Source organism: Myotis daubentonii, chromosome X, assembly GCF_963259705.1.
Source record: "Myotis daubentonii chromosome X, mMyoDau2.1, whole genome shotgun sequence".
NCBI classification, from domain to species: Eukaryota; Metazoa; Chordata; class Mammalia; order Chiroptera; family Vespertilionidae; genus Myotis; species Myotis daubentonii.
This window is the reverse complement of record NC_081861.1, coordinates 8,426,136-8,569,343: the sequence shown is the minus strand read 5'-3', so window position 1 is coordinate 8,569,343 and position 143,208 is coordinate 8,426,136. Positions and strand designations below refer to the sequence as shown.

Genomic DNA, 143,208 nt, shown 5'->3' with positions numbered 1-143,208 from the left:
CTGGTTCATAGGTTGCTGCCCAGTCACCGAGCCATGCCAGCGGGCTGCACAGCTTTTTTATGCTTTCTTTCCCAAAGCTATGGTTTGTCACAATACATGATAGACAGACAGATTCCCAGCTCCCCACAGTCTTCTTTCCTTTCCCTTCACCTTGAACCTCAGGTGCTCCTGCATGTGCTTGCTCTTCATCAGGTGCAATATCCTGACTCTCAGTAGGTGGCTCCTCTTGTTGAGGTTGTTCATCCCTGGGCTGCTGGTCCTAGGGGGAAGGGGGGTGCGTGTATGTGTGAGAAAATGAAAAGTTTTGTTGTTAATACATGACAATCATAAAAATATACATAATATACACACATATACACATAATCATGAATAAGAATAAAGGCATTTTATAGACATGATATATATATTCTTAATATTGTTTCTCTTCCCTCTGCCTGGTTCCTTGGAGAGGAGCTGCCCACAGGACTTCTGAAGCTCTTTTAAACTCTCCTGGGATGGATGTGGGCAGTCCGTGTTAATAAGCACGAGAACGGAGTCATAGGGGATATTTCCACTGGCAATACCAGAGTGGAAACCTCCTGGATCAAGGTTTCCTTCCTAAGGACTCCTCCTGGGCCAATGTTACTCCCTTATCAGCACGTAAACTTTTAACACTGTACCTAAAGGCATTCAACAAAACTTACAGAAAAATACATTTCTGGTCATAGACAGTTCAAATATCAAAGCACTCACAGCCACGGCTCCAACTGGCTGGTTTGATTCTTCATCTTCTACCAGTATTGAACTCCAATCGAGCCTGGGTGTTAGAGGCCGACTCATTTCACACTGAAAGTAGAACATTTTGATTAGGAAAATGTACTTAAGAGGATAACTAGACCACCTCCGAGGCTAAATGATTATATTCTTTTTAACTTTAAAAATAAGTGCACTGGCTTTGCGGTTATACCAAATACAGGGGCTTGCCAAGCCACTATGTCGTGGCCATGCTGGCGGCGTTATCACCTCGGGCAGGTGAGAAAGACGACACCCGGCTTCCCGTTTTCGGAGACACGCGGGAAAATGCTGCTTGAAAGCCCGCTGGAGTGACTACTGCTCCTGCCACACGCCCAGCGAGGAGGCCCCTTCCCCCGGAAGTTCAGCTGCATCAGCCGGGAAGGCTCGGGCTGTGCGTGCGGCCTGTGCTGCCTTCGCATGACCAGGAGGCAGCGGTGACTACAAGCGATACACGGGGCCGTGCCCGCTGCTCCCGCGGCCCCTGCTTGGTGCCTACACATCTCGGGGCGCAGGCCCAGGGCCTCGCAGGGCAGTCCCGCAGCACCCCGTTCCTAGGCCCTTCCTTGACCGCCCCCCCCCCCCCCGCCCAGGGCCCCGCGGAGGGCTGTGGGTTCTGTTCTGTGGGCCGTGCCAGGTGAATTCCAGGACCCAGACACCTGTAATAATGTCCCCCAAACCCTCTACCTGGCCCCTGCCCTCGCAGGCCCAGCACCCTCCTAGTCCGGGTCACGCCAGGACTTCGAGGCCCACGGCCGCCATGATGGCTGAGAGGAGAAAGGCGCTGACCTCGAGGCCCTTCCTCCTAGGAGGCCACGGAACCCGCAGCCCCGCCCCACCGAAGCCCGCGGGCCTTCCCCTCACACTCTCCCACAGTTAAAGTCCCGAAGGGCTGCTCTGGGCACCTACCAGTTGATGTCAACCAGCGAGAAAGAATCAAAATGGCAGGAACACGGTCGCCTCTCGGTCGCCTCTCGCCTCTCGGTTGCCTCTCGCGCAGCTCTCCTCTGAGAACTCAGACACCAAGGCGCATACGCAACAATGGGCCTAGGGTTGCGCAGCAACGGGCATGGTCTGAAGAGCGCATGCGCAGGTATGAGCATGCGCAGCTAGGGGCATGCGCTCTGACTTGGGCTCCTGAGCTTGGAGTTGAGGTTTTCCTGGTGAGGCCGCAGAGCGTGGAAACCACCAGATCAGCAGTAGACAGGAAAGCGGGCTCGAAGTGTGGTTTTTCCCTACCCCCAATCATTCTTTTGCTTCCAGAAACTTTGTGAACAGACAGGCCAAGTGTAACCTTCATGGAGAATATGTCTCAAAAACGAGGCCGTGACAGAAACATACTTTAATACCATGTTTACACGGATACTTGGACGAATCACTTCCTACTGTGATTCTGGTTTTGTGTCATGCATACAAGGAATTTGCTCACTTCCATAAATTAAATACATTCACCCCTGTTTTCTTAAGTTCTTTGCTTGTGTTACTGCGCATACATCTCCACACAGTAAGTAAACGTTTCTCTGGATATACCCGTGGTCATTCGGTCAGTGTATGGTTTAGCAATACCCTTAGATAACGGTGCTAGGACTTAGGCTCAGTCCTCTGTCACATGGTAAGACAAGGCAACAAAAGCACTATTCACAAAAGAAAAGAAATGATATAGTCCCTGTTGAGAGGATGAAAAGACAAGCTCCAGGCTGTGAGAAAGCATTTGCAAAGCACATATCTGACAAGGAACCCATATCTAGAATATATAAAGGACTCTCCAAATAGTGAAAATACGACTGTATCCGTTAGAAAATGGGAAAAAGACACAAAGACATTTCACAGAAGAGGACATATGGGTGGCTAACAAACACATGAAAATATATTCAATATCTAGGGAAATGCAAATTAACATAGTACTGCTGTATGGGTATGCAAGTATTATAACAGCCAAATTTAAAAAAATTAATAAAAATAACAAATGCAGGATAGGATTCGGAGAAACTGAATGTCTCATACACTGATGGTGGGTACATGAAAAGGAAGTCACTCTGGAAATTAATTGGGCAGTTTCTTTAAAAAAAAACAAAAAACCACCACCAACAACAACTAAGCCCTAGCTGGTTTGGCTCAATGAATAGAGCATCGGCATGCAGGCCAAAGGGTTCCAGGTTCGATTCTGGTCAAGGGCATAGGCCTGGGTTGCAGGCTCGGTCCAATGTGCAGAAAGCAGCCAATCAATGATTCCCTCTCATCATTGATGTTTCTATCTCTCCCTCTCCCTTCCTCTCTGAAATCAATAAAAATATATTTTTTAAAAAAACTAAACCTACACTGGACATATGACCCAACAATTATACTCCTGAATCTTTATCCCAGATAAATGAAAACTTATATCCACACAAAAACTTGTATACCACTGTTCATAGCAGCTTTATTAGTAATAGCTAAAATCTGGAAATTCAAATGTTCACCAACATATATATGGCTAAAGAAACTGTGATACATCCATATCATGAAATACTACTCAGCAATAAAACAAAATGAACTTTTGATACATACAACAATTTATATGGACCTCAAGAGCTATGCTGAGTGAAAAAAAATCTAATCCCAAAAGGTCACATACTGCATGATTCTGTTTTTTATTAAAAACTTTTAATGTTGACATTATTGCAGGCTTCCTCCCATTTCCCACCTTTTACCCACCTCCGCCTCCTGCTTCCCCCTCTTTTGCATTCCTTTATATGTAACAATCTGAAAATAAAAGTTATAAAGATGGAGAGCAGTTTAGTGGTTGCCCAAGCTTAGGGATGGTACTAGGGAAGGCTGTAGGTGTGACTACAAAGAAGTGGCACAGGAAGATTTTTGTGGTGATGATAGAGTTTTGCCTCTTTTAAAAAAAATACATTTCTATTGATTTCAGAGAGGAAGGGAGAGGGAGAGACAGATGAAAACATCAATGGTGAGAATCATCAATAGGCTGCCTCCTGCACGCCCCCTACTGGCGATCAAGCCTGCAACCCAGGCATGTGCCCTTGACCAGAATTGAACCCGGGACCCTTCAGTCTGCAGGCCGACGCTCTATCCACTGAACCAAACCAGCTAGGACAGAGTTTTGCCTCTTGATTATAGTGGCGGTTACACAAAGCTACACATATGACAAAATCGCATAGAATCATACACATGCTTTGTGCCGATGCCAATTTCCTGATTTTGATATGGTATGCCAGTTATGCAAGATATAATTTCCTTGGGGGATATATGAACAGTAAATATCTTGAGGGAGATGGGGTGAAGGGTACATAAGACCTACCTGCAGTATCTTTGCAACTTCCCCGTGCATCTATAATGATTTTTTTATATATATTTTATTGATTTTTTACAGAGAGGAAGGGAGAGGGATAGAGAGTTAGAAACATCGATGAGAGAGAAGCATCGATCAGCTGCCTCCTGCACACCACCTACTGGGAATGTGCCTGCAACCAAAGTACATGCCCTTGGCCGGAATCAAACCCGGGACCCTTCAGTCCTCAGGCCGACGCTCTATCCAGTGAGCCAAACCAGCTAGGGCTATAATGATTTTTTAAATTAAAAAAAAGCAGAACACACACACACACACACACACACACACACACACACACACACCATCAGACCTAGTGCTTCTTCTGGGATTCAATCAACAAAATGTAATGAAAAGTATTTTTTAAAAAACGAGCCAGAAATACTACACATATGCTTTATAATTCATTGGTGACAGGTAAGGGTAGAAAAGCCGAAATCCAACGAGGAAAAATGAAGTCTTGCACCAAGGGAAGATTATTGTGGAGAGTATGGAACCATTACTATCTAGTTGCTCTTGCCATGGAGGAACTGCTCTCAGCATGCCCCAATGTGGTCTTAAAATTCCTAAAGGAAAGATTGCTATGTTTCTGGAGCTGGATTGACTCGCCAGCTGATAAGAGTCTTTGGCATGGGCTGGATGCTGTTATTCCTTCTCTGTTCCCAAAAGTATTCCCCCTGAGGGGTTGGCAATGTTGGCACTCATGACCCCATCTCTTTTGATCTTCCTTTGCCTGAAGGTGAAAGTCTTAGATTTAATCTGCCCATTCGTGTAAGAACCTCTGAAACATCCTTTTGCGTTTTTGCTCTGTTTTTGTCTCTTCTCATCCCTTTCCTGCTCTCTGTTTTTGTCAGAGAGCGGGGGGTTGCGTGTTCTCAGAGTTGAGCTTTAAGTTGTTGAGTTCCTGTATTAGCTTATCACAACAGGAAGAATGAGAGGTTGTTGCTTTGCTCCCAGTGGAGACGCCAGAGGTGGTGCCCACATACCTCAGGCAGTAGTAGCATTCACATTTGAATCTGTTCTGATCTGGATCACGTGAAGAAGAGGTTTTTTCTTTTCTGTCAGTCTGATAAGGTGCCACGGACTTGACATGTCTCCATCTGGGGCGTTCCACTAACTTCTTTCCCTTTTTCTTCTGAGGTACCCTTGAACTTTTCCATTGCTGCTCTTCTTCCATCCTCTAAAAAAGTACATATATTAGAAACTCAAAGAGTATATTTAAAACATGCCTTGTCATATATCACTCAGAGAACACCTACTAACAAACACATAGACAAACATTCAGAAAGAGTCCCTGATAAATTAAGTAACTGAAATCTTTATTTCAAATTTATTTGTTGGGACATTTCTTTTTTAATTTTTAAAATTGATTTCAGAGAGGAAGGGAAAGGGAGAGAGAGACTGAAACATCAATGACGAGAGAGAATCATTGATCGACTGGATCAAACCGGCAACCTGAGCATGTGCCCTTGACCGGAATTGAACTCAGTACCCTTCAGTCCACAGGCCGACACTCTATCCACTGAGCCAAACTGGCTAGGGCATTATTTGGTCATTTCTTTTGATGGATACAACATAAGAAAACAATCTAGTCTAGAATTTTGGAATAATGGCTTTAAGCCAATTTCCTCCCTACTGGATTACACATGGCGCAAGAAACTGCAGGATCACATTTCTTCAAGTGGAGAGTAGAGATCACAGTTTCTTTCTCTTTCTCTCCCTTCACCCCCAGTTGAAATGATCACTTGGTTCTTCTCCTTTATTCTGTTAGTTCAGTGAATTGCATTGATTATTTTTGTGTGTAATAAGAATACTTAATATAAGACCTACCCTCTTAGCAAATTTTAAAAGTATACATATTGTTATGTATAAACATAGTTTTAAATGTACAAATACTGATATATGTTGAAGCACCACCTCACAAAAAAACCTGTTCTCTTTTATAAAATATTTTTTATTGATTTTTAGAGAGGGGGGGAGGAAGAGGGAGAAAGAGAGAAACATGGATGTGAGAGTGGAACATTGATTGGCTGCCTCCTACACGTCCCCTACTGGGGATCGCGCTTGCAACCAGGGCATGTGCCCTGACAAGTGAATAGAACCTGCAACCTCTTGGTGGCGTGGCATGATGCTCAACCGACTGAGCAACACCAACCAGGGCAAGCCTGCTCTTGAACTTTAAAAAAAAGAAACCTCATTCTCTCCATCAACTTTGTGTAATGTAATATGAGGCAGCCCTCTCCCAACAGAGACCTTGAGATTCTCAGGGCCTATAAAGAAATTTATCCCTGATCCTAGGAGGTAAGATGTTAAGCACAATGACATATTTACACTGCCACTTGTTTGAAGAAGAACAGAAACAATGAAAGTGAGTGTTCTTAACTCCACATGACCCCTATTTTCCTCAGCTACCGTCCCTCTCCCCAGATGGGAAAAAACTCCTGAGATTCCTAGAAATAAATATGTGCTTAATTTTCCCACTACCTTGGGTTTCCTGCACCAACTCATGCCCCTCTTTATAAGACAAGTAAAAAACTTTAAAGGAGAGAAAGGAACCTAAAGAGTAAGTTTTTGGTCACAGATCCAGTTTTGTATGTGATTTCTCACGTTTTATCCTTCCAACCTTTGACAACATTTCTCTCTAATCCAATCTAAAATATATTTACTGAGTGCGTGTCGCATGACCTCCCCAGTGCCAGGTGATACAGAGATATGTGACAGATAACAGTCACCATTTATTTATTTAAGGATACTTTTGGATTAGGTATAGTGAGTTAGATGCTTTACATCCATCGCTCATTAATTCTATCCCAAAACCTTCAAAGTACGTAAGGCTGTCATTTTGCAGATGAGGAAACTGAGGCTTAATAACAGAATGACTTAAGGGTCAGGGCCAGCACTGGAATTCATGTGTTCTATATTACACCAAAGCCAATGTCAATGCAAATTGTGAATGTGGGAGTGAAATTGGGTTGAGAATGGAGGGGGAGTGATAGTCGGGTCATGAGGTAGGGGGACATTGAATTTCATGGTAAGAGCAGCAACGAAGGCACAGATCATCTTACATAGCCTGAAACATTCTCCGTCAAGTAAGTAGTTGCATTTGCAATCTCTCTTGGGGCAGAACTGAGCATGAATTCTCAACTGATCCCTACAATATAAGGGGTTATATATTTATAACTAGAGGCCCGGTGCATGAATTCATGCTTGGGTGGGGTCCTTCTGGGTAGCCTGCAGGGATCGGCCAAAACCCACAGTCCAACACCGCCTTCTGCTCCTGCCTGCTGCTCGCACTCATCCGGGCCCCACTGTGCCTGCCCCAGGCTTGCGCCCAGTCTCTCCTGATCAGGAGAGGCTTGCACTGCACGCACCATCGCCAGCTGTGAGACCTGCGTCTGGTGGCGCCCATCCCAAGGGGGATGGGGAAGGGGCTGGGACTTAATAGGCCCTCAGGGCTGGCTGTTGGGATGCCCTTGCTGGCCCAGGATCCACGGATCCACATCTGCCCGCTGACATTCATGCCGGTTGTCAGGAGCCACCTGGCGGGCACTTTTATATAATTTCTTCCTTGTGGAGTGTCTAGAGAGGAAGCGGCTGCGGTGCCCAAGGCCGACTTCCAAGAGGCTGGTGGCACTGTTGGGATTGTGCCAGAGGTGCCGGTCCGGCCATGCCAGACCAGTTCTCTGGAGATTGGACCTGTAGGACTACTGAGGGAGTGAGTGGCTGCTGCCCGGCTAGTGAGTTACCAAAATGGGTCGGTCAGCTGAGGGGTACTCTTGCTGAGGGAGAGCACTGACCACCAGGGGGCAGCTCCTGCATTGAGCATCTGTCCCTGGTGGTCACTGTGTGTCATAGTGATTGGTCAACCAGTTGTTCAGCCTAATGGTCACTTAGGCTTTTATATATATATACTAGAGGCCCGGTGCACGAAATTCGTGCACCGGGGAGGGTGTGTTCCTCAGCGTGGCCTGCATCCTCTCCAATTTGGGACCCCTCGAAAAATGCCCTGCCAGTTTACAGGGATTGGGCCTAAACCAGTAGTCGGACATTCCTCTCGTAATCCGGAACTGCTGGCTCCTAACCACTCACCTGCCTGCCTGCCTGCCTGCCTGCCTGATTGCCTCTAACCACTCTGCCTGCTGGCCTGTTCGCCCCCAACTGCCCTCCCCCCCACTGCTGGCCTGCTTGCTCCCAAATGCCCCCCCACCAGCCTGATCACCCCAAACTGCCCCCCCTGCTGGCCTGCTCGCCCCTACCTTCCATCCCCACTGGCCTGCTCATCCCCAACTGTCCCCCCGCTGTCCTGATCACCTCCAACTGACCCCCACTGATGGTCTGCTTGCCCCCATCTGCCCCCCATGCTGGTCTGCTTACCCCCAATGGCCCCATTCCCCACCAGCCTGATCACCCACAACTGCCCTCCCTCTTGGCCTCTAACTGCCTCTACCTCGGCCCGCCACCATGGCTTTGTCCAGAAGAACATCTGGAAGGTCTCTTGGAAGGTCTCCCAGTCTAATTAGCATATTACTCTTTTATTAGTATAGATATATTTGTCTGTAAATATGGTTATGATTGCAGATATGAGTAGGACCAGGTAAAATTTTATAGAATGGGCCTTTTATTACAGATGGTGCACCATGTATGCATTTTTTCTAAAGAAGTAAAAATTACTTTAAAAAGTGTTTCAGGAAGACTTTGAGAAATTTATAGTATCTGCTTTTCTTCCAAGAAAGTTGTCACTTTTATGCCAGAGTGAGAATTATTTGTATGCTTTGTATGTCAGCATTGGGCCACTGTGACTGGGGGGCACTTAGCTTGACTTGAGGGTAATTATCTTGCTCACTGGCTGGGAGGGAGGGTGTGTGCCAGAGGAGATAAATACTGGGTTCTGGATTATTCATAGATTGCTGACTTTCTGGATTGATTGTGCAAGCCCCTCCTTTTATTGATGTCCACCTTCTGTTGACAGACATCTACCCTGGGAGAGAAATGAGATGAAACTCTCTTTCTTTTCATTGTAAAAAGCATTTGAATTCCTAAGGTGTGATAAGGCCACCCAGCCATCCACAGTTAAGGCACACATTTTCATGGAGGATGTTCCCACTCTTGAATAAATTAAAACAATTTTTTTCTTTTAATTTAAAGTTTCTTCTATAACTGTTTTCTTGTTACTTAAAAGCTAGATTTTTTGAAACTGCTTCCAAAGCTTTTCAAGCTGTATATGTCCTTGGAATGAATTTATAAATAAGAATTGAGCCCGGCGGGTGTGACTCGGTGGTTTAGGATCGACCTATGAACCAGGAAGCCACAGTTTGATTCCAGGTCAGGCCACATGCCCAGGTTTTGGCCTGATCCCCAGTACCGGGTGTGTAGGAAGCAGCTGATCAATGATTCTCTCTCATCATTGATGTTTCTATCTCTCTCCCTCTCCCTTCCTCTCTGAATCAGTAAGAATATATTTTAAAGAGAGAGAGAGAGAGAGAGAGAGAGAGAGAGAGAGAGAGAGAGAGAAAGAGAGAAGAGTGTATATGTTTGTAAATAAGAAAACATGTATTTGATGCTAGAAAGTCTTATTTTCTTTCATTAACACTTGTGCAGTATAGGGAACTCCATAGATTCTCTCAATTTGAAGAAAGTTAGAGGGAAAGGTACTAATTCAGAGTTCCTTGGTAAAATGTATCATATATATATATATATAGATAGATAGATAGATAGATAGATAGATAGATATAGATAGATAGATAGAGATATATATATTTAAAAATATTCAGAAAATATATTTGGATCTAAATATCTTCTATAATTTTAACCCTAAAATATCAATTTAAATATTTTAAAAATGGTTGGGATGTTTGTTTTTTTAAATAAGTTAGGTTACTGGAGTTCTACATGTTACTGGATCACCTGGGGTCATTTTCTGATTGGAAAATTAAGAATTATAGTCAGAGGAAAGGACATTAGAATTTTAAAAGAACATATTCAATGTACTTTAGAAGCCAAACCTATCTTATCATGTGACTTGTTTTGTATGTCTGTGAAACTATATTATCACATAAGCATTGCTGCTATTGGGACAAACAGTGACAGTTGATTCAGGTCATTTGAATGTCCACTGTCTGTTTTAATTTGTATGTTCGTTTTGACTCTGTCATATGCTCAATCTTCAGTGGAAGTCATGAGAACCTATTATTTTTGCCTGCTCCCTCCTTTACGTTGGAAATATTCTTTGTTACCCAGAGGGACCATAACTTTGAGGTAAGGGATTGTTTCCATTGCCAACTTCTTTCTTCCTTGCCAAGTAAGAGAGTTGTGGTGATCGCTTCAGTGATGCCTTCCGCAGGGTATTGCAGATGTGGTTGGGAAAAGTCATTTCATCCCCGACCTTTGCATGTCAGGTGTTGGGGTACCCGGGTGCCGCCTGGCCTGCGCCCAGGCTCTCCTGCCCTCCAATCGCCATGGGGATAACGGGCTGCAGAGTTTTGTTTCAGAGGAGTATAAATTATTTAAGAATTAAATCTATGTGCACACGGCCAAAAAAAAATCGGCTCCACCAGTCCCACCTGTCCCGGTAGGGACTGACAGCAAAGCCCCTCTCCATCCGAGCCCTCCAGCCCTGTGCAGACGGAGCCCCCAGGCGAGAGCCGAGCAGCCTGGACCTGAGGGCTGTGCACCTGGAGCGACTGCAGAGGGAGAGGGGCAGGCAGGAGCAGCGAGCCAAGGAGGGCCCACGGGCCGCAGGCCGGGGGCTGCAGAAGTTGCCAGAAAAGAAAAAGAAGAAAGATGCAAAAGGACCCCGGCCCTGGATCTGCCCTCCACAGAGGACTTCGATGCCCTGGTCTCGGCCGCCATGAAGGCTGATGACACCTGTGGCCTCGCCAAGTGCCCGACCAGCGTCGTGACTCGGGGCCAGCTCTGCCCACACTGCAGCCACCGCTACTGCCTCAGCCACTGCCTGCCCGAGATCCATGGCTGTGGGGAGAGGGCCTGCACCCATGCCCTGCAGAGAATCAGCCGGGAGGCAGTGCTGTACGCCGGCAGTGGGGCCAAGGACCGATCCCTGGACCCCGCCAAGAGGGCCCTGCTGCAGAGGAGCCTGGATAAGAAGCTGGGTGAGCTGAGTAGCCAGAGGAGGAGCAAAAGGAGGGAGAAGGAGATGTGAGCGGCCCTCACACCCTCCGGCCTTGTCTTTGCAAATGCGGGTGGGGGCAAGCAGCTGTCCCTGGTGCTTTCTGTGCCTTATAGCTGCTCCCGTGATGTGACCAGGGCTGCATGAGCGAGCGAGGGGCCTCTGGTAGGGGGTGGGTCCTCGGGCCCAGTGTGCCCTGCCTTGCGCTGGGGTGGGGGCGGGCTGCAGTGGCTGTTCCCTGGACCTTCCTGGGGAGAGCCGCTCCAGGTCTCAGTTTTGCTGGCACCAGGGCCCCCTGGGGCTCTCCGAGGTCCCTCACCAACTGCTTTAAGAGAACCTTTAAGAGAGGTTCCGGGAGTCCAGGGTTGCCTCCAGGCCTGCGCCCCGGCCCTCCCGCCCTCCGATTGCCATGGCGGGACCCAGGTTGCCTCCTGGCCTGCGCCCTGGCCCTCCTGCCCTCCAATCACCATGGTGGGGGTCCGCGGTTGCCACCTGGCCTGCGCCCCAGCCCTCCCGCCCCCCTATTGCCATGGCGATCGCCAGCCACAGGCCAGCAGGCAACCCCGCTTTCGATGGCGATCACCGACTGGGGGGTGGGGAAAGGCGGCCTTTGCCCATCCCCCAGCTCTTGCCTGCCGCCTGGGTTGCCGATCACCATTCTTCAGTCCTTCCCCTTTCGCCTCCCATCATTGCTAGTATGCAAATTAACCGCCATCTTTGTTGGCGGTTAACCGCCATCTTGGCTGGCAGTTAATTTGCATATCACCCTGATTAGCCAATGGGAAGGGTAGCGATCATACGGCTAATTACCATGTTTCTCTTTTATTAGATAGGACTAGTAGCGCTGCTCACTAATCCACACGCAAGTAACTCGCTTCCACTTGCCTCAGCTGGCCACCCACCCACTGCCGCTGGTAGTTCTCCACTGCTCATAGCTTACTGCCACACCCTTCTGTAGCTCTCCACCTACTGTCCCACCCTCTTGTAGTTCTCCCCCCACTGCCCCACCCTCCTGTAGCTCTCTGCCTGCTGCCCCACCCTCCTGTAGCTCTCCACCTCTTGTAGATTCATCCTGATGTTACAGCATAACAGATAATTAGCATATTCCTCTCTTATTATATAGGACTAGATGCCTGGTGCATGAAATTCGTGCATGGTGGGGGGTCCCTCAGCCCGGCCTACAACCTCTTGCAATTCGGGACCCCTCAGGGGATGTCTGATTGCCAGTTTAGGCCCAGTCCCGCAGGCATCCCTGCAAGATCGGGTCTAAACCTGCAGTCAGACATTCCTCTTGCAATCGTGACCATTGGCTCCTAACCACTCGCCTGCCTGCCTGCCTGATCGCCCCTAACCACTTGCTTGCCTGCCTGATCACCCCTGACCACTCTGCCTGCCTGCCTAATCACACCTAACCTCTCTGCCTGCCTGCCTGATTGCCCCTAACCACTCACTTGCCTGCTTGATTACACCTAACCACTTGCCTGCCTGCCTGCTCATCCCAAATCACCCGACTGCCTAATGATCACCCCTAACCACTCACCTGCCTGCCTGATCACACCTAACTGCTCTACCAGCCTTCCTGATCGCCCAAACCACTTGCCTGCCTGCCTGATTGCCCCTAACCTCTCTGCCTGCCTGATTGCTCATAACCACTCACCTGCTTGCCGGATTGCCCCTAACCACCCCTGCCTGATTGACCCAAACCACTCAACTGCTTGCCTAATTGCCCCTACCTGCCTAATTGCCCCTAACCACCTCTGCCTGCCTTTCTGATTGTCCCTAACCACTCGCCTGCCTGCCTGATAACTCCTAACCCCTCTGCCTGCCTGCCTGATTGCCCCTATCCACCCTGCCTGCCTGCTTGATCTCCCCTAACCACTCACCTGCCTGCCTGATCACACCAAACCACTCTACCTGCCTTCCTGATGGCCCAAACCGTTCACCTGCCTGCCTGATTGCCCCAAACCACTTGCTTGCCTGCCTCATCACACCTAACCCCTCTGCCTGCCTGCCTGATTGCCCCAACCACCTCTGCCTGCTAGATCATACCTAACCAATCTAACTGCCTGCCTGATCGCCCTTAACTACTCACCTGCCTCCCTGCCTGATCACCCCAAACCACTCACCTGCCTGTCTCATTGCCCCTAACCGCCTCTGCCTACCTGCCTGATTGCCCCTAACCACTCGCCTGCCTGTTTGATCACCCCAAACAACTTGACTGCTTGCCTTATTGCCCCAAAACATTCTGCCTGCTTGCCTGATCGCCCCTAACCGCTTGACTGCCTGCCTGATTGCCCCTAACTGCTCGCCTTCCTTCCTGATCACACCTAACCATTCTACCTGCCTGCGTGATCGCCCTTAACTACTCACCTGCCTGCCTGCCTGATCGCCCCAAACCACTCGACTGCATGCCTGATCACCCCTAACTACTTACCTGCCTTCTGATCACCCAAAAAACTTGCCTGCCTGCCTGATTGCCCCTAACCACTTACCTGCCTACCAGATCACACCTATCCACTCTACCTACCTTCCTGATCACCCCTAACCACTTGCCTGCCTGCCTGATTGCCCTAACCACCCTGCCTGCCTGCCTGACTGCCCCTATCCACTCTGCCTGCCTGCCTGATTGCCCCAAACCATTCGACTGCTTGCCTTGATTGCCCCTAACCGCCTCTGCCTGCCTTTCTGATCACCCAAACCACTTGCCTGCCTGTCTGATCGGCCCTAACTCCTCTGCCTGCCTGCCTGATTGCCCCTATCCACTCTGCCTGCCTGCCTGATCACCCCTAACTGCTTGCCTACCTGCCTGATTGGCTCTAACCACTTGCCTGCCTGCGTGATCACCCCTAACCCCTCTGCCTGCCTGCGTGATCACCCCTAACCCCTCTGCCTGCCTGCCTGATCACCCTCAACCACTCACCTGCCTACCTGATCACATCTAACCACTCTACGTTCCTTCCTGATTGCCCAAACCACTTACCTGCCTGCCTGTATGCCCCTTACCACTCTCCATGCCTGCATGATCACCCCTAACCACTTACCTGCCTGCCTGATTGCCCCAAACCACTCGACAGCCTGCCTGATCACCCCTAACCACTCACCTGCCTGCCTGATCACCCAAACCACTTGCCTGCCTGCCTGCCTGCTTGCCCCTATCTATTCTGCCTGCCTGCCTGATCACCCTAAATCACTCGACTGCCTGCCTGATCACCCCTAACCACTCACCTGCCTACCTGATCACATCTAACCACTCTACATTCCTTCCTGATTGCCCAAACCACTTGCCTGCCTGCCTGTATGCCCCTTACCACTCTCCCTGCCTGCCTGATCACCCCTAACGACTTACCTGTCTGCCTGATCACCCCTAACCACTCACCTGCCTACCTGATCACACTTAACCACTCTACCTGCCTGCCTGATCACCCCTAACCACTTGCCTGCCTGCCTGATTACCCCTAACCCCTCTGCCTGCCTGCCTGATTGGCCAAACCACTCACCTGCCTGCTGATTGCCCCTAATTGCCTCTCCTTTCTGCCTGATTGCCCCTAACCACCTCTGCCTGCCTGCCTCATTGCCCCTAACTACTTCTGCTTTGGCCCTCGCCCCCATGGCTTCGTCCGGAAGGACGTCAGAATGATGTCCAGAAGGTCGTTCAGTTGTCTAGTCTAATTAGCCTACTATGCTTTTATTATTGTAGATAGATTCCTAGATATGGAGACATGGTGGTGGGAACTCAGCAGCCAGGTGAGTGGGTTGATGCATGGAAGAACAAGAGAGAACACTATAACAGAGGAAGAAGAGGCTGTTGGCAAGACCCTCTACCTCTCTGAATCTGCTTGCTCTCTGCAAATTAGGCTAATAAGAGCCACCATTCCCAGGCATGTTGTGTATGTTGATTAGCACAGAGCTTGTCCCTTATAAGTTTTGTTTTTTTGTTTTTTGGGGTTTTTTAAAATATATTTTATTGATTTTTTACAGAGAAGAAGGGAGAGGGATAGAAAGTCAGAAACATCGATGAGAGAGATCGATCAGCTGCCTCCTGCATGCCCCCCAGTGGGGATGTGCCTGCAACCAAGGTACATGCCCTTGACCGGAATTGAACCCGGGACCCTTGAGTCCGCAGGCCGACGCTCTATCCACTGAGCCAAACCGGTTCGGCCCTTATAAGTTTTTGACCTTTTATTGTTTTTTCTTTTTTAAAGCTGAATGTTATTCTGTTGTATGTATGTGCCAATTTTTTTGATCCATCTGTTGACGGACACTTAGGTTACTTGTACCTTTTTTAAAAAAGCTATGCTTTAGATTTTATACAAATAATATCTCCTTAATATCACACATCCAGTCAATATTCAAATTTCCCTAATTCTTGCACATTTGAACAGTTTCTTTCCAGAATAAATGTCATTTGATTTTTATGCCCACCCCACCATTATAGAGGTTTTAAATATATTAACAGTTTTCCTTCTAAATATGTTAAAGAAATAACTGAAGAAGCATAAAGTGATTTATGATCAAAGATATTTACCCAAGCTTTTTTTTTAAACAGTGGAAAATGGGAAACAAAGCCATGAGTAAGAGTTTGGTTGGATAAATGAGCATTCATATTTGCAATGGTATGCTATGGCTTTAACCCTCTGAGTGGGTTAGATCAAATTTTCCAGACAAACCTAGGAAGTAACATCTGATTCCCGTAGAAAAGGATTTAAAATAACTGTCTGTGTTATCTTGGACTCCCAGGACATCACATATGCTGTTCCATCTTTCTTGAAACTTCCCTATTACCACCACCCTCCCATATACACATGTGACAAAACCCTACTCATGCTTCAGATCTCAACTCACATGGTACTTCTTATGGCCAGCTTTCCATGATCCTGTTAATTGTCATTCCCTATATCAGAGATAGTATTTACCATTTGGTTGTGATTGCTTGCATAGTTAACTATCTCCCCCACTAAGTTACTATCCCCTATGCTTAGCACAGGATTGTTTGCATGTTCTTGCACAGACTCCAGGCACACGCCCACCTCGCATGTTTGTGCTGCCTGTTCCCACTAGTCCTCCAGATACCCTTGTGCTTTGATCCCGCACCATCTTTAAGATCTGCTCAAATGTCACCTTCTCAGTGAGGCATTTAAAACTGTATACAAATCGATCAGCACTGCCAATCCCACTTTCCTGCTCTATTCTTCCAATAGCATATATTGCTCCTACTGCATTGTAGTATTTTATTTATTTATATTCATTGCTCTCTCTACAGCTATAATATAAAGACAACAAGGGTGGACACTTGAGTCTGCTTAGTTCACTGGTGCACCCCTAGCTCCTAGAACACTGCTGAGCATGCAAGTGATCTCGATAAATATCTGTGGCTGGAATGAAATACATGCCTAGTACAGAGTAGGTGCTCAGTGAATGGCAGCCTTTATTACTAGTATTGCTACTTCCCTGGTTCAGTGATGCTGGAGGGGAGACAGTCAATGACAGCACAGTGCAAATTGCTGAACACAGGGAGGAAATCGCCATCCATCTAATTGCCCCGACCCAAGCCCTGGCAGTTGTTCTCGACTAAGTAGATGCTGCTCTCTCCCCTAGAGGAGGTATCATCCTTATTAGTCAGACCATCCACCCCTTTCTACAGAAGCCAGATGTTACTTCCTAGGTTTGTCCAGCATGTAAAGGGACACTAAAACAGGAAGCAGGAGCTGGATTCCTTTGTAGCTTCCTCTACGACATCTCATCAAATCGCATGTTTACTTTATAAATGCTTCAAATTCCCAGCAACCTCTTGTAAATATTAACAAGAGACTTATTACCCCATGAAATATGAATGTTTTGTTGCAATCTGATCCTCCCCTTCTGTTAAAGAACAATCAAGAAGAATTACAAGGTGGATGTTGTGTCCGTAGCCTGAGAAAATGGTCCAAAGAAGGATAAGGCCCTCTTATCTGTCCAGTTACAGGAGCTTAGGGTCACAGCTGCTCCCATACTCTCTGGAGAGGGCAGGCCTGTTAGGATAAGTTCTTATTTTATGGGCTGGAGCAGAAACAGAAAAGGAACAATTGGCATTGTTAAAAGCAGAAGTCCTGACGTCATTGAATCTAACATCTCTCTAATTTTTTTCTTAACACCTAGTGCCATCTACAGAATTTTGGCAAACAGCAACCTGCCTGATCTAATCCTTTCATTTCAAAGACCAGGAAACAGAAAACAAAGGGAGGCAAAACAGCTTGCCCTAAGTCACACAAATAATGTCATTAATATTCACACAGTGGCCCTAGTAGGTTTGGCTTAGTGGATAGAGTGTCCCCAGAGGACTGAAGGGTCCCAGGTTTGATTCTGGTCAAGGGCATGTACCTTGATTGCAGGCTCGATCTCCAGCCCTGGTCAAGGCATGTGTGGGAGGCAACTAATCGATGTGTCTCTCACATCGATGTTTCTCCCTGTGTGTCTCTCCCCCTCCCTTCCACTCTGTCTAAAAATCAATAGAAAAATATCCTCAGGTGACGATTAATAAAAAATTATATATAATGCAGTGACCCAAGAGAAGTTTTGAGAACAAATAAATCTAAATGTTAAAAATGGCAAATTCTCCCTGAATAAAGAAAAAAGCCTCTATCAAACAGCTTCACTAAATTACAAAGTGCACTCCAGTGGGTCTGCTTTCCTTCCACATCAGACCAACAAACAAGGAATTTGTATCATGCTGTGCACTGCACTGAAATGTCAGATAACTGCTGACTCCGGTAATTCATCATTGAATTGAAGGCATTACATATGGGAAGATCAAAAATCTAAGTCCAGTTTCTTTCAACAAGAATTGATCTAAGAGTTCATTACAGAAAGTAATTTTTATTAGCACAATGACAACAACAAAAAGAGTAATGACAAGGATTTTATTTCCAATCACTGTGTCTTAAAAATGTCAACATTATAATAATAACTATTAACCCCTTTGTACAGAGAATAAAAACAAAGCTCAACAAAACATAGTGACAGGACTAAGGTTATAGAGCTAGTAAGTGACAGAACATTCATTTAAATCATGGTAAGCCTGGCTCTGAAGCCTGTGAACTTTCCATCACATTTCAAGTAATAATATTGACATTACTGAGAAAACTATACCACAGAGGAAGGACAACTACTGGGGTGGGGCTAATAGGCAGATTGGAATGCTTGGCCGGTTTCCTGATCACCAAGCTGTTTGAAAAATTCACAGCAATAACACATCAATTTTACCAGAGGGAACATGAAGGAGGCTGATGTTAAATTTCCTGAATGGACTAAGGCCTAATTTTGGCTCAGAAAAAAAGATACTTATAAGTAGTTTCTGCTTATTACACTTGATATCTTTGTTTTGCTAGAATGCATGTTTTGTAAAATGTTTTATTTTTGTTGAGTGATTTTAGGGTTGTTATGAAAGTAAACTATTTGGAGCGTCACAAAATGTCTAAAAGATTGTATGTGCTTATGAAATAGAATAGTTAAAGAGTCATTAAACTATGAAAAGGGAAAAATAAATGACACCTAAGTAAACATATTTCTTTCAATCCTTTTTCTGTCTTTATGTGTGGCTGTGGGTATATGTATAATTTACACCACTGAGGTGATGTCTTTATATAGTTTTACATTCAGCACATTTATACAATTATTTATAGTTCTTTTTCTAACCATAAATGTAATTGTTTAGAACATAAGATAAACACCCCCCAAAAAACAGACAAAAAAAGGATTGTTTGGAAGACAGTATAAGTACTGGAGTGAAACCTGAGCAAATATAAAACCACTAGAGGCTCAGTGCATGAATTTGTGCACTGGTGGGGTCCGGCCAGCCTGTCCCCAATCAACGGATCAGGGTCAGGCCTGTCAGGAGGAAACGATGGCGGGAGGTTGGCCAGCTGGCCAGCCCTGATCAGGTTGATCAGTTCAATCAAGGCTGGGCCAGGTGGGGGGAGGGGCCATGGGCAATTGGCTGGCTGGACCCGCCCCTGATTGGGGTGGGGTGGTGATTGGGGGCAGGGCCAGCTGTGGGGAGGGGCTGTGGGTGATGGGCTGACTTGCTCTGCCCCAAATGGGGGGGGGGGGCAGTGGCCTGGGGGAGGGGCCATGGGTGGTTGGCCAGCTGGCCCTGCCCCTGATCGGAGTTGAGGGGCCCATTGGGGCTGGGGCTGGCCAGGTAGAGGGGCTGCAGGAGGTTGGCCGGCAGGCCCTGCCCCCTATTGGGGTGGGGGGGGCAATCAGGGATAGGGCTGGCTAGGGGGAGGGGCTGCAGGATGTTGGCTGGCCCTGCTCCCTATTGGGGTGGAGGAGCAATCAGGGGCAGGGCTGGCTGATTGGGGGTGGGGCCGGACTGGGGGAAGGGCCGTGGGGGGTTGGCCAGCCACCCTGCCCTCCATCGGGTGGGAGAGGCTAATCAGGGGCGGGCCAGCTGGGGGGAGGGACCCCACCCCCTGATCAGGCTGGTTCGGTAGCAGCAGTGGGTGTCATAGCAACCAGTCATTCCGGTCGTTATGGTGTTCCAGTTCGTTGCTGGCTTTTTTTTATATATAGATACTATGAAAACTACTAGAAATAAACATTGTGTTACTGGCTGACATATCCCATCATTAATTTTAATTGATATGAATGTTTATCTGAGAGAGGCAAGAGAATATGTTGGAAAATCTCTTCAAATAACATATTGAGAAACCTAAATGGGAAATCTGAAAAACTTAGAAAATGAAAATGATAAAATTATTTTGAGCACCCTATTAGATTCTAATGGAGAGAATTTGAGTCTGGTTAGAGGATGATGAACAAGTTGGCTGTGGGTGAGGAAAAAGATATCATAATCAAAAACCTAAATAAAAGACCTGAAACAAAAAAAAAAATAGAAGAAAATGTAGGTACCAAAATTATGGACCTTGGTCTTAGGATTTTATTAATTTCAAAGGCAAAGGAAATAAAAGCAAATATAAATGAATGGTACTGTATCAATCTAAAAAGCTTCTGCAGAGCAAAACAAACCATCAACAAAACAAAAAGGCAAAAACAAACAATCCAATTTTTAAAAAATGGGAAGAGAGCCTGAACAAACACTTCTCCTATAGACATAAAAAGATGCTCAACTTCACTAGCTCTTAGGGAAATGCAAATCAAAACCACAATAACATGCTACCTCATACCTGTTAGAGTGGCTGTTATCAACAAGACAAGTAACAAGTGCTGGAGAGGTTGTGAAGAAAAAGGAACCCTCATTCACTGCTGGTGGGAATGTAAACTGGTACAGACACTATGGAAAGCAGTATAAGGGTTGTCCAAAAATTAAGACTAAAGTTACTTATGAGCCAGTGATCCATCTTCTGGGCATCTATTTGAAAAATTTGAAGATATTTGCAAAGATATATGTATCCCTATGTTCATTGCAGCACTATTCACAGTGGCCAAGAGATGGAAACAACCGAAGTATCCTCTCATAGATGATAGGATAAAGAAGATGTGGTACATATGCTAGTAGACAAAGGAATACTATTCAACCCTAAGAAAAGATGAAACACTGCCATTCGCGACAAGAAGAAAGGATCTTGAAAATATCATGTTAAGCGAACTAAGTCAGATGGAAAAAGTCAAGAACCATATAATTTCATTCATATGTGGGATATAAAACTGAAAGCAACAAACAAACAAAAACTCATTGATACAGACAATAGTATGGTGGTTACCAGAGGGAAATACGGGTGGTGGGTAGTAAAGGGTGTCAAATATATGGTGATGGAAGGAGACTTGACTTTGGATGGTGAACACAAAATATTTCAGTGAGGTTTTTCAATGACCTCAATATGGAAAATGTAAGTTTCCATATTGAACTCATTTTACATCACTGCCTGACCAATTTACCACATACTTTATGGCTTCAAACAACATTAAGTTCCCATCTCACAGTTTTTGTGTGTCAGAGTCCAAGGGGGGTTGGCTGGGTCCTCTGCTTAGAGTCTTACAAGGCCAAAATCAAGCCTTCCTGGAGGCTCTAAGAAAGAACCTGCTTCCAGGCTCATTCAGGTTGTTAGCAGATACGGTTCCTTGCCGAATGTCAGCTGAGGGCCGGTTTTATCTGAGGGGCTGCCTGCATTCCTTCTCATGCTTTCCATGTGGCTTTCTCCAGCAACAGTGGGTCAAGTCCCTCTGTGACACTCTGAATCTCTCTGCCTTCCCCTTCTGCTGCATCTCTTTGACTTTTCTGGCCTCCCTCTTCTGCTTTTAAGGGCTCATGTTATTACATTGGGCCCACTCAAATAATCCAAGATAATCTACTTTAAGGCCAACTGAATTACAGCTGCAAAGTACTTTCAACAGTAGTACCTAGATATGCATTTGGTTGAATAGCCAGGGGAAGGGAATTTGCAGGAATATCTTTAGAATTTTGCCCACACACATTTATTTACTGAAATTATTATTATTAATCTATTTTTAGGGATGTTGGTGAATTTTGTGGCACTGTGCCAAGGAATGATCTCTGACACTGATTCAAACTCATTTAGTTCCTGTCCTAACTGGTTTGGCTCAGTGGATAGAGGGTTGGCCTGTGGACTGAAGGGTTATGGGTTCGATTCTGGTCAAGGGCACATACCTCGATTGCAGGCTTGATCCCCGACCCCGGTTGGGGTGCGCGTGGGAGGCAACCAATTGATGTGTCTCTCTCACATCGATGTTTCTCTCTCTGTGTCTTCCCCCCTCCCTTCCACTCTCTAAAGGTCAATGGAAAATATCCTCAGGTGAGGATTAACAAACTCAGTTCCTGAGCACCACAGAAAGTCTAAAGATTCCATTTCTACAACCAGAAAAAAAAAAAATTCCACACAGAGTTTTAAATGAGAAATCTGAGATTGGAGGCAGGGCATCTGAGGAATACAATTGTTCACTTAGAAAGCCGCACTTATGGCGAGCAATAAAGAGTACATACATTCACATAAGGCATAGAGATACTAACTCTCACCTGGTCTTTTTAGGAGATCCTCTTTCTCTCGCTCTCCGGGTCACTGTCTCGAAGTGTTGGCCCGTGGAAAAGACAAGTTAGACCGCTCAGAGCAGAAGTCCTCCTGAGATTTTAGAGAAGCCAAGTCTTCCAGCAGCCAACCTATAGGGAGTAGTGACTGGATGCGGCAAGTGATTCTTGAGAAAAAGCAGGACTCTCTGAATGACTAGAGATTTCCCTACAGGGATAGTACAAATGAGATAAACAGGGCCCCAAATTTCCTACCTTTGGCGTGGGGTGACTAGAGAACAACTGTTCAGGGGCTTAATGGTGATCAGCTTCTTGGTGTTACAAGCGGGTTAGAATTTTTTTTTCATGTGAAATAAATCACTAACCCTGATTGAGACCCCTGAAACTAACACCCCATCCCCTACCTCTAGCTGGATAATGGCATCACTGGGGGGCCCTCCCCAGACTTAGCTGCTTACTGGGACACTTGATGACAAAATAAGAGTTTCCAAGGCACTAGAGATGATGTAACAGTAGAGTGATTGAGAAATGGGTCATAAACCCCATCCCTATGGTGATGGGGGTGGGGCTGTGGGGGAGAGGAGGGTGTGTCCAGGCAGGAGGAGGTGATGGGTAGAAGGATTTAAAGGAGGCAGAAATCTCTCTGTGACTGGTGTTATTTCTTTTAGCATACACATCAAAGAATACAATTTGTATTCATTTATTTACACCTGTTTCTAATGAGAATACATACACACATTGAAAAACTCAATGTATCCTATATGCATATGCAAGCACATACAGAGGGATTCGTTCCCCTTTTGCCTAGGGCCATGGTTGGCAAACTCATTAGTCAACAGAGCCAAATATCAACAGTACAACGATTGAGATTTCTTTTGAGAGCCAGATTTTTTAAACTTAAACTATATAGGTATGTACATTGTTATTAACTTAATTAGGGCACTCCTAAGGCTTAGGAAGAGCCACACTCAAGGGGCCAAAGAGCCGCATGTGGCTCGCAAGCTGCAGTTTGCCGACCATGAGCCTAGGGGATAACTAACACTTGAACAGTCATTTAAAGGCTAAAAAATGGCCCTGGTCAGTGTTTCTCAGTGGTTAGAATTTCAAAAATAAAGTTTAAAAAATGGAGCATTATTTTATACTAAATGTTCACTGCTGATGTGATTATTGCAAATGATTGTCATTATCCTTATGTTTTAGACTAGAGGCCTGGTACATGAATTCGTGCACAGGTGGGGTCCCTTGGCCTGGCCAAGTGGGGCCACAGGAGGTTGGCTGTGGGAGAGCACTGACCACCAGGGAGCAGGCAGCTCTTGCATTGAGTGTCCCCTGGTGGTCAGTGCACAGCATAGCAACTGGTCCACTGGTCATCCGGTCGCTTAGGCTTTTATATATAGAGATTATAAAACTGAGGCACTTTGAAAGAAAAAGAACAAAAAATAAAACTGAGGCACTTTAGGTTCTTAAGAGAGCTTAAGTATGCTACACAAAGTAACAGATGCAGTAAGTGTTGGAGCCTAGATTCAAGATCACCTTGGACCACTATGCTGTGCTGCCATCCACTGATGACTCCCAGATCCACATCTTCAGCTCAGTCTCTCTCCTTGATGACAATCTTGAGTATCCAGCGACCTTCTGCACATCTTTATCTTATGGTCCCATAGACACCTGACACTCAACATATTCACACCTAAATTTAGCCTTGGCAAATGTGTGCCTTCTCTGATGTCAGTAACTCTGTGAAAAATACCTTCATCTATCCAGCTGTTCCAGCCACCTCAGACTCTTCCACTATTCTCACCACCTCTAACACATCCATCCAATCAATAATCAGGTCTTTAAAATAAAACTTTACCCCTCTCTGCCCTCTTCCTACACCTGCCTAACTTCTACTCACCTTAGATGAGTTTTCCTGGCTAAGCTCTCTCTTAGGGATCACAGAATGGCCCTGTGATAGAGAGACATCTTCTCAGATTGTAGCACTGCTTAAGTTATTAATATGGTCTCTGATATACTGACCTCCATAAAAACAAGAACCCTGAATGCCAAGAGACTTGCATATTACCTGGTACACCATTTTGAATAAATTGTATCAGAGTTGAAGACCAGATGTTAGGCTGAGGCTAGATTAATTTCTTAATCTTCCAATGAAGGATGTATCTGGATGAGAAGGCAAAAGGAAAGGATGTGAAACTTTTACTGAATGGAATGTGATGGGAACCCTTTATATCTCTCTCCACTGGACTAATATAGTATTCAGAATACACCCAGTAGAAACAGAGTCTGAACGAACTGTATTAGTTTCTAATACAGTTCCTTGGTCTTAGTAGGAAACACATGGGAAGAATCAGCTCCACATTTTTCCACTGCACATTACTGCTGTTGAGAATGTATCCTGGAAATGTGCAATAAAGGAGAAAGAACAACAATATGGAAGTAGCATAGTCCCCTTGTAATGTCATCAGAACAGTGACCTAAATCATTTTTATTTTTTATTCCATCCAGGACTTATTTTTTAAAATGTATTTTTTATTGATTTCAGAGAGGAAGGGAGAGGGAGAGAGGGATAGAAACATCAATGATGAGAATCATTGATTGGCTTTCTCCTGTATGTGCCACATTGGGGCTAAGTCTCCTTGAGTTGATAGAGTGGCCTTGTGTAGTAGGTGTCCAATAGGGCCCAGGGGCTCAGCCTCCCCATTCACCTAAGGTGGACACTCTAGGTGCCCCCCTTTATGGGCTGTGTGCACAGTCTTGTTGTAGTTGAGCCTTGATTGCTGTTGGTGTCACTGGGAGGAATTGACCGCCAGGCCAATTGGCTATGGGGACCAGCTTTGTCTACAATGGGAGAACTGCTGTGCTGGACACACCCTTATGGGGCAGGACTTGCTTCAGTGGGGCTTTGGTGCTCACTGAGTCTGTCCCTTGAGTGTGTCACTTATGGATGTGAAGAGTTGTAATCTGGTATGGTCTCACACTGACCACAGGGTACACTAGCTCTTGGGTCTCCTGGGAGGTGCAAAGTTAGCCACTGCCTGGGGCCACCCAGCAGGAGCTACAGAGAGATCTGCAGATTCCTCTTCTTTGTATCTGGTTTGGAAGTACCCAGATGAGGCCCAGCTGTGAAGCGAGGCAGGCTGGTGCTGGTGCTGGGTCTTGGGCCTTTTATTGATAGGTTTGAGGATCCCTAGTCCACCTGCAGCTCATTTGACAGATTTTATCCTGAGAAAGGACAGGCCCATCATTTGCAAAAGCTGCTGCACACAGCTTGGGTGGGGTTGCAAATTGGGTGGGGCGGGGTCTCAGGGAATCACCACAGCTGAGCAAACAGAAATGGCTGCCACTCAGCCCTGCAACCAAGTAGGGCCCAACACAGGAACAATGACAACTGCGACCACCTCTGTCTGGGAGAAAGCCACCCCTGAGTTCCTGCCTCAATGCCAGACAGTCCAGTTTCTCCTCAAATGTTTCTGGGTCCCCCCAGAGCCTTGCCCAGCAAGGGAGCTCAAAGGAAGTGGGAGCTCGTAAGTTCGTAGTGCTGGCCTTTTAAGAGGAGCAGCTGGGTCTCCAGCAGCCTCTGTGTCACTGAGCCCCTATCCGCACTGGTTTTTATAGCCCGTAGTTCTTACTGCCTGTAGGTACTTATTTTCCCACCTCTGGGGCCCTGGGCTGGGGGTCTGGTGTGGGAATGGGGCCCCTTGCTCCTCCAGGTGGCCTCAACAGAAGCAATCTCCCTCCTGTGCTGGACCAGCCCGTTCTGTGCCTCCATACCTCCTATCAGTCTCAGTGTGCTTTCTTCTTTACTTCTCTAATTGTAGGGCTTCCATTCAGCCAGCTTTCTGGTGGTGCTGGATGATGGTTGTTCTGTATTTTAGTTGTAATTTTGATGTGGTTGTGGGAGGTAGCAAGTACAGGCATTTGCTTATGCTGCCATTTTGGTTCTACCAAGGCCTATGAGTTCTTTATAAATATTAGATATTAACCTTGGATCAAATATATAATTGGCAAATATTTGCCCTATTTCAGAGGTTACCTTTTCATTTTGTTGATGGTTTCCTTTGCTGTGAGTTAAACAGCAACACTCTTCTCATGACTTTTTGTTATATGAGAATTTGTCATCATGTGTTAAACCAGTTTAGTCAAGATCTTCTGTTTTAGTAAAGAAAAGTGGCTTATCTGAGAATTCTCCCTGTGCCAGGGGTTTGTTTTATGTTCATTCTGAGTTACCAAGAAGGCAAGAAGCAGCTACCTACTGGCTTATGGGGTCCTTCTGGAGACAATAAGGAGGCCTCACACATCCCATTGGTACCCTCAGAAGGTTCACAAACCCATGGAGGCAATAGTGCCAGTTCCTTCAATAGCAAGCAAATTGAGGCATGCCATTGTAGCACCAGTGATTGAAGACGAACCTGTGAGGGTGGCCTTTATTCATTGAGAGTCTATCATTTTCATTCCTGTGAGCACAGCACACCTATGAATAATAGGGTATGTAAATTTAAACAAAGAAAGAAAATTCTAGAAATAGCACCAACGCTGCCCCTTCACCCAATGCCATCATGACAAGCCAAAGACAGACTAGAACCCCAATGATCTGGCATCCCTTCCCTCCACAGTGATTGTGGCTTACCCAGGCACAGTGTGAATGCCTCCTTATAGGACAATGTTAGGCTGTGTGTGTCTTTCACTCAAAGGAAAACAGGAGGACTAGAATTAGTATCTTAGGACTCACCCAGCTATGACACCCAGCTGGTGGGTCACCACATACAACAGTTCTGGGCTATAATCAGGGCTCATCTCCCACAGTTAATCCGTTAGAAAATAACTATATTTTCTCTGGTCAAGGAGGAGTGGAGGAGGGTGATATGGATCTACAACTGATGATATGTCCCAGGCAAATGAGGAGAAATTAAAATAGCTGTTGATGTAAAAAGCCAGGTCATTTTAAGACAGATTATATAAAACAGAAATGGGATTTAGGGGGGGAAAATGACAGAAGCAAGTATAGGGCTGCTCTGAGAATTATAAGAGAGCATTCCCACTTCTCCTTACCAATTCCAAATTGGAATTACCATAAAAGGGGAAACTACCAAGGACCATATGGATACTAGGGTTACTTTATCTATTCTTAACCCTACCCAATTAAATCACTCTCTCCCTCAGAATAAAGCTTCTGTACAAATTGTAGGGGTATCTAACCAATCAAGGTCTGTTTTTAAGTCAGAACCTATTATTCCCTTCCAGCTAGGGAACATGTTACGGAGCAATACATATTCTTATAGTCAAATCTGCCCCAATTCACCTGATTGGGCGAGATTTTCTTGAAAGGTATTTAAAACTAAATAAATCAGGCACTGAAACAATTGAGAAAATAATGATTTTAAAGGAGCCTCAACAACAGGAAACTAATCTTGAGACTGAATGTTTGCTACAAAATGTTCCTATGAAATTCTGGGCTCTTTCCAGTATGGATATTGGCAAAATTAAGTTAGCTATTCCAGTTAAAATAACTATTGACAATACTTTACCTTTACTTAATTTTTGTCAATATCCTTTAAGACTTGATGCACTGGCCAGAATCAAACTCATCATACAAAATTACTTAAAGAGAGGGCTTATCATCCCATGCACGAGCCCCTGTAATACTCCTATCCTTCTAGTAAAGAAACCCAATGGGAAAGAATGGACATTTGTACAATATCTCAGAGCTATAAACAAAATAGTTATTCCTAGACATCCTGTGCTTCCAAATCCACATACTCTGTTACCTTCCATTCCTATGTATTGCCAATAGTTTCTAGTAATAGATTTATGTAGTATTTTTTTCAGCATTCCTATGGAAAAAGGCAGTCATTATCTTTTTGCCTTCACCTGGGAAGGTCACCAATTCACCTTGACCACAATTCCCCAGTGTTATATAGAGTCCCACATATTTCTCTCAAATACTAAAGGCTGATTTAAATGATGTTGAAATTCACAGATATTCTACTCTGATCTAATGTGTAGAGGATTTACTTTTATGCTCCAGGGCATTCTTAGACTCCCCAAAGGATACAGTCTATCTAAGGATTGTTTTTTTAGTTTCTCTTTCTGAGAGTTCATTATTGGTGTATAAAAATGCCATAGATTTCTGGGTGTTAATTTTGTATCCTGCTACATTGCCAAATTCATTTATTAAATCTAGTAGTTTTTTGGTGGAGTCTTTAGGGTTTTCTAAGTACAATATCATGTCATCTGTGAATAATGACAGTTTTATGCTCTCCTTTCCAATTTGAATGCCTTTTATTTCTTCTTGTCTGATCACTGGGCTAGGACTTCCAGTACTATGTTGAATAAGAGTGGTGAAAGCGGACATCCCTTTCTTGTTTCTGTTCTTAAGGGAAATGCTTTTAGTTTTTGCCCATTGGGTATGATGTTGGCTGTAGGTTTATCATATAAGGCTTTTATTATATTAAGGTATGATCCCTCTATTCCCACTTTGCTGAGACTATCAAAACTGGGTGTTGGATTTTGTCAAATGCTTTTTAAAAATCTATTGATATGATCATGTGATTTTTGTCTTTCAATTTGTTTATGTGATGTATCACATTTATTGATTTTCAAGTAATGTACAGGCCTTGCATCCCTGGAATAAATCCCACTTGATCATGGTGTATAATCTTTTTAATATATTGCTGGATCTGATTTGCTAATATTTTGTTGAGGATTTTAGCATCTATGTTCATCAGGGATATTGGCCTGTAATTCTCTTTCTTGTACTGCCTTTGTCTGGTTTTGGAATTAAGATAATGCTGACCTCATAAAAAGAGATTGGAACTGTTCCTTCCTCTTGGATTTTTTGGAATAGTTTGAGGCGTACAGGTGTTAGTTCTTCTATGAATATTTGGTAAAACTCCCCTGTGAAGCCAGGTGGACCAGGACTTTTGTTTGCTGGGAGTTTTTCGTTTACTGCTTCAATTTCATCAATTGTTATCAGCTTATTCAGTTTTCTTTTTTATCTTTCCTGATTCCGCTTTGGAAGATTGTAATTTTCTAGGAAATTTGTCCATTTCGTCCAGGTTGTCCAGCTTGTTGGCATATAGTTGGTCAGTATTTTCTTACAATCCGTTGTATTTCTGTAGTGTCAGTTGTTACTTCACCTCATTTGTTTCTTATTCTATTTATCTGGGTTCTCTCTTTGTTTCTTGATGAGTCTGGCTAAAGGTTCATCAATCTTGTTATCTTTTTAAAGAACCAGCTCTTGGTTTCATTGATCTTTTGTATTGTGGTGGTTGGTTTGTTTGTGTGTGTGTTTGTTTATCTCTATGTCATTTATTTCTGCTCTAATCTTTATTATTTCCGTCCTTCTTCTTACCCTGGGCTTTTATTGTTTCTCTCTTTCTAATTCTTTAAGTTTTAGGGTTAGATCGTTTATTAGAAAATTTTCTTATTTCTTGAGGTAGCCTGTAGTGCTGTGACCTTCCCTCTCAGGCCTACTTTCACTGTGTCCCATAGATTTGGATTTTGTTATGAGTTCCTTTTCATTTGTTTCCAGGGAGTTTTTTGTTTATTCCTTGGACCTCATTGATAACCCATTCATTGTTTAATCAACAAGTCTTTCTTGGCTCCTATATAGGAAAGTATATTGATGGGGCCTCCCATGTTGGTCTGTGTAAGGATACCATATACCCAACCAATTGCATGTTAGTAATGGTCAGATGAAATAAACAATGCAAATTATCTCACACCTAGTAGTGTTGGCAGCAGGGAAAACAGCACCAGGTGTTAGACTGGTGGGGTCAGGCTGGACCTGAGTTCAGCAACCACACTACTTGAATTCTGGTTAGGAAAGAATTCAGAGCCAAGACTCAAACTATAAGAGAACATTTATTTAGAAAATCACAGAGGTAGAAGAAGTAATTCGTAGAAAAAATGGGCTTAGGAAATAAGTTATAGAGGCAAAGGAAGGGCCCCTGGAGCTTATGGAGAGAGTGAGGGGAACACCAGGCTGTACTCTCAGGAGAAAGGGAGTGCTCCCCTCTATTCTAAGGGTTTTTAAGGTGGAGATTTTAGGGGAGGTCCCAGGGGAAGATCTCAATAGAATATTCAGCAGTTTTTCAATCGTGTGCTGATTGATTCAGTGCCAGGGCTGGGGTCATTATTCAATGCAGCTTGTCCTGAGTTAGCTGTGATATCCCTTGTCTAGTTTTGCTGCTTTTCCAGATCTGGAGCTGAAATACAACTGAGGCCCAGTTGTTATCTCTAGGAACGAAAAGTCAGGAGGTGTAAACCGAATGGCCAGTGATTTGAAAGGTCAGGGGGTCCAAATAGTATGACCAGTGATATGCTAAGTGAGGAAAGGTCACCCTGGGAATGAGGTCCCACCCTACAATTGTCTGTTGCTAGGCACTCAGAGCTTTCCGCTCTAGTGTCCTTCTGTACCTGGCCTAATGTCCTTGCTCTGCTCATGTCTGTCTAACTGCCTATCACAGTAGTGCTCAATAAATATTGATGCATTCAAGTTATCACCTTGCTCTTATCTACTCTATACACACACACACACACACACACACACACACACACACACACACCACAAATTCTACTCAAATCTGTTTTTTATTTCTATGAAAATCTTCCAATCATAGAAGAGATTACAGACAGATATAAATCACACCCACTTTTACTCCCTTCTTAAACTTTAAAGGCAGTTCACTTTAACTTATAAGGTCTCTGTGGTGATCACAGGATTAAAACAATAGAGACTGTATGAAATAGCAGTTGCCACAGAGCAGAATCTATTTTATCATCAGAAGAATATTATGGCCAGTGGTAGACTACATGTTTTAATACTTTATAATCAAAAACATGAACATATTTATTCAATTGTATATGTGGAAATGTACAGATAAGAGGCTAAAAGTGTTTATATAACATTCAAATAGAAAAACTGCTCTGAGCTGCCTGCGGCTGTCAAGAGAGTGCAGTCTACAGTTTTTACACTAGGGGCAGCAACATATAAGAAATGGCTCTTTATTCCCATGACATTTTTAATGGACTGTAATATTTGACCAAAAACAAATACATATTAATTAGAAATTGAAAGACTGATATTTTGAGACCAATTTTCTGGAATTTGAGGAGGACCTCTAGTGGAAGATGTTGATTGGTGTGGAATATACTTTTGTTGCTTTTAAAGCTAGATGAAATGATGCCTTTGTCTCTCAGTGTGAGACGCAGCAAAGGGCCAAATGGGAGAATAGCATGCAGCAGGGTCTGGATTCAAAGTCATTACACAGAATGATTCTCAACTAAACTTCTAGAAAAATCTCTCTGTTTATCTTTGTGTATTTATATAGCGTATATAAAAGAATTATAAGGATGAATGAGTCTGCTTGTTTGGTTAAACCTATCTTCCAGGTAACTCCATATTGCTTTCCACAGTGGCTGCACCAGTCTGCATTCCCGCTAACAGTGCACAAGAATTCCCTTTTCTCCACATCCTCTCCAACACTTGTTGTTTGTTGATTTATTGATGGTAGCCATTCTGAGAGGTGTGAGGTGATATCTCCTTGTGGTTTTAATTTGCATCTCTCTGATGATGAGTGACATGGAGGATTTTTTCATGTCTATTGGCCATCTGTATGTCCTTTTGGGAGAAGTGTCTATTCAGGTCCTTTGCCCATTTTTTTAATTGGATTGTTTGGTGGTTTTTTTGGTGTTGAGTTTTATAAGTCCTTTATAAATTTTGGATATTAACCCCTTATTAGATGTATCATTGGCAAATATGTTCTCCCATTTAGTGGGTTGTCTTTTCATTTTGTTGATGGACCTGGAGAGTATTATACTAAGTGAAATAAGTGAGTCAGAGAAAGACAAGTACCATATGATTTCACTTATATGTGGAATCTAATGAACAAAATAAACCAACAAACAAAATAGAAACAGACTCATAGATACAGAGAACAGACTGACAGCTGTCAGAGCGGAGGGGGATGGGGAGCTGGGTGAAAACTGAAGAGATTAAACAAAAAACCCTCATAGACACAGACAATAGTATGGTGATTACCAGCAGGAAAGTGAGTTGGGGGAGGTAGAAGTGAGTAAAGGAGGGATAAATGGTGATGGAAGGAGACTTGACAAGATGGTGAACATATAATACAATATACAGATGATGTATTATAGAATTGTACAACTGAAACATATATAATTTTATTAAGCAATGTCACCCTGATAAATTTAATAGAAAATTAAAAACACCCATCCTCCATAAGGTTTTGCATTTTGAATACCAATTTTGTTTTTATCTCACAAGCTGAGGAATCAAGCATATTCAGCTTCAGTTTCCTTGGCAACCAAACTGCTTCCTGTCTAGACTTCTGGTCATGAGAAGAGAGAAAAGGAAAAACAAAGAATGGGGGAGGGAAGCTAAAAATGTTATACCTTATCTCCCTTGCCTTTCCCTATCACAGTCTAATAATTCTCTACCACTCTAGCCATTATCCACCAAAAATAAATTAAATCTGTGGATGATGTTGAGTGAGATTAATTCCACATGTAAAGTCCAAATTCCCTTGCTCCCATCAATGCATCAGGGGTAAAATCTAAGGTTTTCTTTCTTTTTGAAAAAATATATTTTTTATTGATTTCAGAGAAGAAGAGAGAGGGAGAGAGAAAGTGAGAGAGAGAGAAAGAAACATCAATGATGAGAGAATCATTGACTGGCTGAATCCTGTATGCACAGCATTGGGGATCAAGCCCACAATCCAGGCATGTGCCCTGACCGGGAATCAAATCCTAACCTCCTGGTTCATAGGTTGATGCTCAACCACTGAGCAACACCAGCTGGGCTCTGAGGTTTTCTTGACAAGAGATCCTAGACTAAGAACCTTGGCAGAATAGACATCTTTATTTCTACTCTTTCCTGCCTCTCTTTCTTTCTGAATTATAGAATAGGATTTTTATCACTAATCATAGAAAACAGCTACATACTTTTTTGTTCTCCTATTCCATCCCCTTATATCTACTGAAATGAGTGAAGGCAGAGAAGAAATTTGACCCACGGAAGAGACAGGGGCCAGCACTACTCCTGGAATCCCTACATGGTGAGCTATTCCAGAGCGGAGGTTCTCAGTCACTCCTATCAATGCCTCCACATTGCGTTATAAAGGAAGGCTTTTTGTTTGAGACCTGCCTTCATCTTCTCCAATCTAGCATTGTGTGCTCACTCTAAATCATCCTCATTGGCATCCATGCCACCATTCTAAGTCTCAACCTCTACTATGAATCCTCCCATAGTAAACCATTTTGTGACCCTTATCACACTTCGAAGAGGCTTCCTAGAAATCCAACTATCTGGGATAAACTTCAATGCTAGCAAACCTCAGATATATGCCCTTAGATTGGCTGTATCATCTTGGCCTCAGGATTTTCCATTTCTGGATTCTAATTTTTAGTTGCAACAGAGTGCAAGGATACATTCAAGTCCTCTCTTTCTTGGCCTAAAATACTCCTACCCCTTATAGGGGTCTGGACATCAGAGCCTCCAAATTCTCTCCCATGCACCCCCATCCTTTCTTACTCCCAGTTTTCCCATTCCCCGCTCCCCCCCACCCCAGGGCATCAGGGAGCAGGAGATGCAGGATAAGGATATCATTGCCAATGTTTTCACTGTGAAAAATAGATCAATTTGCCCTAGCCAGTTTGGCTCAGTGGATAGAGCATCGGCCTGCAGACTGAAGGGTCTGGGTTCGATTCTAGTCAAGGGCACGTACTGCAGTTGCAGGCTTGATCCCTGTGCGAGAGACAACCGATTGATGTGTCTCTCTCACATTGATGTTTCTCTCTGTCTGTCTCTTCCTCTTCTTTCTACTCTAAAAATCAATGGAAAAAATCCTCAGGTGAGGATTAATAAAATAAAATTTAAAAAGAAAAAGAAAACAGCAATTTGAAGGAAGCAACCAAAGTTTAAATTGTGAGGAAAGAGCTTGATTAGCTGAAGATATGTTTATAATTTTATCTCTATTCCAAATGATTTGGGTATCCCTACTGATATAAGGCCCAGTCCTAGCCTCCCTCTCAGAGGTCCAGTTGTAGGCTGGAGCTGAGACCCTATACTCCACTCCACAACAGCTACCTTCACCCGTATTCATTGGTTTAAAACAACAAAAAACTTCTAAGTTATCTTGGGGTGAAGATAAAATTTTTAAAATGCAATTACATGATAATTTGAATTACAATCAGTGAAAACATTATAAATTCAGAGTTGAAGGAACCATTCAAATCTATCCTCAGGCTAATTATCATCTTGAACTGTTTTTTTCTTTTAAATAAGAGAAACTAAAAAAAAAAAAAAACCCACAATAACACTAAATTTTCAAAATTTTTCAACAAGCAAGCCTGAGGAAAGCAAAATAGACAGTAGAGAAAACAGCAGCAATCTTTGGAATAGTAAATAAAAAAAATTGTTAAAATGTTATCTGATAATTATGTGAAAAACCACAAAAACAGAGTGGACTCAAATAAATAAAATCAGAAATGAAAGAGAACTGACACCTCAGAAATACAAAGGATAGCCCAGCTGTCCTGGCTCAGTGGTTGAACATCAACCTATGAATCAGGAGGTCATGGTTCGATTCCCGAACAGGGCACATGCCCGGGTTGCAGGCTCGATCCCCAGTGTGGGTGTGCAGAAGCCAGCCGATCCATGATTCTCTCTCATCATTGATGTTTCTATCTCTCCCACCCTCTCCCTTCTTCTCTGAAATCAATAAAAATAAAAGAAATACAAAGGATTGAAAGAAAATACTATAACCAACTATATGTCAAGGAATTGGACAAACTTGGCAAAATGGATAAATTTCTAGAAACATACAATCTTCTGAAAATGAATCAGGAAGAATAAAAAAAAACCTGAATAGACCAATTACAAATAATTAAATCAAAGCAGTAATAATAATAACAATAGCCCTAACCGGGTTGGCTCAGTGGATAGAGTGTCGGCCTGTGGACTGAAGGGTCCCAGGTTTGATTCTGTTCAAGGGCATGTACCTTGGTTGCAGGCACATCCCCAGTTGGGGGTTTGCAGGAGGCAGCTGATCAATGTTTCTCTCTCATCGGTGTTTCTAACTCTCTATCCCTCTCCCTTCCTCTCTGTAAAAAAATCAATAAAATTTATTTAAAATAATAATAATAACAACAATAATAATAATAGTGGAGAAACCAAGATGGCGGCATAGGTAAACACCGGAGATTGCTGCCTCGCACAACTACTTCAAAAATACAAGTAAAAGACGGAATGGACATCACCCAGAACCACAGGAAGGCTGGCTGAGTGGAAATTTCACAACTAGAAGGAAAGAGAAAAGCATACTGAGACTCAGAGGAGGCGCGGTGCGGAAGTAAAATACTAAGGTGTGGAGGTGCGTGCAGAGCGGGCTGGCGGCTGATGGCGCGGTTGTCGTTTTCAATCGGGAGGGAGTCTCAGGTTCTGAGCTCCAGTTCCGGGTGAGTCTCTAGAGACCCAGACTTATACGGGAGTAGCGGGACTGTCTGGCAGCGGTCGGAACTCGAGGGCAGCTTTCTCTCTGAGGGGCTTGCAGCTATTACCAGGACATTGAGAAGCAAAGCCTCCGAGGGCAAGACTGAGGGCAGCCATAACTGCTAGCCCCGCCCTGTTGATCCGCTGGGACCTGCCCCACCCAAGCCCTGCAGGGAGGCTTTTGCTGGATAGCCTCAGGCAAAGGCTAGATTAACACCTCCCTAGAGATCCAGGAGCCAGGAAGCCCAGAGGTCAGAGTGGGACCATCCAGTTTGCAGCTCCGTGGAAACATAAAGGACACACTCAGGGGCAGACTCAGTGAGCACCAAAGCCCCATTGAAGCAAGTCTTGCCCCAGAGGGGTGTCTCCAGCACAGAAGTTCTCCCACTGAAGACACAGCTGATTCTCACAGCCAGTTGGCCTGGAGGCCAATTCCTCCCAGTGATACCTACAACAATCAAGGCTTAACTACAACAAGACTGTGCACAAAGCCCACAAGGGGGTGCACCAAGAGTGTCCTCCTCAGGTAATTGGGGAGGCTGAACCACTGGGCCCTAGAGGACACTCAGCACAGAAAACCACTGTATCAACACAGGGAAGCATAAAAAATGCGGAGACAAAGAAAAAGGACACAAATGACAGAAATGGAGGAAAGCAAATGACTGGATATAGAGTTCAAAACCACACTTTTAAGATCTTTCAAAAATTTTCTAGAAACTGCCGATAAACTTAATGAGATTACAAGAAATCTAATGAGACCCTCGAGGTTGTGATAATGAACCAACTAGAACTTAAGCATACACTGACTGAAATAAAGAATATTATACAGACTCCCAACAGCAGACTAGAGGATTGCAAGAATCAAGTCAACGATTTGAAATACAAAGAAGCAAAAAACACCCAACCAGAAAAGCAAAATGAAAAAAGAATCCAAAAATACGAAGATAGCATAAGGAGCCTCTGGGACAGCTTCAAGCGCACCAACATCCGAATTATAGGGGTGCCAGAAGAAGAGAGAGAGCAAGATATTGAAAACCTATTTGAAGAAATAATGACAGAAAACTTCCCCTACCTGGTGAAAGAAATAGACTTACAAGTCCAGGAAGCACAGAGAACCCCAAACAAAAGGAATCCAAAGAGGACCACACCAAGACACATCATAATTAAAATGCCAAGAGCAAAAGACAAAGAGAGAATCTTAAAAGCAGCAAGAGAAAGAAACTCAGTTACCTACAAGGGAGTACCCATACGACTGTCAGCTGATTTCTCAACAGAAACTTTGCAGGCCAGAAGGGAGTGGCAAGAAATATTCAAAGTGATGAATGCCAAGAACCTACAAACAAGATTACTTTATCCAGCAAAGCTATCATTCAGAATTGAAGGCCAGATAAAGAACTTCACAGATAAGAAAAAGCTAAAGGAGTTCATCACCACCAAACCAGTATTATATGAAATGCTGAAAGGTATCTTTTAAGAGGAAGAAAAAGAAAAAGGTAAAGATACAAATTTTGAACAACAAATACACATCTATCAACAAGTGAATCTGAAAATCAAGTGAATAATCTGATGAACAGAATGAACTAGTGATTATAATAGAATCAGGGACATAGAAAGGAAGTGGACTGACTATTCTTGGGGGGGAAAGGGGTGAGGGAGATGCGGGAAGAGACTGGACAAAAGTCGTGCACCTATGGATGAGTACAATGGGTGGGGAGTGAGGGAGGAGGGTGGGGTGGGAACTGGGTGGAGGGGAGTTATGGGGGGGGGGAAGAGGAACAAATGTAATAATCTGAACAATAAAGATTTAATTAAAAAAAAATTAAAAAACCAATAACAATAATAAAACTCCCAGGCAAACGAAAGTCTTGAACCAGATGGCTTCACAGGTAAATTTTATCAAACATTTAAGGGAAAAGTAATACCTATCCTTCTCAAACTATTCGAGAAAATTCAAGAGAAGGGAGGACTTCCAAGCTCTTTTTATGAGGCCAGCATTATCCTAATTCCAAAACCAGATGGAAACAATACAAAGAAAGAAAACTTGCCCTAACTGGTTTGGCTCAGTGGATAGAGCGTCAGCCTGTGAACTGAAGGGTCCCAGGTTCTATTCTGGTCAAGGGCATGTACCTTGGTTGCGGGCACATCCCCAGTGGGGGGTGTGCAGGAGGCAGCTAATCGATGTTTCTCTCTCATCGATGTTTCTAGCTCTCTATCCCTCTTCCTTCCTCTCTGTAAAAAAATCAAAAAAATATATTTTTTAAAAAACTCTGGGGCAATATCCCCAATAAACAGATGCTAAAATCCTCAACAATATATTAATAAACTGGATCCAGCAATATATTAAAAAGATCATACACCACGATCAAGTGGGATTTATTCCAGAGATGCAAGGTTAGTACAATATTAGCAAATCAATAAATGTGATACATCCACATAAACAAAATGAAGGATAAAAATCACATAATCATATCAACAAATGCAGAAAAAGCATTTGATAAAACCAAAACCCATTTATGATAAAAACTCTCAGTAAAGTGGGAATGGAGGGATCATATCTCAACATAATAAAGGCCATATATGACAAACCAACAGTCAATATCATATTCAATGGGCAAAACCTAAAAGTGTTTCCCTTAAGTTCATGAACAAGACAGGATGCCCACTTTCACCACTCTTATACAACATAGTATTGGGAGAAGTATTAGCCACAGCAATCGGATAAGACAAACAAATAAAAGGCATCCAAATGGAAAAGAAGGAAGTAAAACTGTCATTATTCACAGATGGCATGATATTGTACATAGAAAACTGTAAATACTCCATCAGAAAAAAACTTCTGGATCTAATAAATGAATTAAGCAAAGTAGCTGGATACAAAAATAATCAGAAATTGGTGGCATTTTTATATACCAATAATGAACTATCAGAAATAGAAATTAAGAAAACCATCTCACTTACTATTGCAACAAAAACATAAAGTACCTAGGAATAAATTTAACCAATGAGGTAAAAGACCTGTCCTAGGGAAATTAAGAGATACTGAAGAAAGAAATTGAGAAAGACACAAATAAAGCATGGATAGGAAAAATTAGCATCATTAAAATGTCCATACTACTCAAAGCAATTTTCAGATTGATTGCAACTCCTATTAAAATACTAATGGCATGTCTCACAGATCTAGAATAAATATTCCAAAAATGTATATGGAAGCAAAAAAGACCCCAAGTAGCCTCAGCAATCTTGAGAAAGAAGAACGAAGTTGGAGGTATCACACTACCTGATATCAAACTATACTACAAGGCCATAGTAATAAAATCAGCATGGTATTGACACAAGAAGAGGCATATAGATCAATGAAACAGAATAGATAGCACAGAAATAAACCCATGTTTTTATGGGCAATTAATGTTTGACAAAGGAGGCCAGAACATACAATGGGGTAAAGACAGTCTCTTTAACAAATGGTGTTGGGAAAATTGGACAGACACATGCAAAAAAATAAAACTGGACTACCAACTTACACCATACACAAAAATAAACTTAAAATTGATTAAATACTTAAATATAAGTCACAAACCATAAAAATCCTAGCATAAAACATAGGCAGTATAATTTCAGGCATTTCTCACAGCAATATTTTTGCTGATATATCTCCTGAGGCAAGGGAAACAAAAGAAAAGGTAAACAAATGGGACTACATAAAACTAAAAAGCTTTTGCACAGCAAAAGAAACCATTAACAAAATAGAAAGGGTACCCACTGAATGGGAGATCGTATTTGCCAATGATATATCTGATAAGGAGTTAATATCCAACATATATAAAGAATTTATACTACTCAACACCAAGAAGACAAACAGCCCGATTAAAAACACGGGCAATGGACTAGTATAAATACTTCTCCAAAAAGGACATACAGATGGCCAATAGAAATATGAAAAAATCTTCAATGTCACTAATCATCACAGAGATGAAGATTAAAAGCATAATGTGATATCACCTCATGCCTGTCAGAATGGTTTTCATCAATAAATCAATAAACAACAAGTGTTGGCGAGGATGTGGAGAAAATGGAATCCTAGTGCACTGTTGATGGGATTGCAGATTGGTGCAGCCACTATGGAAAACAGTATGGAGTTTCCTCAAAAAGTTAAAAATCAAACTTCCTTTTTGATATAGTGATTCCACTTCTGGGAATATATCTGAAGAAACCCAAAATACTAATTTGAAAGAATATATGCACCCCTATGTTCAATGTAGCATTATTTACAATAGCCAAGATCTGGAAACAATCCAAATACCCATCAGTAAATGAGTAGATAAAAAAAGCTGTGGTACATTTACAAAATGGAATATTTCACTGTAAAAATGAAGAAAACCTTACCTTTTCTTACAGCATGGATGGACCGGAGATTATTTTGCCAAGTGAAATAAGCCAGTCAGAGAAAGATAAATGCCATATGATCTCATTTATATGTGGAATCTAATGAACCAAATAAACTGAGGAACAAAATAGAAACAGAGGCATGGATACATGGAACAGACTGACAGCTGTCAGAGGGGAAGGGGGTTGGGGAGCTGGTGAAAAAAGGTGAAGGGATTAAACAGAAAAAGTGTGGATCTAAAAGCAAACTGCCTGGTTCATAGTTGGGCTACGTACTTACTAGCTGGCTAATTATCAGTTAGTTACCTCATCTTCTTAGCCTGTTTCTTCATCTGTAACATGGGGATAATAATACCTATCTTGTAAGGTCCTTATGAGGATAAACTAAATTAATCCATGTAAAGCACTTAACCAAGGGTCTGGTGCATAATAAGCACTTAACATTGTTACTCTTTGGACCAGGCACTGTGTTTAGTGTTTTCTGTACGTGATGCTATTGAATTGTTACAATGACCAAGATGTCACCTATGGACATCCATATATAGCTAAGGCACCTTGAGCAAAATTACCTCTCTGACCCTCAGTTTCCCCACCTTTTATAGCTGAGGAAACTGAGGGTCAGAGAGGTAATTTTGCTCCAGGTGCCTTAGCTATATATGGATGATCTGATTCCAAAGTCCAGCAAGATCATTTGACTGCATCAGAGGAAGAAGAGAAAGAAAGAAAATAGAAAGGGGAGAGCTAATGCTGGGAGAGAGAGGACTACATTGGGTTTTATCTCTAAGAAGGGCCTAAGATACCTTTGGGGCCAATGCAAAGCCAGGCCAGCAGAAGGCGGGGTGGGTGGAGCTGAGCCAAGGAGGAAGGGATAAATGCCAGGTCCTGACGCACAGCATCCACCCAGTCGTTCGTTCGTCCTCAGTGCAGGGCAACAGGTAAGAGTGACTTTCATCCTGGTGCCCTCTTTCTGGTCTGTCTGCCCACCTAAAGGCTGCACATGCTAACTCTCTGCCCTGGCTAGATCTGACTTTGTTTCTTAGAATCTGTCTCTCTGTCATTTCCTCTCCCCTTCCCCGCCATGTATTTTCCTGCTTTTCCCTATTTTTAACTTTTTTTTGGTCTTTCCCTCCTTGTTTCCTCTCCTTTGTTAGCTTTCAAGGTCACTTACTTCAGTTCATCTCTCTCTGACACACTAGCTCTCTCTTATTTTCCCTTCTTTGTCTGAATGCTGTCTGTGTTCTCTCTCTCTCTCTCTCTCTCTCTCTCTCTCTCTCTCTCTCTCTCTCTCTCTTCCTTCTATTCTGCTCAGTCTCTGTCTTTCTGTCTCTCTCTTCCTTTACTTCTCTCTCTCCCAGAAAGATGTCCTGATATTTCTTCCAGCAATTTTCCATTCCTCTCTCACTTTGACTCCTCTCTGCTTAGCTGTAGCATAGATCTATGAGTCAGAGCCTAGGGGGACAGAAGTAGGAAGAGAAAACAGGACATGTAGAGATTATGGGAATAATGAATTGGAGAAAGATTTGAAGGAATTGAGAGATGGATAATTAGTAGAAATAAGGGGGAACCGTGAAAGAGGAATGCTGTGTCACTGAAAGAGCCCTGTGCTGAAAGTCAATAGATTTGTTTTCTCATACCAATTCATTGTGAGACACTCTGAAAATGGAGCTTAGCCTATGATTTCCATGGCTTCTTTTAATTTTGTGGTCTTCTAAATTTTTCTGTTTTTAAGAATTTCTGATTTCTTCTTCCTGTTATCTAAAATTCTCCATGATTCTTTCATGATGGAGAGAGGGTGCTAGGAAGGGGAGTAAAACCTGATGCTTCCAACTCCTGTAATTAAGTGTCCACATCTACTCTAGACCTAACCTATTCTTACAAAGCAGGCCACAAAGGGGAAAGAGGGGGCAAGGAATGCTACAATTAGTGGTTTCTGGCTCTCTGCTAGGGTAGAGTTGTGGTTGACCCTTCTGATATCAGGGACTACAGATTGGCTGCTGACATGAGAGATGATTTTAAGGTACAGGGAAAATCTTCTAGTAATGATCTGTCACTATTATGTCTTTGAATAAAATCATTGTTTTAATAAGACCCTTGGCAAGGATTGCCACACAATGGGTGCATAAGTTATTAAGTGGTGGGATGAATGAATGAATAAATGTTCACCAGTGCCTGAAATTCTACTTCAGTTAGAAATATGTTTCTTTGGTAAGGGCATTGGTTACATTTCAAATTCAACTATTCCAGAAAGGAGCCTGTTAGTACATTAGAGGGGATTGACCTCTGGAGTTGAGCTCTCAGTCAAGAATACATGTAGTAATAGTTAAATCACAGATCCACAGTGGTTAAGTTAGTAGGATCTGTAACCAGATTCCCCAGGTTTAAATCTTGGTTCTCCTACTTAACTAACTCTGTGACCCGGACAGGTTACTTAATTCTTTTGAGCCTCAGTTCCATCATCTTTGAAATAAAGTTGTCATTAGTGTCTACCTTGCAGAGTTACAAGGATAAAATAAGTTAATTCATGTGAAGTATTTCCAGCAGTTAGTACTGTATGAGTGTTTGCCTATTAGAATCTGATGGATTCTATGAAATTATCTAGGCCACTGTCTGTGGAGAAACTGAGGCCCAGGGAGAGAAAGTACAGGACCCAAATTCACATAATAAATTATAATAGAATAAGGGCAAGAATGAGGGTTGGGACAAGAATCAATTTTTGAGACCTGGTCCGATATATTCATGATGTAACTTCCCTTGGTTGTACCTTCACTTTCCTTACATAGAAAATGTAGAAAGCAAAAATAATAGCTAACACTTTTTCAGTGTTTACTATGGAATAGACACTCTTCTATATACTTTATATAGATTATCCTACTGAATCTTCACAACATCCCTGTGAAGTAGATGGTCCTTGTTATTATCTACATTTTACAGATATAAGACACAGAGCAGAGATGTAATTTTTCTAAGGTCCCAGAGCTAGTGAGAGGTAAAGCCAGGATGCAAACCCAAATAGTCTGGCTCCAGGCGCTGTGCTTTAATACCCCAAATCGCTAAACAACTTCTTTTATTCAATTTTACTCACTCCAGTTTCATGATGGGTAATGGGGTGGATTGTAAACAGAATCCAAGGTAAATAGACTGCATGCTTTTGGGTCATAAAGATGGACAGAGTGAGGTGGGACAAATTCCAAGAAAGGAGTAAGAGCACAGAGTAATTGGAACTGAAACTTGAAAGAACTTGAGAGTTCAACAAATTCCAAGAAGTAGTCTATATTTTTCTAGGTCCCGAGAACAGCATAGCCAAAACCCCTTAGAGATGATGAGTACATTGCACTTTTTCCATTTTTATACAAGGGAATGGGAGTAGGCTTTAATTCACCATCATCCCAAAGCAGGACTTGACTTTGCTTCCGATCTTCGAGGCTCTCCTTACTATTACATGTTCCACTGTTGTCATTACTTTCAGTGTTGATATTGGAGAAAAGCATTTCTAAGAGCCTGGAACCTAGCTATTTGTTTTGCATTCCTCTCCCTGGGTCATCCACCCCTCCTCACCACCAATAGCCAGAGTCAGCCCCAAGCCAGATGCTCAGGCGTGATTCTAGAAAGGAGCTCCTCTTCTCTCCCACACCCTGGTCTCATCTGGGGAGCGGTCATACCTCAGTGGCGATAAACTCTTAGAGCTTTATCTGTGGTCTGCAGGCTCAGCCTCAAGTACTTTAGCCTTTGCAGGCAGGAAGGGAAAGAAAAACTCATATCTCCAGATACAACGTAGGCATTGGGCCCAATTCATTACCTTCCACATGAGGTAGGCATAAATACTTTACATTTGACAGCTGATGAAAGCTGAGATCAAGAGGGGAAGTGACTTTTCAAGAATGTCCAATAGGGAGTTGGAGAGCTAGAATTGCAATAAGAAAAGCTACCATTTATTGAAAACTATGTGCTAGGCACTGTCTTAAAAGCTTAACATGATGAGTTTCATTTAGTCCTTTAAACACCCCTTGACTTTTTCCAATTTCAAGGCCTACACACCCTGCCCCACCTACTAATCTCTGCTCCTATGACAGCCTGTGAGAGTTAGACGATGCTCTAGGGTGAAACATGGGGAAGAGATTGCTTTGTGAGTTAGGGAGCACATGCTTTGTGAGGCCTGGAAGGGAAGGTGTTGCTCGGTAAGAGGTGAAGGAGGTTGCCATATGAGAACAGGGCCATGAGCTCTTTCTGTTCACTTGTCCCTTACAACATAAGACCCCATATCTAATAGCATAGAGGTGCTATTAGATTCTACCCAGTAGTTTTCCTGGTGATGCCAAGGCCTTAGTCTTCCCACATTCTTTTATATCTTTCCTATAGTCTTGTCCCATATCTTATCTCTTGATCCTCTGATGCTGGATATCCAGTTTGCCCTTTTTCTTTTCATCTGTTCCTCCCTCTTGCTCTCCCTAGCTGTCTTTCTCTCAGCCCTTCCTCATATCAACCCCCAACCCACCTTAACCACCTCTCTGTCTCTATTGTTTTATCTTGTCGCTACTCCCTTCTGTCACTCTGTCTCTGTCTCATCTCCCTCAACAGGGCCGAGCTCCTCTTCCCTGAACTCTTTTTTTAATTTTTTTATTGATTAAGGTATTACAAATGTGTCTTTATCCCCCTCATTGTCCCCTCATCCCCCCAGTCTTGCCCTCATCCTCACCCCCTGGTGTCTGCTTCCATCGCTTATGCTTATATGCATGCATACAAGTCCTTTGGTTGATCTCTTCCCCTTACCCCCACCCTCCCCTACCTTCCCTCTGAGGTTTGAGCATCTGATCGATGTTTCTCTGTCTCTAGATCTGTTTTTGTTCTTAGTTGTTCTCTTCCATCCTCACAATCTCTGACAGCTTTTCTCCTTTATTTTTGTGCCTGACTGACTCTCTGCCCCTGCTAAATTCTCTCCATTCCTACTCTCAGGTTTCTGAGTCTTTGTATATTCCCCTATGCTCATTGATCTGTCCACATTTCTCTCTCTCTCTCTCTCTCTCTCTCTCTCTCTCTCTCTCTCTCTCTCTCTCATTGTTAACCCCGACCTCAGGATATTTTTCCATTGATTTTTAGAGAGAGTGGAAGGGAAAGGGAGAGACAGAGAAAAACGAGACACATCGATTGGTTGCCTTCTGCACACACCCCAACCAGTGCCGGGGAACCTGCAACCAAGGTACATGCCCTTGACCGGAATTGAACCCTGGACCCTTCAGTCCGTGGGCCTATGCTCTATCCACTTAGCCAAACTGGCTAGGGTTGTCCTCATTTCTCTTTTGTGTCCTTCTGTCTCTGCCTCCACCTTTGCTTTCTCATTCACTAATATCTCTCTCCTCCTCCTCCTCCTCCTCCTCCTCCTCCTCCTCCCTCTTCTTCTTCTTCTTCTTCTTCTTCTTCTCCTTCTTCTTCTTCTTCTTCTTCTTCTTCTTCTTCTTCTTCTTCTTCTTCTTTCTCTCTCTCTCTCTCTCTCTCTCTCTCTCTCTCTCTCTCTCTCTCCCCTCTTGTTCTCTGAGCACAGTCTCTTTCCCTATTCTTCTGTATTTCCCATCATCCTCTTGTCCTCTGTTTTTCTGGAGCAGTCCTCTTCTCCTTGTTCTTATCTCTACCCTCCCTTTTCCGTCTGGCTTTTATCTTTTTCTCTCTTTCACAATTTCTGTACTCTTCACTCCACTACCATGACTATACATTTGTTGACTCTCACTTTCCTTCTTTTATCTTTCCTAATATTTCTATTCTCCTGACTCTTCCCCTACTCTCCTCTTTTCTCCATTTGAGTCTCTGTTCACTCATTAGTTTACTCCCAAATTCAACAAATATTTATTGAACGCCTACTATATGTACTTGGTGTGTTTTTTATGATCTTCTCTCTGTCCCCTTTCTCTCCTCTGTCTTAGCCTCCATCTCTTTCATTCACCCGTAGACTTGTTCCTCAGGCCCCTTGAGTCTTGCTTTCACCTCCTTCTCGATCTGTGCTTTTCCAAAATACAGAAGCAAGTCCAAGAACAGCAAAATACCATTCTTGGGAAACATGATTTGTAGAGCCTAGGGCAGTGATGGTGAATCTATGACACACGTGTCAGAGGTGACACACGAACTCATTTTTTGGTTGAGTTTTCTTTGTTAAATGGCATTTAAATATATAAAATAAATATCAAAAATATAAATCTTTGTTTTACTATGGTTGCAAGTATCAAAAAAATGTCTATATGTGACACGGCACCAGAGTTAAGTTAGGGTTTTTCAAAATGCTGACACGCCGAGCTCAAAAGGTTTACCATTACTGGCCTAGGGCCTGCCATTTTGTTCTATTCCCTGAATATACTTAATCTGGTACCTGTGGCCTCACACTCCTTCTCCCTCTCTGCCTGGGCCTGCTCAGGAAAATCTCTGGGATGAGGCTGAGAAGCCCTGATCAATGGTATCTTTGTGTATTTTCAAGCTGAATCTCCACTGGGCTGAGGCCTTTTTTTTTTTTTTTTTTTTTTAAATTCTTGGCCTTTAGCAGTGATTCACAGAGTTAGTGGATTGTCAACTCCCATCCTGGCCACAAACAGTCACACTTCAATGACAGGCTTTCTGACCTCCAGTTGGAACTATTTCCTTCACCTCTTTGCTTAACAGCTAGTTTCCTATTTCTTCCTCTTTGATGCCCTATTCATACATTTAAACATTGGGGAAGTTCTTACCCTGAAAGGACAATAAGGGCAAGCATTGGGTAGGAAGCTAAAGACAAAGAATCAAACCCAGGAAAGACCCTTGGCTTTTGGCAAGGCCTTCATGATGAGATCTTATCTCTTCCACATCTTCTGCAGGACTTCGGGCTCAAGATGGTGGCAGCAGTCATGTTGCTACAACGCTGTCCTGTGTTTGCCCGGGGTCCCTCAGGCCCCCTGGGCAAGCTGATTAAGACTCACCAGTTTCTTTTTGGTAATGGATGCTGTCCCATCCTGACCACCCAAGGACCAACCTGTTCTCAAATCCACCTTAAGGCAACCAAGGCTGGAGGAGGTAAGAAGAAGCTACTGGAAAATGGGGAGAATGTCTGGGTTCTAGACACAAGGTCCCAAGTCATACCATTCATCATTGCCTAATGATGGTAGGGTTTATGTGAAAAGAGTTAAGGAAGAATGAGTTGGCCTAAAAGGAGCTGGGATCTGACTTCTTCCAACATCTCCCCTCATACTCTACATACTCTAGTCACTCTGAATTACTTAAAATTGCCTAGATCAACTCTATTATCTGAAGCTTCTGTGCCTTCATTCCTATCAAATGATCCTCTTCCACACCCTTTACCAGAGTGTATCATATTTCTCATGAGACACTTAACTTGGGCATCATCTCTTCTGTCAAGCCTGCCTAGATTTCCAGCCTGTCCAATTCCAATTCTGTGTCACGTGTCCTCCCTATTCTAGACTTTCTAGGCTTTCCGTCCCCTCCCAGCACTATTTATAATGTGTCTTCAGTGGGTACCATTCCTGCCAGTTTAAGATCTCATCACAGGGATTTAGCATAGGGACCAGACTCATCCATCTCTGTGTCTCTACCATAGCCTGATGGCACGTTGGGTTATAGTAGGTTTCAGCAATAATTGTTAAATTGAATTTATGGTTAAAAATGCACTGCCACTTACTCTCTTACCTTTGCATAGATTCTCCATCTTGGGCCAAGAGCCACTGTCCCTTCATGCTGTCAGAACTCCAGGATGGAAAGAGCAAGATTGTGCAGAAGGCGGCCCCAGAAGTCCAGGAGGATGTGAAGACTTTCAAGACAGGTTGGAGTCAAGTTCCATCTCATCAACCTCTACTCCTAACACTTGAACTCACTTCACCACAGTCCTGAGCTAGGCTACTCCAAGGGCAGCTACTATACATCCCATTATGGAGAGTCCAGTCTTTCTAGGGGAACCACGGTAGGCAATAGCTTAGACTGTGCACTGAAATGCACCCTCCCCAATACACACAAATGCACAGGTTCCTATAAATTTTAGCCATTAGTTTAAAATACCATTCTTGGGGAACATGGTCTATAGGGCCTAGGGCTGCTATTTTGTCCTATTCCCTGAATATACTTAATCTGGTACCTGTGGCCTCAAACTCCTTCCCCCTTTAGAGTTCTGCCTCTTCTTTTCCAAGTAGATAAATGAATCCCAAGAGGCTGGGCTCCCACATTTAATTAATGCCACACTGACAATCTGGATTTGCATGAAAGAATAAGTGTTGGAAACAGGTACATACTATCCAAGTTTATGGAGCCCCAGATCAACTCAAATGGTTCAGGTCGCTCAAGATAATCACACTTGAGAGATGGTTGTATTGTTGACATCTTTCATAGGCCCTTTTGCGAGATCATTAAGGATAAAAATTTCAAAATCAAATCTTAATGACATTCAGAAAAGAACAGTACGATACACTGTGCTTCATCTACCTCCCACATGGAAAACCCAGGGTGGCTTGCCCCAGTTACCTCACCTAAGGGAAAGTTCTAGTGGAGAGAAATGTGATTCACATTGTGGAAGGTTTCCTGACACAGGAGGCTCCACTTGGGGAGATAAATAGGTGCTCACTTTGTAGAACATTTTTTTCTTTCTGCAGAGGGCTTCCTTACTTCATAAACTTGAATTAATATACTTTGCTTGGAGTTAAAAATGACTACACATGCTTTCTTTGCCTCCCTTCCCCCGCATAGCCTATGTATTCCACACCTCCTTTCAGATCTACCCAGCTCCCTGGCTTCAACCAGCCTGAGGAATCTATTCTCTAGTCCCCAGGAAACAGAGCAAATTTCAGGGAAAGTCACATACCTGCTACACAACATGGCTAGTGAATTTGCTGAGGTGGAAATAAAGGAGGTAGAAATATGGAAGGAGTGCTGAAAGGGCTTCTAACACAGTAGGGGAAATGGCAAGGAAGCACTTTGAAATCAAAGGGAGTGTGCGTTTAAATTTTAATGCTGGCACTTGCTGGATCTGGATCAGTGGGATTTTAGTACCTGTTTCAGTGGACATATTTCTAGCTTGTTATGAGGCCTCATTAAATGTTTATTCCTATCATTTATTCTCCATGCTTCCCTCAGAAACACCCACCCTTCATAGAGCCTTTTCCCTCTTTTGTATTTGTTTATATTCATTTTCATAATGGAATTTGTTTCATTATCCTAATATAAAAGGAATATGATTCACTGTAAAATATTTTCCAACAGATACAGTAAAGTATAAAGAGCAAAATTGAAACCAGCGCTCCACAATCCACCGTTATTTTTTGTTGTTTTCTTCCAGATATTCTTCTATGACTAAACACACACACACACACACACACACACACACACACACACACATGCCTCCTACATTCACCTCCACATATGTTTTTATTAGGAATGTGATCTTATTCTACCCAGAGTTTGTTATTTTGCTTTGTTCACTTACCCATATGTCATGGGCATCATTCCATGTCTCTAAACATAGAGCTGCATAATAATTATTGAGTCAAGGCAGCCAGTATCCCAAGAGGCAGCCAGTATGCCAGAGGCAGCCAGTATCATGAAAGACAGCCAGTGTCGCGAGAGGCAGCAGCCAGCATGCAAGAGGCAGTCAGTATTGCGAGAGGCAGTATCAGGGGCAGGACAGTCTCACACAAGCATCTATGTGGCTATTTCCATGATAGGTAATAATAATAATGAGGGGGAAGCACACACACAAAAAAGGTCAAAGTATGTTCTGTAGCATGAATGCAATATCATTCCGTTAATCAAGCACCTATATTTCAGGTTATTGTTTCCACTTTATTGTGCGTATACTTTCAATTTATATTGTATGTTGATGTTCCATTCATATAAATGTACCCAAATATAATTTTTAGATTATCTTAGACTTAGTATGAATATACTTGAGATAATTTATCTGCTCCTCTATTGGGTTGCTTCCAATTTTTCCTATAACCAACAGTGGTACAACAAACATCATTGAATGTATTTCTTCATACACATAGGTAAGTGTTTCTCTAGAATAGAAACTAAGAGGTAGAAATTCTTGGGGTGTAAGGGTGTGTACATTTTCAGCATTAATAAATATTGCCTATTAGCCCTCCAAAGTGATGCACCAGTGATCACAGAAAGTATCCACATTCTCACACCCTCTCTAGCACTTGATATTATCAAACTTATAAATCTTTATCAATTTGATAGTGAAAACATGTTTGTGCAGTTTGTTTTTCCCTGATGAAGCATCTTTTTCTACATTTATTGAATTCTCTGTCTATAGTCTTTGCCTACTTTTCTACTAGGCTGAACATTGTTCATAGTAATGTTTCAATGTATAAAAACAAATTCTGGATATCAATCATTTTTGTCAAATGTGCTAGAGTTTCTGTAGGTATGTCAGTCTGTGCATTTAAAAAACTTTTCTATTTTTTTATTGATTTCAGAGAGGGAGGGAGAGGAAGAGAGAGATAGAAACATCAATGATGAGAGAAAATCATCGATTGGCTCCCTCCTGCACGCCCCCCACTGGGGATCAAGCCCACAACCTGGGCATGTGCCCTGACCTGGAATCAAACCTTGATGTCCTGGTTCATAGGTAGATGCTCAACCACTGAGCCATGGGCACATTTTTAAAACTTTTGATACATATTTTCAAACATCCTTGCAGTAAAAATGTTATCAGTGTTACACACCCCTACCTCATAAGTTACCATTGGCAACAATCATGATTTCTGTCTCATGTATAGAGCTCTAGAGTTTAACAAGCCCTTTGGCATATGTTATTTCAATTTATTCTGAAAATAGGATTGCCCCATTGTGTATTAGCTGTGGTCAGTTACTGGTAGGCCACTTACTTGCTATATGAACTTGATCAAGTTACCTAACCTCTCTATGCCTTGCTTTCCTCATTTGTAAAATGAAGATACTACTAGAACTTTCCACATGGGATTGTTGTGAGAAATAAATAAAATAATAGCTATAAAGTTCATAAGCCAGAGCATTACAAATAATAGGCAGTTATTAAATATTGGCTATAATAATATAATCAAATAGTTATTATTATTATTATTATTATTATTACCACTAATACTATTACTTTTACTCATAACATTAATATGTGCCAGGTATTATTTTAGGTGTATTACATTTTGTGTGAAATCAGATGATTCCCAATTCTTCAAGAAGGTATTATTAGCCTCATTCTACACATGAAGAAATTGAAACTAAGGGAGAGAATTCATGACTTTCTCAAGGTCACATAAGTAGAAAATGGCAAGGTAATTACTTAAAACTAGATCTGTCAATACTCTTTCCACTGACACTGGAAGTAGTAATTCTAATGAGGCTTCTACACTAACCACAAGGGTAGAAAGCCTGAGTGAATGTATGAATAAATTACTGAGTGAATGAGTAAGCAAAAGAATGGTTGAATTAAGTAGTGGAGAGTTAATGTGGCCCAGTAAGTTAATGACTGATCAAATAAATAAATGGAAAGAAAACTAGAGAAGGCAAAATTAACTGTATAAATAAAATGCAGGCTTGCCAGAAAGTGATTTTAAATGAATTCTTTTCATCCCCATCTCTACTCCTGCAGGAAACCATGTCTTTGGTTATGACCAGTTTTTCAGGGACAAGATCATGGAGAAGAAACGGGACCACACCTACCGTGTGTTCAAGACTGTGAACCGCTGGGCTGATGCATACCCCTTTGCCCAACACTTCTCTGAAGCATCTGTGCCCTCAAAGGATGTGTCTGTCTGGTGCAGTAATGACTACCTGGGCATGAGCCGTCACCCTCGGGTCTTGCAAGCTACACAGTGAGTAGTAGGGTCTGGTCCATGAGCTGTGGGGACACTCCAGAGAAGAGCCAAAGCCACAGGTGGAAGGAAAGGCAGAGCTGGCAGTAGAAACCTGGGTTCCACCCACCACCTCTGTCGTACAAGGACCTCCAGCATATTTAATCCTCAGATAGGAACTAAATCAATCAACAAACCATGTTTTCTAAACTCTTGAGTGTACAGTGCTATTGAGGAGAGGATGGAAGAACAAGCAAGACCACTCTCCGTGAGTTTTCATTCTGGCTGCAGAATGAGTATTGACAGAGATGGTGTATGACCTCCTCTAGAAAGTCTTTCAAGCTGCTCAAGCTCAACCTAGATTCTCCCTTAATCCCTGAGTGCCTTCAGCCTGAGAAGGAGGTTCCAAGTCTTTCCACCATCCCCATCCTGGCCTCTACTTAGTCACTTAGGACACAGCTCACACAGGATCACTGTCATCATTGACCCCCATCAATGGGTGGAACACATGAGAAACCTACCCAGTTCCTCAGGGTCTGTCAAGGGTTTCTTCTCCTTGTCTCCCCTATGTTTCTTCCTGACTAGGGAGACCCTGCAGCGTCATGGAGTTGGAGCTGGTGGCACCCGCAACATCTCCGGTACCAGTAAGTTTCATGTGGAGCTAGAGCAGGAGCTGGCTGAGCTGCACCAGAAGGACTCAGCCCTGCTCTTCTCTTCCTGCTTTGTGGCCAATGACTCTACTCTCTTCACCTTGGCCAAGATCCTGCCAGGTAAGCCTATGGCCTAAGCTTTATACAGCATACAGTCTAACTGTCTTCATTACTCCTTCCCTCTATTCTGAGTTCACTTGCTCGCATTGCCCTTCTTTCTTACCCACTTTGCATATCCTCAACGCTGGATGACTACAGTCCTCTCCTTTCTCCTCTTCCACACATACGCTGAAGACCACTACTAAGAAACCCTGCCCAACTTCACAGAAGAGTAACACAACAAATTTGTCACCCCCTAACTCAACTAGGCTCTTAATAGCCATAAACAATACTTTTATGCCCCCATATCCAATTTTTTAAACTTTCTTCCCTCATCTAAAACCTGTGACTACCTCCTCCTTCACTCTTAGCAAATTACCTCACATTTTACATCACACACACACACATGCGCGCGCACACACATGTGCAAATCACCAGACAGGGACTCTTTTAACTTACAGCCACCAAACCTAAAATTTTTTCTAATTATTCATTGATTCTTCTTTCATTCTTTCCTTTTACAATTTGAAAGTGCATCTCTTCTTCTGCCTAAAGCCAATCCCTTCCCTTGTACACTGGATCCGATCTGGATCCCACCTTTCACTCTCTAGTCAATAACATCCCATCTTCCCTCTCTCCCACTCTTTAGCCAATAATATCCTGAACTCATCTGGCTGTCATCCTTCCATCACAGCCCCAACCCTGGAAAAATATAATTCCCACCTTCTCTCTCAATTCTGGGCTTACATAATTGCTCAGGCAGGAACCACTAAAAATTTATGGTTCCCAACTTCTATCAGCTTGTCTATGCTCTCTGGCAATCCTGTTTTCATGGTCAGTTCTCCAAGTCTCCAGGGTAGCTTTGCCAATTCCCATTCTCCTCAGCCCTCCTAGACCTACACCTCACTCTCACCCACATGAGCATCCTCACATGTCCTTTCCTCATTCCTTCTCTCCTATCATAATGGAAAAGGTGCCCTTTTTCTTGTTGACAAATCTTGCTGTGTGTCCCATTCCCCTCTGTGTCCCATTCCCCTCTACTTCCTCCAGAACTTTGATCTATAAGTTTACTCTCCCCTGTATCTTCAGCCTCTCCCTTTCTTTAATCATATTGAAGTCTTTTACATCTTACAGAAAACATTTTCCCTCATTATGCTCAAGCTATTGCCCTATCTCTCTCCTTATAACTGGCAAACTGCTTGAGAGAAGTCTTCATACTTGCTAGCTACTTCCTCACTTCCTGCTGATTCTTTGGCACACTATAAATATCACCACTGATTCTCTGAAACTTATTCTGAAGTCACACATAACCCCAACTAAATCCAATATCCTTGGAAATTTTTCCAGTGAACCCCCTCCTCAACCATTACAATTCAACTTCTTTCCATTTCCACTGCAACCATCCTAGCATAGACCAATATAATTTCTTTTTTAAAATATATTTTTATTTATTTTAGAAAGGAAGAGAGAGATAGAAACATCAATGATGAGAGGGAATCATTGATTGGCTGCCTCTTGCACATTGGACTGAGCCTGCAACCCAGGCATGTGCCCTTGACCGGAATTGAACCTGAGACCCTTGGGTTCACAGGCCGATGCTCTATCCACTGAGCCAAACTGGTTAGGGCATGGTTCCTGCTCTTAAGTAACTTCCAGTCTACTTGTCCTTCATGGCAGGTTCACCAGAAAGTCATACAGGTCTTCAACGGGAGGAAAGGGTTGGCCCTCTGTCCCTGCCAGATTGGTCCTGAAGATAAAGTAGGAATACTGGCATAGAAATTTAAGAATATGCATCTGGTTCCTCAGGGTGCGAGATTTACTCAGATGCAGGCAATCATGCTTCAATGATCCAAGGTATCCGCAACAGTGGAGCAGCCAAGTTTGTCTTCAGGCACAATGACCCTGACCACCTGGAGAAACTTCTAAAGAAGTCCAACCCTGAGACACCCAAAATTGTGGCCTTTGAGACTGTTCACTCCATGGATGGTATGTATATGTGTGTATGTTTACTAACATTGGTCTCACAAAAACCATGATAATAATAACAGCTAACATTTACAGAGTGCTTATTACATGCCAAGCAAAATTATTAGCATTTTATGTATATTAATGTACTGAATCTTCACAATTTTATGGGGTAAGTGCCATTATTCTTTCTATTCATTTACATGAGGAAAGCGAGACGCAAGCTAGTGAAGTAACTTGCCTAAGATCACACAACCAGTAGATGCCAAAAGATTGAGGCAGCTATTATAGTGATCTTACGGATTAAGAAATTAAAGTTCATAGGCAGCTTCCAATTTATCTTGATTCTAAAATGATTCTAATTCTTTCATACAAGTGCTCCCTCCATGATAAATTATGTATAAATCAATGACATCAGTGTCTGGTTTGTGCAATGGAAAATTTTACAAATTATTGCCTGAAGATTGTTTTCAAGGTTCAGTATGAAGCATTGGAGTCAAAATAGGTTTTGAAATCAGACAGATCTGAGTTCAAATTCCAGGAACTTACTTGCTCTATAACCTTGGATAACTCTAACTCTTTGAGCCTAAGTTTCCCCCAAGGTAAAATATCTAGTTGTAAGAATTAGAGATAATAAAAGTTATCCCATTTATTATGATCTAAGTAGAAAAAATTACCTTTTCCCTCCTGCCTCTTCCCCCCCCCGCCCCCCTCCAACTGAAACAATGCTCAAATCATTTTATTGCTGCTCCCTTTGAGCAGAACTCATGTATTTTAGACCTCGCCTTCTGGATTTATTGAAGGGAAGAGGTCCTCACTTCATTTCAATTTGTCACTTTTCCAACTAAAACAAAGGAGAGTTTCTGATATAGCGAATGTACATGCCATCAGCATCATGTAATGGTAATGCACAGGCTGTGAAACCAGACTATCCATTTTGAAAATTCAGCATGACAAGTTACTTAACTTGAGCAGGTTTCTTAATTGCTGTGTCTCAGTTGCATTATTTGAAAAATAGAGGTGATAATAATAGAGTAGCTGTGAGAATTAAATGGGTTGACATATGTACAGAACTTATTGTGCACACTGCCACATTTCTATAACTAGCAATAAAGTAAAACCATCCTATGATTATATTCCTACTACTGCGACTAATCTAATTCATGATTTCTCTGGTGGAAACCATGTTAGGAACATCCTACTTCCTTACATTTGCAAGTGAATGGTTCCTTTTTAAAAAATTTTTTAAATCCTTACTCCAGGGCATTTTTTTTCCCCATTGACTTTTAGAGAGAGTAGGAGGGAGAGAGGAGAAGGAGAGAGAGAGAGAGAGAGAGAGAGAGAGAGAGAGAGAGAGAGAGAGAAACTGACATGAGAGAGAAACATCAATTGATTGCCCTCTAGCAGGAGCCCCGACCAGGGACGGGGATAAATCTGCAACCAAGGAACATGCCCTCGACTGGGAATTGAACCCGGGACCTTTTGGTCTGTGGGCTGACGCTCTGACCACTGAGCAAAACTGACCAGGGCTGTTTCCTTGTTTTTTGATGGAAACTCTGCCTAAACTGTAGATCGTAGGGCAGAATTTCTCTCATTGAAAAGATGCTTGAGCCATCACACTGCCCCATTTGTCTTGGGCTCCATCTCCTGTGGTTGTTTCCACCAGTTGCTCACATTCTTCAATCCTGGCCTGGAGTCCCTGTTTCCCTGTGAACAAGTTTCTTCTGTATTCCGATTCTCTGCACCTCAGTAGTTTCCAGAGATGGTGAAGGTGTGGATACTTGTATATGCAGAGTCTGCATATGGGATTCACAGCCACTGGAAAACCTTATAAAAACTATAAGCATATATGCTGAAACCGGTTTGGCTCAGTGGATAGAGTGTCGGCCTGCGGACTGAAAGGTCCCGGGTTCGATTCCGGTCAAGGGTGTGTACCTTGGTTGCAGGCACATCCCCAGTAGGAGATGTGCAGGAGGCAGCTGATCCATGTTTCTCTCTCATCGATGTTTCTAACTATCTCTCTCCCTTCCTCTCTGCAAAAAATCAATAAAATATATTTTTAAAAAACTATAAGCATATAAGATGTCTAGAATAACATAGAAAAAAAGGTAATCTGTATGGAAATGAAGAGAAACCTACAGATCACTTCTAATTCACCTTCAATTCAATAGATTGAGACTAAGCCTGTGTGGGGGGAGGTGCCCTCATATAACATTGACAGAGATGAGAAATACACTCTCGTGGATATACAGAGAATACAAAGAGACAGAGGCACCAAACACACACACACACACACACACACACACACACACACACACACACACATACAGGGAAAGAAAGTCCAAAGCAGAGAGATAGAGAGGTAGACAGAAAGGGATACAATGAGAAAGTGAAGGAGGGAGGGAGACAGGGAGGAAAGAATGGAAGGGGAGAGAGAAAAATAGGGCAGAGCCATAAAAATAGAGATATAGAAACAAAGATGGAAATGCCACAAAAAGAGAGATAGTGAAGAAAGCCAGACAGATAGAAAGAGGGAGGACTAGTGAAGGATAAATATATTGCCAGGGCTGCCAACAGCACCTGGCTGAGGGGATAAGTGTTATCTGAAATCAGAATGGCATTAATCTGGAGCAAAAGGTGATTTTTTTCAATTCATTTAAACAAAGGTATCACACAGGCTAGTGCCAATCCTAAATGGAAATACACAGATTTGGGGGCGGGGGAGGAAGGAAGCATAGAGAGGCTGGAAAATGACATAAATAAGAGAACATATATTGGCAAAATGAAGTAAAAATAGGAAAGAGAGGCAAGCCTTGATCATAGCCTGGAGAAAACACACACACACACACACACACACACACACACACACACGGAGGAGGAGGAGGAAACGCTCAGCTGGCATGGCTCAGTGGTTGAGCATCGACCTATGAACCAGGAAGTCACGGTTCGATTCCCATGCCCAGGTTTCCGGCTCGATCCCTAGTGTGGGGTGTGCAAGAGGAAGCTGATCAATGATTCTCTCTCATCATTGAATCATTGATGTTTATCTCTTGCTCTCCCTTCCTCTCTGAAATCAATAAAAATATATTTTTAAAAGGGGGAGGGGAGGGAGAAGGGGAGGCATAGGGAGAGGGAGAGGGAGAAAGAACAGACACATGCTTGGGCGGGTGTGAGGTGAAGGCAGTTATTACATACTAAGAGGTTTGAAGTAGTCCTAAGGTAGTTGTGGGTCCCAATTCCACACTGGAGATGGAGTTGGGGAAGGGTTATGAACTCCTACCTCTATTCCTTGGCTTTGCTCAGGTGCCATCTGTCCCCTCGAGGAGTTGTGTGATGTGGCCCACCAGTATGGAGCTCTGACCTTTGTGGATGAGGTTCATGCTGTAGGACTGTATGGTTCCCGGGGCGCTGGGATTGGGGAGCGTGATGGAATCATGCACAAGATTGACATCATTTCTGGAACTCTTGGTGAGTGAGTGCCTTGGACTTCCCTGACATATAACCCAGAAAGGAGGCCCTTGTAAGACCCTTTTCTCCACCACCCCCTCCCCCAAAGCTGCAGAAGCTATTTGGGTAGAATTCACAGCCCCAGCTGTGGAACTCCTGGATTCCCTCCTTCCACTCCCTCCTCACTACGGAGTTGCTAATAAAATCTGGGTTTTTGGGTTTTTTTAGAAGACCCCTGAGCTGGGCCAAATAGCCAGGTTCCCCTCAGTAAGTGGAGAGTCGTAGTTCTAATCTCCTTTCCCATCCCAGCTCCAAGCTTCATCTGAGCTCCACCTTTGGGCCTAAACAGCTCAAGATCCCCACCCACCTCCTGCCTATCTAGTCACTGCATATGGCAGGCCTTGAAAGCCCTATCTCAAAGCAGCAGAATTATCAGCTCTTGCTGATAATAATTCTCCTGTCACGGACAGGAAAAATGAGCAGAGGCCTGGGAAGGGAGTCTGGAGCTCCAGCTTCTGCTGCACCTCCTTGTGTTACCTGGGGTTTGATCCTATTCTTTTGAGGAATGAAAATGGGGTCTGTGCATATCTTCCTCCTCCCTGTCTCCAGGCAAGGCCTTTGGCTGTGTGGGCGGCTACATCGCCGGCACCCGTGACTTGGTGGACATGGTGCGCTCCTATGCTGCCGGCTTCATCTTCACCACTTCACTGCCTCCCATGGTGCTCTCTGGGGCTCTGGAATCTGTGCGGCTCCTCAAGGGAGAGGAGGGCCAAGCACTGAGGCGGGCTCACCAGCGCAATGTCAAGCACATGCGCCAGCTACTAATGGACAGGGGCCTTCCTGTTATCCCCTGTCCCAGCCACATCATTCCCATCCGGGTGAGAGCCCCACGCTTTCCATCACCCTCTCCTCTCTCTTCTGGGAGCCTTCCCACACCCAGCAAACTGACAGCTGCTCCTCTCATCAACTCTTTGCTTTCCTGTTAACCATTTTTGAAAAGTTATCAGCCGTTCTGGATTAACCAGTCTTCTTTTTTTTTTTGCATTAGCCATCCTTAGTAGACTGTTCTGACCCTCACAATATTGAGTATCCATGACCTATATATATATAATTCAGTGTTTTTCAGACTGTGCATCAAGACCATTCGTGGGCCATAACATCACCTTAATAGGTTATGATGAGAATCTTTCTTGAACATCCAGCCTCTTAAAGAGACCGCCTCTTAAGGAGCCTATAAACTATGCATGATGAAAATGCTTGTATTTTATTAAGGAATGGCCATTGTCTTAACTCACCACATCTATGGTATCGTGACTATAAATATAGTTGCTTACAAAAAAAAACAATAGCAAAGAACATGTACATCACACATAGTAAGGGTTCCATTTTATGGGAAATTTGTTTCAGTTTTGCATATGACTATAAGCACATGTATGTACATATGTGTATGTGTATAGCATGATCATGAAATATATTTCTTATTGAGAATTGAAGTCAGAAAATATAAAATCAAAAGCCATGGGACTAGCTGCTATTTTGGACCCTCAACTATGTTTGAGTGTTGCTGCCTTTAAAAATGAACTGTGACTTCTTTATTATTTTTTTTTATTGTTGACAGAACTATAGATGTCTCCCCGTTCTTCCCCTTTGCCCCCCTCCACCCAGCCCCTGTCCCACCCCAGGCCTTTACTACACTATTATCTGTGTCCATAGACTATACATATATGTATATATGTTCTTCTTTCTTAAATAACATCAATTTGTGTGTCGGTAAGTAGGGGAGCAGGGAGGATACTTTTATGTGACTGTTGAAAGAAATAGTCATTGCTCCTTGGTCCAACCCAACATTCCCTTGAAATATTGCTTTTGTAAATAACTGTTGTTGCTGTTTTTTAATTAACCCAGTGGCAGCATCCCAGACGGAGGGTGCTTAAGAGATTTTCCTTCTTATTCAGAACCATCCAAATTAACATACCAGCTAAATAAAACCTATGTGCTTGCTCTGAATACAGCTTTAAGACATGGTTCCTAGCACCACCTCCACCCCACTCCTTAAAATTTGATTGGTGTCTCTGAGTAATTCCTTGATAGAGATATTCTGGAGCTGCCACTGATTAAGGCCCCTATGAAAAAATATGTTCAGAAATTCAGTGTTGTTCCTTCATCTGGTTCCCTCCACCTGCGATAGTGGGGCGAGGGTGACAGATACTGACAGGCTTTTCTCCTGAGCCCAGGTGGGTGATGCAGCGCTGAATAGCAAGATCTGCGATCTCCTGCTCTCCAAGCATAGCATCTATGTGCAGGCCATCAACTACCCAACTGTCCCCCGGGGTGAGGAGCTGCTGCGCCTGGCACCCTCCCCCCATCACAGCCCTCAGATGATGGAAGACTTTGTGGGTAAGTCCTCAACATGGTTGCACTTTCCTTCCTTTCAGGCCCAGGATCTGAGGAAGTTGAGAGAATGGATGCCATTCATTTAAAAAATATATTTCTGAAACATCTATTGTGTGCCAGACTCTACACTAGGGCCATAAGTGGATAAAAAACAGTCCCTAGACTTGTAGGGCTCCAGTTTGGTTGAGGAGGCCATAGCAGATACATAGCAGATACAAACAATGACTTCAAGGGGTGAAAGTTCAACAAAGACAGTACATGTGGAATGTGTGGGAGCAGAAAGGAGGGGCCTGACTCAACATATGGGATTCAAGACAGGCTTCCTAGTGGGGATAACACCTGAACTGAGTCTTTCAAGGTGAATTGTATTGAACCAAGAGAATAAAGAGGGTGTGGAGGGGTATTCCTAGCAGAGGGAAGAACATAAAGAAAGGCAAGGAGGAGAGGGTAAGAAGCAGCCTTGGATATACAAGAATAAGGAGGTGCCCAGCTGGTGTGGCTCAGTGGTTGAGTGTCGAACTATGAACCAGGTCACAGTTCAATTCCCCATCAGGTTACAGGCTTAATCCTCAGAGGGGGCATGCAGGAGGCAGCCAATCAATGATTATCTCTCATCATGAATGTTTCTATCTCTCCCTCTCCCTTCTTCTCTGAAATGAATAAAAAATATTTTAAAAAAAGAATAAGCAGGGGTTAGAGGAATGCAGGATAGTAGGAATCGTGTGGGGAGGCGAATGTCAAAAAGACAATAAAAAACAAGGACTGGATTGATTTATAGTGCTAACTGAATAGCTTGGTTTTTATCCTGAAAGATGGCAGCTTAGTCAATTTACCTAAAGTTTATTGTATTCCTGTAGGGTCCAGTTTTTAGCATGGGGCCTGACATTAGAGATATTGAAAGGCAATTGAATATACAAGCCTAGAATTCAGGAGGATGGTCTGGGATGGGGATGAAAACTTGAGAATCATCAGCATAAAGATGGTGTTTAAATCCATACGAGTGTATTAGATCACCGAAGGAATGATCATTTAAAAAATTATGGACAGCCTTAGCCAGTTTGGCTCAGTGGATAGAGCATTGGCTTGTGGACTGAAGGGTCGTGGGTGAGATTCTGGTCAAGGGCATGTACCTCAGTTGCAGGCTCAATCCCCAGCCCTGGTTGGGTGGCAACCAGTTGATGTCTCTCTGTCTGTCTCTCCCCCTCCCTTCCACTCTCTAAAGATCAATGGAAAAGGATTAAATTTAGAAAAAAAAAGCCATGGACAGAGCCCTGGCACACACCTGATGCATTTCTGAAAGTGAGGTCAGGTTCTCTCCTCTGGGTTCCCACCCTCTCCAGAAACACTCCCCACCCCAGGTTCCCGTGTCACAACAGTGACACTGTGTGGTTACTGTCAGTGTCATTTTTCTCTCCAGGCTAGGAGTTTCCAAGTAAACGGTTTCACTTCTTGGGCCATAGCCTGTCTTGTACCAGGCCAGTACAGCTATAAATTGTGTCAAATTAGGAGCTTGCCAATCTTTTACACATCACAGCACCCATTCACAAATGGCAACATTCATAACACACACTGGAATAAACCAGAATCTACTTCTGGTTCCAAGACATCTTGAAGGGTTGAAGGGAATCTACATTTGGCACAGCTGTACTGTGCCACAAGGATTAAGAAAACCTAGTCTAACCAATTCTTTCCCTCCTCTCCTCTCACCATCTTCAGAGAAGCTGCTGGTGGCCTGGACTGAGGTCGGGCTGCCCCTCCAGGATGTGTCTGTGGCTTCCTGCAATTTCTGTCGCCGTCCTGTGCACTTCGAGCTCATGAGTGAGTGGGAACGCTCCTACTTTGGAAACATGGGGCCCCAGTATGTCACCACCTATGCATGAGAAGCCAGCTGCCTCAGATCCCCAGCCACCTGCACTTCACTTAGGGCTGGGCCTCTTCCTGTCCTTTGCTTTGTTGTGTGCCTTCAGCTGACTTGAGTTTGAAAACAAATAAAGAGCAAATTGCAGCATTTGTTGCCCTCTGTTGGATAGAGAACAAACGACTGCACTAAACCCGACTCCCTAAGTGGCAGGGCCATCAGTAAACCACAGATCACTTGTAGATCCGACCCCATTTTACTGATAGGGAAACTGAAATCCAGAAAGAAGGAGGCTATAAAGTAAGTTGGACAAAAAGCCAAGACACTTGGGTTTATTTGAAAGTAAAGGCCTGGTGCACAAATTCGTGAATGGGTGGGGTCTGGCCAGCCTGTGCCCAATCGGAGCCGATGGGGCTGGGCCAAGCTGCAGGGAAGGACCATGGGTGGTTGGCCAACCAGCCCCGCCCCCTGGTTGAACTCCAGGTTGAGGGGACAATTTGCATATTAGCCTTTTATTATATGGGATGGCTCTCACCCAATAGTTTCAACAAAAATCCTGAGATTGACTCTTCACTGGTAGGCCTGGACACCTGAGCCTCAGGTAGCCCCTGAAGCGAGGAGGTAGAGTCAGCTCAAACCAATCTGCCTAGAGGAAAAGAGTAGGTCCCAAAAACTTTGGAGTTACTTTCCAGCAGAAGGAATGGATGTCCTCCTCAATCCATTATCCTTTCCTTCCCAAACCTTATAGAACAGGACTTAGCAGCCCCATTTTACCAGGTGAGAAAGAGGCTTGACTATAGAAAGCAACTTATTCAAGGCAATGCTCCCAATCTTCCCAGGTCACAGGACACAGAAAACATTTGCATGGCATACTCGGGTAAACTAGTGATACTTGCCTACGAGGCAATCTTTCCTGACACTTGTGCAATTCTGGACCCTGGCTGGCAACTCTTAAGCTGAGACCCATTACTTTCCATCCCATAACCCATTTATGGCAACTGTCAGACACACCAGTTGGGAAGTGTTGGTTGATAGCTATACAACCCACCTGAGCTTTCTGTCACACTACACCCACCTCCTCTGTCGAGCCAACCTCAGCAGTGCAGGGAACCCCTACAACTCAGCAGAGCACCACTCCTCCTTCCTCCCGTCTTCCTGAGTTATACCACCAGGCGGCAGGCAGCTGGCAAACCCAGTATTGAGATAACATCTCATGGAGCATATCCAAAGCCTTCAAATGACATGGTGCACTAAAACAAAGACACAGACTTTATTGAGGCAGATACATTGCCTAGCAAGGAAGGAAAGGGTCTTAAAAGTTCCTGGAGCAACTGGTTCCTGTGTACTTCTTACAGGAAGGTGGAAATTGGGGCGGAGGAGTGGGGTGCAGAATTAAGGCACAAGTAGCTCACCAATGAGGAGCAAGGCTGGAAGAGAGAGGAGAGAGGCCTTAGAGGAGGAAGAGAAAGAAGAAACAGAAGGATCCCTGAGGAAGGTGAAGGAGGAGGAGGGGGTGGGGAAGGAGGCCTTGAGGGAGGAGGTGACAGCTTAGGAAGGTGTTGGCCTCAGTTCATGTACACGGCTGACCAGGCCAGATATCCCTTGCCTGGGTGGGCTCAGCTGGGCCTGCTCCAGAGGAAGAAGTTACAGCGAGAAGAGGGGTCAGTGGAAGGCCCCCGGGGCCTGGAACACATGTAGAAGTGGCGGCCCTGGTTGGGTCCTGCCTTCTTCACAGTTCGCATCACACATGGCTCCCCATGGCCCCCACAGAGCGGCATGGGCAAGGGACCCCCCAGCACAGACTTCCAGAATGAGGTCCGTAGCTCCTTCTCATCCTTGGCCTCTGCATCCTTGGCCTGCCCCTCTACCCCTTTGCCCATCACCTTGTCTTCTGGGATCTTTGGAGTCACAAGGGCATGCAGGTTAGGAAGCTCCAAATTGGTAGAAGCTTGGAGACGGCTGGAGGATGGCTGGAAGTAGTTAATCAGTTTTTTTTGGCCTTTGCTGGAGCCAGCCCGACTTGGCCGAGGCCTGATCGAGCGCACATGGGCTTTGTTTTGGCGCATCTGTCCCTGGGTTTGATTGCTGAGCTGCAGCACTGACTGCTTGGACACAGGCTCTTGTTTGGGATGGACTAGGAAATGAAGGATCTTGAGCTGGGTGCCTGAAAACTCAGGGAGGAAGCGAGTGCAAAGAGGAGGGCATTGTTTTGCTGGCACAGAAGACACGTTCAAGACTGCACCCACGGGGCAATGGTCAGAGCCCATCACCTCAGGCAGCAGGAAGGAGTCCTGTAAGGTGTCTATAACCAGAGTCCTGTCTCCCAGCACATAGTCAATCCGGGAGCCATAGTTCAGGCGGCGGGCGCCAGTGATTGTTGACCAGCAGGTAAAGGCCCTCTCCTGCTTTGGATGGAAGCAGCGGTAGGTATCAATAAAAGCCCCTACGTGGGACCCACCCTGGCAATCCAGCTTACTGAGCAGGCCGTCCAGCCACTTGCGTCCTGGGTCCTCTTCAAAGCATTCCTGGGGAAAGGGAAGGGGGACAAAGGGAAAGGCAGTCTAGATGCCGGAAGGGCCTTAGCTTCATTTTACAGACAAGAAAACGTAATCCAGCAACGGCTGGGATTCCATTTCCATCCTTCATTTGTTTATTTGCTTCATCAAAGCAATTCTTAGAATTGCTCACCAAAAGAACGGAAAATAGGAAGCTAAAGGTGGCTCCCTCTAAAAAGTAGGGCTAGGGCTAGGAGTTAAGAAGACTGCTGCCTTTTCATTTAAACCCTCTGACACTATTTGGCTTCTCTTGTGTCAAAGCCCTCACTGACCATCCCTCACTCCTGAGCTCAGGGGCTCCAGAAATCCATGTCTGATTACTTCCTTTGACTCTGCTCCCCAGTCCATCCATCCATCCATCCATCCAATTCCACCACCCACTCAATGCAACAAATGTTCAAAGAACACTGAGCAGGAGTAACCTAGACAGAGGGTGTTACAAATGAAGAGAACAGCCTCTGTGATGGGCCCCTGGAAGGAGGGGACAGTATACCCAAACACCTGAGGGGAGGCCAAACTGAGGGCCAGAATACCAGCAGCTGATTACTATAGTTCATGCCCTTAGACTAGGGGTGTGCCAGAGGAGACAGAGAAAACTGAAATTAAGCGATGATGTGGAGCCCGACAGGTGTGGCTCAGTGGTTGAGCTTTGACCTATGAACCAGGTCATGGTTTGATTCCCAGTCAGGGCACATGCCAGGTTGCGGGCTCAGTCCCCAGTGGGGAGCATGCAGGAGGCAGCTGGTCAATGATTCTTTCTCATTATTGATGTCTCTATCTCTCTCACTCTCCCTTCCTCTCTGAAATCAATAAAAATATATTTTTCAAAAAGAGATAATGTGGAGCTAGACTCTACAGTACTCGCTGGCCAATTGAATGTGGGAAGGGTAGAGGAGGGAAGAAGGACAATACTAACACAATTCCCAGGCTTCTGGAAAGAGCAACCAAGGGGACGATAGTGCCATTTTTAAAGATGAGAAGACTAGAAGAGCTGGTCTTGTGGGAAGTGGACATATTCTGCTACTTTGGACAGTGCCATGTGACCTGGTACTATTAATTCTCATTTGCTGGAAGAAAGAAGGTAGAAGGTGCACTTAGGATAGTTCTGAACTAAAAAAAAAAAGGTTCATGAGCAGGAGACAGAGTGTATTAGAAAAATGATTGGCCCTTGAATTCTGGCTCCCAAAGGAGCCCCATCTCTGGCCACTCACCTCCCTTCCCATGTCACCCCCTAAGAATGGGACTTGCAGCTCCCTATGCACACCAGGCAAATTCTCAACCTGCAGCCTTTTCTCATGCTAGAATGCTTTGGTGCCCTCGCCCCAAAGCTCTACTCTACTCATCTGTTAAGATTCAGACATTTTCAGATGCCTCCCCGATGCCCAGGCTGGCCCAGGAATCCCATTTCTGAGCTCCCTAGCTACCTGGACTGCCACTTCTGTCTCAGCCCTGAAGACACCATCCTATAAGTGGCTGGTCATGTGTCCATAGCCTACCACCACACAGAGAACTCTGAGGGGCCGAGAGCCAGAACTGGGTGGTAACCTGGGTCACCATCATGTGACTCAGGCTAGGTCAAGGGTAGGGTCAGTAATGTCTATTGAATGAATAAACAATTCTCAGTGCTTTGAGAATAGTATTTCAAACTAAGTTCTGCTTTTCCATGAAGGAAGCTGCCCCTGGGCCAAAAACAAACAAACAAAAACAGCACTGATTGGCTGGCTGAACAGAACCACAGTCCGGAGTGAGGTCAGGGGCATAGAGGGAGCCTTACCAGGTTGACTGCATCCCAATGGTCAATGGGGCGGTGCGCTGTGTTCAAGTCACCCAGAATGATCACATGGCTGAAAAACACAACAGTGGGATTGTCAACTGGGCATTCAAGCGAGGGAAGCAGTAGTCCTGGCCCATCTACGTTCTCCTGGGCTCGAGAGCTCAGACAGGCCACCTCCCAAATTGAGGCCAAGGTGAGAACCAACAGCAACTCATAACAGCCTCCTTCTACAATCTCATTGTAACCTTGCTGCCCTTTACTCTTAATCAACTCAATTCTGATCTCCAAAGGTGACACTGTTCCATCTGACATGACTGTCTGGCTGATCACCTCAGGGTATTTTTCTGGTCCTTCAAAGTTGAATTGGGGTACCACTTCTTCTAGGAAGCATCCCTTGACTACTCTAACACGCCCTCACTTTCCTGTCCCTCTCTGGGATAACACTTATTATTGCTCCCAGGAATTTTATATTCCTCATCTCATTTCATTCTTAAAGCTATTCTGTGAGATAGGGATGCATACATACATTCGACAAAAGAGAAAAGAGAAGCAGGACTAGCCTTGGGGCTTGTAGTGAGTAAAAGGAGGAGCCAGAATATGTGCTCAGAGGTATTTGAGTACAAACCCTGTATTTGTGTTCCTTTCCCTGGTCCTCATAATCTTATAGAGCAGGGCCTATTCAAGTAGGCATGCTGGTGTCTGCCACTAGACTGAAAAAAACTCACAAGACGAATATCCCATTTCCTTTCCAATGGAGCCTGACATAGGCTGGGCACACAAGATAAACTCAAGGAAGCCTTGCTGCCCAAACTTGCAGTACCTGCCAGCTGCCAGGAGGGCTTCTGCTCGGATCTGCAGCAAGCGATAGAAGCGCATCTTAAAGGTCAGCCGCTCAGGCCTCCCAGGGTCAGCATGGGGGCAATACACGTTGATTATGGTCAAGATCTTCTCCTTACCATCCCAGGTGCTGGGGAGAACAGAACCCACCAAGAAAATGAGTCATTTTCAAGCCTCTCTTCCCCACACCTCAGGGCTTCCACTTAATGGTTCTCTGTGGGAAGGGCGCAAAGAAAGGGGACAGAAAGACATGAACAAGCTGACACACACAGGACTTGGGGACTGACGAGAGATTTGGCAAGGAGAGGGCCATCTAGGCTGACACCCAGGTAAAGCAGGGGATGGTGCTGCCAGTCAAAAAGACAGGACACGCAGAATGAGAGCACCTTGGGGCAATGAGTTCAGCCTACAATAAATTGCTTTTGTTTGTGCCTGTGGAAATATGAGAGCTGATTCTCCCAGCCTTGCCCCCTGTAGAGATGGGGGACTCAAGGCTCAGAGGGAACACGATTTACCCGGTGTCACACAGTGAGTAACCCAGCCAGGACCAGAGTCCAGGAAAGGCAAGTTTGGCAAGTTTCCTATGGTGAATGCCTGTTTATAAAGGCTAGCCTCAGAATCACATGTAGAATAGAACCAGCAGTGCTCAGTGAGAGGGGGGAGGGGGGCTATTACCGGATCTTGTGCTGAGTAAGAAGGGCCCGGCCCTCATTATCCAGAGCCCGAAGCTCCTCTTGGCTGAACTCATCCGTGTTTCCATAGCAACCCACGTCCCCATTCTGAGAGGCAAGGAGGCCACTCAGGCCTTCTTCAGCAGCCACTGGGGTGGCGCCGTCCTTACAGAAGGTGGCTACACCTAGAGACAGACAGGGTATTTTGAGCAGGCCTGGCAGCCAACAGCCTGTTGCCCCCACACAAGTCACCTGAGTCATCTTCATCAAGTGTGGTTGTATCAACGCTTCTACCAATTCAAAGGCTATTGATGGCTCCCTAGAGCCTGGGGAAACTCAAACCCCGAAGTCTCAATTTCTTCATGTACAGCAGCTAATATTCTAAGTGTTGTACATGAATACATGGTAAGTGTTCAACTAGTGTTAGCTACTACCATTATCACATGGACTCATTTGTGTAATCCTTATAATTGTCTCAGGAGGTATGCATCATCCCCGTTTTCTAGCTGAGGCATAAAGAGATTAAGCAACTTGCCAAAGGGTACAGAGCTAGAAAATGAGCTAGGATTTAAGCCCGGGCAGTCTGGCTCCAGAGCTCATACAATTAACCACCACACTATTGTGCTTCTGAGGTCCAACAGGATAATTTGACACATAAAATTTGACAAATAATTTTATGTGGCTTTGGCTCTATGGACTAAAAGCTTAAGTTTCTCAGTACCTTCTCATCAAAGATTGGAAAACCCTTTCTCCCTACCTGCTTTCATCACCAATTTAAAGTCCCCCCAAAACCCCCATTTACCGGAATAGCCACTCCGGTTGCGGCTGAAGCTGAAATAGGAGTTATAGCCCTCAATGATAGCCAGGGGCTCTGTCAGTGCATCCCCTGAAAAAAGATGTAAGATTATGTCAGAGATGAAACTAAGACCAGGACACATAAAGGCCTGGAATTACAGTTGTAAGGCCAATTACTTGTACACATCAGAGTCGGAAAATAAAAGGAAGTATCTATGATTAGAGGAGGAGCCCGAAAGGTTAGGACTAGAGAGGGAATTGATATTGGAATTAGGAGGAGGGAACTATGGAATGGGAGGTGGAGAACTAGGTAGGAGGAGGGAGGTGACTAAGTGACAGGATGGAGCTGGGGGAGGGAAATAGGGACCTGGGAGAGGGAGCTGGGAATCTGGGCTGGGGGCAGGAGAGGGAATTAGAGTATCTGAACTGGAGATGGAAGGAAAAGCAGTTAGGTAGTCTCAGAAGAGAATATGGGGGGGGGGGGCAGAGAAGGAATCAGGAGAGTGAGCTGGGGATGGGAGATGGATGGGAAGGAGAGGGAATTGGGAGGAATAAGCTTGGGATGGAACATGAGGGAAAAATGATGAGAGGCTCTGAGCTGGGGGTGGGGGAGGAGATAGGAGGAGAGAGAAGGGGAACCAGGGATCTAATTAGAAGGTATAAAAAGGAGGAAATTAGGGAGTCCGATCTGGGGCCAAAATGGGGTGGGAATGAAAGGATCTGAGCTGGGGGCAGGGAGGAGTAATTGGGGAGTCTGACTTGGAAGTGAAGATGGACAGTGTGAGGGCAGGGAGAAAGTTATGGGGGCTGAGCCGGGGTGGGAGAATGAATGGGAATCAGAGGATCTGAGCGAGGATGGAGGTTGCAAGGGGGGAAGGAATTAGTCTGCTGGGGACAGGAGAGATGAACTGGGAATTAGGAGATCTAGCTGAATTGAGAAATAGGGAGTGTCAAGGGGAGGGGACCGGGGTTCTGAGAGGGTCTAAGAAGGGGAGGAGTCTAAAGACAGAAATAGAAGAGTGAAATGAGATGGAGCGGCGGGCAAGTTAGCAGGAGGAAAGTATGGTAGGGGTCTTGGATTCTTGAACGCTCACTGGTAACTTTAGTCTCCTGAAGACAGAGGATGTCAGCACCCAGCTTGTCCAAAACGCGCGCCATGGCCATGGTGGTACAGCTGTTGGGCTCCTCCGCTTGCAGAGGGCTCCGAATCCCATTAATGTTCCAGCTCACCACGCGCAGCATTGTGACACCAAACCGCTAAAATCTTCCAGCCCGCGCCCAACCCGGGGACCAGAGAGCGGCAGGACTCCCCCAAGTCCCCCTGGCCCGGCCTTCGGGCGCCCAACCCGGGGACCAGAGAGCGGCAGGACTCCCCCAAGTCCCCCTGGCCCGGCCTTCGGTCACCCAACCCGGGGACCAGAGAGCGGCAGAACTACCCCCAAGTCCCCCTGGCCCGGGCCTTCCGGCTTTCCGCGCGCACTTGCGCAGGCGTCCTCTGACGTGCCACGCAACGGTAGGACGCACGTGGGCGGGGCTTCAAGCCCCTCCGTTCCCATTGGCTACAGGAGAGGAAGCTGCAGGGGGCGGAGCGGACGTCTAGGAGGAATGAATGGCGGGAAAAAGGCCTCCGGTAGGGCTCCTGCTTCTCCCGCAGCACTTTATTATTTTTTTTATCTTTATTGTTAAAAGTATTACATATGTCTTCTTTTCCCCCATTGTTCCGCAGCACTTTAGCTCACGCATCCTAGTGTGACTGTGTTTCTGCTCTGCCCCAAAGTCCTTTCGATGTTTCCGATGACTTACAAATGCAGCGAAACCGTGCAGCCACCGAAGCCCCACCCCCAATGTGACTGCCCGCCTTGCCTGAAAGCAGACAGCTGTGGCGCTGGCGCCCTAGGAGCAGCTGACGTAACTGTGCTGCGAGGGAGGAAGGATGCGTGAAGGGAACTTTGCGGCTGCCGGAGGGAGCACTAAGAAGCAATAAGACTTAGAAGAGGGCTCTGGCTTTATTGGGTGGGGAGAGTGGGAGGGAGGAGGCTGTCTCAAGCCTAGCCTGTAGCCATTATCTGTCTTGAGCCTTATAACATCCTAAGGACATGGCTGGACACATACATTCTCTTGGCTCCATTTCTCAGATGAGTAAAATTGAGGCCCAGAGAATTTAAGTGAGCTACCAAGCTCCCATGGCTCTTACATATGCATTATCTCATTTCATTCTCAGGACAACCCTTTAAGGGCCATTAAGACTAAGTAGGAGAGATTGAGTGAATTCACTTCATTCTCAGAAAAATGATAGAGTTGGGATTCAAACCCTATCTTAATCAGCTCAAGAAATATTTTTTGGAGTAACTTTTTCCTAACCACCCACCTCCCCAGTTAGATCTTTTCCTCTAGGCCCTCGCAGCACCCTATGGTCCATTCTGTCACAGCACTTATCACATTGCACAGCTACCATTGATTTCTATTTCTGTCTAGACTGCCAGCAACTTGAGAGCAATGAACATGTCTGATTCATCTTGTTAGTCCCATCCCCTAATATGGGGGATAACATATATTAGAGGAGTTAGTAGATATTTGTTGAATGAATAACAAAGAACAATAGCAATAACACCAACAGGTTAGTGACTTGATTTTTTTATGTTAATTCATTTTATTGTTATTATTAATTATTATTATTTATTGTAATCCTCACCTGAGGATATTTTTTCCATTGATTTTTTAGAGAGAGTGGAAGAGAGAGGGAAAGACAGAGAGAAATATCAATGTGAGAGAAACACATTGATTGGTTGCCTCCTGCACACACCCTGACCAGGGTCCAGGTCAGGGAGGAGCCTGCACCAAGGTGTATGCCCTTGACTGGAATCAAACCTGGGACCCTTCTGAGCCAAACCCACTGAGCCAAACCGGCTAGGACGTGACTTGTTTTTGAGAACACAAAAATAGAAATAATAGACATATACAATGTACAGGGAAAAGTGTAACTTAGGTTCCGCACCCAGAATTGCAGCATAATTATTTCTCCCCCCCCCCCCAGAATTTGATAGCCTTAGATTAATCATCCTCAATATCTGCAGACTCAAAGAGTTGCTTTTCCTACTGGAGGACTTAAAGGTTACCTTCCAGTTGTTGCCATCAGAAAACAGCTCTGCAATTAAAATTAAATATGTGCTGTTTTGAACTTTTCCATGCTTTGGCGGTTATTGGTTCAGGATTAAATCCCAGGAATGGGATAATGAGGACAAAGGAAATGAACCTTTTTATTGCTCTTGCTTTATATTGCCAAATTACTTTCCAGTAAGGAATCATGCCTACTTACACTGAAGAACAATCTGAAATTTAGCCCCAAGGAAATGCATACAGATCTTGCCTGTCTCAGTTGCTGGTTTTAATTTTCCCATTCTGCAGTGGCTTGTTAATATTAGTTCTGACCTTTGGGGCAAGGTGAACACATGGTTAGCTTGAAGAGAAAAGGCTCTGGGTGGCTCGGGAACTTCTTTGGCAACTACAACAGCTGATATTTCAACAGAGCACACACACACCCCTCTTACCAAGGGTACTTCCCCAGCCTTCCCAGGGAACCAACGGAAGGCTCCAGGCTCCCTCTTTGACGCCACCCACTGGACCTGTTTGGGGGGTCTAAATAGAAGAGGACTGCGTGTCGGATAGTTACCAATGGAAGAAAAAACCTCTAAGAGAACAGGTAGGTGAAACAGGAAAACAGAGTTACACAAATCCAAATCCGTTCTTTAGGCTGTCTGGAAAGTTGTTTTTGTTTTTTTTTTTATTTGCATAGGTGGCCACTTGAAATGTGCATTAAAGGGTGTGGGAGAGTTGGGGAAAAGATGATATCTGTATCTATTTATAGATCTATCTATTTATCTATCTGTCATCCTTCTGATCTGTGTTTGTGGGACCCTGGCCCAAAAAGTCTCCCTGATTTGGTCTACTTCAGTTTTGAATGAACTGAGTGATAGAGATTATGTCTTTTACTTCCCCCAGTGTATGAAGTAGGGCTGGTTTGCCCTGGCACTTGGAACGAGCCTTTTAGCTTCTCTAGGCTTCAGTAGCCCCCTCAACTAAAATGGAAATTGAGTTTCCTCAGAGGACTGTCTCTAGGTGAAGAGGAGTGGAAGGACAGGAACCAGAGCTCTTTAGAGATATTTCAGGACTTCTATGCTCTATGTGACATTAGTGATACTGCTTTTTCTGCAGTCTTGGCAGGCAATACAACTCACAACCCTCTTTCTGCCCTTCTCCCTGCGTGACTGTGGTCTGTGAAGAGCCACTCCTAAAACTAGGATGCAGTGAGCCTTGGACCCAACACATGGGGCTGAAAATAGTGGGAGATGGTGGGTCAAGGCAGTAGCTAAGAAAGAAGACGATTCTAGACTGCCGCCACAGAAGACCTGATACTTATATATAGGCACCTGACCTGTAAGCATGTGGCCAATCTCCCCTCTGCACCCTAACCTCCCACAAATGCATTCACACCCACACGCTTCAAGAATTACCAATAGGAAAACCCCATTGGTGATTTTGTTACCCATCCGTCCTCTCTTGATACTGCTTTTAATGGAATTCTCTAATATATCTCATACTTTGGGAGGATGATCGGGATCGGTGGGCCTCAGGAAGTCGCACTGTGTGCTTTTCTTCCCTGGAATTAACCCCATTTTAGAATTTGTGGCTCAGCTTTTGGTCTTGAGTAAGTCTCTGATATTGAGTGAACACTTCTTTAACCAGTTAATTTGACCTGTTCACGGAGGACTTCCTTCTTTTATGTATTCTGTTCTGCCCCATTCAAGGTTGATAAACTTTCCAGATGCTACTTTCTATCTTCAGACCAAGTTAGTTCCTCCACCCAGGACCCTGCATAGCTCTCTGTATAACATTTTCCTTGTTTGAATGGGTATTATTTGTCCACATATTCATCTCATCTAGGGCAAAGAGATGTAGATTGTACAAACACTCATTGAGCAATTGTCTCCTCTGTGCCAAGGCCTTAGCTGGACACTGGAAACACAGATTACAGATAGCTGAGATCCCGTTCCCATTCTCATGGATCTCACAGTCTAGTAAGGAAGCAGACCAGTAAAAACACAGGTGGATATTTGCTCAGATAGACAGAAGCATATAGTTAATATGATAACCAAAGACAAAATCTGCCCTGATGATACAGGGAAGGCTTCCCAAGGAGGCAAACATTGAACCAGGCCTTGAAGAGTGAGTTGTATTTTGTTGAGAATGGAAGGGAAGAGAAGGCATTCCAGGCTAAGCAAAGACTGAGGGAATAAAAAAAAGTACATGGTATGTTTGGGGGCTCAGTGAGTCAGCCAGTGCAGTTTAAGCATGGGGAGGAGGCTAAAGAGATGCATGACTAGAGAGGTGGGTTAAGACTTGATTGACAAGATCCAAGCTGAGGCCTTTCCATGAAGCTTGTTTAATTCTCCTGCTTCTGGGACCAGAATTGATAACAGTGGTAAAAATAAATTAATAGCTAATTCCAGGCCATTTTAAGCTGGGTTTTCAAGATTAGACCCTAGGTTTACCATTTCAGACCTTGCCAAAAGCCCGATAGTCTCCTATATCAGATTTCCTACTGCTAAAATTATCTTTCTGCCTCTTGGCAGGATCATGAGGACAAAATTATAAACAGAAGAAGGCTCATGTTACTGGCTCAATTACCTTGGACAAGCCCCTTCCCCTCCCTAGACCTCAGTGTCCCTGAGGCTAGTGAGAGTATTTGTAAGGAGCAACTAGGATAAGGAATATGTTGCTGCTTTGTGGGCCATGGAAAACATACATGTAAAAAGTTATTAAGATTATTAGCATTAGCAGAGTGATATTTATTAAGAGACTTTTTAGGATTAAGAGAGTTACATATCTTTCAAAATCTAGTTATGACAGTCTAAAGGTTCTAAGCTTAATGTGGAAGAACACATTCTTAAATCAAGCTAGATTGATCAATTAACCAATGAGAAGCCCTGGACTGGGAGAAATATGGTACCCAGTGTCCTACTCCTGACTTATTTGCTACAGGACCTTAGGAAAATACTTCCCTCTCTAGGCCTCCAGTTTCTTACCTGAGAGGGTTGGATGAAACAATTTCTAGGGGACTTCACAAAACCAAAAAAGTGAAAGTGAATTCATCTTTCTAGTTGGTTCACAGGAGCTCTTTATTTATTATAAATGTTAACCCTTTGTCTTAATGTTATAAATTTCCTTTATTGAATATTTCCTGTTTGCTCAGCATTACATTTGCCAAAGACATGACTGATCATTTACTTCACAAAATGAATCACACAGTGTTAGGTGATATATAGTGAGCATTTCCCAGGTTGCTTTACATGTATGAACATGCTGAACCTTACCAGATGAAAAAAACTGAAGCATTGAGAAGTTGCCTTCTGCCTTGGGTCTCATGACAAGGGGCAGAGGTGGGAGTCCACTCGGGTAGTATGGCTCCAAGAGCCTGTTGCTCTTCACCACTGTGATCCACTGCTTCAGTAGATCCATTCACATGGGCAGGCTCTGAAATGTATTGAAAGTTTATGATTTATAAACAGCAACTGGAGGGGATCTCACCCTTGTGTAGAGTAGGACACTGAGAATGTACTTCAGGGAATTTCTTAAAAGGCAAAGTGGAGCTAAGAGCAGGGGTTGGAGATTTCTATTCCCAGGAGATTGCCCCTGTATAGCCCAGCTGAGTGGAAGAAAGTTGAGCTTCCTTGTAGCCAATCACAAGAGGTTCATCAGGGGGTGGGAAGGTTGCAAAATAATGAAGTAAGAGCACACTTGGACACCTTCCAGGTAAGCTGTGCCTTTAGATGAATTCTACACATAAAAGCCTCACTACAACCAGGGGGAGATGGAGGGTAAAGTGGAGACATCTGCGTGGGATGTCCTACTTTGAGTTCATTGCTCCCTATTGCCCACACTCAGCCTGCTGCAGACTGCACCCTAATCCTCCATGCCTATGGGTTGGCACGAGGAACTTTTGCCAGGTTTTGAATCAGATCACATTGCCTTTCTCCCTAGGGCACCCAATGGCTGCTGGCAGCCATGTCGGCAGTGCTTGCCATCTCTCACACAGCAATGGCTGCATTCATTCCTATTCCCAGAGGTGTCAGGTTTACTCCTATATATTTAGCCTTGGCTGGAGAGAGCATAAAGATGATTAGATGGTGCCCATCTCTCCAAGACTGCCCCAGACAGCACATTTTAGGAGGAGAAGCTCTGCCACAGGAAAGTCAGCAGAATTGAGGGGAACACAAGTGTTGCAATGCCATTTTGTATGAGAGGGTGGGGCAGTAAGGCAGTGAACCTTCCACTTCCAGTTTGGACCTTCGATTGCTAGATCAAAACATTGCATTCGTCAGTAGGGACTGTGTGTGTTCGTACTTGGGAACCCTGCATTTCTGATGTGGATCTCTGTTTCCGGGTTGAACCTTGACATTCTACTTGGGCCTGTATTTTATTTCAAAGCTGTGAAAGCTGTTGAGACCTGCCTCCATCACCTTTGCCTCCCCACCTTGCACAGGATGTAAGCACATGATCTTTGGTCTTTTATTTGCATACTCTACTAGTCCTGTCTTCATTGGAGGGAGGTGACTGGCCCGACCTGGGCTGTCTTGCTGGCCGCCCTCCTTTGCTGGAAGGAACTTATCTCCTATGTACACAGCTCTTGGAGTTCAAAGGCCTCTACTGACCTCTACCCAACCTCTCCCTCTCTGCACCCAAGTCCCCACTGCTACATACAGGACCAAAGGCAGGCAAGGACTAGGAAAAAGGAGAGGAGGCTGGAGACAGGCTGCCAGAGGGCTCAGCTCACTTCCCTGTCCCAACGCTGTCCACCTACTGCTGTGGCCACAGCAACAGAAGAGACAGTTAGCAGGACAGGAAGTGAGGCCCGGTACCTTGTGGACAGTGGTGTCATTAACTGTGACATCTAAGATGTCTCGAGAGATGGAAGAGCTCACCCAAACAAGGTTACAGAAGATCTGGATTCCACACAGCAGCGACAGCAGTGGGCTGCAACGGAGGAGGGGCTGTAAGTGGGGTTTGCTTCCATGGACTTCAAGGTGGTGGTGGTAAAGTGGGTATAGAAGAAGAGCAAAGGACATGCCGCCCCTATATACCCCTATATATACCTGGAAGTTGGAATTAATGAACAGCTGGATAAAGTAGCTATAACATAGCAAGAGGCTAATGTCAGAGAAGGTAGAGAGAGAATGAGAAAAGGACAAAAAGAGGTAAAGACAGATAGAATGAGGATTGGGTCAAGACCACTTAATCAGAGGGATTTTTGACTAGGAACTTTTCTTTCTCCTCTCAAGCTTACTTGGAATGTTTCTTGCTTGAAGTTTGACATTTCTAGTGTGGAACCGTTCAGTGCTTAGCGGAGAATGTCTTGTTTTGGTGACCTCGGTGAAATGTCTGAAATTGGTCCCGTCTGATAGTGTGTGGGTGAAATAAGGTTATGGCTCCTAGAATAGTTTCTCAGGGCACAGGTGCTGGGTACACAACAGTACCACATCATTGGTCAGTTTTGCTCCTCCTCTTTCTCAAGCCTCTTCTAAGAGATCTATACCTGACTGGGCTGGGAAAGGCTGGGTGTCCTGTCTCCTACGTTGCCTTCTTGACACATATGGACACTTTTTGCTGCTCTCGTCAGAGAGAGAAAGAAGACAGTCTTCTCGGGGAAAGCCTGTTGGCATATTGTTCACTTTGAAATTTTAAGGAAACAGAGGAGCAAGGGAGAAGCAAATGAAACCTGTAAAACTATTTGTAAAAAACTGGAGTATACCATTTCCCATAGATAATAGAGGACAGTGTGGACCAAAGTGCTTCCAGCTCAAGGATTATGGCCTGAGGAGCCATAAGGTGGGCAGAGATAAGACAGCTGTGGACTGTGGGACTGAGACAACTCAAGGACCAGCTGACCAAGCTTCCATTATGCTGATGCTGCAGGAGGTCCAGGGTCAGGGCTAGTGAGAGGAAGGGTAGTTGCTTAGAGCATCCAGGAAGATGTAGGATGTTAAATATAGTCTGTAAGATGTAGGACATAGATGGAAGAAGAAGAGCAGAAGAGGGGGAAACCCAGCCTCATGTTTTCCTCTCTCTTCCTTTTCACCAGCAGTTTCACTCACTCATTGGGAGATCTAGGAACCTGGATGAGACAGACTTGCATCTCACCCTCACCTACCTGGACAGTCTTGAACCTTTCTAAGGGGCTGTTGGGTTTAGGTGGCATGCAGGCAAGCTGCTCTCTGCATACCTGGGTTCTCCAGAATTAAGACCCTTATATTACTGGGAACTTCCTTTTTAGGTTGGAGAAATAATACACACCAATCACCTAATATAAAGGGTACAAAATAAATAGGTGCTCTCTTTAGTTCTGAGCTTCTCTGTCCTCAGCTGTAAAACAGGATTAATACCTATCCCCCATATTGTTGGATGATTCAGTGATTCAGAGGTTCTGGATTTAGACTGCCTAGGTTTCAGTCCCAACTCCTATCTCTGTGACCTTGGACAAATCTATCTGTGCTTTCATTTCCTCACCTGTCAAAAGAGGCTAGTAATAGTGTTGTTATGAAGATTAGAGAGTTAAGCATATAAAATGCATAGAAGAGCTTATAGTAAGCACTCAATACGTGTTATTATTGTTTAAACAGGAAGATGGGTGTGTGGACCTTTTCCCCATCATATCCCCAGCATCAAGCCCAGAGCATGATACATAAAGGTGCTCAGTAAATGGTCACTCTGTTACTTCACTCTACCACTCGCCATAGCCAAACATGGAGTTCTCTGTGTACAAGACTAAGTGATTGATTGAGTTATGTAAGATCACATGTGCAATAAACTTGCCAGGTAGATAGTGTTTGCCACATCCTGCCTGGGCAATGTCTGCTTCACTTTTTTTTGCTGGGGAGGCCAGGTTATTTACCCCAGAAATATCTGAGTCATCTTTTGCTTGGAGCATCCTCTTTAGAAGACCTGCTTGGCCCCAGAGGGGGTGGTGGTAGGGGGCGGGGGGCACACAATCACTTAATGAGGTTGTTCTGAGGATTAAATGCATTAACATGTATAAAGTGCTTGAACTGCTGTGCATATTCACCTGTGACTTGTTTTTCTCATTCATCGTTATGTTTTGCTGGCCACCTATATTATTGTTGCATGCAATTGTATGCAACAATTCGTGCTTATTCTTGCTGTGTAATATTACATTTTGCGAATATCCCACTTTATTCATCTTAATGTTCCGGAGCATTTAGGTAGTTTCTAGTTTTTTTGTTATAAAATGTAATTAAAGAAAATGAAAATGTCCCATAAATTCTAGAATCAGCTTTTCAAGTTACACCAAGTTACATGCACACACACACACACACACACACACAATGTTTGGGATTTTTTTGGAATTACATTCAATCTGTAAATCAATTTAAGGAGAGTTAACATTTTTTGCAATATTATCTTCTGAAAACATGGTATGTCCCTTCATCTATTTAAACTATTTTATTTTTTACATATATTTTTATTGATTTCAGAGAGGAAGAGAGTGGGAGAGAGAGATAGAAACATCAGTGATGAGAGAGAACCATTGATCAGCTCTCTCCTGCACACCCCAGGCATTTGCCCTGACCAGTAATCAAACCCTGACCTGCTGGTTATTAGTCGACGCTCAATCACTGAACCACTATTTTCATGTCATTTGAGTAAAGTTTTGTTATTTAAAAGGGCTTTCTTAAGCCTTGGCCAGTGAGCTCATTGGTTAGAACATTGGCCTGCACACCGATGGGTCATGGGTTCAATTCCCAGTCAAGGGCATGTACCTGGGTTGCAAGTTTGATCCCTTGCCCCATTACAGCACGCATGGGAAGCAACCAATCAATGTCTTTCTCATATTGATGTTTCTCTCCCCCTCTCTCCCTCCCTTCCACTCTATCTAAAAGCAATGGAAAAATATCCTTGAGTGAGGATTAACAATAAAAATAAAAGGGCTTGCACATCATCGTAAGAAATTTTTTGCTTATTTTTGTTGCTATTTTCAATAATACATTTTTAGAAAAATTACATTTTATTGGTAATGTATACAAATATAATTGGTTTGTTTTATATTGCATTTATAACAAACCTAATCTATCATTACTTTTTTTAAAATCCTCACCCGAGAATATGTTTATTGATTTGAGAGAGAGAGAGAGAGAGAGAGAGAGAGAGAGACATTGATGTGAGAAACATCCATGGGTTGTCTCCCATATGCACCTGGACCAGGATCAAACCCACAACCTTTTTGGTGTGTGGGGCAGTGTTCCAACCAACTGAGCCAGCTGGCCGGGGCTAATTTTGATAAGTTGTTTGTAAATGAGTTTTCTTTATTCCCCTCCATTCCTTATATTTTTAGTCACCTTTTCTTATATTACTGCATTGTTAGGACCTCCTACCTCCAATACACATACATCATTTTCAGTACAATGTGAATACAAATGTTAATAATGTACATTAGGTTGATCCTAATTTTAAAGGGAATACTTTAAAAGTTTCACCTTTGAGTAAGTTTGCTGTAGTTTTTTTATGGATACCATTTAGCAGGCTAAGGAAGTTTATTCTTTTTTTTTTTTCTTTTCACAGTGCAGGGTTTAGTAGGGGTGACTCCCCAATTTTCCAATAGGATTATTTTCAAACTAGTGGCCTGGTGCACGAAATTCGTGCACGGGAGGGGGGGTGTCCCTCAGCCAAGCCTGCACCCTCTCCAATCTCAGACCCTTTGGGGGATGTCGACTGCTGGTTTAGGCCTGATCCCAGGATGTCCGACAGGCCTGATCCCAGGATGTCTGACAGGCCTGATCCCAGGATGTCCGACTGCCGGGATTGGGCCTAAACCGGCAGTTGGACATCCCTCTCACAATCCTGGACCACTGTCTCCTAATCGCTCGCCTGCATGCCTGCCTGATTGCCCCTAACTGCTTCAGCCTGCCAGCCTGATCATCCCCTAATAGCTCCCCTGCCAGCCTGATTGATGCCTAGCTACTCCCCTGCCGGCCTGATCATCCCCAACTGCCCTCCCCTGCTGGCCAGATCACCCCCAAGGCTTTTATAAGTATAGATGAGTAGATGCTGGATTTTATTAAAGGTGCTTTCTGTATCCACTGAGGGCTTGACAGGCTAATTTTACACTTTAATCTGTTAAGGTAAATTAAATTAGAGGTTTTTTATTGTGTTGAACTAATCTTGCAGTCTGATGACAAATAAAAACTGCTTGGATTTAGTTCATTAATATTTTGTTTAGGAATTTGGAGTTTTGTTCATAAATGAGATTGTCTTGTAATTTTTTCATTCTATATTTCCCTATTTGATTTTGGTGTCATAAAACGAAATGGGAACTATTTTCTGTCATTCTATTTTATTACAGAGATTGTCCAAGGAATTATCAGTTCTTGAAATATTTGGCACAATTTTCAGATAAAAACATTGGGGCCGCCCTAGCTGGTTTGGCTCAGTGGATAGAGCATCAGCCTGTGGACTGAATGGTCCTGAGTTGGATTCTGATCAAGGGCACATGCCCGGGCTGTGGGCTTGATCTTCATTAGGGAGCATGCAGGAGGCAGCTAATCAATGATTCTCTCTCATCATTGATGTTTTTCTCTCTCTCTCCCTCTACCTTCTCTGAAATCAATAAAAATATATTTAAAAAAACAAACATTGGGGCCTGGCATCTTCTTTGTAAGAAATATTTTATTTTTAATTTAAAAAATATTTTTTATTGATTTCAGAGAGGAGGGGAAAGGGAGAGAGAGATAGAAACATCGGTGATGAGAGAAAATCATTGATCAGCTGCCTCCTGCACGCCCCACACGGGATCAAGCCTGCAACCAGGGCATATGCCCTGATTGGAAATCGAACTTTGACATCCTGGTTCATAGGTTGACACCCAACCACTGAGCCATGCCGTCAAGGCAGAAATATTTTAAGTGATACAATCTGTTAAATAATTACTGGATCACTCCAGTTTGATATTTCTACTTGTCAGTTTTGCTAAGTTATGGTTTTCTAGATTTTTTTTCTATTTCACATCACTTTTCAAATTTATTTGCATAAAGTTCCTATCTTTATATTTAAAAAATCTGTGTTGCATTTGCAGTTATATCCTCTCTTTTTTCTAATGTTGTTTATTTGTGCCTTCTCTTTTTCCTTCTTGATCAATTTTTCCAGAAGTTTGTTATTTTTATCTGTTTTTAAAAATAATCGACTTTGGCTTTTTTATTCTTTCTGTATGTTTTTGTTTTCTATTCAACTATTTTTCTTATCATTATCGTATTTCATTCTCTTTTGGTTTATTCTGCTATTCTTTTTAACCTCTGGAGTTGGATGCTCAGTTCATTAATGTTCAGGCTTTCTGTTTTAAAATATAAGCTTCCAATGCTATAATTGGCCTACTAACCAGGGCTGAGATTTGATAGATGTACAATTGAATGGACACATGTATTTGTAAAATATTTCTAGAAAATTGGATCAGTAAGCACTGCTCAGGGCTCCTTAGTTTCTCTGCCACTTAGCCGATTGTCCTGACTATCTCAGTCCCTTTTCCAGGATTGCTGGGGCCTAAAGTTATCATCTTGCAACTAAAGGGTTAATGCCTGCACAGCGGGAGACCTTCCTTAATCCCTGCCTGACCTTGGGCCAGGGCAAGTTTCGGTTTTAACAGATCAGTGCCCTTGCCATTTCTAGTCTGATTTAATTATCTTCACAGAACAAACTTTGCATGATTTCAGTTCTTTGAAATCTACTGAGATTTGCTTTATGGTCTAACATAAAGTTTTTGGTGAATATTCCATGAGCACTTGAAAAAATGTACATTTTAAAGTGGGTTCAGTGTAGTATATACGTAAGTCTTATTTGTTTATCTGGCTCAAATGCTCTATTTTTCTGGAGTTTGGGCTGCTTATTGATATGCAAATTTTGTTAATGTTTCCTTGTGACTATGTCAATTTTGAAGCTTTGTCAATAGTTCCAAACAAGTTTAGAATTGCTATATCTTCCTGGTGACTTGAACATTTTATTCATGTGTAAGGAGTTTGTTTATTTCTGGTAATCTAGTTCATTGGCACTTTGCCCTGCAATCAAATTTTTTCTGATATTAACATACATATTAGTTTTATTTAGGTTAACATTGGCCTGGTATATCGTCTCCTATACTTTTTAAAAAATGGTCCTTAATAGAGATATAATTTGCATACTATCAAGTTCCCCATTTTTAAATGTACTTATTGCTTCCCTAGCTGGTTTGGCTTAATGTTTAGAGTGTCAGCCCTTGGACTGAAGGATCATGGCTTCTTTACCCTCAAGGGCTCATACCTGGGTTGCAGGTTCTATCTGGCTGGGGCACTTACTGGAGGCAGCCAACCCATGTGTCTCTCACATCTCTCTCTCTCTCTCTCTCTCTCTCTCTCTCTCTCTCTCTCTCTCTCTCTCTCCCTTTCTCTAAAAAAATCAATGGAAAAAATATCCTCAGGTGAGGATTAACAAAAAAATAAAATGTACTTAGTGGTGGTTAGTATATTCACACGGTTGTATAGCATCACCACTAATTCCAGAGCATTTCATCACCCCCAAAAGAAATCACATACCCTTTAGAGTTATTCCACATTCCTCTCTCCCCTCAGGCCCTGGCAACCACTAATCTCCTGATTGTCTCTATAGCTTTGCCTAGTCTGGACATTTCATATAAGTGGAATCAAACAATATGTTGCCTTTTATATCTGGTTTCATTCATTGGGCATAATATTTTTAAGGTTAATCCATGTTGTAACATGTATAGGTACTTCATTCTTTTTTATAGCTCAATAATATTCCATGAGTATGGATACACCATGTTTGTTTAGCCATTCATAAATTGATACACTTGGGTTGTTTCCAATTCTGGGTATTATGAATAATGCTGCCGTGAACATTCTTGTAGAACTTTTTGTTTGGACATATGCTTTTATTTCTCTTGGATATATACCTAGGAATGGAATTGCTGTGTCATATGGTAACTCCATCTACAGCAGTCCCCGCACAGGGGATATGTTCTAATACCCCCAGTGGATGCCTGAAGCTACAGATAGTGTCGAAACCTAGATATACTATGTTTCTCCTACACACGCAGACCTATGATAACGGTTAATTGGCAAATTAATTTCAAGTAAGAGATTAACAATGGCTAGTGAAAACAAAATAATTATAACATATAATAAATGTTACAATAAAAGTTATGTGAATTTGGTCTCTCTCAAAATATCATATGGTACCATACTCACCTTTCACTTGAAGGAAGCACTTTACAGCTTCTTTTGGCATATCCCAATTGCCAGCAACACTATTCTTGTGCTTTGGATCCATCGTGAAGTAAAATAAGGTTTATTTGAACACTAGCAGTTTGATACCATGACGTCGATCTGGTAACTGAGAAGGCCACTAAGTAACTAACAGGTGGGGGTGTACACAGCATGGATATGCTGGACAAAGGGATGATTTACGTCTTGGGCAGGACAGAATTGGATGGTGTGATATTTCATCACTCTACTCAAAATAGTGTGCAATTTTAACTTTACCAATTGTTTATTATTGGGATTTTCCATTTAATATTTTCAGACGATGTTTGAGCACGGGTAACCGAAACCACGGAATGTGAAACCCAGAATAAGTGGGGACTGCTGTAGAATACTTTGAGACACTGTCAAGCTATTTTTCAAAGTAGTTTCACCATTTCACATTCTCCAAAGCAGTATATGAGGGTTCCAATGTTTCTATATCCTCACTTCCACGTCTCTATTTTTTATTGTAGCCATCTTAAGTGGATAAGAAATTTCTCATTGTGATTCTCATTTGCATTTTATTAATGACTTACGATGTTGAGCATTTTTTCATGTACTTATTGAACATTTCTTTATCTTCTTTGGAGAAACATCTGTTCAAATATTGTGCCCATTTTTTAAAAAGTAAGTTATTTGTCTTTTTATTTATATTGATTTGTTAGTTTCTTTAAATATATTTTGGAAACTAAGCTCTTATCAGATATATGAATTGCAAATATTTACTCCTAATCTGTGGGTTGTCCTTTCATGTTCTTGACAATATCTTTTGAAGCACAAAGTTTTCATTTGGATGAAGTGAAATTTACCTATTATTTCTTTTTTTATTGTTTAAAGTATTACATATGTCTCCTTTTTTTCCGATTGACCCCCCCCCCCCGCCACACCCTCCCCTAGGACAAGCCCTCACCACCCCAGTGTCCGTGTCCATTGGTTATGCTAATATTCATGCATACAAGTCCTTTGGTTGATCTCTTACACCCCCCAAACCCACCTTCTCTCTGAGGTAGGACTGTCCATTCAGTGTTTCTTAGTCTGTGGATCTATTTTTGTTCATCAGTTTATGTTGTTCATATATCCCACATATGAGTAAGATCATGTGATATTTATCTTTCTCCAACTGGCTTATTTCATTTAGCATAATGCTTTCCAGGTCCATCCATGTTGTTGCAAATGTTAAAAGTTCCTTATTTTTTATAGCAGCATAGTATTCCACTGTGTAGATGTACCACAGTTTTCTAATCCACTCATCTGCTGATGGGCACTTAGGCTGTTTCCAAATCTTAGCTATGGGGAATTGTGCTGCTGTGAACATAGGGGTGCCTATATCCTTTCTGATTGGTGTTTCTGGTTTCTTGGGATATATTCCTAGAAGTGGGATCACTGGGTCAAATGGGAGTTCCATTTTTAGTTTTTTGAGGAAACCTCATACTGTTTTCTACAGTGGCTGCACCAGTCTGCATTCCCACCAGCAGTGCACGAGGGTTCCTTTCTCTCCGCATCCTCACCAGCACTTGTTGTTCGTTGATTTGTTGATGATAGCCATTCTGACAGGTGTGAGATGGTATCGCATTGTCATTTTGATTTGCATCTCTTGGATAATTAGTGATTTTGAGCATGTTTTCATATGTCTCTTGGCCTTCTGTATGTCCTCTTTCGAAAAGTGTCTATTTAAGTCCTTTGCCCATTTTTTGATTGGATTGTTTATCTTCCTTTTGTTATATTGTATGAGTTCCCTTTAAATTTTGGAGATTAAGCCCTTATCAGAGATAACATTGGCAAATATGTTCTCCCATGCAGTGGGCTTTCTTGTTGTTTTCTTGATGGTTTCTTTTGCTGTGCAGAAACTTTTTATTTTGATGTAGTCCCATTTGTTTATTGTCCCCTTAGTCTCCATTGCCCTAGGACAGGGGTAGGCAACCTTTTTGTGAGTGCATGCCAAAACCAGCAAAATCTCTGACTCAAAATTCTTCTGTGTGCCAACCCTAATTTTTTGAGAACATGTTACGCCTATTTGATATCTCTTAAAGTGTACATATGTGAAGAACCTTGAAGAAATAATAAAATTCATTCGAGTGACAAAAACACAGTATATGATGAAAAATACATTTATTTTTTAATGTATACGTGTACACTGATAGTCCAACAGAAAACTTGATGACTCCATTTGATATTATCAGTGGGACTTTTGCTGCTGCATCACTGATGACAAAGATTTTATATTTCGTGACCTTCAGAGATATGCACGAGCTACTACTTTCATCCGTCAGGCTACTCCTATTACGAGACAACAAAATTCATCACTGAGAACAAGATTCACAAGTGTATGTGGATGAAACCAAAACACTGGTCGGATCTAGAAAAGCAGGGAGAGTTAAGGCAGAGGCATAGAAATTACTCTTCCCTTCTCTTGTCAATTCATGTCTATGGTCTTTAAGATAACTTGTTATGTAAAATTATTTATTTATCTAAGATGCACCTACACTGAATTTATCTGAAAAATAAAAAAGTCGATATTAAGAAAAAAATTATAAATTGAAGATTATAAGAGAGGGTTTCGAGTGCCAGCAAAAGTTACTGGCGTGCCATGTTTGGCACACGTGCCAAGGGTTGCCCACCCCTGCCCTAGGAGCTATATTGATAAACATATTGCTACAATATATGTTTGATACTTTGCTGCCTATGGAGTCTTCTAAAATTTTTATGGTTTCCCATCTTACATTTAAGTCCTTTAACCATTTTGAGTTTATTTTTGTGTATGGTGTAAGTTAATGATCTAGTTTCATTTTTTTTTGCATGTATCTGACCAATTTTCCCAGCACCATTTATTGAAGAGACTGTTTTGACACCTACCTATTGTTTCTTTTGTTGCATTTGCTTTAGGTTTTATATCCCTGAAAACATCTAATCTAAAGTCACAAAGAGTTATGCCCAGGTTTTCTTCTGAGTTGTATGGTTTTAGCTTTTATTTAGGTCTTTGATCCATTTTGAGTAAATTTCTTCATATGTTTCTTTTCTATGTCTAGATGCTCAAATACTTTTCTATGTCTAGATGCCTAGACCAGGGGTGGGCAAACTTTTTGACTCGAAGGCCACAATGGGTTCTTAAACTGGACCGGAGGGCCGGAACAAAAGCATGGATGGAGTGTTTGTGTGAACTAATATAAATTCAAAGTAAACATCATTACATAAAAGGATACAGTCTTTTTTTCTTTTAGTTTTATTCATTTCAAATGGGCCGGATCCGGCCCGTGGGCCGTAGTTTGCCCACGGCTGGCATATACTATCCAGTACAGTAACGTGCTGTATAGGTTTGCAGCCTAGGAGTAATAGACTATACCATATGGCCTGGGTGTGTAGAAGGCTATACCATCTAGGTTTGTGTAAGTGAAATCTATGATGTTCACACAATGATAAAATTGGCTAATGACACTGCTCAGAACATATCCCCACTATTGTGCAATGCATATGTATATAACTCTTTGCTCTGGGACTTGGTTAGGCTATTTTAATTAAGTCTATTTCCCTGTGGTGTTGCTCCTGGAGCCTTTGGGCTCACGTTGACTATCTATTTCCCTGATCTGTCTATTAGGCTGTCAGTCTCAACTGCTATTATGCTCTAGGCCAGTGGTTCTCAAACTTCTGGCCCTTTAAATACAGTTCCTCATGTTGTGACCCAACCATAAAATTATTTTCATTGCTACTTCATAACTGTAATGTTGCTACTGTTATGAATCATAATGTAAATATCTGATATGCAGGGTTGTCTTAGGCGACCCCTGTGAAAGGGTCGTTCGACTGCCAAAGGGGTCGCGACCCACAGGTTGAGAACCGCTGCTTTAGGCTCTACTACTTACTAACTGATTGCCCTATTTTTGTTTTCATATTTGCCAGCTTTGCTTGTTTCACTGGGGGAGTAGGTACATGGAGCTCCTAATGATGGAAGTGAAAGTCTCATAATTGATTTTTGTGCATTGACCTTGTATCCTGCAACCATGCTGAATTCACTTCCTAGTTCTAAGGTATTTTATAGTTTGGAGGAATTTCTATGTATATAATCATGACATCTACATATATGGAATATTTTATTGATTCTTTTCCAAATCATATGCCCTTTATTTCCTTTTACTGCTTCATTGCACTGGTTAGAATTTTCAGTACTATGTCAAAAGAGTGTAGCGTGGACATCCTTACATTGTTTCTAATCTTATGGGAAAAGCATTCAGGCTTTCACTTTCAAGGGTAACAACAATGGTAGGTTTTTGTTGTAGAGGTCCCTTATCAAGTTTAAGTAATTCACCTCTATTCTTAACTTGCCATACATTTTATCATTAATGGGTGTTTAATTTATGAAGTGGTTTTCTTCATGAATTGATATATTTTTCTTCTTTAGTTTGTTAATATCATGGATTATGTTGATTGACTTTTTTGAACATTCATCTTATCTTACATACCTAGACAGAATTCTACTATGATTCTTTTTATGTGATGTTGGATTCTATTTTACAATATTTTCATGAGGATTTTTTTGCATTTTAGTTTATGAGAGATACTGGACTCTAGGGATTTTTTTTTTTTTTTTGGCATTCTATTAGTCTTGTTTTGGTATATCTGGTACCTCTGATTACCAGAGGCCAGGGTTACTCTGGCTTCATAAAAGTAGTTGGGAATGCTCCCTCCTTTTCTTGTGCTCTCAAGCTACAGTTTTATTGTCTTTTCCCCGTGGTGATTAGGGCTTTTTTCTGCCATAGGGTATGTAGAGAGAATGGTCTGGGGAAATTTTTCAGCAATAGTTGCTGTTTTGTTTCCCTTCCCAAGCCAGAATACAATGTCTTTCTCAGGATTCTTCTCAGTCTTCCCTGTCAGCACTTGGTGGAATTACTAAAGGAAAAGTCTACAAGAGGATGCAAAACCACCTATGTCTACAGCCCCCAGGGTCTTCACATCTTACACTAGCCCACAGCTAACATTTAGCAATTCCTTAACCATGTTTAGCTGAATTTCTTATGAGTTTATATTTTGTTCAGTAGTATCTATGAAAGATAAACAATGATCTGGATACTGTCTCTGAAGAAGCTTGTCTCTCCAGATTTTAAGTTAGATGTTTGCACCACAATCTCAGTTTTTTGATTAAGTCAAGAGAAGTCAATTTGCAATTTCCAGGGATTTTTATATAGTTATAAAATTCTGCATCCCTGAGTTGATACTAGAAGATCATATGAACCTAGAGGCAAGTTTTTGAGGGTCTGTTTGTCTTCCAGCAACCATACCCCAGTTTACCAATTCCCCCACAATGGTGATTATGGTGGGTTTACCAGCTCGAGGAAAGACTTACATCTCTACGAAGCTCACCCGATATCTGAACTGGATAGGAACACCAACTAAAGGTAAGTCTCTGAAACCTTTTGTTATACAGCCCCCTACAGGCTGCTGGCTGAAAACAGAGTAAGGTAGTATGCCTCAGTACCAGGAAAGTCTCAGTTATTAATAGTATGTGGACTATTACTGCTATTACTACTACTACTACCACTATACTGTTATAAAATTTAAAATTCCTTGAGCACATACTCTGTATCCTACCCCAGGCTAGGCGCTAGACAGGAAAACTAGTAAGATTAAATATCTTTCCTCAAGGAGGTCCATTTTTGCAAGACCGTGCACCTCTGAGTTCCCCACAAACCCTTACCACAGCCCCCTGTATGCCAACACTAATTACATAGTGTGTTGTTGTAGCATGTGCCTGGGTCTCTCTCCCCTGGACCTGCTCTGGGGGGCAAGGGACTAGATCATATTTAATTCTGTCTCTCAAGTATGACAAGACTAAAACTAAATGCCAAAAGATAGGGTGCCCCCACATCATATGCAATTCAGAATACAAGCAGTAAACGTAAGGAAGTCTACCAAAGGTTTTTATTTATTCCCTGATGACTATGCTGATGCTTTTAAAGAATATCAACATAGCTGAACATTTTTATTGGGCCACGTTCCTCCTTTACGTGTGCACTAGGCAAGTAGTTAGACTTCTCTAGTGCAATGGAGCACACTACTCTCCAGTGCAGAAAACAGTTCTCTGAGGCATTCATGTATTCACTCAAGCATTCATTATTTGTTTGGATGTTGGGCAAACAAATAAAGTCAGGATGTCTGTCCTCACAGAACTCACAGTTCTAAAACACCCAGGAAGGAGGAACTGTTATCATCATTTCACAGTTGATAAAATTAATGCCTGGGAGGTGAAGTGTCTTGTCTAAGGGCACATGGCCAATAAGTGACAGAACCAGGATATGAATCCACATTTACGTGATTCCAAAGCCTGACACTCACTGTACCAGGGCTCGTACTTGGCTCTACTGATGGGAAGAGAAAAGAATCCCACATTGGCCCTGTACCCTCCCTTCCTCCACTATTTTTCTCTCCTTTCTCTTGCTCATCCCAACACCCTTATTTATCTGCCCCATTCCCAACCCTCCCCCCCACCACCGAGTCTCCTCCTCTCTTCCTCCCATTTCTTCTTTCCCTTCATGCGCTTTCTCTAATTCACTAGTGAAGAGTTTCCCAATGCTTTTCCATGTGCCAAACTGATGCTAGGCATTGGAGATGCAAAAATGGATGTGATTCGCACCCTGTCCTTGAAGAGTTCTCCATCTGGTTGTGATGCATAAGAGCATTTCATGTCACCTAGGAATCCCAGATCATGGTATTGAGGGGGCTCACAGAGGAAATTACCAACAGGAAGGCAGTGAAAGCTTCCAGATAGGTTATATTTGAGCTGAGTCCTGTAGGACAAATAGGACATTTGCAGAACAGAGGACAGAAGGAACAGTTCTCCTGGAGACCTGCAGGCTCACAGGAGTCTCTCCTGAGTGTAGGAGGCACATAACACAGTGGTGGATGGCTCTTAACTCCAAGCTTCTTAGCCTGTTGTTCAAGGACTTCTACAATCAGCCCCTACAAGTCTCTCAGGCCTCAGTCACAGTGGATGACTCACCATCCCCCAAACATGCTCTGCCTTCTGCCAATGCCCTACCTTTGCTCAAGCTGTTCCTCTACCTGGAATTGACTTTGTTCCCCCCCATCTCCCATGTTGGCCCGTAAAAGGCCTGCCCCCCGAAAGGATTAATTAAAATGCTGCTTTCTCCAAGAAGCCTCAGATCACCCAAAGTTAATTAGTCTTTCCTTTCCCCTTGCTTTTTTGCATGGCTCTGTCAGAGCACTTGACAAACTAGATGGGAGCTCTGTTTACTGATTTGTTCTCTGTCCTGTCTGCTGGATTCTGAGGACTTTGAGAGCCTCATCGCATAAATATGGTTCATCTCTGAGGCCCCAGAAGTCATGTCCTTCTTCACAGAGTGGGCATCAGAAAAAAAATTATTAGTTGAATGCATGAAAGGTTACTTTACCTTATTGTCTATACCCCCTTTCCTTTCCTTCCCTCCTCTCTGTTTTTTTACCATTACAAATGAGAAATATGGCCATAGAGAGGGCTTAAATTTAGTTTCTCTGTCAGGATACAGAAAGATGTAATAACATTGGACTTCGATTCAGAAAGCCCAAACTAGTTCTGACTCACTGTTTGACTCTTGGTGATTGATTTTACTCACTGAACCTCAGTTTCTTTATCTTTCCAATGGAGTAGAGCATGAAAAGGGTTGGAGTTTATGATAAACTAAAATTGTGGAAAGACCACCAGCTTTGGAATCAAACAGCTCTGAGTTTAAATTCCAGTCCCCCGCTAATTAACTATGAAAGTTACTTACCATCTCTGAACTTCAATTTCCTCATTTGTAAAATGGAAATGGTGATTCCCACTTTGCAGGATTGTTGTGAACAATAAATCTGGTAGACAAAATTTAAAGCTTTATAAGCATATTATATAGCTACAAATTATGCCTTCTTCTACCCCTAAATTCCCTCCCAACAAGGACATGTTTTTGCTACTGAGATCTTCCCAAACTCTTCACCAGTGTTCCCTGCTTTCAGTGTTTAATTTAGGCCAGTATCGACGAGAGGCAGTTAGCTACAAGAACTACGAATTCTTTCTTCCAGACAACATGGAGGCCCTACTTATCAGGAAGTAAGTATCTAACATTTTAGGGACCTGCGCTGCTCCCTGGCTGAGGGAGGGCTTTGTTCAGGTGATGGGGGACTAGGGCAGAGCCACTAAGGTTAGCAAGGAGGCCCTCTAGACTCTCAAAGGGTGATTTGGACAGCCCATCTACCATATTACCTACAACCTGTTTCTGGTCATAGCTGTCCCCTGCTTAAAAACTTTAAACAGTCTCCTACTTCTAACAGAAAAGAATGGAAACTTTTCAGGCTAATATTTGAGACAAGAGTCTCAATAGCTTGGCATATTCCAATCTCTCCAATCACATCCATTCAACCTCAAGGTCTCTCTCCTCTACAAGACTGAGCACTTATAGAAAAGAGCCTGTGCCTCACTTATTGATCCATGCCGTCATAATAGAACCTTGAAAAGAGTAATCATTAAATAGATTTTTACCAAAACCATCAATACATTGCCAATGCCATACATGTGCTTGCACTGGTATCCGTATCAGGAATGCCTTCTCCTTCACAGACCATACACTCAGCCTCTAACTGGGTTCAAGAAGCAGTTCAGCTTGAGCTCTATTAACTCAAGGGATGGAGCCTTTAATAGTATGGCTTCTGTCATTCAGTTTTTCCTGGGCATGCCACTTTATACGTGCCCCTAAGATGTCCACACAGAGCCACTTTCCCCTGTGTGACATCTCTGTGCTTGTCATGGTGCCTAGAAGATAGGACACCTTGTGTAGATGTTTAATAGGTGAATAATTTAATCTAGGACATCTGAGAGATGGTGCAAAAGATACTGCAGAAAAATGGAGAGGAACCAATCTTGAGGATGGGTCTTGTTTGTTTCTTTCTCCTTTTACAGGCGGTGTGCTCTGGCAGCCCTGAAGGATGTTCATGATTATCTCAGCCGTGAGGAGGGCCATGTTGCGGTAAAGAAATTTGTATTGTTCCCTAGGGTTTCTGCTGGGATGGAGAACAGATTATATATGTAGTGAGCATTCACTGTGTTCCACACGTTATTCTAGGTACTTTGAGATAGATATTATACCCCATTTTCTATCCCAGAAGAATGACACACAGATTAAATAATTTCCAAAAATGGCATGGTATGTATGTGGCAGGACAGAACTGTAATCCAGGTTGTGTTGCTCCTGAATCTACAGTTAACTACTATACCTCCCACACCACTCCCAGGAATTTAGCAGCACTACACTACAATTTAAAATACAGTAAAACATTTTTGAGTTCTGAGATTTCCTAAACATTTTAGTCAGTTTAATCTCAGGCTTTTTAAAAAATATATATTTTATTGATTTTCTTACAAAGAGGAAGGGAGAGGGATAGAGAGCTAGAAACATTGATGAGAGAGAAACATCGATCAGCTGCCTCTTGCACACCCCCCACTGGGGATGTGCCTGAAACCAAGGTACATGCCCTTGGCTGGAACCGAACCTGGGACCCTTCAGTCCACAGGCCGACGCTTTATCCACTGAGCCAAACCGGTTAGGGCTAATCTAGGCTTTTGAGATAGGATTTGCAAATTCTAAAAGGGGAAAAGATCCTCAAAAATGCAAACTGTCCCATTTTAGGTGCTGGATCTAGAGAGTTGTTTCCTGTTCTTAAAGCGCTCCAGGGTGATAAGGAAGGAAGAAGCCTCACCTAGGAGATGAGAAATCAGTTCTAACTCTGCTCTGTCAGCAACTCTCGGTGACCTTGGTTAAGGCAAATCCTTCCTCAAAGGCTCAGCTACTTCACCTGTATAATGACCCTAATAAAACCCCACACTTTTTGCTTGGCCAGCATGGCTCAGTGGTTGAGCATGGACCTGTGAGCCAGAAGGTCATGGTTCAATTCCTGGTCAGGGCACATGCCCACATTGCAGGAGGCTGCCGGTCAATGCTTCTCTCTCACCATTGATGTTTCTGTGTGTCTCTCCCTCTCGCTTCCTCTCTGAAATTGGCAAAAATATATATTTTTTAAAACCCCACAATTTTTTTCTTGTCTTATTAGACTTACAAAGCCTGCTACATTTTGGGAGAGACATTAGGACTCAATAAGTACTTGAGAAATGACACAAGCCAATTCCAAATCTTTCCTATTGTTCGTCACCCCATCCAAGTTCTATCTCCTCCTGGTAGCACTCCACTTGGCTAAACACAGGGATGCTCAAAGAGTAGGCGTTCTATCAGCACCAGACTCATAGTAAACCAATCTCATCATGTGCCTCTAGGTTTTTGATGCCACCAACACTACCAGAGAACGACGGTCATTGATTTTGCAGTTTGCTAAGGAACATGGTTACAAGGTACGGTAACACTGCCACTCTTATCTAGAGCCTACTGATCCAGCACAAACTCCAAAGAAAGGCAAACCAGAGGACTCATCGGTGCCAAATCAGCTACCATAGGCTCAACATTTTAATTGGGTTGAGATGGCTATCCAGATCATGGTTAGCCATGGGTGGGAATGTAAATTGGTGCAGCCACTGTGGAAAACAGTATGGAGAGTCCTCAAAAAATTAAAAATAGAATTTCCATGTGCCCCAGAAATACTACTTCGGGTTTTTTTTATTCAAAGAAGATAAAAACATTAATTAAAGATATATGCACCCCTATGTTTATTGCAGCATTATTTACAATAGCCAAGATGTGAAGGCAACCTACGTGTCCATCAATAGATGAATAAAGAAGATATGGTATATGGAGAACGATTAGGTTCTTAGAAAGACATAGTGCTCTAAGAAGGATCTATATATACATACACACACACACACATATATATACACACACATATATACACACACACAATGGAATATTACTTAGCAATTAAAAGAATGAAAATTACCATTTCTAACAACATGGATGTGCCTAGAAGGTATTATACTAAATGAAATAAATCAGACAAAAAAGATGAATACCATATGATTTCACTTATTTATAGAATCTAAAAAATACACACAAATGAATAAGTAAAACAGAAACAGACCCATAGATACAGAGAACAAATTTGATTGCCAGAGGGGATCTGAATGTAAAAGGTGAAGAGGAATTTTTAAAAGTTTTCTTTGGAAAAAGAAAGAAAAAAGAAAGAAAGAAAGAAAGAAAGAAAGAGAATGATCATGAATTAATTAGATGAATTGGCATCAGGAGAATTGATTTCAGGTGAAATGGTTTCAGGTGAGCTAAATCCCCATCACCACCGTAGCATGCTACTTACAAAAGGTTGTCCATCCCTCTTGGAACATTGTCTTTCTAAGAGCCTGATTTATTTTGTAGACATTACTTCTAGGATCCCACATTTTAAAAAACAGTAAAAATACAAAGCAATAATCTGGAGCCATTCAATTTAGAGCCCATCTGCCCCATAAAAATCTGAATTCTTAAAAGCACCACTGAATGAAATTATGTTGTCAGAGATGCCCCCAGTGATGAATCAGAGCCATTGAGAAGGGGTCAAGCTCCTATCAAACATAATTCCTTCCTGAAAATCTCTCTTCTGTTTCTCTTATAGGTGTTTTTCATTGAGTCCATCTGTAATGACCCTGGTATCATTGCAGAAAACATCAAGGTAAGGAGCCCCAGTTACCTTTCCTCCTTACTTTGCTTCAGGCTTGGATCATGCCTAAAATTACCTCTATAGGATCAAAGGAGGTATTCTTCCCCAAGATTCTCTTCCCACTTCCTACAGGAAGCATTCCATAACAACTGTGGCCTACAACTTTCCTATGAAATTAAATGAGGCCAACATATATAGAGTTATTAATATGCACCAGGCTCCAAACTTTACTCTCATTGATTTTTCACAACAAACCTGCATGTTAGGAATCATTTCAGTGTTGGAAACAAGAAACTGAGGTTCCAAGAAAAGTGACTTGTCAAGGGTTTATACAGTCAAAAAGAGGTAGAACTGGGACTGGACCTCAGACTTGGCTATCTGCCTCAAAAGCTCTTTATCCTGCCCCACGATTCACAGCAGAGCTATCACTACTTTTAGATTCTAGGCATGTGGTCTAGAGCTAGATCACTTACCATATTGTATTGTTCCTCATTTCATCAAATTACTGGAGTTCGGGGACGAAAGAGACCTTAGAAGTCATCTTCAACCCTCCATCAGATACTTGAAATCTCAGGTGAATGTCTAGACTTTTTCCTCATACCTCCAGTGACAAGAAGCTCATCACCTTCATCAAGTACAGTCCAATCAAGCTGAAATCTGCCTCCTTGTAATTTCCATTCAACTGGTCCTATTTTTGCCTCTACAGGCACAGAACATGCCCAATCCCTCTCTTTCCTCTTTATCCATCTATTCATCCATTTATTGATTCAACAGAAAATGAATCCATACACCTGTGCTGGACCATTCTGGGTATTAGAGACATAGAAATGGATAGAGAAGAATCTTGTTCTTGTGCTCACAGTCTAGTGAGAAAGACTGACAAGTTTATAGGCATAATTCTGTGCTATCAATGCTAAGATGAGGGAATAAAGGAGGCTGTGGACACAGAGTGTTGAGGACCTAACCTTGCATGGGAGGGGTAGGGTGCAACAGGAAGGCTTCTCAATGAAGGTAATAGCTGACCTGCATCTTGAAGAATGCATAGGAACTTGGCAGGCAAAGAATAGGAAATAAGGGAATATCATGTATGAAGTATGGCATCTCCAGGGAACTGTAAGTTGCTTAGGTTGGCTAAAGCAAAGTGTGCAGAGGAATAGGGGAGTAATAGATGAAGACAAAAAAATCATTTCAGGCCCAATCATGATAAACCATAAGTCACCCACTAAAATATTTCATACTTTGTCCTAAAGTATATGAGAAATGATGAAAGGTCTTAAACAAGGGAATTCCATGGTCAGATGTGCATGTTAGAAATATCCTTCTGGCTATTAGTATGGGAAATGCATCAGAAATAACAAGATTTTATTTTATATATTTTTATTGATTTCAGAGAGTAAGGGAGAGATAGAAACATCAATGATGAGAGAGAATCATTGATCAGCTGCCTCCTGCACATCCCCTACTGGGGATTGAACCCACAACCCGAGCATGTGCCCTGACCTGGAATAGAACCATGACCTCCTGGTTCATAGGTCAACACTCAACCACTGAATCACACCAGCTGGGCAGACGTAACAAGATTTTAGATAGAGTGATCAGTCACAAAGCTATCATGAACATTCGGGCAAAAGAAAATGCAGGCCAATTGTAGAGATATTTATAAGATATAGTGGAAAGCATTTTGGTGCCTGCTGAGAGGAGGAGAATGTTAGAAAGGGACACATCTATGACTCCCAGTTGCCTTTTAGGCTCAGTTGACTGAGTGGATGATAGTGCCATTCACTGAGATGGGTGGAGAAAGTAGGTATTGAGAGAATTGGAGATACCAGCCCTAAAGCAAACATACCATATTCTCCCAGGAAACACTCGATACATGTAAGCTATTGTGACCCCTGGCCAGTATCTCCTGTTTGTCAACCATTTCTCATGGCACAATCTCCAGGCCTCTTATAAATGTTCTTTTTAAACAGTGCGTTCTAGAACTGAGTATAATGCAACAGACCTTGTTTGGCCACATAGAGATATAAGTAATGAAGAGTCGCACAGTCCAGATTTTCTTCCACTGACTCATTTTATAAACTTGAGCAATACCCTTTCTCCAACTCCCAATTTTGCCATCTTTATTATGAGGGATGTTTTACTCAATGATCTCTAATGGCCCTTCCCAAGGGCCCTGTCAGAGTCTCTGTCTTCCACAGTCCCTCTGTCCTTTTCTCTTCTTCCAGCAAGTGAAACTCGGCAGCCCTGATTATATAGACTGTGACCGAGAAAAGGTTCTGGAAGACTTTCTAAAAAGAATTGAATGCTATGAGCTCAATTACCAACCCCTGGATGATGAACTGGACAGGTAAGAGCCCGGAACTCCACAGTCCATGTCTGAATGCTTAGCCCTGTTTCAATATGCTGTAGGACCTAGGGACATTTCTTCCTTCTCTGGACCTCACTCAGCTGCTCTATCTGTAAAATCAGGGAGCTGGACTTGATTTGTATTTAAGGACCCTCCTAGTTCTAATTATCAATGAGATGGTGACTCATTGATGTGCAAGGTGTTCACAAGAGGATTGAAGTAGTGTTTTCCTGAGCAATATGGACATATCAGGGACCTGATCTCTGGTGGGGGGCATGGACAGACATTTATAGTTCTTCCTGTCTTTGTTGCTATTATTTTTTGAAAAGTATTCTTTACTCATGGATGGCATTTCAGATTCCAAACATGTTCACCTTCTTTGTTTCATTGAATACCCTGTAAAGGGCACTAAAATGGGTCTTATGATCATAAATTTTCAAGAAGAAGAAATTGAGTCTTAGAGAGCTAAAACTGCTTGCCCAAGCTCCCAGCATTAAAGCTAGGATTCTAACCACATATTCTGTCTCCTAGCCATGTCTCTTGTTACAATGCCCACGTATACCTCTTCAATCAATAAGTAGTTGGTCCTTCCAGGCTGTGGTGTACATAGGGAGTGTAAATAAGAGCAAGAGAGGTGGGTTCTATTCTCAGGTAGCTTCCATAGTGCCTTGAAATATTGGAAGACACATGAAAAATTTGAAACTTTTATTCCTAATACCAGATAAAGATGGGAGAAGTGTTAGCTGTCAGTACAGGGAAGATGAAAGTTTTTGACATAGGTTGTTCCCAGAGCCCTACTCTTTTCCAAAATGGGTTGTGATGAGAAGAGACTTTCAGAGTCACTCAGACTCTTTGTAATCCAAGTGAGAGGGGTAAGGAGGTTTCAACTAAATACTACCCTAAGAAGTTTCAAGAACATCCTTCTAACTATGTCTAACTGAAGTCCTAAGAGGTGAGCATTGTTACTACCTCATTCCTCAGATAGGGAAAGAAAGACCCAGAGCAGGGCAAAGGCTTATCTGAGGCCACATAATGAATCAGTAGCAGAATATATACTCAAACGCTTATCTCCAAACTTCCAGCCTGGTTCTTCCCTTCTCACATCCCTAAGCCATAAAAAGTGTCACATGAGGCTTAGACACACAGTGCAAGGGGCAGAACCTTAGGTACAATTGTGAAGATTGTTCACTGTGCAAGGATATTTAGGTCAAGGGTATACTTACTTTTCTCAACAAGGCATATGTGCTGGAGTGGGGCTGTTTCTGCCCTGAGGAAAGTGTAAGTTTTTCCAGTTTCCACAGGCAGCATAGGGGCTAGCAGCCTACGGTGAAAGAAATTTGAAGGAGAGGAGCTGAGGTGAGAGTGGCATTGAGAAAGCCCCTAGCCTTCTAGCCTTAAACCTATATTCCTGCAGGTGCTCAGTTAGTGTTTGATGAATCAGTTTGAGTATCACGGTTGACTTTAATCATTTTTCCATGAACAGACATTTATAGTCCATGCCTCAGGGCCCAGCCCTAAGCTCTGCCCTAGGAACCCAAAGAGCGAAGGTCTGTCCCTGCTCCTGCTCTGATACATTGACCATTTGGTTGGGGAAGACAATGAGTATGCAGTTGATCAGAATAACGGGGATGATCAAACAAGTGAGCTGGAGGAACACAGAAGAGAAGACCCAGCTCATCTTGGAGGAAGAGGTCTAGAAGAGCAAGTTTACCCAGTTAGGTAGACTATACATGTGTTTAGGGCACCAATAAGGAAGAGGCTACCAAAAATAAGAAGAAAATGATCTTGAAATATTTTATATTTCCAGCATTAAGGTAGTCAAAATAGTAAAAATAAAACCAGAACTTGGTAGAAACTCCTTATAATATAGATTATGATTTTTATTTTAAATTATATGTGGTAGGGTAGAGTATTAGCTACGGTAATACTTTTTTGTGTGAAACACTTCTAAGTGACTTCACATGTCTGGGCTCAAAGAATTCTTCCTAGAGAGAGTGAATGTACTGGCTCTAGAAGGATGGATGTGTAGGGGCTCAACTTTGGAGACCAGGCAAGGAACACATTTTCAAGCAAAGAGAATAGCACTTCATAATGGCCTAGTTAAATCTGAATAAGAGTAGAGGAATACAGAGAAACACCCAGAAAAAGCATAAAGGCTAGAGTAAAACAGAAGTTATGAGCATGGGCCTGGAACAGTGAGGCGAGGCCAAATGAGACCAGTGTGTGAAGGCACCGAGAATGTCAGACTAAGCTGAAGAATTTGGAAATTCTCCTAGAGCCACCAAGAATCTAGTGTCAGGAATAGACAGTAACCAGACAACAATGCTACATCATATATTTTCTACCCTTAAGCTCTGACAGTCCTTGGAGAGGTTGACCTTAGGCAAATCACTTCCTTCTCTCTGTTTCAGTTTCCTCACCCATAAAACAGAGATAATAATCTCTGCTTCCTATGATTGTTATGAGGATTCATGCACTTTGAAGTCTGCATTCCCTGCCAGAAGCTCCCAAAATGTTCAGCAAATATGAATGCCCTATGGGACCATTGGACATGAATGACAGGAAAGGGCATGCTGAGTATGGTGCAGATAGAAAAGCCTTCTTTAGGAAAACCAGAGAGGCTTTCTGAAACCAAACCCATCGCTCACCGCCTTACCTACAGCCATTTCCATTCACTTGGTTTTGTTACTGTGCACACAGGGTTGCTAGTGTGTCACCCCATTGCCCCAGCCTCCCCCACCTCTTTCCAGGGATCACCCTGAACTCCTTATAATAAAACAACTTAGGAGTTAGTGCCTGGCACAGCCGATGCCTCAAAGTCTTGCTCCATGGTTCTAGTCTTGATTAGTCAAAGTCCCCCATTTAGAGCTCCTCTGCAAACAGGTTGTTGAATAATTTGATTATCAATCTGCGTATAGTTATTAGTTCATGACAAAGAATTGAGGAGACTGAAAAGTGGCTCTAAGCAAGGACCACAAGTTCCCCACTGATGTTGTGAACCACATCTGTATTCCCATGCCCAGCACATGGCACACCTTAGAGTATGTTTGTGGAATGGGTGTTGAGCATTGGTCATGCATTTCTAAGTATATATTCCTAACTGACCTAAGAACTCCCAAGCACAATGCTTAGAACAGACAAGGGTATGTTTGTTGACTGGCCAATAGGGAAAGAACCTAACTCACTCCACTTTCTGAGTAAGGAAAGATACATACACACAGAGACACAGCACACACAGACACAATCTGGTAACTGCCTATAGAGTGTCAATTACAATATATCACAGCAGAGATTCAAAGAACAGAGAAGCAGAGCTCAGCTCATGATTTGAAAGGGTGAGAGAGTGGACAGGTTTGGAACTGCTGGGGAGATGTTGGAGGTATCCAGAGACACAGAGGATTACTGCTTCTCTCCAAGTATGTCAGGAGTGTGAACCACAGAAGACAGAACCCCAGATGCCTGGAGTGCGATAAGTCAAGATGAAAAGACAACTTGGCTCAAGTTGAGACTGAGAAAAGAATACAGAGGGAGATGGTAGCAGGCAGTAAGCTTCTGAAGGTGGCCAGGAAGCAAGTTTCTGAAACAGGTACCTAGAATAAGAAAAGGCATGGCATCTTGTTAGAGAAAAGGTAGGTGAAAGCTGGGTTGTGGAGGAAGCTTGAAGGCAGGGTGTGTAGTTGGGGTTTCTCTTGGGACTAGCCTTTCCACCATCAGCCCCTGAACTGCCCTTGCTCTTGCTTGGACTGGCCCAGCCACCTGTCCTACATCAAGATCTTCGACGTGGGCACACGCTACATGGTGAACCGAGTGCAGGACCACATCCAGAGCCGCACAGTATACTATCTTATGAACATCCACGTCACACCCCGCTCCATCTACCTATGCCGGCATGGTGAGAGTGAACTCAACCTCAGAGGCCGCATTGGAGGTGACTCTGGCCTCTCAGCTCGGGGCAAGCAGGTAGGGAAGGCCCCATGTACCCAGAGGCACTGGCTGATCTGGACCAGGGGGTGCCACAGGTGGGTGGAGTAGCCACTACCTGGGTCCTGAGGATTGGGAGTCTCACTCTTCTGCCCTGATAGCCACTCAGTCTTGAACCATCCTTGAATGCTACCATGTGCCCACAGGAGCTGCAAGGCTGAGAAGCTAGGTCTTGGCACTCCAGTCCTGCTCATATCTGGCTGCTTCTCCAACCCCAGCATGATAAGCACCTTGGCCCCTGCCTGACTGGTCCCCTCATCTTCCTCACAACTCTATGCCTTAAAGTACTTGTGCAGTTTCCACACTTAGGCTGCCTTCCTCTGTCAGCTGATGACCACCACTTGCACAGACAGCTACCCTGAAGTGCCCTACCCTTGAATCCATCTTCTCCTCCCTTACTCAGGGCTGATGCTATACCCCCTCCAACCCACTGCAGATCATCACACTGTCAGCACTTATCTCCCACCTGTTACTGCTTCCTTCCTGCCCCACCTCCCACACCCCCTTCCAGGGTCCAGTTGCTGCTCCATGGTCTGGTCTAGGAAGCCCTTCCCTGTCCTCTCCAGTCCCCAGACAGCTTACCATGCCCTGGGCTCCATCTCTCCCAGTACTGGCCCATCTCTGACTTTATGGCATGAGTCCTTTCTACCCAGCTAAGCATGGTGACCTGCACGTTATGGGTGCTGGCTCACTAAATGGACACATTTTCCCCAGTGTTCAGCCCTGTGCCTAGGCTTGTTAGCACAGGTTCCTGCTGGGGGAATCGCTTGGGGATGGGACAAATGGGATATGGGTGCGCAGGGAGGAAACACCCTCTTTCATTGGACACTTGTGGCCTCATTTAATCTTCTCAGCAGCTCTGTGGGGTGGGCATTACCATCACCAGTTTATGGATAAGGAAGCTGAGTCCCAGACAGGAGCAGAGAGCAGCCCCAGGTCAGATACAGCGGGAGCCAGGACTGAAAACCAGGCCTTCCTGGCTGCCCTCAGCAGCCCCACTGCAGAGGTGGCATTGTCACAGGCAAGGGACTGCAACTATCCTCGTGGCTCCCTTTCCGTGGCCTTCACACTGGCAGCCTCCCCTCAAGAGGGACTCCCCTCAAGAGCAGAGTCAAAGGCCACCAGAGGCATCACCCCCACCTCGTGGCACCACCTGCAGGGTTGTCTTGGGTGGGGCTGGCCACGGCCTTGCCCACCTAGCTCAGCACCCAGCTTGGACACATGGCCATCTTCACACACATGTGAGCATGGACACACACCCGCCTGGCCCCCACCTTCACGCGTGGGCACAGTGCACCACGCACTTTCCCAGGGACTGTCACCACATCCATTACAGTAGCTCACCTACCGTGTGCCAGGGAGTGCTCTAGGCGCTCCCCATCCATGAACTAATCTCCACTGCAGAGACCAGGCTGGGTGAACGAATGCTGTTCACATCTCACAGCAGGAGATCCCAGGCCAGAGAGGGCAGGGACGCCCCAGGGCACAGGGAGCCTGTGTAAGGGAGCTGCAGCAGTTTAACCCCATCACCTACCGCAGCTCCCCAGTCAAGGGCTCCTTCCACCAGAGCACACTGACTGCTGCTGACTCAGAACCCGCCCTTAGAATGTGTGCACCCAGTGCCCATATTCGTACGTGTAAACGCGTGCCTGTGTCTATGCGTTTGTGCCCATGTTCCTCACACACACCTGTACACAGAATAATGTGCCTGGGCGCGGAGGAGAGTGAGCCACTGGCTCCTCGGGGCTCCCACCGCCCGCCCTTCGTGGTTTCTCTTGGTGCTGTCACCTTTTCCCTCCCTGGACTGGCCGTGTCTTGAGAACAGGACACCCTGATATTCAGTGCAGGTCCACACTTACTCAGCACATGTTTGAATGTGGTTAGAACCTGGGTACCAGCACCCTTACTAAAGCAATAAGAATTCAAAGACTCAAAGAGAAATATTCCCCAAATCCCACTCCACCACATCTAGACCACACTCTGAGTACCCAGAACCCAAGAAATCGCTGCCCTGTGGTCTGGTGTCTGTTTCCAGTGCCTGTGTGGCCCTATCACAGAGTCTCTCCACCTAAAAGCAGACCATATCACAGGAGTGTTCACCCCTAGGTCAAGGTGTGGCCAAAGGGTCACTGTTTGTGGATCAGGGGGATCTGTGAGGATATGATGTGGGCAGAACTTGGTCATGTGACTGGATTATCCACAAACCTGAACTCAAGGCATCTATGAGTGCAGGATGGAGGCAGGAAGAGAAGGGATGTGGACTGTGGGTGGAGAGCCACCCTATGCACTCTTGTCCCAGTCTCCACAAATGTTAGAGGTGGACTGTTTGAAGGAATGAATAACTGACGGGGGGGGGGGGAGGGCGTTCAGTGAACAAACAACAACAAACAGACACACACACATAAATGCACATATTCTATTCTATTCTGTTCTATTCCCTTGATCCGTAGTCACATGGGAAAGTATATGGCTTTTTATAAATTGGAAACATTTAAACTGTATTCTTGCTTGTTCATCATCATTCTACCATTTGTGATAGATCTGTGCTTGTTCTCATGGCTACCCTGTCTTCTTTCATCTCTCTCTCCCCTCCTCTCCTCATCTGTACCCACTACTTTCCAGTATGCTTATGCCCTGGCCAACTTCATTCAGTCCCAGGACATCAGCTCCCTGAAAGTGTGGACCAGCCACATGAAGAGGACTATCCAGACAGCTGAGGCCCTGGGCGTCCCCTATGAGCAGTGGAAGGCCCTGAATGAGATTGATGCGGTGAGACGTAGGGGAATGGATTTCCTGGTGGATGGTGGGGCTTCACTCTCAGCTTATACCCTGGGTTGTCTCTGCTGGCTCCTATGGTAACCTAATTAATTCAACAAACATTTCTTGACAACCAGTCATATGCCAGACACTATTCTGTGTGTTGAGGATTGGTGAAGGCCAGAACAGACAAGTTCTCTGAACTCATGGAGCCCATATGCAGACAGTAAATAAGACACTGCATCTCATGTGACAAAGAGTTGTGAGAGGGGAAGTACAAGGGACTATGGAGGCTGAGGGTGCTTCTGACAAGACTTGATGGTGTGAAATTTACAAGGAAAGCGTCCTAGATGAAGGTGGAGATGAGAAAAGAAATAGGCAAAACGGTCTGGGAGTGAGGGAATAAATTTAATTTCAGTGGCAAGGAACAGCTCATGTGAAGGCCCAGAGATGAGAATAGAGCATGGCATGTTCAGAGAACGGAGGCTAGAACAGCAAAGAGGCTGGAACAATGGTTATGAGGTCTGGAGATACGGGAGATAAGGTTGGAAAGGAAGGTAGCTCATAGGGCTTTATAGCGTGTTGAGGAATTTGGATGCTGACCTATAAATGGGAAGTCATTGATGTAGTCTAAGTCAAGGAGGAATGGCGTGAATGTGATTCACTTTTAAAAAATAAAATAAAAAAGACCATTCTGGCCACGTGTGGAGACTAGGTAGGAAGAGGGCCAGAACGAGCATGTAAACTGGTATGGAGGTGACTGCATTAGTCCAGGAAGAGGTGAGGGTGTGATGGACCAGAGTAGTGGCACTGGAGATGGAACGAAGAAGAACTTGAGGAATATTTTATCAGACCCTTATCACATGGCAATCTCTCTTTGGGCCAGGTTTTCCCATGAGCTCTTTTTTAAAATGTTTTTGTTTTTGAAAGAGAGGGAGGGAGAGGGAGAGAGAGAGAGAAACATCAATGATGAGAGAGAATCATTGATTGGCTGCCTCCTGCACACCCCACACTGCAGAAAGAGTCTACGGCCCGGGCATGTGCCCTGACTGGGAATTGAACCATGACCTCCTGGTTCATAGGTCAATGCTCAATCATTGAGCCACACTATCTGGGCCCATGAGTTCTTTGAAAAGGCATTGTTTCCTCTCCATTGTTTCACCTGCACTATAGATACTCTGATATCAGATAGCGGCACATAAGTTATGATTGTTAGACCCCAAAGTAAAAACTTAACCACAGATACAAATAACTTGAATGTAGGTAGGTTAACCTGCTTGCCTACTAGGTATGTCTCTATAAATACTGACAAGTATGTGTGTGTGTACATATGTCCTTAACGATAGATGTACAGCGATACCCATACTTACAAAAAGGGATATGTAGCATCGTTCTGCATATCACATGTATTTGCTATAAGATACATGCAAGAAAATATGTCAGCTCTTCATCCTAAGAGTTCAGTTATGGTTTGTTTCTTGCACACATGTGATATAAACATTTATTTGATACCTACTTTGTTTCGCAAAATCTGTTTCACATATTTTGGTTCCTGTCTTCACTGAATTTTCAGGCTCAACAGGTTAGACAGAGGAATACAAAGCAGTGTGTGTAATACAGGCTCTGGTAGGCTAGACTGTGGGCGCACAGATGTCAAGGCAGGACAGGTGACCCAGCCAGGATCTGCCTGGAGGAAGTGATGCCAATGTTAACTTGGAAGGTTAATAGTGAGCCAGATAGAGACTATCAGGAGTGGTATGCCAGGCAGAGAGAACAGCTTAAACAAAGAGGGTATTGTGTGTGTGCAGCTGCTAAGGTTGTAGCAGTGGGGGCTAAGAGGGAGGAAAAAGGAATAGATTTGAGAGAAATTTAGGAGGTAGAATCCTAGCAATGGGTTACGAGGGTGTGGATGAGGAAGAAACAAGAATTTAGAATGATACCTACGTTTCTGGTTTGTTTTCCATGATCAATAATATATTGTTAATTAGTTCCATTTACTGAGTCTTTAAAATGTGCCTTGTATATCCTGTACTAGTCTCTTTTGCACATGTTACCTCTAATATTCAAAACACTCTTGTGGGGTCATTGTAATTCTCCTTGTTTTGAAGATGAGGAAAATAAAATTCAGAGAGGCCAGGCAGTTTTCCTTAAGTCAATAGGGAATCAGTGACCATTTCCACTGGCAACAGGTTCTCAGAATGCCTCTGAATAGAAAGTTAAAGCCAATCTGGAAGGATGTTGTGTGTCCTATAGGGTGCACTTTCTCCCATGGATAGGGCCAGTTGAAGAAGTTGAGCAATGCATAGCTGTTTGTGGGCTGGGGAAGAGGTGAACCTCACACCAGAGCCTGCTGCTTCCCCTACAGGAAGGTCTAATCCTTGGAATCCACACAACCAGATGGAAAACCAACATCGCTTTCCCACCCCACCAGCAGCCACCTCACTTCTGGGGATTTCTAAGTGGACTCATATGCTCCCGAGGGACAGTCTCTGCGCTCTCGATTCCTCCTTTGGGTAAAGAGAGTGTATCTCCCGTAGGCCCACTCTGAAACTGTTAGGGATTTACTAACGCTTGCCTTCTGAGATGTCTGTGGATAGCTGTTTCTTTATCTGCCAGAGATCCTGGAGCAGAGGTAGGGGCAGGAGGGATGAGAGATGCTCTAAAACGGAAGAACCCTGCTGTGGACGTGCATAAACTTGCACACACAGTCACAGACACTCACCACAGTATGCTTACAGTCACAGACATGCACTTCATGGACACTAGTCAGACACAGGCTCTCTCTCAGACACATCTACCAATAACAGCTACACCATACGCACAGACGTATACACACTTACAAACACACCTAGAGATACATGCAGACACAATCACAATCACCATAGACACACATGCAATCTTTGCAAATTTCTACATCACATGAGCACAGAGGCGTACCATGGGCACACACACAGTATATCACACAACCTCAAGCATATTATCACAAATTCACACAAGCTTCAGGTATAGGCACACAGATGTTCACACATATCCACCAGAAACATAATCAGGGACATACACACTCACAGATACACATGCCACAGACACACTGAGGTACGCATGGAAAGACAGACCACAGAAACATTCACGGAGGCATTTTCTCAGATGCTCAGACACCCTGTACACACACAATCACATGAGCACACTACGTATGATGAGACAAATATACAAACACAAAGCATAGATCCCTAAACATACCACAGGTACACACCATAAGCATGCTGCACACACACATGCAAAGTCACAAATCCTTAAGCCCACATATTTTTTTTTTAAATCATCACCCAAGGATATTTTTTCATTGATTTCTAGGGAGTGTTGGAGGGGGAAGGAGAAGGAGCAAGAGAGAGGAGCATCGATGTGAGAGAGACACATTGATTGGTTGCCTCCCACATGCACCCCTACAGGGGCTGGAGCACTTGCAACCGAGATAAGTGCCCTTGACCGGGAATCAAATCCATGACCCTTTGGTCTATGGGCCAATGCTCTAACCACTGAGAAACTGGCCAGGGAAAGCCCACATATTTATAAAAATACATACACATATGTACAATATACACCTACAAACCTATTAGGATGATCATATAGGAACACCAGAGACCCACCATGCTGAACACATCTATACACATGCACTCTCACATCTGCACAGCCACATACCTAGTACACACACACACAGACACACACACATATATACACTCAGACAACAGGCACAAACCTAAAGCTGTGTTCACAGAAACCTAGGTGCTACTGTTCTACAATCATTTGGCCTTAAAACTATGGTAAAGGCAGGGCACTTTCCCAGTTTTCGGGCTTAATCCCTAGTGTGGGGTGTGCAGGAGGCAGCCAGGCTGTGTGGATTTCACCATGTGAATACTTTTTTCCCCAAATAATTTTTCCTCAGGGTGTCTGTGAGGAGATGACCTATGAAGAAATCCAGGAACATTACCCTGAGGAATTTGCACTACGGGACCAAGATAAATATCGCTACCGCTATCCCAAGGGAGAGGTAAGCTTTGAAGGGTGGACTGATTCCTAGAACTCCTCCTCAGTATCCTCATTCAAACCCTCGAGGTTTCTTAGTTTCCTAGATTGCTTTCGAAACAGAATAAAGCATATATTGCAGCAACTGCCACCCCACAGGCACATGATTATCTGGCCCTTGGCTGACTCAGATTCTTGGCTATGGGCAACAAATTCCTTGGTTTTAAAAGGAGGCTAGGGGAGGGGCGGAGGTCAGTGGGGGGAGAAAAAGAGAGAGACATATGTACTACTATTTGTAATACCTTAAACAATAAAATGTATAAATAAATAAATAAATAAATAAATAAATAAATAAATAAATGCTATACGTTTGCCCTGGCCAGTGTTACTCAGTGGTTAAAGCATTGGCCCGTGCACCAAAGGGTCTTGGGGTTCGATTTCCGGTCAAGGGCATGTACCTGGGTTGCAGGTTCGATCTCCCACCCTGGTTGGGTTTGTGTGGGAGGCAACCAATCAATGTGTCTCTCTCACATCGATGTTTTTCTCTGCCCCCACCTCTTTCCCTTCGTACATCCCTCGCTTCCACCCTCTCTAAAAATCAATGGGAAAAATATCCTCTGGTGATGATTAAATAAATGAATGAATGAATGAATAAAATAAAAGCTACATATTTGCCTGATGTTTCCTCTGCTTTCAGGAGGACTCACCTTACCTAGACTTTGTCTCTGGTATACTTTCACTAAAGGCACTTGAACTATTTCAACATACTCTTTGGGTTGGAGTCCAAATGGACAATGGCTAATATTTTAACCTACTTCTTTGCCACCACATAAACCAGACCATCAGTTCTCTATCCCCATAAGAAGTTAATCCTCATTGCTTTCTACACCACCTCCATTTAGCCAGTTCTACATTTTAGAGTATTTATTAGTCATACCCCATTTCTGATACAAATTCCTGGGAATAGTTATCAGAAAAGCTAACATCAGGGAATATAAAACAATTGATAGCCTGTGTTACAAAGCATTTTCACTTTTTTTATCTTCATCCTCAGAAATGACATTATAAAGTTGGTCTGAGTTTGCTCTCATTTTCCTTTATATATTTTGAAGCTATGTCATTAGAGGCATATAAATTTAAAGCAATTATATCTTCTTAGCAAATTGTATATTTTATGATTATATAGTGAGCAAACCTCCTTTCTCCTGAAAATTGTTTTGCCTAAAAGTGTATTTTATTTAATATTAGCATAGCTATATAAGATATCTTATAGTTAGTATTTGCCTAGTTCATCTTTATCTGCTTATTATTTTGAGCTTCTTTTTGTCTTTTTGTTTTGTGTCTATTATAAACAGTGCATAGTTGACTTTTGTTGTTTTTAATACAAATTGCAAATATATGTCTTTTGAATGGTCGGTTTGGTGCATTTACTTTTATTGTAATCACTAATTTGTTTCAGCTTATTTCTGGTCTCTTGTTTGGAGCTCTCTATGCTTTATTTTTTCTCTTTTCCTCCCTTCTTTAGAATTGATAGAGTTTTTAGATCTACATTTGAGTTATATAATCTGTTTCTGTTCTTTTAGAGGTTGCTCAACATTTTAATATGCATGACTAACAACATCTAAAATCTACCTTTCCCCTAAATTAAGATAAGAATTTTAACTCTGGTCATTCCCTCTCCCAACTTACATGTTCATTACTGTTTTGTATTTTAGTGCAACCTTGTGTCATAATCTTCAAATGAATTCTTATTGTTATTATTAAACATGTTATTGTATACAGTCGGTATTTGTTTATATTTAATCACATGTTTACCAATTCCTTTTATCAATTTTTCTCCTTGCATCTCAAGTTTTCCCTCTGGGTTCAATTTCCATTTTCCTTTAGGAGTTTATTTAGGAAGATCTGTTGGTAGTAAACTCACCATTTTTGTCTAGAAATGTCTTGGTGGGGTTCAGTCCTAGATGATACTTTTGGTATAAAACTCTAGGTTCATGGTTGTTTTCTCTCAGCACTTTGAAGATAGTACCCCCACGCTGTCTTCTGACTTCTAATGGCTAAGAAGTCTCCTATCAGTCTAATTGGTATTTCTTTTCTGTCTGCCTGTTTTTAGGGTCTTTGTATCTTTTTTTGCTTTTAAGTTCTACTCTGATATATCTAAATATTCATTTCTTTTCATTTATCTTGCTTGAGTTGGACTCCTGTACCTGAGAATTGGGATTTTCATCAATTCTAGAAAAACTCTTAGGCATATCTCTTAAATATTCTTCTCTCACATGCTCTCTATTATCTCCTTCTGGAAACACAATTAGACATGTGTTAGTCCTGTCTCTATTCTTTAGGTCTCCTAACTATTTTTCTTATTTTTTATCTCTTTGCTGCAGTTGAAATAATTTCTTCAGCTCTGTCTTCCAAATTCCTATTTCTTCCGTTGTATCTAAATTTCTGTTTACTCCAACAATTGAGTTTTAAATGTTAATATATATATATATATTGTTTCTAGAATTCTATTTAGTTCTGTTTCAAATCTACATCATGTATTTGGTAGCATCTTGTTTCATATATTTTTTTTCTCCATCTTTTAATTTTTTAAAATTTTTAAACATATTCATTTTATATTTTGGATTATTTATCTTGAGTTTTTAAAGTTCTCATCTTGTTTGTTTTTTCTGTTTATTTTCATTCATAATAGTTTATTTTTCTTTGTGTATTGTGAGCTTCAGTTTGGCAAAAATTTATCTGTGGGATTCCCATGTGGTCTGAGTTGAGAGAATCCAGAGAAAATGTCTATTTGCTTCTTCCAGACACTCCAAGAAGCTAACAACTTGAATCACTTTTTATTAAACTCTCAGCTTAGCATTTTCTAAAACACATGAATAGTGTAATTCTGAACCAAAAACCCACTTGAGGGTAGACTTGTGGTTGTATATTCTTATAGGAGACATTTTCTAAATTTTTATACTCAGAGTCAAACAGAGACAGATATAAGTTCTTATTGTTACCCTTTGCCTATATATACTTTTTTTCTAGTTTACACTTTTATTGAGGATGTAGCCCTTTGAGGGTCTCGGGTTTATTGGAGAAATTCAGTCCCAACTCTCTACTTTGTATATACCTAAGGCCTTGTCTCATGTCTCTATAAGGGTTTTAAAAATTCAAGCCTCACCCTGAGGCAGTGTGGCTCAGTGGTTGAGCATCAATCTATGAACCAGGAGGTCACAGTTCCATTCTGGGTCAGGGCACATGTCCAGGTTATGGGCTCGATCCCCAGTAGGGGGCATGCAGGAGGCAGCCAATCCATATTCTCTCTCATCATTGATGTTTCTATCTCTCCCTCTCTCTTCCTGTCTGAATTCAATACAAAATATATTTAAACAACAATAATAAAATAAAAATAAAAACTCAAGCCTCTTGGAAAATATGATTATAGATGCCACCATGGCAGTTGTTGCTTCCACATCCACTTAGCACCCTTGTTTACCAAGGTTTTCTTCGTTTTGGAACCCTATCTTTATAATGTTTCCTTAATTTTCTTGAAAAATCAGCAGTGCAGACATTTATTTTATCTAGCTTTTCTAGGAATTTTTTGTAGTGAGAAGTTTTATTATTGTTATTGATATCTAGTTGCATATATTGATTGCTCCCCATTTAACAGATGAGAAACCAAGAACTTAAGAAGGAAGTGAGTTGCCTAAGGTCGTACTGCTTGGTCAGCAGCTGAACTGACACCACATCCAGGTTTTCCTGATGTCTAGTCTAGAGTTCCTCTCCTCTGGGAAAATGTGCCTCATCTCCCTTTCTTAACCGAAGTATTTTCTTCTTTTTAGTCCTACGAGGATCTGGTTCAGCGGCTGGAGCCAGTTATAATGGAGCTAGAACGGCAGGAAAATGTACTGGTGATCTGCCACCAGGCTGTCATGAGGTGCCTCCTGGCCTACTTCCTGGATAAGAGCTCAGGTACCACTGTCCTCTCTGTTCCTGGCATGGGGAGCTGGATGTCATTTGAGACCCTGACACTAGCAATTGGTGGTTTATATCTTCGTAGTTAAGAGCACAGTGTCTAGAACAGTGATGGCAAACCTATGACACGCGAACTCATTTTTTTGGTTGATTTTTCTTTGTTAAATGGCATTTAAATATATAAAATAAATATCAAAATGTAAGTCTTTGTTTTACTATGGTTGCAAATATCAAAAAAATTTCTATATGTGACACGGCACCAGCGTTAAGTTAGGCTTTTTCAAAATGCTGACACGCCGAGCTCAAAAGGTTCGCCATCACTGATCTAGAACAAAGATGCCTGAGTTCAAGTTCTTGCTCTGTCACACACTAGCTTTGGCAAATTACTTTAACCTGGCCTCGGTTTCCTTATCTCTAAAATGGGAAAGAAAATGATGAAGTTTAAATAAATCAAAATGTGTAAAGAGCTTAAAATAGTTCATGACACATAGCATGGGCTACATAAGTCTTAGCTACTATTATTAGTATTACTACCATTCTGAGCTAACGTCTTCAAAGCTGGCCTTAACAGTCTGCCTTGATCTGGAAAAGCTAAGCTAGTATTTCTCTGAAGCACGCTGTCTGCAGGTAGTAATGGACCTTCCCTGACCTCATGATCCTGATTTTAGGTTTCTATGTTGCTGTAGAGGTGATTTTCTCAAGATAGTGTTTCCATTGTTTTACATTTAAATGATTATTTCTTTTTCTAAAAAATGTCTAGACATTGTTGAGTATTTATACACTGAGTACACATACTGAGTTGCAAACTCAGGCAGGTGGACTGGCAAGAGACTATTGTGCCACCTTCGAGTGAGAGAGTCCACTTCTGACGGGGATGCTGACGTTTTGGCATCTCCTGGACACTGAGGGTGTGTGAGGACAGTGCAAAGCCATATTTGAAGTGGGCAGTGTTTGCAGATTTGTATCATTTCTATGTTGTTAATTTCAAAATCAAGGGCACTTGGAATATATAGTCATCCAGATTTGGAACCTGGGGAACTTGAGAACTTCACATTGGACAAATCATTCCCTCAATTTCCTCACTGAAAAGGGGTGGTGGGGGTCCCTGTGCTACTAGGTTTCTGATACCATCCACACATCTACTGCTCGGTGCTATCTTTGAGACTGCAAGGCAAGCACAGTAACCTGACTGTGCAGGTGAGGAAATGGCGGCTTTGAGAGGTCAAATGACTGGCCCTACCTAGGTCATAGGGCTTAGAGGGGTTGGGAGGGACATTAATCCCAGATGCATTCCAGAAGCCTTCCCCTCTCACACATGTATGGGATGTGTGGGCAGCTCGTGCGTGTCCAATTGGCACACTACTTTACCCACTTCCTACCTGCTTTCATGCACAGGCCACACCAGCTGCTCACAGCTGCCCTGGGAGCTGAGCCAGGCAGGCTGAGCACAAGCTCCGACCCCTATTACTCAGGTGAGGAATCTGAGGCCCAGAGAGATAATGTGACTAAGGATGCAGACCCAGCAGACCTCACAGCTAGGGCACTCTCAGAGTACACCTAGTCCAATCCTATGCTGTAAGAGATGGGAACTCTCAGAGCCAGAAAGAGAAAAAGTAGGGCCAGGCCACTGGTGGATGTGGTGGCAGAGCAGGGTCAGAGACCTCCGGCAAGTGGGTTCCCTATTCTGAGTTTGTTCCCTCACATCTGCCATGAGGAACAGTAACTCCCACAGAGTATCAGCAAGGATGGAAGGAGATAGTGCACCAAAGTGCCGGGCCCAGGGCCCAACAGTGATGCTGACCAAGAGGAGGAGAAGGAGCAGTATGGACACCTAGGAAATTGCCAAAACAGATGTTTCAGGTGGCTGGGAGGGCATTGGCACGCCCCTTAAAAGTGTAAGAGAGGCCCAGCATGGCTCAGTGGTTGAGTGTTGACCTATGAACCAGGAGGTCACAGTTCTATCCCGGTAGGGGTGGATTCATCCCCAGTGGGGGGCCATGCAAGAGGCAGCTGATCAATGATTCTCTCTCATCATTGAAGTTTCTATCTCTCCCTCTCCCTTTCTCTTTGAAATCAATAAAAAATATTTTTTAAGTGTAGGAGGGACTCTAGAGATAAGAAGCCATGAAGGTGGGTTCTGGCTTAATGAAAGGAGATGGGGAGTGGTACGGGCAGTCTGGGTGGATGGACAGGTGGGTGTCATCAGAGAGTGTTGAAATCTGGAGGTGTCGACTCAAGATACTATGAGCCCCTCAAAGAGTGGCAGCCAACTGCAGTGGACAGAGCACACAATTGAACCTCTCAGAGGGTTCTGGGCTCTAGGCCCAGGGCTGCCACTCCCTGGCTGTGTGCCCTAGGACGAGTGTCTTCACTCTGAGAGCCTCGCTCTCCTCATCTGTGCAATGAGTCTGATCATCCCCTCTCCTCAGGGCTGTCTGGTAAACACAACCTAGGCCCATACAAGAAATTATAAGTGCATATTGAGAGAACTTTATGCATCATAGTCAATAACTGGAAACAAGGGAATAATGCTTGTCCACCAAAAAGAGTGAGAGAGTGAGAGGAGTCGGGCGGGGGGGGGGGGCTGTGTGGGGGAAAGGCTGTGCAGGCTGCTCAGGTACCCACACCCCCATCCCAGGGTCTCAGGAACCCCTTGTGGAGATGCACTGTGGGCCTCTGTGGCTGGGGAGCCTGTGGAAGAACCAGGGCTGGGGCTGGGGGTGGGGGGTTGGAAGCCTGCCTTGGGGTCATGGTTGCCCTGTGAGTGAGGAGGTAGGCCACCTCCAGGGTGACCATCCTGACCATCCCGGGGGACCCACAGTCTGGCTGCATTCCCCAGGGCCCGCCTGCCTCCCCTCTGCTCTCTTCCTCCCTGGCCACCCTGCAGCCTGTGGGGGAGTGGGCCCCAGGGGAGGCCGACCATGGGGCAGGGCTGTGGACAGGGGAGAGTGCTGTCAACCTGCAGGCCTGGGGGCCTGGAGACCCCCCCCCAGCACCCTGTCTCTGATGGCTGCTTTTCCTCCTTTCCAGATGAGCTGCCGTATCTCAAGTGCCCTCTGCACACAGTGCTCAAACTCACACCTGTGGCTTATGGTGAGAGCCCCTACCTTTATCTGGGGAAAGTCACATAGAGGCCATGAGAATACCTCCAGTGCCTACCATTTGCCCAGTAGAGTCCTAGGGGAGGTTCCTTGTGTGGGTAGTTGGATGTCCTGGTAGAGGTGGGCCTGGTGGTGGCAAGATGAGCACTGAGCATAGAACACCAAACTGTAGCAGGGTCACGGGGGGTAAGGGGGGCGGGGAGAGTAGTCTCCAAAGGGGACCAGGGGAACAATTAAGTGTATGTTGGGGCCATATTGAAGAAAGGCCTCAAAGGCTAGACTCTCTTGGGGCATTAGTTAGCTGTGAAATGTTCATGATCAGGGAAGAGACAGACAAATCTTTCTGGACTGTGAACAGGACAAATGGTGTACTGAATCCCAGAGTAGAGTGCAACTCAGAGATGGAGCTAAGGGGGCTTCCATAGGCATTGGGTCTCCTCTACCAGCCCCAGCCCCATGATACCACTGTCCTCCTTCTTCAGGCTCCCCAAAACTCCCTGTGACTTCCCCAAGACACACCTTGAAGGTTCCATAACCATTGTCCTCTAATTACACTTTATCTGGGGCTGATGGTCTCAAGGCAGTGGCCCAGATCTCCTCCACCACTTCACCACCTGACAGAGCTGGGAGGACCACAGAGCTCCATCATTATTATGAAGATTAGATTGCTGTCCCACAGACCACAAGACTTGGGGGAGCCCCAGAGATTGTCTCTTTTCTTCTCGCCATTGACAGTTGAGCAACTGAGGCTCAGAGACCACTGAGACTATTAGGGGAAGAGCTGGCAGGATGTCTCTTTGGTGGCCTCTTAGGCCTGGTGTCTTCCCCACACATCACAAAGCTGGTCTAAGTTCCCTCCCTACCGGGAAGTCACAACTACACACAGCATGGAGCTGGGGGTGTGGGTGGTGATGGGCACGTTGAGGAATGACACCTCAGGAAAGACTTATTCTTTCATTGGGGACTTATGGATGGGTTTTTCTTTTTGAGGATGCAAAGTGGAGTCCATCTACCTGAATGTGGAGGCCGTAAACACACACCGAGAGAAGCCTGAGGTAGGTGAGGGCCTCTGGGACCTATGCGGGCACATGGTGAAAGCACCCTCCCCACCCAAAGGGCCACCCCAGTGCCACAGACCTTGGGTGTTTTGCACCATCAAATAGAATAACCAGCACCTAGAAATGCTGGAACCTCCGCCCAGATTTGGAGGCAGCATGGAGATGCAGGGCTAGGGCAGCCCCTCCCAAAAAGGCCTCAGACCAGACTCCTCCAGGCTCTCCTGAGAAAAGGATCAGGATGCAGGCCTGGCTGAAGGAGGGGAGCCTGGTAGACAGGACAGCCGATGGGATGGGATGGGGCTCCACACTGCTGTCTCCTTCCTGTTAATCCTGGGCTTTCTTCTCTCAGAATGTGGACATCACCCGAGATCCTGAGGAAGCCCTGGACACTGTCCCTGCCCACTACTGAGCTCTCTCCAGGAAGTCAAACTACCTCTTTCCTGACTGTCTTCCACCTTTAGAAGCTTCTATCCTTGCTCTTCTACACTTAGAAGACTTTGGATTTGGTCTCACTGGGAGACCCTGCTTCCAGTGAAGAAGCCCTCGGCAGTTCCAAAACAGATGTCGATTTCTAGCTACAACCAAGGAGCTGTCTAGCTCTGGATGAAACCTTTTCCTTAATTTTCATTCTCTGATCAATGAAAACTTCGCTTACTGCCTCTAAGAGGGGAGAGGTGGTCATTGTGAGGCTTCTCCCACAGGATCATCTTAAGATCCTGACCCCGCAAAGTGGCTCTGGTGCTGTGGGGATGTGGAATGGGTGAGAGCTTCCTGGAGGAAAGACTTCTGGGAGGAGATAGGTCTCTGTGTCTGCCTATGGGCTTTGTTCCTTGGTGGGCAGTGTTCCTGGGCCACGACACCATCATCCCTATACTCAGAGAAGCTGTACTTGGACCACAGTGCTCCTGTCTTCTCCAACTCTTGCTGCCATTCTGAGTGTCATCACTGTCCATGTAAATAATCCAAAGAATACCCTAAGCCTCCCAGTCCCCCTCAACTCCATGACCACCCACTCGATGGACATTGGCACCATGTAGACTTCTCCCCAGTGTGACTTCTTAAATACATGCATCCCATTATCTGACCACAGACCCACAGTTCTTACAACTTTCTGTGTCATGCACAGGATCTCTAGCAGCGTGCCTTCTATACAGCAGACATGCACATAGTATTTCTGGCCAGGTATCAGTAATCCAGTGCTGAAAAGACAAACTCATACAGTATTTTCTGGTACTCTAGCCCACCCCACCTTCTCAGGGATTGCCTACTTCAGTCAATTCATGACTATTCTTTTTCTATTTCCTGTCCTTTTCTATTGGCTTTTGCCCCGACGGTCTCTGCAACATGGTCAGGTCTCTCTCCTATCCCAATAAAACTCTCCCTTGTTCCTGTGTCACCCTCTAGTTACTGCCCCCCTTAATTCTTACACAAACATCTCAAAATGAATGTATAATTACTGTCCAGAACCTTCTCCCTGTGCATTCTGTTCCAGGCTTTCCCCCTCCATATCTTTGTTCATATTCCTGCCATGCTTTCCCCAGGTCTGTATCCCACTGAAGTAATCCTTTCCTTTTAGCCAAAAGCTGGACTCCACATTTCCCAAAGAGCTATGCCGATCTTTAGCTCTTCTATGAACTCAAAATGTCACTCACAACAATTAAGCATAATAAAGAAAGAAAACAACTCCAGTTCATTTTGCAAATTTAATGGAACGCTGATACCAAAGTACAACAACAGCACACAGAAAGCGAACAAGAAAGCAGGACTGGCAACTGGATTTTTCATAGCATGTCAACCTCAGCTGATGGGTAGTATCTGCTTAGACTGCTGGGTGGACAAAGATCCCAGGGATGTTCCTTGGCTTCATGGGAAGGAGGGACTGCTGCAGCTCATTAGCGGGATCTGTAAATGTGGGTCATAAACCTGAAAACAAAACGCCAAAAAGGAACATATTTTAGCATCAAATATACTGTTTTCTCATAATTCCTCCACTGTCTTCATCTCCCCACCCTGCCCTCCCACCTCGGGGTTTCTTATAACATTTCCCAGAACTTATATGCATACCCATGGGCCTTGGCTATGGAAATGCTGTAATTACCTGAAACCTCACTAGCCATAGGAGAAGCTACAGGCACCAAGGCTGGTGGCTCCACCACCAAAGGGAGCACCGTTGCTCGGTCCACCGCTGAAGCCAGCACCGGTGTTCAGTCCACCGCCGAAGCCAACGATAGAACTGGGTCCACCATTGAAGCCAATGCTGGTGCTGGGTTCGCCAGTAAAGCCAATACTGGTGTTGGAACCACTGCCAAAGCCAATGATGGTACTCAGTCCTCCGTCGAAGCTGGTATTAGGCCCACCACCAAAGCCATCACTGATGTTGAGGCTACCACTAAAGCCAGCACTGGTGCCAAGTGTGCTGCCAAAACCAGCATTGGTGCCCAGTCCTCCACCAAAGCCATCGCTGGAGATCAGTCCGCCACCAAAGCCAGCACTGGTGCCTAGTCCACCATTGAAGCCAGTGCTGGTGCCTAGTCCACCATTGAAGCCAGTGCTGGTGCTCAGTCCACCACCAAATCCAGTGCCGGCACTTAACCCATCGCCAAAGTTAAAACCCACACTGGTGCTAAGCCCATTACCAAAACTGGCACTGGTAGCTCCACTAAAGCAGGCGCTGGTGCTAGGAGGGCCACCAAAGCATAGGTTGGTATTAGGCACATTACCAAAGAAACTGGTGCTGGGACCTGCACCAAAGCCAATGCTGGCGCTAGGGGCACTTGCAAAGTCAGTAGTGGCGCTAAGTGCCCCCGTGAAGTCAGCACTAGTGCTGAACATACCGCCAAAGCCAGAGTTGGTGGTGGGTGTACCACTGAAGCCGGGGCTACCACCAACAGCACTGCTGAAACCAGCACTGGTGTTGAGCGCACCGCCAAAGCCGACACTGGTGCTGATTGCACCACCAAAGCTAGCACTAGGATTGGGAGAGCCACTGAAGCAGATGCTGGTGCTCAGTGTGCTGCCAAAGTCAGCAATGGTGCTGGAAGAGCCACTGAACGAGACACTGGTGCTGAGGATGCTATCAAAACCAGTGCTGGTGCTCGGAGAGCCACCGAAGTAGATACTAGTACTGAGCGTGCCACCAAAGCTGGCACCAGAGTTGGGAGAGCCACCAAAGCAGACACTAGTACTGAGTGTGCCACCAAAGCCAGTGCTGGTGCTAAGTGCACCGCTAAAGACGGCACCGGTGCTGGGGGCACTGCCAAAGCTGGTACTGGTAATGAGAGCACCACTGAAGCCAGCAGTGGTGCTCAGTGTGCCTCCAAAGCCAGGGCTGGCCCCGCCACTGAAACTGGTAGTGGTGATGAGTGGGCCACTGAAACTAGAGCTGACCCCACCACCGAAGCTGGCACTGGTATAAGGTGTGCCACCAAAGCTAACGCTGGCTGTGCTGCTGAAGCTGGCACTGGTGCTGGGTGTGCCACCAAAGCTAATGCCAGTTCTGCCACCAAAGCCACCACCACTGGGGCTGGGTGCACCACTGAAGCTAATGCTAGCACCATTGTGGAAGCTAGCTGCGGTGCCAGCTCCTCTGCTGAAGTCGATGTTGGTGCTGGCATCTGCATTTTCGTGGGCTCTGGCCTCAATTTCAAATGAAAATCTGCTCCACGCCTGAGCATCATCGCCTAACTCTTCCCGTGTTAGGCAGTCGATATCCATGTCATCCCAATTCCAGGGCCCAGCCACAGCTTCCTCTCCAATTCCCATTTGGGCTCTTGCCTCAGCCCTGGCCTCAGCCTCAGCCACAGCCACAGCTGCAGCCTGGACTTCCATCTCCACCGCCTCCCGGTACTGAGCAGCCCAGTCCTTGGGGTCTTTCTTCTGCACCTGAAATGGGAATGATAATCATTATAAGGAAAATAACCTTATAATTATGTATTAAGTGCAGATTATGGGCTTTGTATAAAACTAGTAGCAATATTTTTCAAGACTATCATGGGTCAGTCTTGAGATCCAATTTTAGCTCTAATGACTTAGGTACTGTGTGACCTTGGATAAGTTACTTAACCTTATTGAGCCCAAGTGTCTTCATCTGTAATATGAGAAGTGATAAGAGAGTAAATGTGTTATGGATTAACTGCTGTGTCTCCCAAAAATTCATATGCTGAAGCACCAGCCCCCAATGTGACTGTATTTGGAGATCGGGCCTTTATGGAGGTCAAGTTAAATGAAGTCATAATGGTGCGACTGTGATCCAATAGGATTAGTGTCCCCATAAGAAGAGGCTCTCTCTCCACCATCTTAGGACACAGTAAGAAGGCATCCATCTGCTTTCCAGGAAAAGAGACCTCAGCAGAAACTAACGCTGTTATACCTTGATCTGGTACTTCTAGCCTCCAGGATTATGAAAAAATAAATTTCTGTCATTTAAGCCATCCAGTCTATGGTATTTTGTTAGAGCATTCTGAGCACACTAATGCAAACTATGAAGAATGACTGAAACAATGTAAACTTTATGTTGAGCAGCATCCTGGGACAAAATTAAATTCCATATGTTTATATATGAACTGCAGGCTGCCCTGTACCTGCCCATCCCTATACATAGTCTGCCCCAATCAGGGGCAACCCGTACCCTTAATATGCCAAGTCAGGGCAGGTCTCCTATTACCTTGCAGGCAAACTTGAGGACTTTCATCTTGCTAGTCTCATGGTAGGAGCGCAAGCCCCAGAAGAACTCATATTCAGGTGGTCTGCTGTTGGGGACCCTCTTGTACTCCAGGTACCTTAGAGAAAGGAAATGAAACTTGCTTCTAAACAAACAAATCTGTTGTCTAACCACTGGGAACCAGGTGAAAACTTCCTTCAAACACTAAACTCAGCTCCTGGAGATTTCCAAGACCCTTCATCCCCAGACTCACTCCCAAACATAGCTCATGGTCTGGCCTCCACTATTAAGCCATTTCCCATTGACTGTGTGCAAGAGTCACTTGGTGCTGCAAGGGAGACATGTGTAGGGCATGATGTCACAGGGAGGCCAATGTACCCTGCCACCTGTGAGGAGTAAGCCCAAGTTCCTGTTGGGTGTGTTGTAAACAGAGGAGCCATTCTTCAGACACTCTGCTCTGAGCACACCCCCCTAACAAGGGCCTTGTGTTTGATCTGGCCCAGCCTTGGAATGTCCCACCCATGGGAATTGTGGACAAGACTCAGATTTGGGGCACAGGATGCCGATACCTCTAAAGCTAGTGTAAGAAAGGGGCTTATCAAGCACCTGCTGGACCAGACCAACACACCCAGAACACTTCAGGGCCTGACAACGCCCCCAAACACCACTTACTTCTGCTTCACAAACTCGTCTGTGATGAGTTTCCTCACTTCCCCAAAGAGCGAGTGCCTCACCCTGACAATGGGAAAAATAACCCATGAACAGAAATCAGAACTTCCCAGATGAGGACAGAGGCATTTCACAACATGGAAGACACCTCTCTAGCACATGTGGCCATCTTCATGAAACCAAAAAAACAGTAAACACATACATGATCACTAGCAGTAGGCAGTTGAGGCCAAATGGTTCTTTGCCAGGGATACCCTGAAGGTCTATCTTATATCTCATCTTAGAACAGACAGAGGACACAGAGGAGAGAGGGAGCAGGGAGTTAAGGACTAGTTTCCCCATTCACCCATATCAGAGACATGGACCATCTACCCAGCCCGATACCCCCGCCCGCTCCACCAGACCACCAGGCTGATGCGATCCTGGGACCATCCTCTCTTGCCAAAGGACAACACGGACAGCAAGTGCTGAGAGAGCCCAATCATACCCAGGGCGCAGCCCCAACTTGCGCAGCACCTCCCAGATGACAGCTGCAAGGGGAGGCAAGAGGAGAGGGACAGAAAATGAACATGTGGAATTCTGACCATGGCCACCCATTCAGCTGCATGCTCAGCCACTCACCCTCATTGGCCTTGTTGCCATTCATAAAAATGACACTCAGAATCACCATGAGAAGACCTAGTTTGGGTGTGTCCTTGGTCCTAGGGGAATAACAGGACAGAGAGAATGTTTATGTCCGCAGCCATCTGCAAAAAACACACCAGCCAGCTCACTAGGCTAGCCTCTCCCAGATTCCTCAAGTATGGGAGAGTTCTGCCCAGTCTATGCTTCAAGCTCCACGTGACCCTGGGCAAGACACTTAGACCCCTGAGCCTCAGTCTCCTGTCCAGTGAAACGGGAAATCACATCCTCCCCTCCCCGGGCTGCTGAGAGGACAGAGAAATCCCCCCAACAGAGTTAGACCCTGGCACTCCGCCAATGCGAGGCCCTTCTTCCTCTCATAGGCCCCTCAGCCACCAGAGAATTCACAGCCACCGGTGCTCCTGCCCTTCGAGCATCGTGATCCACCCACACCAGGAAGGCCTCCCGTGAGAACCACTCTATCAAGACCAGCAGGAAGAGACAAGCAGTGGCAGGGCTGCCTTCCTGGGAAGCTTCTGGACCGACAGACAACCTGACAGTAGGACTGCCCCACCCAGGCTTCGACACCCTTCAGTCCATCATAACCAGGCACAACTTTTGTGGGCAGGGTTCCAGCTACATGCGGGGGCTGGAACGGGCTTTCAGGCCTGTCTTTCCTGACTCTCTAAGGAAGTGTGGGGCAGCAGACAGGGATGGGGTAGTGCCATGGACAAAAGCAGAAGCCTCCCTCCCACCCAGCCCTTTCCCAGCTTACGTTCCCAGTATGCCTGCGGAGGATTCCTTAGTGCTGATGAGAATATACAAGCTACTTTGCTTATCAATCTCCTTCAGATTGACTCGAAACATCTGCCAAGTAAAAGAATAACCTGTGAGATAACAAAATTCAGCCTAGGCATCAATGAGCTTCCTGAGCATCCCACAGCTCCCCTTGTACCTAGGGGCCAGTGTGTGTGTGTGTGTGTGTGTGTGTGTGTGTGATAATAAATGTAAAGTACTTAGCTATGAGGCCAGCATACAGAAAACAGGCAAGAAATGTGCTATTGTTATCAATATCACCCTTGTGATTAGTTGGAATCTAGGCAAACAGAGAATGAGGAATAGAAGGAAGAGGTGAGCATCTGGAATACATTCCAGGACATGTCCAGCAGCAGACAGAAGTCAGGACTAAGTTGGTTGGCTTGAGTCCTAGCTGTGCTTTTACCACTTACTTGTGTGACTCCTGGCAAGTCTATGCACCTCCCTAGGTCACTGCCTGCCCATCTTCACAGTGATGGGGCTGAGTTAGAGAGTCTCTGTAGTCCCCTCAGAAGGGACGTATACACCTTTGTTTGATTCAAGGCTTCGCCACTGCACCCATCCTCCAGGGCTGCCCCTTCACCTTCTCCAGAGCGTAGCTTGCTCGTTCAATGATCTCTGGGAAATATTCACCATATTCCTGGATGACATCCTTCAGCATGTCTGCAGGAGGGGAGAGGTGGGAGCACCTGGGCTGAGCAGAGGCCACAAAGCTGCAGCCCTTTTGCAAGCCCTGTGGGGTCAGTGCAGTCTGAGTCCTAAACTATGTTTAATGGGAGATGCCATTAACACAGTGTGAGGAGAGTAGGGGAGGACATATGAGGGAAATAGCCCCCAGGGGGTTGGGGAGGGGGGAGTGAGAAGAGAGCTAAGGGAGGAGGGTATGTATGACTCTACCTGAGCGCTTGATGGGGATCTTTGTCTGGTCCTTAACCAACAGGTATTTCACCAACTTATTTGCCTGGGAGAAGAGGAATACATAGGGAAATCTCAATATGTTTTAGAAAACTCAGGAGAATGCCAAAGGGGGCAGGTGAAGAAAAGACTGGGCAGCATAGGAGTCTTACCCTTTCTTGCAAAATGGCCACATCTCGGGGTGGCGGAGGCCTCTGGCCCCATGGATTCCACCTGTAATTACGGCCACCTCTCTCATGCCCAATCAGATGCTTGAACTGCATCATCAGAAAGAAGGAAGGTCCAGAGTCACCAGGTGAAAGAGATGGCTCTGTTTCCTTACCCTACCTCCTCCTGAAAGTCCCTTAAACCCTCCCTGTAGTGGGTCCTGACCTTACTTTTGACCACCCTGAGTCCTAGACTTGTCTTTCACTGTCTTCCAGGCAGGAGTTTCATTTCCCAGCTGGGAAAGGAGCAACCCAAAGGCAGGGCCTGGGGTTCCTCTTCCTTTGGCCACCACTAACTCTGCTAGCTGTACCCCTTGGACAAGTCTCTTCATCTTTCTGGGACTCAATTTTCTTATCTGTAAAACTGGGACATATGATCCCTAGCTGGTAAGAATTTCTTTCAAAACATGAAAACTACCTTTGTGAATGTATCCAACACAAAGCCTGGTGCATGGTAACTACTATGTAAATACATGTTGCATTATATCTGGGTTGTCATTAAGTATATGGATGTCTTATTTTCCCACCAATCTGTGAACTGCTAAGGAGCAGGAACTCCATCACATTCTTCTCAGCATCTCTCACAGCCTATCTGAACACAGAGACTGTCTCAAGGTAAAAAGGCTCAGTACAATTTTATAGACTAAATGAACAAACTAGGAGGATAGGAATGGAAACCAAGTGCAAATTTAAGGATCGTGATATCAGAGATCTCACCTTTCGGTTCCTCTTGCCCCGGGTCCTGGTTGTGGGCTCCAGACTCAACTGAGCCAGGTAGTCATCTGCCAGGGCCTGGACAGCAGCAGCAACCTGAGTCTCAAGGGTACTTAAGTTGGTCTGAGAGCTGGCCATCTTGGCCTGAGCTCCTTGGTCAACAATTTGAATCTGAGTTTTAGCTACCCGGGCCTTAGTGGAAGTCTTCTGAGCCCTGGAACCTCTCTTGACCTGAAGAGTGGCAGCTAGAGCTTGGTTTGTGACCATTTGAACGGCAGGTGGGGCCTCAGAGATCTCATAGGCAGCCTTCTTGCCTTTGGATTTTTTGGCCCGGATAGCCGCTGCCGAGGCCTCAATCTGCCTGATACCTCTCTCAGTGGTATCTGGGGCCCCTAGGACAGTGTCAGTATTTGTGCCTTTAACAGTTGCCCTCTTGTCTTTGGAGGCTTTCTTAGTTCAAATGGAAGCTGCCGTGGCCTGGGTATTGGTTGTCTCATTGGTAATTTGGCCTTGGGTGGTAGCTGTGTGGATGGTGTTTGAAGCCAATGAGATCTCAGTGGAATTATATATGGCCTTATCGGCAGCCTTCTTAGCCTTGGAAGCTTTCTTAGGCTTGATGGAGGCTACTAAGGCCTGGGAATTTGCTGACTCACTGGCAAGTGGAGCCGGGGTAGTCTGTGGGATGACTGATAGGTAGAGGGCCTTCAAGGGTGACTTGATCTGTGTAGTGACACTCTCACTGCCAGTTGGAGATTGAGGGCCTTGGGCTGCCTTAGCAGTAACTCTCTTTGTCTTGTTGGCTTTTTTAGACTGAGTGGTGACTGAAGAAGCTTGAATATTAGCTGCCTCAGTGGTAGCTGAAGCCTAGCTGATCTGGGGGCTGATTGGCAGTTTTAAAACCTGCAAAGGTATTTTAGGCTTGTTGATGGTAATCACATTGGCAGATGGGACTGGGGGAGCAACAGGTATTGTCTTAGTAACAGCCTTAATAGGGGCCTTCTTGGTCTTGCTTTTCTTAAGTCGGTTGGCAACTGGTGGGTCCATAGCCAGGGGGTCCTTTGTTGCTGCCAAGAGGGTATGCATCAGCAAGACACTGTCCTCTTCAAGTGGTCTCAACGTGTACATCTGGAGGGAAGTGAAGCCCCAAGCTCCCAGGGGTAGGCAGAGGGCCCTATACACTTAGGATTATGATCTGCTGATTCATCTGATCTCCCTACAGCCCACCCTGTCCATGAAGGTCTCCCCTTCCTCTGAGCAGTGATTGAAAGGGAGGGCGAGGGAAAAGGAAGAGAGCAAAAGAAAGAGTCAGGCCTTATGTTTTTTCTCCCCCTCCTCCACCACGCTGGGGTGGACTGAGACAGGCTAGTCAGAAAATGACGCGACTACAGAGTGGTAGGGGGCTCAAAGCAGGAAGTGAACTCAAGATGGCGCAGCTGGCCAGGCAAGAATTGCAGAAGGGCCTCACCTGGACCGGGGGCATCCTATAACCGTAGTCATTTCTCCTATCCATTTTTCTGGGAGGTAATGTAACAGCTGAACCTGAGGGGAAGGGGTCTGAGTTAGGGGACAATGGAATGAGAGGGAGGAGGAGATTCACCAGATTTTCTGAAGGAGGGGGCAACCTCATCAAACCTTGGGCCCCAAACCCTTCAACTACGGGATTCTCATACCTAGAAACCCAGACCATCTGGTTTGTAAACCCTACCTCCTTTTGCCTCTAAACACCCACCAGTCAGTTCTATCACCCCACCCCTTTACCCTACACAAGTCTGCCGCAACTCAATACTGCGTAACCGCAACGACCAGAGCCCCGCCCATCTCAGGACCTCAGCGCGCAAGCGGTTTTGGTGGACCACAGTCTGACCACCTCAATCCCACACACTCCCCCCGCTTCAACATCTCCACCCACTCTTTCTAACTACATCACATCTCAGTCCATCTTTCCCCCCAAACCGGCGCCCTCCCTCCTCTCTGCAGTACCACTTTGCTCCGCCCCTGGCCTAACACCGCCCACATCTCCTCGGCAGTACAGCCACTCAAAGCCCCTCCGCGATATGCCCCCTCCCTCCGCTCTGCAGTAGTTCTCCGCACTTCCCCTTCCTTTTAATATGCCCCCTCCCTCCGCTCTGCAGTACGTCCCTGCACCGCCCCTCCCCCAAGACCGCCCCCTCACATCCACGTCTACAAGTGATCAGTCCCATCCTTTCTGCAACATGGACACCTCACCCACAAATCCAACGGTATTACGCTTTTGTATATTCCTTGTTCCTGAAACCTACCAAGTTGTGTCCCTTCCCTTTTCAAACCGAAATCTACCGCGTACTAGTCCCTGTTTTCTCCCCCTCTGATCCGGGTCATTGCAGCTGTTCAAAAGGCATTCTGCTTCATTCTTTCTCCAAGTCCTGATCCCTTTTGCTGTGGCCCAAATCAGGTCCTGATACCTTTCTCCAGGCTTAGAGATTTCTGTCACCGCTTGTCTCTCTCCAGAACTGAAGGTTTCTGCTCCATCCCTTCTACCGCCTGAACGATTTCCCCTTCTCTCCTTTCTGCAGTACCAAACGGGTCTGCATCCCTCCCTCCTGTTGCCTTAACAGAGTCCACATCTCTTCATTCTGTGCCCAAAGGAGATTGCGCCCCCTCCTTTCTCCCTTGCAAACCGGATCCAGGCACCTCTAAACCCAACCACTTCAAAGCGGTTAGCTCCCAACCTCCTAGCGGGTTTTCTGCAAAACTTGGGGGCGTAAGGAGTCAAGCAGGTCAGAGCTGCAGACCAGAGGGCACCACAGTTTTCATTAAGCTGGGCACCTTAGCTCACCTCGTCCTTTTGAGTCCAGAAGACGTCTGCTCTCTCCAAGCCTCTCCTTGGGTCTGAGCTTGTCCACTCCCCCTCCCCTGCCGGAAGTGGTCCTGCCTCTTTCCGCCTCCAGAGGGGTCTCCTTCCCTGCCTGTCAACCTCCTCCCTCCTCCCTACTTCCATCTTTCCATTCTCCTCAATATGGCCTCTTTTCTGATTACTACCCCTATGCAGAAATCCATCTCTCTTATTATCCAGTTGATTTCTCCACACACACACACACACCCCCACACACACCGTGTATCTCTGATCCTATTTGATTCCTCTGTTCCCACTCAGAGGAGCATGCTCCTCTGAGTTCCCCACAAACCCTTACCACAGCCCCCTGTATGCCAACACTAATTACATAGTGTGTTGTTGTAGCATGTGCCTGGGTCTCTCTCCCCTGGACCTGCTCTGGGGGGCAAAGGACTAGATCATATTTAATTCTGTCTCTCAAGTATGACAAGACTAAAACTAAATACCAAAAGATAGGGTGCCCCCACATCATACGCAATTCAGAATACAAGCAGTAAACGTAAGGAAGTCTACCAAAGGTTTTTATTCCCTGATCAAAGTAACCAAAAGCAGGCAGATGGTGGCGGACAGTTAAAACAGACAAGTAACCTGCATGAGGGTAACTTATTCAGGTTTTTTTTCTTCCTCAGTCCTGCAATGAGAGTGTGCCCCACTCATGGTTTGGAGCAACACAGGGAGCTAAAACTGTGATGGAAACTCTGCCATCAATGGGGGAAATACAGACACATTGTGATATGTCAATGTAGGTTCATCAATTGAAACAAATGTACTACTGTGGTGGAGGATGTGAATAATGGAGGGGGTTGAGCATGTGTGAGAGAATAGGGTACATGTTTCAGATCTTGTATTTAGGTCTTTCATCCCATTTTTAATTAATTTTTGTACATGGGGGCAAACTATAATCTAGTTTCATTTGTTTATATGTGGCTTTCCAATTTTCTGAGCACCATTTATTGAAGAGGTTTTCTCCATTCTGTGTTTCTAGCTCCTTTGTCGAAAAGTATCTGCCCATGTACATGTGGTTTTATTCTGAACTCTCAATTCTGTTCCATTGATCTCTGTGTCTGTTTATCTGCCAATACCATACTGCTTTAATTATCGTAGCTCTGTAGTATAATTTGAAGTCAGGTAGCATGATACCTCCAGCTTTGATCTTTTTTCTGAGGATTGCTTTGGCTAGTTGGGATCTTTTGTGGTTCCATACAAACCTGATGATGTCATTCTATTTCTTTAAAAAATGACATTGGGATTTTTATGGGCATTGCACTAAATCTCTATATTACTTTGGGTAATATGGCCATTTTAACTATGTTGAGTCTCTCAATCCATGAACACAGAATATCTTTCCATTTTGTTGTGTATTTTTCAATTTCTTTTAATAATGCTTTGTCATTTTCAGTATATAGGTCCTTCACATCCTCTGTTAATTTATTCCTAGGTCTCTCAGCTCAGCCGCAATTTGCACTGCTTACTTTTGCAGGAGTGCCCACAGATTTTCTCTGCTCCTCCTGACTGAAGGAAGCCTAAGCTTCCTCCCCTCTCCCTGGGCTGAGCACCCCCCCCCCCTCCTGTGAGCTGCATCCCTGGCCAGTCTGAGTCTCCTCCTTCTCACCGCCCCACCCCGCCCCTTCATTGCCCACCTTTAGATGCTTCAATATGCAAATCTCTCAGGCACGCCTCTATGTTGAGCAGGGAATACTTTGTATCGTTTGTTGAGTTATAGCTGTTCAACTTGTTGAAATTTCACAGGAAGAGACCAAGGGGATATTTCACACCTCCATTCCTTGGACTTCAATGTGATGACTTTTAAGATCCTTACATATTGGCCCAGAGGCAACTTGGTTTTAAGACTTACTAAAAAGCTTAAATAACTGGATGAAAGAAGGTGAAGGGATTAGCTATAACCCATAGACACAGACCTAGTGTGGTGATGGCCAGAAGGAAGGGGTGCGGAGGCTGGGTGGAGGTGGGCTCCCAAAAGCGGGGGGGGGGGGGGGGGAATGAGGACATCTGTAATAGTGTCAACAATAAAATTTGTTAAGAAGCTAAAATAGTCACCATCATTTTAAATTTGGGGGAATAAAAAAATAAATATAAATTAATGAAACAGAATACAGTCCATAAATTAGCCCACACATTTATGGTTGATTGATTTTTGTCAAAGATACAAAAACAATTCAATAGAGAAAAGAAGCCTATTTAACAAATGGTGCTGGAACAATGGTGCAAAGCAGAGTTCAGAACTAGAATATTATCAGGATAAAAATGTTATTTAATTGTAAAAAATTAATTCTTCAAAAAGATATAACCATCTGAACTGTGTATGCGAACAGCAACATAGCTTTAAAACTGTAAGATTTATTTCATTGAAAAAAAATAGATAAACCAACAATAATGGTTGGAAACTTCAACATTCCTTTCTCAGTAACTGGCAGAATAAATAGAATAGAGAAGACCTGAGTAAGTTTCAATCTCTTTGACAAAGTACGCCTGTTCATTAATTTTATTCTCAATCTCACTGAACTTCCTTTCTGAGTTTTCTTTGATCTTGTTGAGGTGTTTTTTATGACTGCTATTTTGAATTCTCTCTCATGGATCACAATCTTCCATGACTTTGAGTTTGGTTTTTGGAGAACTGTCATTTTCATTCCATGTTACCATGTTACCTTGGTTGTTCATAGTCCTTGATGCGCTGCTCCTTTGCTGGAGCATTTGAAGTAGTGAACATCGCAGTGGTGATGGGAGTCAATGCCTGGATGACTTGGATGGTGGGTATTCCCACTGTGTCCAGGTCACCTGAGTTATGGGGCACCACATCGTGGTGTTGGGGGTGACATGTGAGGAAGGTGGCTGGGTTTCTGAGCTCACTCGACTGTTTAATTGTTCACTGTGGCTGCTGGCACTGCTGTGTTGTAGCTGAGAAGCCATAGAAACATCACTGCTGTTACCAGACTGTGCCTAAGTGGGGAGAGGGAGCCAGATTCTCAGGTGCTAATGCTGCTTCTGCCCCTCTAACCTTCCATACCCTGGATCTTCACCGCTGTCACATTAGCTGGGGTCATGGTCTCAGCTGTTGTGGACTGGGAACCACATCTGCAGGCACTCTCTCTGTCCTTTCCCCTGCCTGCTTCTCCTATGTATTCCATTTTGCACACTTTCAGAAGTATCAATTTGTGGATCTATTAGTTGTGCTAGTGTGTTAAACAGAGAAACCCTTGTTGGGTTATAGATGTCCAACTTGTAGATTTAAAGAGAGATACAAAGAAGCCTTCTCATTCTGCCATGATGCTAATGTCACTTTGAGAAAGAGCACTTATCCAGCTTCCACCCCTAGGGCACAGAGGAAAACCCACCGTCTGAGGCACCCAGTCTATTGTGTAAGAAGTCTATTAGCTTATTCTCATAGCTTCATCCGAATTAAACACACATGTAAGGGCCAACTGTCATGCTCCCCAAAGACCACAGAGGGTGGTAGCTATCTTAACACAGCCTGCTGTGCACCAGAACAGTAGTAACTCCCAGTGGGTAGCTTGTACACACATCTTATGCCCTGGTTTTTATGTATGGTGACAGTTTTTGTGGCTGCCACTCAGAGGAAGCCCCTTGATTGCCAGGCTCTGGTGGCCAGTGGAGCTCACGTCCACACGCTCAATAGGACTGAAGCAAAGAAAGAAACAGTTCTTAGCTGGCTACATTCAAAGGCTCAGTGAAGAAGGGCACCGACAAAAATGCCCATCTCCAAGTCTTCCCCTGAAAGTGGTATATTTGTATACTTTAAAGTCTGCTGCTTGACTGTCTGGTTTCCAATCAGCTTGAATTTTGGATAATGCTGGCCTCCTGAAAAGAGCTTGGAAGTCTTCCTTCCTCTGGACATTTTTGGAACAGTTTGAGGATAGGTGCTAGTTCTTCTTTGACTCCTTGGTAAAATTCACCTGTGAAGCCATCTGGTCCAGGATTTTTATTTGCTGGGAGTTGTTTGGTTTTTTTTTTATTACTGCCTTTTGACCCAGCAATCCCACATCTGGGAATATATCTGAAGAAACCTAAAACACTGATTCGAAAGTATATATGCACCCCTGTTCATTGCAGCATTATTTACAATAGCCAAGGTTTGGAAGCAGCCCAAGTGCCCATCAGTAGAGGAGTGGGTAAAAAAGCTGTGGTATATTTACACAGTGGAATACTACTTGGCCATGAAAAAGGGGAATCTTACTTTTTGAGACAGCATGGATGGACCTGGAGATTATTTCCTAAAAGAAATAAGCCAGTCAGAGAAAGACAAACGCCATAGGATCTCACTCATATGTGGAATTTATTGAACAAAGTAAACTGACAGACAAAATAGAAACAGAGGCATGGATACATGGAACAAACTGACAGCTGTCAGAGGGAGTGTGTGTGGGGGGGGAGGGGGCACTGGATGAAAGAAAGTAAATGGATTAAGCAAAGAACATATATGCATAACCCATAGACACAGACAACAGAGTGGTAATGGCCAGAGGGAAGGGGGGCGATGATGGGTGGGGGAGTGGGCAAATGGGAGGAAAATGGGTACATCTGTAATAGTGTAAACAATAAAAATAAAGTTTAAAAAAGAAGAGGAGGAAAGTCTCAAAGACAAAGCAAAGGAAGCTTGGATAACATTGTAGACTCTGAGAAGGAAGCCGATAGCCTGCAAAACTCTGGCTAAGACTCCAGAACTCCCACATTACTATGAATATATAGAAGAATTCAATGTTGTTTTCCCTCCCTAGTGTAGAGGACAGGTACCTGACAAGGTCCCAGAGTTTCCTAGTGCATCACAGTTTGCAAGAATAAAGAAGAAATGCTGTGCAGTATCTAGGAAAATAGAGCTGCCCATTATTTCCTATATAGTGGGGCCTTGACTTACGAGTGTCCCGACTAACGAGTTTATTGAGATACCAGCTGTCTCTCGGTGGATTTTTTGCATTGAGTTGACAGAGTAATTTGAGTTAAGGAGCTCGGTCTCCGAACGAATTAAACTGGTACGTTAAGGCCCCACTGTAGTCAAGAGCAGCATAGGAGCAGTGAAACATTTCCCAGGTAAGGAAACTGAAATAACTCTGTGACAGGGACAAGAAAGAAGTATCAGTGACTGGCATACACAAATGACCAAAGGTTACACAAGAAAATACCTAAGTGATGCCAGCATGGATATAGAAGAGCATGGAGTATTAAAAGCCTAACTCTGTGGAGGGTCAAAGGGGAAGGAATCCTTAAATAACTGAAATTAAGTTTCCACATTCTGGTATGATGGAAATTTAAAAAGAGAAAGAAAGGATCAGTGTTGGGGTGGGGAGCAAAATTTCGTACACCCTTTAGTTGGTGCACTTAGCTTATACTATCAATGTAGTTAAATTTAGAATCAGTTATAAGTGGAAAAAACTAACAAATTTCTCGGTTTACTAACCACACCTATGCCTCAGCATACAAGAATAATGCTCCTGTTGCCACCTGATGGCAGTGTACTCTAGAGTAGAAGCTCCCTTCAGTTTTGCTTGGATGGAATGCTTTCTTCCTACATGCCATGCTGTTTTATATTACCATATCCCATCCCTTCTGGCTGTAAAGATCTTTCCCTGAATCTTGTCCACCTAATGAAGGTGAAGTCCCATTTACGTTTTATGTTTCAACTCAAATATTCCTTTATCTACAGAGCCTTTTTGCCTCCCCCCCATCTCTGACCCCCCACCCTCAATGCAGGTAAAAACCACCTCTCCTTTCTTTGTGTTTCAGTAAGCTGGTACAGTACCAATTTCTTACTGTTATTTGTTCACATATCTGCTTCTTAGTAAGACTTTTTAACCCATACAAGGCATAAAGGTAGGTCTGAGGGATCTTGGAGTCCCAAAATTAGAAAGCAGATGGCAGACACAGAATATGAAAGCTCGGGAACTATTTGATGATGAGTTTCATGGATATATAGAGAAAAGGAATCAATATCCTCTATGTGAAAGTTGTATAAATATCTACACATTCAATTTTAGAAGGCTTTACTTAATTTATGTCTTTTAGCACTTTTCTACTAGACATGCTCCATTGTTGAAATAAGACAATTGACATCTGTACTATAAATGTATGTTTACATTTCCCATTCTACTAGTCTTGAAGGTAGTATTTAGCTCCTATGTTGCTATGAATCCTTCAAAAATTTGAAGTGTTATTATTTATGATACTCTTTATCCTATTTAATAAATTTAAATATATGCTTTCTTCTTATGGTATGCGTTCCACTCACTTGTGAGAGTAGGGAACAGGAAAATACCCATAGTTTCTCACAGAACTATGTGAGGAGGCACAAGAGCAGGACTTCACACATCGGCTCAGTCAAACATCTTAACAAGAAGTCAATTATCAGAGTAAATTGAGACTTAAAGAGATATGGGAACTTGGCCACTCTTACACAGCTAGGAAATAGAACAGACATCAACTCCAAAGCCCATGTTCTTTCTACTTCTCTGGGCCCCTGATCTACACATATCTAGTGATATCTTCCATAGCCACATTACATTGGACCATGAAATCTGTCACGAAGCCTAAGCAGATTTTGCTCACAGAGATGGATAGAAGATGATACAAATATAGGCTTCTTCCTCTCAGTCTTGGTGGACTGAGGTAAGCAGGCCTCTTCTGCATGGGTGGAGTGAGGTAGCATGGAGAGTGCTATTATCTGAATGTTTGTGTCCCTCCAAAATTTATATATCGAAGTCCTAACTCCCAAAAATGATGGTAATAAAAGGTGATATTACTTCACATCTCTTAGGATGTCTTCTATCAAAAAGACAAAGGATAACAAGTGTTGGCAAGGACGTGGAAAAAAGGGGAACCCTGTGTACTTGGAATGTAAATTTGTACAGGCATTACGGAAAATAGTATGGTAGTTCCTCAAAAAATTAAAAATAGAACTACTATACAATCCAGCAATCCCACTTCTAAGTATATTTTCAAAAGAAACAAAATCACTATCCAAAAAAGATATCTGCACTCTCCTGTTCATTGTTGCATTATTCATGATAGCCATGATATACACAAGTGTTCATTAATGTGTAAATAGATAAATATATATTCCATGAAGGTGGGTCTGAGTAATGATATATATATATATATATATATATATACATATATATATATATATATATATATCTTAGTCATAAGAAAGAAAGAAATTCTGCCATTTGTGACAACATTGATGAACCTGGAGCATATTATGCTAAGTAAAATAAGCTAGGCAGAGAAAGACAAATACTATATGACCTTATTTATAAGTAGAATATTTTTTAAAAGGTCAAATTCACAGAAACAGAGAGTAGAATAATGACTACCAGGGCTGGATGGCTGTGGAAATGGAGAATGCTGGTCAATGGATACAAGCTTCCAGTTATAAGATTACTAGGTTCTGGGTATCTAATGTAGAGCATGTTGACTATCATTAATAATACTAGAGGCCCGGTGCACAAAAATTTGTGCACTCGGGGGGGAGGAGGGGTCCCTCAGCCTGGCCTGTGCCCTCTCACAGTCTGGGACCCCTCGGGAGATAACGACCTGCTGGTTTAGGCCTGCTCCCAGGTGGCAGAGGGCAGGCCTAATCCCTAGGTGCAGCCCCTGGTTGGGCTCAGAGCAGGGCCGATTAGGGAATTGGGGTGCCGCCCCCTGTCGTGCACAGAGCAGGGCGGATTGGGAGGATGCCACCCTCAGTCACGCTCAGGGTAGGGCCGATTTGGGGGTTGGGGCACCGCCCCTTGTTACACTCAAGGCAGGGTCGATGGGGAGGTTGTGGCGCCACCCCTGTCACGCACCGAGCAGGGCCAATCAGGGGGTTGGGGCGCTGCCCCCTGTCATGCACAGAACAGGGCCCATCAGGGGGTTGGGGAGCTCCCCCCTGTCACGCACAGAGCAGGGCGGATCATGGGGTTGGGGCGCCACCCTCTATCACCCACAGAGCAGGGCCGATCAGGGGGTTGGGACGCCGCCACTGTCACACTCAGGGCAGGGCTGATGGGGAGGTTATGGCTCTACCCCATCACACACAGAGCAGGGCCCTTGGGGGTGGGGGGTTGGGGCGCCACCCTCTATCACCCACAGAGCAGGGCCGATCAGGAGGTTGAGGCGCCTCCACTCTCACACTCAGGGCAGGGCCAATGGGGAGGTTATGGCTCTACCCCGTCACACACAGAGCAGGGCCTGTGGGGTGGGAGGGTTGTGGCCCCGCCCCCTGTCACACACAGAGCCGCAGGGCGATCAAGGGGTTTGGGCGCTGCCCCCTGTCATGCTGATCCCAGTGCCGGGAGACCTTGCGGCTCCGCTGATCCCGGTGCTGGGAGGCATATTACCCTTTTACTATATAGAATAGAGGCCTGGTGCATGGGTGGGGGCTGGCTGGTTTGCCCTGAAGGGTGTCCTGGATCAGGGTGGGAGTCCCCACTGGAGTGCCTGGCCAGCCTGGATGAGGGGATGATGGCTGTTTGCAGCTGGTCACACACCCTTCAGGGTGGGGGTCCCCACTGGGGTGCCTGGCCAGTCTGGGTGAGGGGCTGAGGGCTGTTTTCAGGCTGGGACTGAAGCTCCCAACTGCTCCTTTTTTTCTTTTTTTCTTTTTTATTCTGGGCCAGCTTTAGCTCTGAGGCTCCAGCTCTTAGGCCTCCGCTCCTGAAAGCAGGTATCTAGTTTGTTTAGGTTCTACAATTGAAACTCTGTATCAACTCCAGGTCTGAGATCCCTGCTAGCTGAAAGCTGGTTCCTGGGGGTTTTTTTAGCTTCTATTTTTGTAACTATGTTTCAAACTGCCAGCTCAGAGGCCTGCAGCGGCAGGCGGGGAACGTTGGAGTCCTCCGTCACTGAAGCAAGCAAGCCTCATGTTAGTTTCAAGCTGCCTGGCTGCCGGCCACCATCTTGGCTGGTAGTTAATTTGCATATCGCCCTGATTAGCCAATGGGAAGGGTAGAGGTCGTACGCCAATTACCATGTTTCTCTTTTATTAGATAGGATTGTATTGCATACTGAAAATTTGCCAAAAGAGTAGATCTTAAGTGTTCTCATCACAAAAAAGGGTGATGGGTGTGTTAATTAACATAATTGTGTTAATCATTTACCAATATATGTATATTAAATCATCATGTTGTGTACTTTAAATATATACAATGTCATTTGTCAATTATACCCTAATAAAACTGGAGAAAAATAAAGTATATTTTAACATGAAAAAGAAAGTATTTTCAGTTGACAGGTGTTTTTTTCAGCACTTTAAATGTCATTTCACTGTATTCTAGTCTCCAAGATTTCTGGTGATAGAGTAATTTGAGTTAACGAGCTCCTTAACGAGCTCGGTCTCGGAAGGAATTAAACTCGTAAGTCAAGGCCCCACTGTAGTCAAGAGCAGCATTGGAGCAGTGAAACATTTCCCAGGTAAGGAAACTGAAATAACTCTGACAAGGACAAGAAAGAAGTATCAGTGACAATCTTATTGAGAACTTCTTTTATGTGATGAGTTGCCTTTCTCTTGTTACTTTAAAATTCTCTTTTTGTCTTTACCTCTCAACAACTCAATTAAACATATTTTTGTGGTATGGATTTCTTTCTTAAAGTTTGTTGAGCTTGAATTCCTAGGGTCATGTCTTTTCCTCAAATTTGGCAAAACTTTAGCTATTATTTTTTCAAAAAATTTCTTTGTCTCTTTTGCTCTCTTCTCATGCACATAGTTTCAAAAATACTCAACAAAATACTATCAAGTAGAATCCAACAATGAATAAAAAGAATTATATAGCACAACCAAGTGAAGTTTGTTATAGGTATGCAAGGATGCTTGAACTTAAAATAACCCATGAACTGGCTAAAGAAGAAAAATCACAAATCACATCAATAAGATGCAGAAAAAATCATTTGACAAAATTCAATACCAATGCATGATAAAAACAATAAGCAAACAGGGGAAAGAGAGCAAATACCTCCACTTGATAAAGAACATCTACAAAAACACCTACAGGAAAAATAGGACTCCAAGATGGCTGTAGAGGAGGTGGAAGCTACACTAAACTGCCCTCAGCTCCAAACTGGATTTACAGCTAAATTATAGAGCAAGCAACCTGGATAACCAACTAAAGGTGAGCTGAACTGAAATATTATAACCAAAAATTTACAGAAGAGGCCACATGGAGAAGGGCAAGGACATGGAAAGTGTTGGCCCTCTCAAATATGTGTAGCTGCTGAAAAGTCAGAGGGATATCTAAGCTGTAAAAGTTCCTCCCCTCGGCCCTGACTGGTTTGGCTCAGTGGATAGAGCGTTGGCCTGCAGACTGAAGGGTCCCAGGTTCGATTCTGGTCAAGGGCATGTACCTTGGTTGTGGGCACATCCCCAGTGGGGGGCATGCAGGAGGCAGCTCATTGATATTTCTCACCCATTGATGTTTCTAACTCTCTATCCCTCTCCTTTCCTCTCTGTAAAAAATCAATAAAATATATTTTTTAAAAAAAGTTCCTCCCCTCAGGAGTAAAGGGATCTCCAACCCAGAGCAACTGAGATGAAAAGAGGAACCTGCATAGCATCTGGTGGTGTAAATCAGTGGGGACTCAGTCCACCTGTGAGAGAAGCGAGTCTGTTAAAGACCCATACACCACCTTCCCAGAGTCAAACACTCCTATTGCTACAGCAACAGCCTGGAGAATGCACTGCCCAGTCCTCCAACTGTGGGCAAAACCACTCTGCTGTGCTCCCATCTTGCAGAGGGGTCTGCTGGCTGCACCCACCAGCAATCATTGGGGCACTCTTTTTCTGGAGCTCTTGGGGGAGACTCAGACAGTGATCGGACTATGTAGCTTTAAAAAGGGGACAGTTCTTCCCAACCTCAAGTGCATAGCTGTCGACCCACACACACACCTGCTGAGCCACTTGGCCTGCCCTTCTACTCTGTGGCCCTGCCTTGCTGAGTTCAGTCTCTCAGGGAGATCAGAGTGCTGCACAGAGCTGAGATTTTGGAGCTCATCTCCCGGGGAGGTTTCTGTCCAGGAATCAGACAGGCAGGAGCTGAGTTGTGTGGTTCCATCATGGGGTAGGTGGGTAGGGGATACTCCTATCTGCCCTGTGAACACAGCCCCTGCTATTGGGGAAAGTGGAGGAATGCCCCCACCCCCCTACCCCTACAGGCTTGCTGGCACCATCTCAATGGGAGACTGTTAGAATCTGCCCCAGCAAGTTCTGGTGGCCCTGATCTGCTGAGCTCAGCCCCGCAGGGGGAAGGGAGTGCTGCTTGGAGCGGGGACATTCAGAGTATGTCTGGAACTGGAACAAAGTACTTGGCCCCCTCCTGTGGGCTCAGGCAGCACCACCCGCAATGGGAGTCTCTTTTGATCTGTCCTCCCAGCACCTGTGGCTCTGCTCTGCTGAGCTTGCTCCTACAGAGGGCACGGCTGGCTGCACCCAGCCTGAACCTGTGGAGTACTCCTCTTAAAGGAGCTATAGCTAGAGACTCTGGCAGAAGCTGAGTGGTTTTGCCCTGGAGTATGAGCCACTTTCCCCCCTTTGAGTGTCTGACCAAGCAACCCCAAAGTGGGGGGACACTAGCCACATCCTCCTAACACTGGTTGCCCTGCCCTACCAAGCTCACGATGTGGAAGGGTCCATGGGTCATCACCAGCCTGGGCCCACTATACAGTCTTTCTTTGGAAGGCTCTGGAAAGAGCGCAGGCAACCTAAAGGAGAGGCAGAGTAGCCGACAGGTAGAGGCGGACCTCAGAACTTTTAAAGATATGCCCCCAGCTCTAAGCTTGATAAAGCTGATCCTTATAAACATATTGGCCCCTCCTAGGCCCAGTAGACACAGCCACAAACAGTGAATAGCATGGTAACTCTAGGCAGGTAACCCAAGGCCGGTTACACACAGCCTAACATCAACCTGTATCAGAACTCCACTCAAGTGGACCCAAAAGTAACACTAGTGGTGGCTTCAGACCACACCTGAGCTCAACCCAACCAGCCACCCAAGTGGCACACCCAAAGGGGGATTCTGACAGGCACTGGATCTTGCTGGGAACAACTCTGAGTCCGGGAGAAGCCCCTGTACAGTGATTCATACATGGTGGTGGTGGTTTATCCTTAATGTCAGCCAGCCTGCAGGGTTAACTCCATCCATGAAAGGTCCAGTAGGATTCAAGACTCAATTACAGGTGTGTGTGGGGGTCGGGGGGGTGTGAGGGAGTAAGAGATCAACCAAAGGACTTGTATGCATGCATATGAGCATAACCAATGGACACAGACAGTTGCGAGGGGCGGTGTGAGGGCATGTGCTGCGGGGTGGGGGCGGCTGGGGGAAAGGTCAATGGAGGGAATAAAGAATTTAAATTTTAAAAAAAGAAACCTCAACTACAACAGGAGGGTGCACATAACCCACAAGAAACATTCCTTAAGATCAGGAACAAGAAAACCCTAAAGACTCCACCCAAAAACTATTAGATCTAACAAATGAATTCTGCAAAGTAGCAGGATACAAAATTAATATTCAAAAATTGGTGGCATTGCCCTAACCGGTCTGGCTCAGTGGATAGAGCGTCGGCCTGTGGACTGAAGGGTCCCAGGTTCGATTCCGGTCAAGGGCATGTACCTTGGTTGCGGGCACATCCCCAGTAGGGGGTGTGCAAGAGGCAGTTGATCGATGTTTCTCTCTCATCGATGTTTCTAACTATCCCTCTCCCTTCCTCTCTGTAAAAATCAATAAAATATATTTTTAAAAAATTGGTGGCATTTTTACACCCCAATAATTAACTATCAGAAAGAGAATTTAAGAAAAAAACCATTTATTATTGCAACAACAAATAATAAGGTACCTAGTACTAAATTTAACCAAGGAGGTAAAGACCTGTACTAGGAAAATTATAAGATGCTGAGGAAAGAAAGTGAGGAAGATACAAATAAGTGGGATCATATACGTGTTCATGAATTGGAATAATTAATACCATTCAGATGTCCATGCTACCCAAAGCAATCTATAGATTCAATGCAATTCCTATTAAAATACCAATGGCATATCTCACAGACCTAGACCAAACACTCCAAAAATGTATAGGGAACCAAAAAAGACCCCAAATAGCAGCAGCAATCTTGAGAAAGAACAAAGTTGGAGGGATCACACTACCAAATATCAAGCTATATTACAAAGCTATATTACTGTAATCAAAACAGCCTGATATTGGCACAGGAACAGGCATATAGATCAATAGAACAGAACAGAGAACCCAGAAATCAACTCACATCATTATGATCAATTAATATTTGACAAAGGAGGCAAGAGCATACAATGAAGCCAAGATAGTCTCTTCCATAAATGGTGTTGGGAAAATTGGATAGGTCCATGCAAAAAAGTGAAAATAGATAATCAACTTACACTATACACAGGAATAAACTCAAAATGGATAAATGTAAGTTGCGAAACCCTAAAAATCTTAGAAGAAAACATAGGCAGCAAAATCTCAGACATCTCACATAGCAGAATTTTCACCAATACATCTCCTAGGGCAAAAGAAACAAACAAACAAAATAAACAAATGGGACTGCATCAAACTAAAAAGCTTCTGCACAGCAAAAAAAAAACCATCATTAAAATGAAAAGGGAGCTTTGGCCAGTGTTTCCCAGTGGTTAGAGCGTCGGCCTGGACACCAAAGGGCAGTGGGTTTGATTCCTGGTCAAGGGCACATAACTGGGTTGCAGGTTTGGTCCCCATAGCAGTAGGGGTGCATGTGGGAGGCAACCAATCAACATATCTCTCTCCTCTCTCCTCTGTCCCTCTTCCCCTCCCTCCCTCCTTTCCACTCTCTCTGAAAAGCAATGGGAAAAATATCCTCTGGTGAGGATTAACAAGAAGGAAGGAAGGAAGGAAGGAAGGAAGGAAGGAAGGAAGGAAGGAAGGAAGGAAGGAAGGAAGGAAGGAAGGAAGGAAGGAAGGAAGGAAGGAAAAGGGAACCCACTGTATGGGAGAACATACTTGCCAGTGATACATCTGATAAGGGGTTAATTTCCCAAATATATAAAGAACTCATACAGCTCAACAAAAGGAAGACAAATAACCTAATTAAAAAATGGACACAGGACCTGAATAGGCCCTTCTCCCATACAGATGGTCAAGAGACATGAAAACTGCTCAACATCACTAATCATCAAAGAGATACAAATTAATACTACAATAAGATATCACCTCACACTAGCCAGAATGGTTATCATCAGTAAATCAACAAACAGCAAGTGCTGGTGAGGATGTGGAGAAAAGGGAACCCTTGTGCCCTGCTGGTGGGAATGCAGATTAGTGCAGCCACTATGGAAAACAGTATGGAGTTTCCTCAAAAAATTAAAAATGGAACTGTTTCACCCAATGATCCCACTTCTAGTAATATATCCTAAGAAACTTGAAACACCAGTGGGAAAGAATATGTGCACCCCAATGTTCATAGTAGTGCTATTCACAATAGCTAAGATCTGGAAACAGCCCACGGTGCCCATCAGCAGATGAGTGGATAAAAAAGCAGTAGTACATCTACACCATGGAATACTATGCAGCTGTAAAAAAAAAAGGATTTCTTAAAAGTTTTGTGACAGCATAGATGCACC

General features: G+C 44.1%; 5 protein-coding genes and 1 non-coding gene across 15 annotated transcripts in view; 2 read left to right on the top strand and 4 right to left on the bottom strand.

Moving 5' to 3' along the window:
• The window catches only part of LOC132224359 (P antigen family member 3-like), a 12,356-nt gene extending 11,536 nt beyond the window's left edge, over positions 1 to 820 (bottom strand). Inside the window, exons 1-2 of one of the 2 annotated variants that reach the window (XR_009450657.1) lie at positions 395 to 476; positions 151 to 250 (exon numbers count right to left, since the gene is read on the bottom strand). Coding sequence is in view for 1 of the 2 variants with exons in the window: in XM_059679500.1 (XP_059535483.1) it covers positions 151 to 259; positions 733 to 819 (196 nt within the window). In the remaining variant the exon portion in view is untranslated. Of the gene's footprint in view, positions 1 to 150; positions 260 to 394; positions 477 to 732 lie in introns of those variants that run through there. The other variant, XM_059679500.1, reaches the window with a different exon arrangement.
• A 40,140-nt stretch (positions 821 to 40,960) lies between these two features.
• ALAS2 (5'-aminolevulinate synthase 2) lies at positions 40,961 to 62,454 on the top strand. 2 transcript variants are annotated; one of them, XM_059678974.1, is made up of 10 exons: positions 40,961 to 41,037; positions 46,933 to 47,128; positions 47,769 to 47,891; positions 51,690 to 51,912; positions 52,477 to 52,661; positions 54,447 to 54,626; positions 57,909 to 58,073; positions 58,662 to 58,930; positions 60,287 to 60,449; positions 62,163 to 62,454. In XM_059678974.1, the coding sequence occupies exons 1-10, from the start codon at positions 40,975 to 40,977 to the stop codon at positions 62,324 to 62,326; spliced, it is 1,731 nt and encodes a 576-aa protein (XP_059534957.1). In that variant the 5' UTR covers positions 40,961 to 40,974; the 3' UTR covers positions 62,327 to 62,454. The 2 variants fall into 2 exon arrangements, with proteins under 2 accessions (XP_059534957.1, XP_059534958.1); XM_059678975.1 differs by lacking the exon at positions 40,961 to 41,037 and adding an exon at positions 45,201 to 45,296.
• A 1,096-nt stretch (positions 62,455 to 63,550) lies between these two features.
• APEX2 (apurinic/apyrimidinic endodeoxyribonuclease 2) lies at positions 63,551 to 70,425 on the bottom strand. Of its 4 annotated transcripts, XM_059680451.1 has the most exons (7): positions 70,370 to 70,425; positions 70,031 to 70,305; positions 68,944 to 69,027; positions 68,146 to 68,326; positions 67,454 to 67,600; positions 66,634 to 66,703; positions 63,551 to 64,829 (listed from the first exon to the last, which is right to left on the bottom strand). In XM_059680451.1, the coding sequence occupies exons 2-7, from the start codon at positions 70,176 to 70,178 to the stop codon at positions 63,921 to 63,923; spliced, it is 1,539 nt and encodes a 512-aa protein (XP_059536434.1). In that variant the 5' UTR covers positions 70,179 to 70,305; positions 70,370 to 70,425; the 3' UTR covers positions 63,551 to 63,920. The 4 variants fall into 4 exon arrangements, with proteins under 4 accessions (XP_059536434.1, XP_059536433.1, XP_059536436.1 ...); XM_059680450.1 differs by lacking the exon at positions 70,370 to 70,425 and having other exon boundaries at positions 70,031 to 70,363; XM_059680453.1 differs by lacking the exons at positions 68,146 to 68,326; positions 68,944 to 69,027; positions 70,370 to 70,425 and having other exon boundaries at positions 70,031 to 70,165.
• A 2,043-nt stretch (positions 70,426 to 72,468) lies between these two features.
• PFKFB1 (6-phosphofructo-2-kinase/fructose-2,6-biphosphatase 1) lies at positions 72,469 to 119,252 on the top strand. 3 transcript variants are annotated; one of them, XM_059680495.1, is made up of 15 exons: positions 72,531 to 72,636; positions 88,184 to 88,311; positions 89,551 to 89,676; positions 92,270 to 92,363; positions 93,210 to 93,276; positions 94,578 to 94,652; positions 95,858 to 95,914; positions 98,128 to 98,249; positions 102,002 to 102,209; positions 104,853 to 104,999; positions 108,928 to 109,032; positions 112,835 to 112,964; positions 115,998 to 116,060; positions 117,059 to 117,123; positions 117,476 to 119,252. In XM_059680495.1, exons 3-15 carry the CDS (start codon positions 89,583 to 89,585, stop codon positions 117,533 to 117,535), a joined length of 1,287 nt encoding a protein of 428 aa, XP_059536478.1. In that variant the 5' UTR covers positions 72,531 to 72,636; positions 88,184 to 88,311; positions 89,551 to 89,582; the 3' UTR covers positions 117,536 to 119,252. The 3 variants fall into 3 exon arrangements, with proteins under 3 accessions (XP_059536477.1, XP_059536478.1, XP_059536476.1); XM_059680494.1 differs by lacking the exon at positions 88,184 to 88,311 and having other exon boundaries at positions 72,469 to 72,636; XM_059680493.1 differs by lacking the exons at positions 72,531 to 72,636; positions 88,184 to 88,311 and adding an exon at positions 76,536 to 76,986.
• TRO (trophinin) lies at positions 118,917 to 128,618 on the bottom strand. Of its 3 annotated transcripts, none has more exons than XM_059680490.1 (13): positions 128,543 to 128,618; positions 127,193 to 127,266; positions 125,731 to 125,829; positions 124,960 to 125,064; positions 124,790 to 124,853; positions 124,476 to 124,555; positions 123,852 to 123,943; positions 123,077 to 123,156; positions 122,943 to 122,985; positions 122,459 to 122,521; positions 121,790 to 121,904; positions 119,225 to 121,008; positions 118,917 to 119,049 (listed from the first exon to the last, which is right to left on the bottom strand). In XM_059680490.1, exons 2-12 carry the CDS (start codon positions 127,235 to 127,237, stop codon positions 119,236 to 119,238), a joined length of 2,559 nt encoding a protein of 852 aa, XP_059536473.1. In that variant the 5' UTR covers positions 127,238 to 127,266; positions 128,543 to 128,618; the 3' UTR covers positions 118,917 to 119,049; positions 119,225 to 119,235. The 3 variants fall into 3 exon arrangements, with proteins under 3 accessions (XP_059536473.1, XP_059536474.1, XP_059536475.1); XM_059680491.1 differs by having other exon boundaries at positions 125,731 to 125,823; XM_059680492.1 differs by having other exon boundaries at positions 125,731 to 125,805.
• On the bottom strand, positions 122,128 to 122,256 carry LOC132225439 (small nucleolar RNA SNORA11). The gene has a single exon (XR_009450938.1). It is a non-coding gene; the product is annotated as a small nucleolar RNA SNORA11 (small nucleolar RNA).
• Positions 128,619 to 143,208: the final 14,590 nt, after the last annotated feature.

Bases quoted from the DNA above. Each gene is read 5' to 3' on its own strand.
- ALAS2 (XM_059678974.1), top strand. From the start codon at position 40,975: ATGCCAGGTCCTGACGCACAGCATCCACCCAGTCGTTCGTTCGTCCTC. The intron at 58,074-58,661 runs GTGAGTGAGTGC...CCCTGTCTCCAG, and splicing joins CATCATTTCTGGAACTCTTG to GCAAGGCCTTTGGCTGTGTG. The intron at 60,450-62,162 runs GTAAGTCCTCAA...CACCATCTTCAG, and splicing joins GATGATGGAAGACTTTGTGG to AGAAGCTGCTGGTGGCCTGG.
- APEX2 (XM_059680451.1), bottom strand. From the start codon at position 70,178: ATGCTGCGCGTGGTGAGCTGGAACATTAATGGGATTCGGAGCCCTCTG. The intron at 69,028-70,030 runs GTGAGCGTTCAA...ATCTTTTTTCAG, and splicing joins TCAGGAGACTAAAGTTACCA to GGGATGCACTGACAGAGCCC. The intron at 66,704-67,453 runs GTACTGCAAGTT...TGTGTTTTTCAG, and splicing joins GCCCTCCTGGCAGCTGGCAG to CCATGTGATCATTCTGGGTG.
- PFKFB1 (XM_059680493.1), top strand. From the start codon at position 76,608: ATGTACACAGCTCTTGGAGTTCAAAGGCCTCTACTGACCTCTACCCAA. The intron at 93,277-94,577 runs GTAAAGAAATTT...ATGTGCCTCTAG, and splicing joins GTGAGGAGGGCCATGTTGCG to GTTTTTGATGCCACCAACAC. The intron at 95,915-98,127 runs GTAAGGAGCCCC...CTCTTCTTCCAG, and splicing joins TCATTGCAGAAAACATCAAG to CAAGTGAAACTCGGCAGCCC.
- TRO (XM_059680490.1), bottom strand. From the start codon at position 127,237: ATGGATAGGAGAAATGACTACGGTTATAGGATGCCCCCGGTCCAG. The intron at 125,065-125,730 runs GTGAGATCTCTG...CTGATGATGCAG, and splicing joins GGGGCAAGAGGAACCGAAAG to TTCAAGCATCTGATTGGGCA. The intron at 123,157-123,851 runs GTAAGCTGGGAA...TTATTCCCCTAG, and splicing joins TCCGCAGGCATACTGGGAAC to GACCAAGGACACACCCAAAC.